The 144179-nt window shown below is 43.5% G+C and overlaps 2 protein-coding genes across 3 annotated transcripts; both read left to right on the top strand.

Annotated features, from left to right (window-relative positions):
• The first annotated feature begins 8287 nt into the window (after positions 1–8287).
• Positions 8288–73172, top strand: LOC147456710 (nucleolar essential protein-like protein). 2 transcript variants are annotated; one of them, XR_015188472.1, is made up of 8 exons: positions 8288–8541; positions 8648–8740; positions 8981–9125; positions 46136–46246; positions 46622–46704; positions 46776–46833; positions 46944–47094; positions 72939–73172. XR_015188472.1 is itself a non-coding variant. In XM_086515153.1 (7 exons), the coding sequence occupies exons 1-7, from the start codon at positions 8440–8442 to the stop codon at positions 47021–47023; spliced, it is 672 nt and encodes a 223-aa protein (XP_086371279.1). In that variant the 5' UTR covers positions 8288–8439; the 3' UTR covers positions 47024–47330. The 2 variants fall into 2 exon arrangements, 1 of the variants encoding a protein (XP_086371279.1); XM_086515153.1 differs by lacking the exon at positions 72939–73172 and having other exon boundaries at positions 46944–47330.
• A 15723-nt stretch (positions 73173–88895) lies between these two features.
• On the top strand, positions 88896–89999 carry LOC147456711 (uncharacterized). The gene is made up of 2 exons (XM_086513880.1): positions 88896–89298; positions 89383–89999. Exons 1-2 carry the CDS (start codon positions 88896–88898, stop codon positions 89997–89999), a joined length of 1020 nt encoding a protein of 339 aa, XP_086370006.1.
• Positions 90000–144179: the final 54180 nt, after the last annotated feature.

Genomic DNA, 144179 nt, shown 5'->3' on the forward strand with positions numbered 1-144179 from the left:
GAAGAGGAAGAGAGAGAGAGAGAGAGAGAGAGAGAGAGAGAGAGAGAGAGAGAGAGAGGAGGTCCTTGGCTACTCCACTAGAGAGAGGGGCGGCAATGGGCGATGGTGGTAGGAGTAGGGGCAGCACATGGTGGTAGTAAGTTAGCACCACTAACCACCAATGGTGAGCTAGGGTGGTGGGTGGTGATCGTTGCTAAGGGGCGGCAATGGGAGGTAGTGGTGGTGGGATGAAAAAAAAAAGCTCGCTCCAAAGCTCGCTTCGCTGAGCTCACTCCTTAACCGTCCCCTGAGGATGAGGGTCGCTAGTGCTAGCGCCTCATCGGCATTGCCTTCAAAAGTTTGGTTCAAGAGGCCACGCCGTGTGAACCCACCATGTTGGGCCCTTTTGCCACGTTAGAATCTTGTGTGAGCCACCCATCAGATGCCCATCTCCATCGACCCCCGTCATCGTATTAAAATCGATTGTCTCCGCCCAGGGCCGTCCATGCACAACCGCATGCAGTGCCCGCGTATGCAGCCATAGCCACGAGCTTCAAGCTCCAAAGGGCCACACCCTTTTGTAAAGGGCCATGAGCTTCAAGATCCAAAGGGCCACACCCTTTTGTAATGCCTATCAAGTGGTAGTACTCCATTATATATACACTAAAATTTTGGCCCGTCCCACGACATATGGCAGCACATGCGCACCACGTGGCAGCACAAGGTGAGCCCCCCCTTATAACCTCCAAAAACCTCCTCCAAAGTCACCACAAAAGCATTAAAAGGTTCTTTTTTTGGCCTACCTTCCTAACCTTGCTATTTATTGCTCAGTGATCAAGTTGCCAAGCATCACTGGTAGACCCATTCCCCGGCTACAATCCACACAAACCCCAACACAATTTGATCTCCCTAGGCCTACCATCGGAGGCCGTAAAATCGAGCAAAAACCAACTTAGATCACTCTGCCGATAAGTGCCATCAAACTTCCAACTGGCATAACTTGATCATTGGGACTTCGACTCTCAAGATGTTAGCTCTTGCTATCTTCACACAATGCATACTCCCCTTTGGAACCTAGTCAAACCCAAAAAAAAGTGCCAGATGGCACAATTTTCAATGCGACCAAGTGGGCACAGACATGATCCCACGATGAATCTTCATCTGACCATAACTTGCCCTATAGAGCTCCGATTGAAGATGGGCATGCTACACAACTGAAGCTCTTTGACCCAATCCACTCGCACTAGCTCTGACCACGTGTCCATACATGCCCTCTCTGTCGAGGATCTACAAGACCTTCCAAATTTGGAGAGCTCTATCTTTCACATCGTGGCTCGTTTGACGAGCCGTTTGGACAGGCTTCTAGAGCATCTTGAGGACTACATTTTTGGGCACTACCTTTGCACTTTGGAGACTTTCACTTGGCATCCTAATTAACCCTTTTTGGAGCCTTATTGGCCAAAAAAATCGCATATACCATATATTTCCGTTGGCCTTTGCCTGCCCAGGTCCTCCATACCTACTTAACTTGCTTCTTAGCTTCTTCTTGTAGTGAATTTATGACACTTTCATAGCTTTGTATGGGGTTATTTTTTAAAGTACATGCACAACTTGGGTGTACTCTTCAAGAAGAGCTTTAAGGAGAAACTCTATTTTGTCTTCTTCGTCAATTGGTGTTTCTATGTAAACAAGTGATACTCTTTAGGCTATTGATGAGGCTAGAGAGGTCTTCTCCCTCATTCATCATCAAACCATGATTGCATTTTTAGTGAGATTTTAGAGTCTTTTGCTTTAGCATCAACATACGTTCCAGTGTTTGCGAAGCATTGAGTGCAGTGGTGGCTTCATCCAAGTAGTGCACAAAGTTATCATCAACTGCAGTGAGAATTACCCCAAATGCCTATTCATCCTTGCTTTGGAATTGTGTTGTGGATGATGTCATTTGTATGGTCTCTCCCTCCTTAGAGGGTTTGCCACTCCCCAAAGTCCCTTCCTCATTAAATAACCTTTTAGCTTAACTTGCAAGGTATGGAATCACGTGCCGATAAGTGAGGATTATACATACACCGATATTGCATTTGTGCACTATGTGAATAAAACAGGGAGATATGAAAAGAAATACTTCACAAAAGGATGCAGTAAGAGTAATGAGTTTTGACCCTTTATGACTTAAAAGCTAGTGGGAAATGGCCCTTAAAACATGCTTGAATAGTTGGCTATCGGGCAGTCTGGGAATAGCCCCCTAAATTGCGGATCAAGGGCTTTGAATCTCTTGGTGGGGAGGTCTTGTGGGAAACTTTCCTTGGAGGTCAGCTAGTCAGAGACGAACTAATTGGTGATAAAAAATGCAAGGAGTAGAACCTCTAGCATGTTTGCAGAGACCGAACATCGGTAAAAATGAAGGTTTGCAGTTGGTGTCGACAATCTACTGATCCACCCACCTTTATAAAATGGGGTTGACCACTTGGTTGAAGTCTAACCATGAGCCCCTTTCTAAAAATAGGCAGCGGGTTTTGAAACCCTCACCTTACACGAGCGCCATGACTTTAAAGTCACTTACGTTGACAAAGTGGCACATGAGCTTTCAACATGGGGATAGCTAAACATAGGCCATATAAGTTGGCTTTGGCAAGCTTTCACACACTAAGCACACCTAATTTTAGGGATAGGATTAAAATGGCTTAAGCAATCTCAAAATCAGAGATTAATAGCTCATTATAGAGTTGGAGTAGAGGGTTATGAGCGTAAGAATTTCTGCATTCAAGGTGGGCTCTTGGACAAAGATAAAAAACATACACATAACGGGTAAGGAAAAGACCTAATGAATGAAAAACCACTAATTGCTCTTGATTGGCACTCGACTCCCTTAATGTGAGTAGTGGCCCATGGACGAGCTCACAATTAAGAGGCGGGAGCTAATGAGAGCTTATTTTGAGAGAGAGAGAGAGAGAGAGAGAGAGAGAGAGAGAGAGAGAGAGAGAGAGAGAGAGAGAATCTAGTGTGTAGTGATCATACACACAAGATCTAGCATATGTGGGGATAGATTAGGATTAAGGGGGTGATTAGGAGGAGCTAACCACACTAATAGCTATGATACCAAATGTTGAGTTATGGTGAGAGTTCAAATGAACCATTCATGGGAAGAAAATGATATAGTAGAGCTTGATTATTGAAGTTGAAATTGAATACAAGAGTGCCTGTTGTATAGGCATAGGCTATAGCTTATTGCTTATATCATGGATGAGGTGTGAGAGAGCTCAAGAATCAACCCAAATGGAGAGAATTAAGTGGAGAACTCGTACACCACCCTTTCATGGGCTATTTTGACCTATCTCTTGGTTTCATATGCAAGTGGAACATGTGTAGAAACACCCATGGGCTATGTGCCTATGTATGGACATCAATTGGGATGGCTTAACATGCATAAGTGGCTAGGGGTGGAAGAAGGCAATCCATCACTCAAATTCACACATGGTCCTTAGTCCATCCTATCAAAACACCAGGTAGTGAGACAACACTCCACAAGCCCTCCTTCTTACTCAAAGCTTCTTGAAAGTAAGGCCTTCGTGGATGTGAGGCTAGATGATAAATTTCAAAACAGGTGATAAAATCACAAGGCCTACAAGGTAAAGAAGTAATGCTTAGTGCTATCAAATTTGTAAGATTGTATTGAAAATTAAATTGAAATTGAAATCCATGTCATCACCACATCTAGCCACTAACGTAAAAAGGGTTGGGAAACAAGGTGAAAATTCACTATGGCCTACATAAGGCTATTCATAAGAATTTCATAATAAGAGGCTTCTTTATTAGAGAGAACAAGGTAAAGATTTAAGGCGGCCTATGGAAGAGAGAGAGAGAGAGAGCGCTACCTCGACTCCAACGAAGTGAGAGAGTGGGGGTGCACTTACAAAAAATCTTCGCTTTTCTTTATCCCCTTATGTATGAGTGTTATATTAATTGACCTCATGAAAACATAAAGTATATCAAATATTAGTGAGAGTTTAGGAATTGATCTTATTCTTGTATATATATATCAATAAAATAAATTACAAAATAAATGATGCATGCTATTAACTAAAAGAAATCCATAATATCTTTAGGAAGAATATTGAAAATGTCTAAACCTAATCCGTAATAATAATACATGCACTAAAGTAACAAGGGTTTACATATCAAAACAAAAAGTTGAAAAAAAAGTCTTGGTTGTGAAAAAATTCTAAAGCTAATCCCTAATAATCATACATGCATTGAAGTAATAAGGTGACATTTGCATATCAAAACCAAAAGTTGAAAAAAAAATCTTAGTGATGAAAGAATTCTTTAATTTAAGGACTATTATAATTTTTTAGTTAGAAATTGTCTACAAATGAGAAAATTTACAAGGAAAAAAGTATGTTTTAAATCAAGAAGTTGACAAGAAAGTCATAAAATCCTTAAATGAAGAGACCCATTTATAAACTAAACAAAGATTTAAAAAATTTCAAGTGAGCATTAAATAAAGGGACCAAATTACAATGATCAAAAGAGAGACTTACATTTTAAAAGTAAAATATAACATTTATAAAACTTATAAACTAAACAAAGATTTAAAAATAAATAAATCAAGTGAGCATTAAATAAAGGGACCAAATCACAATGATGGAAAGACCCATTCACATTATAAAAATAAAATATAACCTTTATAAAACAAAGAAGTCAATTGAGCATTAAGAGAAGGAACCAAGTTACAATGATGTAAATACCCATATACATTATAAACAAGTTCACTTAACATGTCGCCAATCCGTGATTCTTAATCAATGGTCCAGAAAGTGCACCAATTCTCCACCCACTCTCCTATGGTCTTCTGAAGGCCAAAAATACAAAGTAACACTAATATTTTAAAATATGTGGTATCAGAATAAAATATTATGTTTTTTTTAAAAGTATAACAATGAACTATTTAAAATACAATATATTCCAAAAGCATAAAAAATAATGATTGAAAAACACTTGAAAGCATTGACATTTTTTGGAAAAAAACGAGGTAAAGTTTTTACGGTGGCCTCAAGAAGGCAATATTTTTAGTTGTAATAAATTGTGTGTGTGTGTGTGTGTGAAATCAAAGTTCGAAAAAAATCATTTTGAGAAACATACAAAATTTCCTTTGGGTAGATTCAAAGAAGAAATTTTACAAAATAATCGGTATTTTTTGTAATTTTACTCTATTTTTATTAAAAAAATTCGAACATTAGTGTGTGCATGTGTGTGTGTGAGAGTGAGTGTGTGTGTGTGTGTGAGAGAGAGAGAGAGAGAGGGGGGGGGGGGGGGGGGGGGGGGAGGTAGTATTTGAAAAAAATCGAGGTCTAATGTATTTTAATCGGCTAAAATTGTAAAATTTCAGTTATATTTTGAGCTTGCTTTTAAAAAAAGTGAAAGAATCACGGTGGTTTTCTAAAACAATTAACGTGATAAAATCATTAGGTTGAGTTTAAGTAGAATAAGTGTTCGAGAAAGGATTGCTCAGCTTAGCCTTGAGACGGTTGAAAATCGAGACTAGCTGTTTGCAAACCATGGTAAAGGGAAGAAAACCTGGTGAACTATGTGAGAAAATAGTTCAAAAATCCTACAAATTCGGTTCGCTTCTTTGTGTGGAGGAAACTCAGCCAACGGTCGCTTAATAAAAGAGATTTTCATTAATATTGACTTGAATTAAGTTATAGAATGTAAGAAAAGTCAAGCCATGTGAGGTTGTGAAATGAATTATTAAATTAAAAAAACTCAGTAAATATATATATATATATATATATATATATATATATATATGTGTGTGTGTGTGTGTGTGTGTGTATCCATAGGATTTGCTAGAATTATGCAAGTGAAGTTTCACTTTAACATTCTAAAACAATAGAATGCAAGAAAAGTAAAGACATGTCACATATGAAATGAAAGTGAAATAAAAAGATCCACTTACTATTTTAAAATTGAAATACATTTAAGGTAAGTCTCAATCATCGTTGAAAGTATGCCTAACCCAACTCAACTCTAAGGCTTCTTTTAGAAAGCCAAAATCGAGAAATTTACACAAGTTTTAGTGTTATTACCGGCAAAAGCTTCAAATTTTTACCTAAAAATCAAAAGAATTTCAAGTTTACCCTTATTTTCATCAGATAGAGAGAGGGAGAGAATCTTCTTAATACATTTTTAATGCCTCACATCAACACCACTATAGAGACACCTTTTAAAAAACACTAAAATGAAGAAAAAATCATATTGTATGTAATCAAATGGTGATGAAAAGACTAAAGTGCAAACAAAGGGTACATTACATTTAATGTGATAGTGAAACTTTTGATGGTGAGAGATTTGCACGTTTTCTCTACCATATCCTCTATATGGCCTTCTTAAGCCAAAAAAGTGAAAGAGGATGAAAAAGATTGTGTTTGACACAATACTCAATGTCCCTCTTTAAAGAGAGAGGTACACTAATGTCAACATACTCACACAAAGGCCTAAAAGAAGTAATAAAAATTAAATTTATTATCATTAGCTTGCTATGTGGCACTAATCTCCAAGCTTTATCCAATGGTCGAGAGATGCACCCAAAATCCAACCCTTTACTAAGGACTACTTGTGTATTCCAAGAAGCCTAGTATATTTAAGCCTTATGAGCATAAAGAAAATATTTTAAGAACCTTAGAAAAGAGCCATTGTCTTCTCCATCATTGCCATCTTTAATGACCACTCGCTTTTAACCAATGTAAATTTTTCTCGTCTTGGGAAGAAATACTGTCCTTTTAGCCAAAGCCAACAAGTGTCACCCTTAGGAAGAAGTATGCCAATTGCATATTCAAGGCTGCAGATAAAGAAAGATGAGAAATCTTTTGAGGACTATAAAAAGGAGTGCACCTCTCCTTCACAATAACTTCATCTTAAATGACCACTTGTTTTGTCTCCAATAAAAAATTTTCTCCTCCTGAAAATACCCCAAACTCTTTTTATCCAACTCAAATGAATGAGGCAATACTAAGGCTCTGCAATACTTGCACATAGAGGATACATAAAATAGGATGAAGAGACATTACCAAAATACTAGTGTAATTTGTGAAAACTCTTAAAACTCCATTCAAATTTAAGAAATTTTCAATGTACCCCTCATATTTGCCCAAAAATTATCAAAATGCCCTTCAATTTTGCCAAAAATTCCAAAATACCCCTAATTAACCTCGCGAACATCTCTAAAAACAATTTTTTTATGCAACTCTTCATAGGAAGATTGGTTTCCTCAATAGAAGATGATGAAACTAGGATTTTAGATGGTATTGAGGTCTCTTCAGATGAAAACATTCATCAGTTTTGAACACATATGCCTCTATTTGTGAGCTCATTGGTGAATAATTTGTCCAAGACGCTAAAAAATAGATCTCCATTGTCATAAACATCAAACTATGCAAAAATTGGGGAAAAACCAAAATCATGCAAAGGTATATTGGAATTTTTTGAAATTTGGGGGGTATTTTGAGAATTTCCACAATTTGTAGGGATATCTATGCTATTATAAAAGGGGGAGAGATCCCTCCCCGACCCCCCCCCCCCTACACGTGGCGTAAGCTCTGCATTTCTAGTAGTGTTATCGAAGCCCCGCGGTCGCGCAGCAAGACAAAGGGAGAAAGAGAGTCTGTCAGAGAGAGAGAGAGAGAGAGAGAGAGAGAGAGAGAGAGAGAGAGAGAGAGAGAGAGAGAGAGAGAGAGAGATGATGATGAAATGAAATGAAATGATATATTAACGTCTTCAAAAGGCCAAAGTGACCTATGAGACAAAAGAGTTTACAAATGGTGAATCTGATACAATGTCTGTGTAAAAGACTAAAAAAATTGAAAATTGAAAAACTGAAACCGACTTAGCTAAAGTGAAATGGAACGAATTGAAATGGGATAAAATGAATTCAAATGAAAGACATAGATGCTAGAATCAAGACCCTATCCTATGGTATCCAACATCGGTCTTTGGCGAAGTTCATCAATGTCATCCTCAGTGAGTACTATGATTGGGCGTCTCCTATGTCTAGCCTAAACAATCCGGACCCTCTGATGCAGCTTCCATCGATGTCTCGATGACCCTTGCAGTCGTGGGCATCTGGATCTCCCAAGCTCAGTGGCCCTGTTAGTAAGTGTACCTATGGTACAGGTGGACTTTGAAGTCTGTTGTGATGACTGCTCATCTGAATGCCGCATACGTAGTCCGAAGAAATCAGTGATCTCCCTTTGTGAGTGTCTCCTATTGTCTAGTCTGCTCAAGAGGCTCTCTCTATGTCTCTTCAGCTCCAATAAGGATGGTAGCTCATAACTTTGGCCTGTGGTCCAAAACCCTCTGTGAATAGGCAATGGAACCAAGGGGTTTGAGGGCGCCGTTTTACTTGTTTTGGTAATTTTCGCATACCTCACTTAGTGGCGACACTCCACTACACCACTACGTAGTATGGAGAACGAGGACGCTGGAGCAGTCGCCGAGCCAGATGGGGAAGGGGGCGTCTGGTTCGTGCTGGAGAAGGCTTCTCTTGAAGTTGCCAAAGTTGGCAAGGTGGGGGAGAGAGAGAGAGAGAGAGAGAGAGAGAGACTCGCAGATGTTTACTTGTGAGAGAGTCCCGTCTCTGACTTTTCTCTGTGTATTTTTGGTTCTCCGGCAGAACTACCAGTTGCTGAATTGTGATGACCATGCCAACTTCTTGAGGAAGCATAAACGTGACCCCGCTCTTCTCAGGCCTGACATAGTTCACCAGGTTTTTCTAACAAAATTTACATGCGCTATGCGTTGGTGGTGCACTCTTGGCCTGAATGTACACATCGCTCATGTTTCTGTATTTCTCTGTTCTGCGCTTGATGATTGCAAGTTTTTAAGAAAATCTTTTTTTTTTTGTGTTTAAATGGTTGTGTTCATGTTGCACATTATCTGCAAGTGCGTGATGGTTTTATGCAATCAGCTTTGCTTCAAATTGATGTATACCTTTTGCTTATCGCAGGCACTTCTTGCTATCCTTGATAGTCCTCTTAACAAAGCTGGAAAGCTGAAAGGGCTTTATGTCATGACGGACTCAAAGGTTCTCATACAAGTCAACCCTCATATTCGCATACCACGGACGTTCAAGCGCTTCTGTGGTCTTATGGGTAACTTCTCTCGTGAGATGTGTGTGTGAGAGATCTTTGGCAGAGTTACTGCCCTCATCTCTTGAACCCATCCGGGTTCCAAGGGATTCTTCTATGCCATCTTCTTCAGTAGAGATCCCACTTACATCTCCCGAGCCCATTAGGGTTCCTGGGGATCCTATTGTTTCTTCATGGATGATGTTCCTCTAGTTGTGCGTATGGCATAGTTTTAGATGGATTTGCCCCCTCTTGATTATAGAAGAATATATATGTGAGGAGATCTGAGAGAATATTTCTAAAAACCAAGAAATAATCTTGGTCATTTGTTATACTTTTGGAATTTATGATCATCTTGGTCATTCGTTGTACTTTTGGAATTTATGGGATCACTCCTCTGTGGTGAGTGACTTTTTGCACCTTTTATCTTGAGGTTGTGTCCCCTTGAGATGTTCATTTTATTAGAAGACTTCTATTGGAGAAGAGAGAGAGAGAGAGAGAGAGAGAGAGAGAGAGAGAGAGAGAGAGAGAGAGAGAGAGAGGTGGCACTAGGGCTACCCACATGATAGATTTGCTATGTGTGCACCGCTCTTGCTCGCTCTCGTGGTTCCCTTCCACGCCAATCCATCGACGGCTGTGGCTCTTCTTGCGGGGGTCAACAGCCTTATTTCACCTTTGCTTTTGCCATGCTGTTCGGATCCCCCCCCCCCAATGTTGGTGACACTTGTGTATGTATGGTTCTTCGTTTTTCTCTGTCTTCTTTTTTTTGGCTACACAGGTTTTCTTGTGGTTTCTTGGTTCCCACTCGCCTTGGTATTTGAATTTTGTTTGCCTATGTTTTTTGTTTTATCTGTGCTATGTGTTAAATTTTATGCATCTTAAGTGTGATCCTCTTTATTTATTTTGTCATTTTAGGTATTTTCACTTTTTTAACATGAGGCTGGGTCAGTGTCACGTGCGCATTGTACTTGAGCCACGTGGACAAGCTACTGTTCCAGGTCAGCATCGGTCTTAGTTAGTATAGCTTAGGATCTAGCTTGGCACTTTGTGAGCCTCTATGCTTGGTATGGTACCGTCATTTAAGCACATAGATATATGAATAGTTACTAAACCATTCTAATAAGTGATTTTAATTTTACAAGTCCTTGGGACTCGTTTAGCCTATACGTCCTCTTTTTCCCTATATAAGTAAGCCTTGGGTTCTCCCTTAGACCATCAGAAGATCAGTTCCTAGGGTCTTGACAAAGTGCCATAATCCACCTTTTGCGGGGCATAGAGGCATTGAGAGCACCTTAAAAGGTGTGGAAATGTAATTTTATTTGCCAAGGCTCAAGAAGGATGTGGGTGAGTTTGTTTGTAGTTGCTTAGTGTGTCAAAAGGTCAAGTTTGATAGACACAAGACACCTAGTCTACTACAACCTTTACCCATTCTGAACTGACCTTGGGGAGAGTTTAGCAATGGACTTTATTTTTGAGCTTCCAAAGGCTGATACCCATTCTGAACTGACTTTTGGAGAGTTTAGCAATGGACTTTATTTTTGATCTTCTAGAGACTGAGAGTGGGCATGATGGCATCTGGACAGTCATCGACAGGTTTAGAATGTCACCAGAAGGTGTATTTTTTTTGTTGCCTTCTCTAATTATATATTACATATTTTTATTTATATTATGTTTGCTTGTTTTCCCCCTTAACTCTTGAAAAGGTGCAAGTGGACAGTGCATGGCTAATGTGAAACGGTTGAAGGCAAATGGGTTTCTCTCATTGGAGATCTAGGTTGGTCAATCGGTGACTGGTCCGGCTAGTTAGCACTCAATTCCGATGAGTATGGAAGCATGTGTGCACCTAAATAGAATTTGAGCCACTCGGTATATAACCGGCCTGTTAACTTCAAAAAGGGCGGTAGACTTTACTTCAAACCTTGATTTAGCTTTCACCCATTATTAGTCGTCTATTCAGCATCTGTATGCGAGTCAGACACCAGATTGGCCCCTAAATTAGGCGCCCCTTTCAGTATTTCTTTATTCTTTAACAGAGGGAATAAAAGCTGTGGTTCCCTACAAGCTGCCCCGCACAATCTTGGCTGAATTTCAACTATTCTGGCCTGATTTCGGCAACATAACTGTACTAGGACCCTTCACAATCAATATTCCCACGCATTGGATGACTTTCCCGACGCATACGGACACTTTGCAAAACCTGGCGAGAATCTGCAGCACGCTGAATTCTCTGTTTTCTGCCTCGAAAATGCGCCAGATCATCTGTACAGCGGTCCCCTTGCGTCCCCAAACCTCCTGGGGGTATTAGGGTCCGTTTAGGGCCAAAATCCTAAACCTGCAAAAATACACAGCAGGCTGTAATTCGTTGTTTCGGGCTCCGTTTTGTGTGCCGGTCGCATCCGCAACAAGTCCTCGAGCTCCCGCACGTGTAGGGCTACTTGCCCTTTGAATCGGATGAGATTTTGCACGTGAAACCTCTCCGAATCACCTGTACTTGCGGGGGATTAGCCGCTAGCTAATCCAATACCTGTGCAAGAGGCTCTTGCCTCGGCAATCGCGCATGAACCCACACAACTGTACATTGGTCAATTGAAAAGCCCACTAGAGGGGCATAACCATAAAGAATAAGGGAGAGAGAGAGCAGTGAGAGGTGTGCAGGTCATGACATCTTGCACTTCACTGTACATAGAGGGTAAGCCAACACTCCATTGAAGCTCTCCCACCTGTGACAACACTCAAAAACGAGCTCCCAGCTGAAAATCACGTTTTTGCCTTCTCTTTAAGTAGTAAACTGGCCTCAGAGTGCCAAGTGTCACTCATTTGTGCATTTTCCCGCTTTAGACCCTCGGGTCTAAAAATATCTCACCTGCAGCCTCTGTTGACTTGGCCATAGAGTAACAAAATGATCCCGGCCATAGAGTAACAAAATGATCCCCATGTCAAACTGCATGTAATGACGCGAAGACATTTTGCCGTCCAAAAATAGCAATCTCTAAAATTTAGGAGTTTCTGCCATTACATTCTTCTAGGTCATCTGACCCTCTTTGTACACTGCAGCCACACCCAGAACTGAAATGTAGCCTATGTAGCAAAGGATTCCGCTTTGGCTGGCCAATGATCCCACTTTGGCTAACTGTAGTCCTTGTCCAACCTTAGTGCTCTTTAGCCCTCAGGCCTGGACTCTCTCTGAACAATTCCACACTGGCTATGCAATGCAGGGCAGTTAGATTTCCAGAGGGGTGTTTCCAAAAGGTAAAGCGAACGAAATTCCCCAAAGAAAGAGAAAATAAACAAAAATGGAATTGCCATTGGCTGGTGACATACCCCCCTCTTGAAATCTCAAACGTCCTCGTTTGCACGTATGTCGTACATCCTTACAGTCAGCACTCGGGTGTCCGGACACCGTGTCGACACATGTAGGACACATACATGCTCACAGTCAACACCTCGTTGACACATGTATTGCTTGCGTGTGAACCCTGTCCCAATGACATAGTGGAAGCGTCACACTCTGCCATTGCTTTGAGTCCATAACTTTCCAATGACAAAATGGAAGCGTCACATTTTGCCACTGGCTTTTAGTACACATTGGATCCAGTAACCTTTCGAGCATACCCAAACCGACAGTTTAAGAATGCAGTTACACATGTACTCTTCAATAGAAATAATTACTGTACCCTTGACAAACTGACAAGAAATACTCACTTCTATAGCACTAAACAAACTTTTGGACATTCCATAAGAGCAATTGCCAAACTGACAATCTGTGCAGCTCTAACATTCATGTAACATGCACTTCATTTGAGCTCATTGTAAGTAACATGTACATCATTTCTTTCAGAAGCCATTGTCACACTGACAATCCATGTAGCTCTGAATCTCAAGGGGTCAAGGTAGGTTGCAAACCAAGGTTTTAAGTTCCCATACTTTTAGTGACTCTGCAAGTTCACTTTTTTCCATCCACTTGACATCCAGAGGTGAATAGCTTTTGAACTTTACCAAATAGCACCTTGCAACCTTGCCTTTTCTTTTCTTTCTTTATGTGCCAAAATCTGTTCCGGGACCAAGATCTCGTCAAGTTCCTCGACTTCCGGCTAATCTTCAGCTGGCATATCTTCTGGCACATCACCCACATAGGGTCTGAGAAGACTCACGTGAAACGCATTGTGAATCTTCCAACTCTCAGGCAATTTCAGCCTTTATGCAATATCACTGATTTGCATACTGAGCATCGAAAACGATCTTTCTCTGCTCTTCATCTTGATCTTTGGAGATTAACCTATGATCTACCCTTATGGTGTCACTTTTATTGGGCTGAGAATTCTCTTTTTGACCCAATTTTGGCAGCATAACTGTAGTAGAAACCTTCACAACCAAAAATCCACATATCCAAGTGATTATCCACGCACAATAGAGCACTTTTGCAAACCTGTCCTGGAAATTCAGCACGCTGAATTCTCTGTTTTTAGCTCCTAAAATGCTCCAGATCACTTGTATTACTGTCCTCTAGCTTCCCGGAAGCTCTTGGGACAAAAAGGCATCAAATAGGGTCAAAACCCTAAGTCTGCAGAAAAATACAGCAAGCTGTATTTTCTTCTTTCGAGCTCTGTTTTGCGTGCCAATCGCACCAATTCGTAGCTTTTGATCTTCTGCATCAGTAGGACTACTTGCCCTTTGATTTACATGAGATTTCTCGCAAGAAATCTTGTTAAATCATCCTGTACCTGTTTTGAATTAGCCTTTAGCTAATTCGGTACCTGTATGAAATCATTCCAAGTGGAAGGAGTCTGACCTTGTAACAACAGTATTCCACCACTGACTTGCATTTTTTTTTTTATAGAAAAGTGGCAGCTTTCCTGACTTTAAATGCTCCTTCCAACAAATGCTTTGTCAAACTGTTCGAGGAAAGAGAAAACCTTTGTCCTCTCATCAAAGCCATTGAATGTGTCAATGGACTCACTGATCATCTTCTTTGTATGGCTTTAGCTTATCCATTGACTCCAAATTGTTAAAAGAGACAGTTTGCATAATGGGTACACCTGTGGGAGCCATCTGTACTCCCTGGCCAGTAACATGTTGATGTCCAGGTGTCATATTCATTGATGGGATTGAAAAACCAGCCATACCCAAGTTGCCTTGTGACACCCCAAACTGACCTTGTGTGTCCTGAAATCCTGGGTGCAAACCAATGTTTGCATACATGGGGTTGGGCACCATGCCTTGCATACCCCTAAACATTGTTCCTGGCATGCCAAAACTGCCTTGAACTTGATGTGCTATTGATGAAGATCGTATGAACTCCATAAATCTTGGATTCTCCATCAATTGCTTGAACATGGCCACAACAATAACAACTTGCAAAGCTTTCCTTGCTTGGCCCGAACTCTCGCCAATTTCATGTGCAGTTGGAATAGACTGTCTATTTTCTGAAGAGGAACCCTCTTCCTTGTTGCCATCCATCCTGTATCCAAAGAAAGACTCGTAGCCTTTCTCACCTGTATCCAAAGAAAGACTCTCGTAGCCTTTCTCACCTATAAATCCAAAGAAAGACTCGTAGCCTTTCTCACCTGTATCCAAAGAAAGACTCTTGTAGCCTTTCTCACCTGTAAATCCACTCGATCTACTTTCAAATTCTCTGTGTTTTCAAGGTCATCCCAAACTTTCTATGTGTCTCTAACCCAAATTGACCAAGGCTCACTTTTTGAGGAAAAAGTGATTTAATCCCGTCGATGGAACCATGTAACCGGCCTGTTAACTTCAAAAAGGGCGGTAAACTTTACTTCAAACCTTGATTTAGCTTTCACCCATTATTAGTCGTCTATTCTACCTATGCTATAATGACACAAGAGAGAGGAATAGGATACAGATGCTGGAATGCATCTGTATGCAAGTCAGACACCAGATTGGCCCCTAAATTAGGCGCCCCTTTCGGTATTTCTTTATTCTTTAACAGAGGGAATAAAAGTTGTGGTTCCCTACAAGCTGCCCCGCACAATCTTGGCTGAATTTCAACTGTTCTGGCCTGATTTCGGCAACATAACTGTACTAGGACCCTTCACAGTCAATATTCCCACGCATTGGATGACTTCCCGAACGCATACTGACACTTTGCAAAACCTGGCGAGAATCTGCAGCACGCTGAATTCTCTGTTTTCTGCCCCGAAAATGCGCCAGATCACCTGTACAGCGGTCCCCTTGCGTCCCCGAACCTCCTGGGGGTATTAGGGTCCGTTTAGGGCCAAAACCCTAAACCTGCAAAAATACACAGCAGGCTGTAATTCACTGTTTCGGGCTCCGTTTTGCGTGCCGATCGCATCCGTAGCAAGTCCTCGAGCTCTCACACGTGTAGGGCTACTTGCCCTTTGAATCGGACGAGATTTCGCACGTGAAACCTCTCCGAATCACCTGTACTTGCGGGGGATTAGCCGCTAGCTAATCCAATACTTGTGCAAGAGGCTCTTGCCTCGGCAATCGCGCATGAACCCACACAACTGTACATTGGTCAATTGAAAAGCCCACTAGAGGGGCATAACCATAGAGAATAGGGGAGAGAGAGAGCAGTGAGAGGTGTGCATGTCATGACATCCTGCACCTCACTGTACATAGAGGGTAAGCCAACAGTGAACACTCCATTGAAGCTCTCCCACCTGTGACAGCACTCAAAAACGAGCTCCCAGCTGAAAATCACGTTTTTGCCTTCTCTTTAAGTAGTAAACTAGCCTCAGAGTGCCAAGTGTCACTCATTTGTGCATTTTCCCGCTTTAGACCCTCGGGTCTAAAAATATCTCACCTGCAGCCTCTGTTGACTTGGCCATAGAGTAACAAAATGATCCCCATGTCAAACTGCACGTAATGACGTGAAGACATTTTGCCGTCCAAAAATAGCAGTCCCTAAAATTTAGGAGTTTCTACCATTACATTCGTCTAGGTCATCTGAACCTCTTTGTACACTGCAGCCACACCCAGAACTGAAATGTAGCCTATGTAGCAAAGGATTCTACTTTGGCTGGCCAATGACCCCACTTTGGCTAACCATAGTCCTCGTCCAACCTTAGTGCTCTTTAGCCCTCAGGCCTGGACTCTCTGAACAATTCCACACTGGCTATGCAATGTAGGGCAGATAGATTTCCAGAGGGGTGTTTCCAAAAGGTAAAACAAACGAAATTTCCGAAAGAAAGAGAAAATAAACAAAAATGGAATTGCCACTGGCTGGTGACACGGCAAGTCACTCACAACTTTATAAGTTGGAAGGGGTTAGGAAACTGAACCATAAGAGGCATAGTGGAGACATGTTAGTAGGAGATCCATGAACATACCCATTCCATGTAGAGTGAGTGGAAAAATACTATGCTTCCTAAATGACTGTGCATGTAAGTGAGATGAAGCAAGTGACGGAGTGCCAAGCCGGTCACCAAACACACACAAAAAATGGGGTCGAAACTTGACTTTTTTATCTAAATTTATCAACTGTGGCAAATCACAATGGAAATGCCGATGCTTGATGGACCATCTTTCTTGTACTCTTCCTAAGACTGTGTCATGCCAAGGAAGAAACATAGAATGTGAATTCCTTGAATGCAAACTTTTTTTCTTTTCAAGAGTGATCCGCATACATCTGTGCTCACTGCTCATTCATGAGTGAATTATGTGCAGCGTACAATATGGCATGCCTATGGAAAGGGAGCACATAAAGACGGTGACGAAAATACAAGAAACCTTCACGAATGAAACACTCGAACAATGCGCGCTGACTAATCATTTGTACACACAATACTTCCTGAGTGGGTTCTTTGGACCGTGACTTGAGAGCCAAGATCGGTTCTGCGTGATTGATCGTATCTGCAATGAGGTTAGCTTCACTAGAAAAAGCAGCATCTAAACCATCATCCTTGTGAACAATCACATCGCTATCATGAAAAACATGTGTGTCGTGCTTTGGAAAAGGAATGACTGAGAGAGTCTCCTTTTCTTGTTCTTTTTCGAGTTCCGTTTCATGTGTATTTTCTTGTTCTCTTGCGGGTTCCGTTTCATGTATCTTTTCTTGTTCTTTGTCATGCAACAAATCATGCTTCTCTAAAATGAGACTACGTGTTTTATCCTTGTCCAGAACATGAGAGTGAGAGATTAGTGACATAGATGGAATCTTAGTGTCACATTGAAGAACCACGAGAGGTGCTTCTTCAATTGTGAGACTGAGAGTGTTTTTCTTTCCAACAAACTTGTGGATTATGACCTTTAAACCACTTAATGCCAAAAATCACATCGTATCCTGAAAGAGGAGAAATAAAAAACTTTCGACGAAAACGGACATTTTGAATCAACATAGTCACATCAGGACATTCATACGTAAACGAAGAGTGCATGCCAGTAGCAAACCCAGAGGCCGCAATGGAATCAATGGGTCGAGCTTCTAGACGTGCGCTCTTCACGAGAGAGTCGCTAATCACATCATACATACTACCAGAATCAAAGAAGACCACAATGGGTTGACCATTCACATAACCATAACAATGCATGAGAGATGCATCGGCATGATCGTGAGAAACTTGGGACACATAAGTGTGCTCTCTGATTGCGTTAATAGAAGATGTGAGTTCTATGGGTTCTTTAGGTTCGTTCTTAAGACAATCTCGTCTTATGTGACTCTTAGTGTGACATTGATAACATCTACCTTTCTTAGAATAAATGACTTGTTCTTCTGCCGTTATGTATCCAACTATAATTCCTTGTGCTGCATTTTCACTTGGGGTGAGCTTAGGTTTAGCAAGTGTGTTAGCTTTACCCTTAGATTCATTTTGAGAGTTCTTTTCCGAAGGATTAGAGGAAGATTGGCTAGAAGAGTTACCGTTCTTACTATTCTTACCGTTTTGTGGGTTTTGAGGAGTCTGAGAGGTATTGTGAGAAGTCTTGTTCTTCCTTTGTTGTGCTTCATCTCCTGTGCGAGAGCAACCGCTACCGCCTTGTTGAGATCTATTGGATCGAGTACTTCGACATCATACTTGATATACTCGTCCAATCCATAAAGGAATGCCTCTTTGCGCTCATCATCCAATTTGCGTAATTGGGTGCCGAGCTGCAAAACACGATTAGAGAAAGACATAACTCGCATACCATTTTGCTTGAGACCGTGCCAACCGTCTTTCAATCGTGCTAGGTATTGAGGTGGCATAAACTGCGCCTTGAGCTTGTCTTGGAAGTCGGCCCAATTGAAGGAAAGGGGCACGTTGGTGCAACCAAAGTTGGTCTGCGCTGGGAAGTGTGCTAGGCAGTGCAAAGGGTGCTAGTAGGCGCATGGCAAAGGGCTAAAGCAGGAATGAAGGCCTTGGGCAGGCAAGTGGGGACAGGTGGCCTGAGATGATATGAATGGATAGACGTGAAGTGCTCGAGCTGGGCAAGCATATCGATCTTTTCGGATTGCCATTCGGAGGTCAGACGGGCAAGTTATGGCTTGTGGAATATTTGCCGGGGGTCAAGTATTTGCTCACTGGGCCGCGTTGATAGGCACGCTGACAGATTTTCTTGAGCTTGCCAAGGTTTTGAAAAATGGCATGCGATGTGGGGAGTCAGTCAAAATCTGTGGCTCGCTGATGGGAGTCATGGGCATCGAGATGGGCCCAGTTCAAGTTGGCAAGCGGCTACGATGAGAAGGGATCGGATGGTTTTTGATGGGCCCAGTTCAAGTTGGCAAGCGATTACGACGAGAAGGGATCGGATGTTTTTTCCGTTTTGTGAATGGGTTGTCCGAGGCCATGGTGCCCAAACTGTGGAGAAGTGTGAAGCCGTCGGAGCTGGCAAGTGGAGCTTCCATGCGGCGTGGTCGAAAAGTTCATATGGCAAGCCTTATGTGTGTTGTAAGTACCAAGTGCATAGGAAACAAGTGCTAAGAGCCCCTTGGTCATAATTCAAAAAGGAAAAGGGTGGGCTGGAGTTTTTTTCATAAGTCAAATGAAGGCTTCAAAAGCAAAAGGGAACAAAAAAAAAAAGGCTTGGAGTGAGGAGGCATTGGTGCCGAGCGCTGTGGCTTGAAATAGAAATCTTTTTTTCCTTGTTGAGATGAGGAGGTGAAGTGGAAAAAAAAGAGGGCAATGGGTTTTCGAAAGCGAGCAGAAGAGCTTTTCCTTAAAGAAAATGGGGAAGGGAAAGAAGAGAAGGGTTTTTTCCTTTTGGCTTGGGAGGAGGAAGGAAATATTCGTGCGCTCGGCGATCGAAGCCGGCACGTAGGGTGTTGTCCGTGAAGCAGCTCGAAAGGGCGAGCCTCGAGGGCCTGACAGAGGAAGCAGCCAGCGAGGGCTGCTAAGAGGAAAAGTTGCCACGAAAGCTAAGCCAATGGTGGATTTTTTATCGAGCTGTGCCGACGTAGTCGAGTTTGGAGGGAGGTGTGTGCCCCTCTTTGTGGAACAGTGATGGCCATGGTGCGGCCTAGAGCAGACTGTACGGATCTTGTACATGGTTTTTTTGTTTGGAGGAGAAGCTGTCATTGTCGATTTTGGTGTCGTCTTTCCCCCCTTGCCCCCTTTCTTCTTTGCTCGTCTCCAAGGTGTGTGGTGCCGGTGTGTGAGCGTGTGCGTCCCTCGGGTCCCCTGTGTTTGAGAGAGAAAGAGAGAGGGGTTGAGTTGTGGAAGAGCTGGAAGCGGGCAAGATCGTTGTGATCACTGTCTAGCAACTGTGCAGGTCGTGTGTGTGTTGGGCGAAGTGCAGGCGAGGCCCTGTAACAGACTTGGACACTCCAAGTCAAGAATCAATCACCACAGCACCAAATAACCACTTCAAAACAATTCACAGATCACAATAGATTTGCACTGGCCCGACGGAGTTCCGTGCCTAGAGATATTGGCCCCAAAGATTGGCGCCCCTTTCGGTATTTCTTTATGTATTTATCAATCATCAAAGTACAAGAGAGCGGTTAGGGTTTCACTCTCAGACTCTGCGTCCAGATGCCCTGAGAAGTGAGGCCCTCACCGCGTATAAAAAGATTACAAGGGATGCCCAAAAGCAGAGCCCCAAAAAGCTTCCAGTTCAAAAGCAATCTCTCTCTCTCTCAAGAGAGAGCCAAAAAAATAAAGCAAATCAAATTTCTCTCTCCAATTCATCCAACAGAGTACTGTCAGCTCTCAGTATCCTTGAAGCTCAAAGAGACATCAGTGACTTTAGTATCAAAATCAAGGCATCTGTTGACAAAGAAGCGGAGTAACTCCCCTCTTGTGCATCCCACTGCACCAGATCTCCGACCAAGCTGAATTTTTGGGTTCCGTTTGGAATAGACTATGCTAAACCAAAGCATCGAGGTAAAGTTTGACAATCCGAGGAGTATCTGCTAGGTCCTCCTCCTCCATCCACTTCGCATCAAATGCAGGATAGTTCTTGAACTTAACCAAGAACCGCCTTCGGACTTTACCTTTAGTCTTCGTATCCTTAAGTGCCGAATCTGTTTAGGAACAAGGATCTCCTCGTTTTCTTCCAGTTCGGGTTGCTCATCAGGCTCCCCATCATCAGGCACATCTCCCTTTAAAGGTTTCAAGAGACTCACATGCAATGCATCGTGAATCCTCCAAGTATCTAGCAGTTTCGATCGGAAGGAGACATCATTCATCTTTTCAGTGATATGGAAAGGTCCGTAGTATCGCATACTAAGCTTTGGAAAAAGCCTCTCCTTTCCCTTTTTCTTTCTTAGGCGTGCCTTCTCAAAACGTAAGAGCACCCAATCATCCTCCTTCAATTTCAAGTCACGACGATGGCGATCCGCTGCCTTTTTCTGTCATTCTTGAGACTCTTGCAAAGTCTCACGAACCTTGGCAAAAGCCGTACGAACCTTGGCAAAAGCCGTATTCAAGTCTCGCGTATATTCATCCGCTTCAAAAATCTAATCTTTCGTGCTCAAGAAGGATGGAACCTTCGCAGCACTCTCAACAATCTCAAATGGCATCTTCCCCGTCGAAGAGTGTATCGTGTTATTGTAGGCAAATTCCATCAATGGTAAGTTCTTTTCCCATTGAGTCTTCTAATCCGAGATACAAGACTTCAATAAATCTAAAACCACTGAATTGGCAATCTCAAATTGCTCGTCAGACTGCAAGTAGAACTATGACGAGAACTACAACTGCGTGCCAATGTTCTCCCAAATTGCCTTCCAAAACAAACTCATAAATCTTGGGTCTCTGTCTGAGACAATCGTCTCAGACATGCCATGTAATCGGAAAATCATCGTGATTATTTTGTGTTCTCGGGAGATCAAAAATGAAATTCATTGCAATACTTTCCCAGGGGTGGGTGGGTATGGGTAAAGGCTGTAACAATCCCTATGCCTTATGCCTGTCAAACTTGACCTTCTGGCATACTGCGCCACAAACTCTTCCTCATCCTTTTTGAGTCTCGGCCAAAAGAAGTATCTCTCTACCCCTTTCATGGTGGTAGCAATGCCGCGGTGACCCGTAAAAGGTGGACAGTGACATTCAATCATAACCTTTTCCCTCAACGGCTGTATAACGCACAACATGGTTTTTCTCATCAAGTAGCCTTCCCGAAGGGAGTATCCTGCTACTGTCTCCCCATCCCGTATCCGTGTGAAAATTGCAAAATCTGTATCTGTGGCATGCTGGTCGACCATATCCTCGAAGCTCCTATGATGTATCGCGGAAATAGCCAGAACCAACGGCTTCCGAGACAAAGCATCTGCCACCACATTCTTCTGTCCCTGCACATGGACAATCTGGAAGTGAAACTGTGACAAGATGTTCGCTCACCGTATCTGTTTTTCTGAAAGCTGCTTCTGTGACAAGAAGTAGTGCAAACTTTGATGGTCTGTAAAGACTGTAAAATCCGCTTTGAGTAGGTAATGCCGCCACTGAGTAAGAGCATGGATAATCGCCAAAAGCTCTTTCTCATAAATCTGTGCTGTCATCTCCGGCCTAGAGAACAATCGGTTTTCGTAAGCAATGACATGGCCTTCTTGCATCAAGACCGCACCCAAACTACGACCACAAGCATCACAATATACTTCAAATGACTTCTGCAAATCCAGCAAAGTCAAAACTGGTCCCGTAGTCGATTTCTCTTTCAATGTCTGAAAGGCAGTCACCTTTGTGGATCCCCACGAGAAAAGGGACTCCTTTCTGTATCAAGATATGCAAAGGGGAAGCAACCTCTGCAAACTTTCGAATGAACCGTCTGTAGTACGAACACAGTCCCAAGAAGCTTTCAACTTCATGGACATTCTTCAAATCACGCCAATCACGGATAGCGTCTATCTTGGCCAGATCCATTTGCACTCCTGCTGCTGAGACACAGTGTCCCAAAAAGTTTATCTCTGAAGCAGATGATCTCTGTGTTCTGCCTCATTCTTGGAGATAACTATGATATCATCAAAGAAAGTGCCACCAAATAGCCTGTACTCTCGAAAAATCCTGTCCATCCTCTGGTTAAATGTCGCAGGAGCATTGGTTAAGCCAAAAGGCATCACCAAAAACTCAAATAATCCAAAAAAAGTAGTCCAAAAGGTTGCCTTGTAGACGTCTCCCGACGCGATTCGGATCTGATGATATCCACTCTTCATATCAATCCTGCTAAAGCACGAGGATCCGTGTAACCTGTCGAGTATATCATAGATCCTAGGAATCGGAAATCTGTTCTTGATGGTGATTTTGTTGAGAGCTCTATAATTGATGCACATTCTCCAAGATCTATCTTTCTTCAAATCGAACAACAGTGGAGAGCAATACGATGAAGTACTATGCTGGACAAGACCCTTTTCCAAGAGGTCTTTCATTGGGTTCATAATCTTTTCATTCTGTACTCGGCTCACACGGTAAGGTTGCCGGTTCGGTGGCGTGCTTCCAGGTATCAGGTCAATGGTCTGATCTTCAGGCCCTCTAAAAAGCAATCGGCATGAGTGTGGAGAAAAATCTTGGCGTTCTTTTGTTCAGGTCAAAACATATTCAACCTTTATCCATCGTTCAGTTCTCTCCCAAAAGAATGAGTAAAGAAATTGAAATTCATCAAGTACAATCTCTGATCTCTTCATTTGTCAAAGTCGCTTTCTCGGCCCGATAGTCAACCACGGCGTAGTTCTGGTGGTACCAAGGGATTCTGAGTAGAACGTCACTCGCGTTTCCTGAACACCCCTGTCATTGCAAACAAAGTTTGCCAATGCTCGTGGTAATGGCAACATCTCGTCCGGGTGCCAATCGAACTATCTCCGCCTGTGGCGTCAGTCTGTCGGGCGTAATTCCAAATCGAGCCGTCAATTCCAAGTGAAAAGAAGTTGGCCTTGGCTCCTTCAAAAGAGCTTCCTGATCCTTCACTTTGCCCCAAAAAAAAACGGCAAAGTTTGTACTTTCATTCATTTGATTCGGTGCAAGTCCCACGCCATGTGGTACCAGTTCTGCTTTTCTATCTGTCTTTTTTGCCACGTTCCTCAACTGCTCTCGAACTCTCAGGCCTGTCGTCCTTATCATTCTGTCCTTTCGGGTGCCTTTTTAGGGCACTTTGCGGAGATATGTCCATGTTCCCCGCATCCAAAGCACTTCCCCTCTCTGATGAAGTGAGCTCTCTCCTCAGGAGTAAGCTTGGGTCGTGCATCCTTTTCTTCTGGGTTGCTCTTTTTCTTTCTACTTTCATTCCCAGAAGTTTGTTCTGCTCGTTGTGTCATGGCCTCATCTGTGGGGTAGGTCAGACTGCCAGAGTGAATGGCAAAGCCCCGCTTTGCATGACTCATCAACTCCTGAATAGAAGCTGACTTCTGCTCCAAGCAGTGATCTCGGACCTCTGTAGGTAGACCCAAGGTAAACCGCTCAATCTGTTCTTTGAACGAGATCTTCTTGAATGAAGAGGCGGGTAGAAAAGAGCTCCAGAATCTTTCACAGTAAGCATTGATTGTATCTTTCTTGGTCATCCGAAGATGGTTCCAAGCAGCTCGTATATCTCGTTCATATTCTTGCATCAACCAAGAAGAAATAAAAAGCTTCTTAAATTTCAGCCATTTAACTGGCGCAGTCTTGTTTAAAAGAAGCATGGACCACCAAGTACGAGCATTCCCCTTAAAGTAAGAGGCAGCTCTCCGAATCTTGGAGTGCTCTGAGTAGCGTCCTCCCGTGAAAGCGATGTCAAACTGTTGTATAAAAGACAAAGCCTTCGAAGCATTTGAGTATCCTGAAAAAGTATCAAATTTGATCGAGTGGCCACCTTCCTTAAACTCTCGAACTTTCTTGCTTTTATCTTCGAGAAAGTCATACTGGTTGGCTTTGTAAAAATTCTTCTTGTTCGCATAAAAGTTTCCGTCATCCGAATCTGAGCTGTCTGTAGACGAGTCCTCAGTACAACAGTCAGTCTCTGGGCGAGATTTAGCCTTCTTTGCCTTTTTCTTGCCCTTTCCGAAGCTTTGTTTCTTGCTTCGCTTTTTACCTTTTCTGTCTTCTTCGCTCGAATCTGAAGAGCTAGAAGAACTGTCAGAAGAAGAAGAAGAAGAAGAAGAAGAAGAAGAAGAACTGGGTACTCCTTCAAATCGAACACGCTTCTTCTGTTTCTTTGCCTTGTCAAATGTCGACTGACGACCCAAATATCCCGGGAAGTCAGTGCTTTTCTTTTGCTTTTTGCCGTGCTTTTTGGCTTTCTTTTGCGCGTCAAAAAGCTGAGCAATCCGTGCATCAACCACCTCTTGTAATTCCTTCTCTGAATACTGTTTGTGATGAGAAGGTTTCTTGAGAGTGGGTTTCAGGGGTGGTGTAGTGGTTTTTTTCCACTGCGCATGCACTTCCTGAAAAGAAGTCTCGCTCGTACATTTTGCCAATTTCGGATCCTTCGCAAAACTGAGCATCATCTTTGTTGCATCGCCGATCAATTGATTTGACGCTTCATCTCTCTTTGCTTTGCCTGAGTAGACCGAGGCGGCCCATATTCTCTGCCGGAATCTTCGTTGTGATCCCTGCCCGCATCTCTAGATGCAGGGGGAGTCGACATATCCTTGCGTGCAGCCATAGGTGCTGCGGAAAAAAAATTGGGCGTCGGATTTCCCGTAGAAGAGAAATTGGCCGTGCTCTGATACCACTGTAACAGACTTGGACACTCCAAGTCAAGAATCAATCACCACAGCACCAAATAACCACTTCAAAACAATTCACAGATCACAATAGATTTGCACTGGCCCGACGGAGTTCCGTGCCTAGAGATATTGGCCCCAAAGATTGGCACCCCTTTCGGTATTTCTTTATGTATTTATCAATCATCAAAGTACAAGAGAGCGGTTAGGGTTTCACTCTCAGACTCTGCGTCCAGATGCCCTGAGAAGTGAGGCCCTCACCGCGTATAAAAAGATTACAAGGGATGCCCAAAAGCAGAGCCCCAAAAAGCTTCCAGTTCAAAAGCAATCTCTCTCTCTCTCAAGAGAGAGCCAAAAAAATAAAGCAAATCAAATTTCTCTCTCCAATTCCCTTGCGTAGCCAAAAAGCTGCCAAATAACATCGCTAGTTGCTTTTTTTCAGCCTCCGCAAATTCCGGGACCTCCGTACATTGCTGCCATGTGGCACTGGCGCCAGCTTTTAGGGTTTCCAGCCACTTAGGGTTTCAGCCAGCAGTTAAGGTTAGGGTTTCTAGAAATTAGGGTTTTTGCAAAATTGGGGTTTTTGGCAAAAATTAGGGTTTCCAAGATTTTTAGGGTTTTTGGCAGAAATTAGGGTTTCTGTTGTTGGTAGCCACGTCATCACTTTGTGACAGGCCCTGCTAGTGTGAGTTGTGTTTTGTGAAGGTGTTTTCGAGAGGACAGGGGTGCTGTGAATACCTTGAGCTATATAGGGGCAGTTGTTTGTGTGTCGGGGTGTTCCCCATTCCCCCTCTCCATCTTCTGGTGCCCCCACGGAGGAGCACGTTGATTGCTCCCTGGTGATACGTTTGTAAGCAAAAATGTGGCAGAGTGTTGGCCCAATTTTCAATGGTGATGAAGATGCGGATGAATGGCTAGCAGATTTTGAGTTATTTATGCTCTCATTGCAAATGTGGAGTGATGAAGAAAAGCCGGAGACAATGTCGTTGGTGTTGCGAGGTAAAGCAAAGGCATAGTTCAACGGTCTAGGAGCTGCAAATAAGCAGGATTGGGTTGGTTTCCGAGAGCAGTTTCTCTGCAAGTTTCGCAAGGTGGTGTCGGCTACTGAAGCAGATACGAAGATTAAGAGCCTACGACAGGATGTAGGTGATGATTTTGATGCTTTTGTCAATAAGTTTGAAGCTTGTTGGAGTGATCTGGTTGTTGCCACCCAAGTGGTCAATGCGGATGGTTTCAAGTTGGAGAAATTCCTAGCTTGACTTTGTTGTCGAGTTCGAGATAAAGTGGATGATGAAGAGCCAAAGACTTATGCCGAGGCAGTCAGAGTTACTCGGGTTAAGAGTAGGAAAATGAAAAGAAAGCTGGAGTTAGGCTTGCTAAAGCTTGCAGATTGTGTGCATGTTGAAGTAGCAGTTTGTTCTTTGGGCCGGTCGAGGATGGTGCCAGTGATGCGAGGTGTGGAGCCTGCTAGGGTAAGGCCTATGATTGACTATGTTCCTTGGGAATTACGTGTTGGTGAAGTGTCTATTCCATTTGTGGAGGAGCTTGTCAGCGAAGATGACCCTTTTGTTAAAGAGAGCTTGTGTGTAGAGGAGTTAGCAGATGCCAAGTGTCCAGTGCAACTTGAAGAGGTGGAGCCTGTTCTCGTGGAGTGCTTGTATGAAAGGGTAACATATCGTGGCCAAGTGGTAGGTGCCAAAAGCTTGGGGTTGGATGACGAAAGTGGGCACGACGATGGTCCGGCTTTTGTGGAGCAGCTAGAGGATAATGATACTGATGTCAAATTGGCCTATGGTGAAGATGATGAGGCTACAAGCTCAAGCTTCTGGCAAACGAATGATGAGGATAGAGATACGAGCCGGAGACAGAATCCGAAGAGCCGGTGCTAGTGAAGGTAAAGTTACCTTGTTATATGCATGAAGATGTGGTGGTTGCCACTATGAATGAAGAGCACGGAAGAGTGTCGGAGCTTGAGAATGACGACATGCAAGTGAGGTGCTATGCGGCACCATGCTAATGACGATGCTCATCAAGGTAGCTATGGAAGGTGCTTTGATTGTACAACAGATACAAGGGTTTCCCAAGAAGGAGAGAGTTGTTGTGGCTAAGGAAGAAGAGCAGGTTGAAGAACATGGCAAGCGAGAGGTGTCGATTTTCATCAAAGAGAAGAGCAACTGCACTTACCTACGGATTGCACGGGTAGCGCCTTGGATATAGGTTCTTTTGGCCAGGAATGCATTGACGATGAAGATGATTGGGGGTTTGATGACCCGATGGGTGAAATGGATGAAGAGACACAAGTGCTTGCTAGGAAAGCTTTGACCAGAATGCAGGTGATACGGGGGTCTGTCCCTCTATAATTGGCGGTTTCTTTGGGAGGAGAGCAAAAGTCTTCTGCTATGGTGGTGCCGATAGAGGTAGGTAGGGAGGTGAGTATAGAAGTGATGGGGACCGGGGTGCCTATGTTGAAAGAGTTGCCCGATAAGCTGAGTGGTTCTTTTGAGCATGAAGAAGAGTCCAAGGGTGTGGACTTGTTCGAGCTGTCAAAGGAAGTTTGCCTATGGTGGTTGAAATGGATTCTGATAAAAGCAGCTGTGCAGTGGGTTGTCGAGCAGGTAAATGATTTGCTTGAGGAGGATCTCACTTTATATGGCTGGGAGGGAGGGCATGGTATGTTCAATGTGAATGTTGATGTGCACTCAGAGAGTGGTGATGCTTTTGGTGGTGTTTTTTTGGAAGTGGACAGTATGCCAATGAATGTTGGGAGCAGTGGAAGTATACCAAGGGCATGTATGTGGATGGTTGGCTAGATGCACGAGTATGGCTCTATGGTAAGGTGCTATAAGTGGATGGGAGTGATCAGAGTTAGGTGTTCGACCCAGGTGGGTGATAGCAGGTAATGCAGGGGGTTAGGCAACCCGCTTGAGTAGGTGTGGTGGGTGACAGGAGATAGATTTTGTACATATGGTTATGTTTTTGGGGTGCTTTCAGTTGCCAGTTTGGTGTTGCAGTTTTTTTAGGTGCGATAAACATGTGTGTGGTTGAACATGAATGTTCAACTAGGGGGTGGGCAATGATGGTGCAACCAAAGTTGGTCCGCGTTGGGAAGTGTGCTAGGCAGTGCAAAGGGTGCTAGCAGGCGCATGGCAAAGGGCTAAAGCAGGTATGAAGGCCCGGCAGGCAAGTGGGGATAGGTGGCCTGAGATGATATGAGTGGATAGGCTTGAAGTGCTCGAGCTGGGCAAGCATATCGATCTTTTCGGATTGCCTTCGGAGCTCAGACGGGCAAGTTATGGCCTGTGGAATATTTGCCAGGGGTCAAGTATGTTCTCACCGGGCCGTGTTGATAGGCACGCTGACAGGGATTTTCTTGAGCTTGCCAAGGTTTTGAAAAATGGCATGCGATGTGGGGAGTCGGTCAAAATTTGCGGCTCGCTGATAGGAGTCATGGGCATTGAGATGGGCCCAGTTCAAGTTGGCAAGCGGTTATGACGAGAAGGGATCGGATGTTTTTTTCCGTTTCGTGAATGGGTTTTCTGAGGCTATGGTGCCAAATTGTGGAGAAGTGCGAAGATGTCGGAGCTGGCAAGTGGAGCTTCCATGCGACGTGGTCGAAAAGTTCATATGGCAAGCCTTGTGTGTGTTGTAAGCACCGAGTGCATAGGAAACGGGTGCTAAGAGCTCCTTGGTTATAATTCAAAAAGGAAAAGGGTGGGCTCGAGTTTTTTTCATAAGTCAAATGAAGGCTTCAAAAACAAAAGGGAACAAAAAAAAAAAGGCTTGGAGTGAGGAGGCAGTGGCGCCGGGCGCTGTGGCTTGAAATAGAAATCTTTTTTTCCTTGTTGAGGTGAAGAGGTGAAGTGGAAAAAAAAGAGGGCAACAGGTTTTCAAAAGTGAGCAAGAGAGCTATTTCTTAAAGAAAATTGGGATTGATAGAAGAGTTTTTTCCTTTTGGCTTGGGAGGAGGAAGGAAATATTTGTGCGCTCGGCGATCGAAGCCGGCACGTAGGGTGTTGTCCGTGAAGCAGCTCGAAAGGGCGAGGGCCTGGCAGAGGAAGCAGCGAGCGTGAGCTGCCAAGATAAAAAGTTGCTGCAGAAGCTAAGCCAATGGTGGATTTTCCATCGAGCTGTGTGCCGACGTAGTTGAGTTTGGAGGGAGGTGTGTGCCCCTCTGTGTGGAACAGTGATGGCCAAGGTGCGGCCTAGAGCAGACTCTACGGATCTTGTGCATGGTTTTTGTAACATTTAATGGCCTAGTAACTTGTGTGTAACGGAAAATAGCATGAACATAGTGAGAATTTCATTAGAATAGATTCCTAATGAGATTAACAAGAGTGCTTGGGTGGAGAGAGCAACAAAAAGCATAACACCTAGTTAGATAGCATGAACAATACTTCAAAAGAGAGAGAAATTAAGCAATTGACAACAATTGAGGACCGGATTTGCATGGAGCCGGTCCCCCCTCCAAAAGGCTTTGTATTATGGTTTCTCCCATCAAGAGAGACATTTTACAATACAATTCTTTGTGTTCCTTCAATACTAGCTAGTGCAATGAAGATGGAAACTTCATGCACTAAGCAAAACACTTATCAAACACAACATCAATTCCCTCACGGTCTTAGACCCAAGACCTCACACACCTTCAAAGATGGTGAGAGCTAGCGAGGTATGAGAGTAGATTGAGAGGAAGAAGGGAGTATTCTTACGAGAAAGATGTACATCTCCTCACATAATCACTCATATTAGCATAGCTTAGCTTAGTAATTAGCATGGTAGAGGAGATCAGCATGCATTGAAGTTTGGCTCTTGGTTGGATTTGCATCACAAAGCCAAGAGTTGTTGGTGTAGGCCTTCCTTCTCACAAGCTTGGAGTAGGTGATAAGCTTTTCATTAAAGCTTGACAAGGAGAGAGAGTCTTCTTTACTTCACACATGAGATTGTGTGTGTGTGTGTGTGTGTGTGATAATGCCTTGCAAAAATCAGCCCCCTCTCTCTCTTGGTCGACCTCTCTTGCTATTTGCTCTTACTAGCATCCTATTGGACCTCCCCAGGCTTAGCCAATGGTAATTAAGCAGCATAAGTGATAGCCTTCTGACATGTGTCCCCCTTTCCCCTTTTGTGAGAGCTTTAGGTAATTAATAAATGCAACTAAACTTTCATTGGAACCCTTTGCCTTCTGGCCAATAGGAATCAGGCAAGCCATTGGGCTGCTGAATGCTCGTTGGACCCCTTGGGAGACTGTCCAATAGTCTTTTAGAGAGCTTAATTCCCATTGTTTCTTTTATTAAGTGTTTTTAAAATTAATTAAACCAGATTTACTCTAGCCTAATTCTCATTGGTCCACCTCCAAGGCCATCCAATAGGATTTGAATACACCTTGTGGGCATCTGGGCTAGGGAGCTGACATGTGTCCCTCATTCCCTTTGTGTAAAGGGAGCTTGTGTGTGTGTGTGAGAGAGAGTCTCTCTCTCATCCCCTAGTTGCAAGGCTCGTCCCCTCCTATGTAGGGATTGACGAAGACTTTTTGTGACACACACTAAGCATCCAATTTCCCTAGTGTTTGGCCTTTGGACACAACCTTCGAATTTTGGAACCTTAGCATTTTGGAAGTCTTAATGGGCTGAACCTTAGGGTCTTTTAAGCCCATTGTTGCACATTGCTCTTTTGCAGATGCCCCCCCCTTTGGATCCCTATTTTCCCTCCTTTAGATTCCTACTGTGGCCCGGTTTGCTAGCTTAACCAATATTCTAGCTTTTTCTCCCCTGGCACTTCCCCATGTTAAATGATCAGTTTAACATGAGAAAATCATTTAGGAGAATTAGATATTGAGTATTATGACAGTTTTTTTTGTTTGGAGGAGAAGCTGTCATTGTCGATTTTGGCGTCATCTTTCCCCGCTTCCCCCCTTTCTTCTTTGCTCGTCTCCAAGGTGCGAGGTGCCGGTGTGAGCGTGTGCGTCCCCCGGGCCCCCTGTGTGTGTGTGAGAGAGAGAGAGAGAGAGAGAGAGAGAGAGAGAGAGAGAGAGAGAGAGAGAGAGAGAGAGAGAGAGAGAGGTGTTGAGTTGTGGAAGAGCTGGAAGCGGGCAAGATCGTTGTGGTCGCTGTCTAGCAATTGTGCAGGTCGTATGTTCAGATTTCATAAGCTACTACCCGTCCATCTTGCATTAGCACTGCTCCGATGCTACTGCCACACGTGTCACACTGGACCACAAATGACTTCTTGAGATCTGGCAAAACAATTACTGGATCCGAAGTCAACTTTTCCTTTAAGAGACTAAAAGCTGAAATCTCTTTTTGGGTCCATCTGAAAGTGACCTCTTTCTTTTGCTAAGCGTGAAGAGGTGATACTATCTCTGCAAAATTTCTGATAAACCTGTGTAGCAGGAACACAATCCCAAGAAGCTTTTGACATTGTGCACAGTCTTCAAGTCTGGCCATGTCTTAATAGCTTCGACCTTTGCGGGATCCATTTTGACACCATCCTTTGAGATTATGTGGTGATAAACCTGTGTAGCAGGAACACAATCCCAAGAAGCTTTTGACATTGTGCACAGTCTTCAAGTCTGGCCATGTCTTAATAGCTTCGACCTTTGCGGGATCCATTTTGACACCATCCTTTGAGATTATGTGGCCAAAAAGTGGATCTCTTCTAGGAAGAATGCACTTTTCTTAGGATTGACAAGTAGTCTGTGACTGCGCAGCTCTTCGAACACAATGGTCAAGTGACGCCTATGCTTCTCTTCATTCTTCGAATAGACTATCATGTGAAGTTTTCGTCCGAGTTACGACCAGTTGATATTGTGCTAATTCTTTCTATCTTTTGTGGTGCGTATGCCCTATCAACTACCTTTTCTTTTGTGCTAATTTTTCCAATTTAACGCTTCTCTTAGTGCTAGGCTTCATTATGGCTGAGTCTGCCCTTGATCTCCGGAGTCATGATAGAAACTTAGCACGCTGAACTTTGTGTTGATGTATGCTCATGTGTGTGTGCGGGTGGTGTGTGTTGTGTTTGGGAGCATATGTTTGTACCTAGTTCTACACCCACTATTGGGCACTGACGACGTAAGTGGGGATGTCGTGGTATTTAGTCAATACTATGCATGATGGAGCTGATGGTTATATTGTCTCGTGGGTGACTACCATGAGTCTATACCTTGCACTTTCCTTCAAGGGTGAATCTGGGTATATCCTGGATTCATCTAGGTATATTTTTTAGTCGTATAGCGGACATGCAGACCTCACATTGTGAAGTTTTCGTTCGAGTTACGACCAGTTGATATTGTGCTAATTCTTTCTATCTTTTGTGGTGCGTATGCCCTATCAACTACCTTTTCTTTTGTGCTAATTTTTCCAATTTAACGCTTCTCTTAGTGCTAGGCTTCATTATGGCTGAGTCTGCCCTTGATCTCTGGAGTCATGACAGAAACTCAGCACGCTGAACTTTGTGTTGATGTATGCTCATGTGTGTGTGCGGGTGGTGTGTGTTGTGTTTGGGAGCATATGTTTGTACCTAGTTCTACACCCACTATTGGGCACTGACGACGTTAGTGGGAATGTCGTGGTATTTAGTCAATACTATGCATGATGGAGCTGATGGTTATATTCTCTCGTGGGTGACTACCATGAGTCTATACCTTGCACTTTCCTTCAAGGGTGAATCTGGGTATATTCTGGATTCATCTAGGTATATTTTTTAGTCGTATAGCGACATGCAGACCTCACATTGTGAAGTTTTCGTCCTAGTTACGACCAGTTGATATTGTGCTAATTCTTTCTATCTTTTGTGGTGCGTATGCCCTATCAACTACCTTTTCTTTTGTGCTAATTTTTCCAATTTAACGCTTCTCTTAGTGCTAGGCTTCATTATGGCTGAGTCTGCCCTTGATCTCCGGAGTCATGATAGAAACTTAGCACGCTGAACTTTGTGTTGATGTATGCTCATGTGTGTGTGCGGGTGGTGTGTGTTGTGTTTGGGAGCATATGTTTGTACCTAGTTCTACACGCACTATTGGGCACTGACGACGTAAGTGGGGATGTCGTGGTATTTAGTCAATACTATGCATGATGGAGCTGATGGTTATATTGTCTCGTGGGTGACTACCATGAGTCTATACCTTGCACTTTCCTTCAAGGGTGAATCTGGGTATATCCTGGATTCATCTAGGTATACTTTGTAGTCGTATAGCGGACATGTAGATCTCACATTGTGAAGTTTTCGTCCGAGTTACGACCAGTTGATATTGTGCTAATTCTTTCTATCTTTTGTGGTGCGTATGCCCTATCAACTACCTTTTCTTTTGTGCTAATTTTTCCAATTTAACGCTTCTCTTAGTGCTAGGCTTCATTATGGTTGAGTCTGCCCTTGATCTCCGGAGTCATGATAGAAACTCAGCACGCTGAACTTTGTGTTGATGTATGCTCATGTGTGTGTGCGGGTGGTGTGTGTTGTGTTTGGGAGCATATGTTTGTACCTAGTTCTACACCCACTATTGGGCACTGACGACGTTAGTGGGGATGTCGTGGTATTTAGTCAATACTATGCATGATGGAGCTGATGGTTATATTGTCTCGTGGGTGACTACCATGAGTCTATACCTTGCACTTTCCTTCAAGGGTGAATCTGGGTATATCCTGGATTCATCTAGGTATATTTTTTAGTCGTATAGCGGACATGTAGACCTCACATTGTGAAGTTTTCGTCCGAGTTACGACCAGTTGATATTGTGCTAATTCTTTCTATCTTTTGTGGTGCGTATGCCCTATCAACTACCTTTTCTTTTGTGCTAATTTTTCCAATTTAACGCTTCTCTTAGTGCTAGGCTTCATTATGGTTGAGTCTGCCCTTGATCTCCGGAGTCATGACAGAAACTCAACACGCTGAACTTTGTGTTGATGTATGCTCATGTGTGTGTGCGGGTGGTGTGTGTTGTGTTTGGGAGCATATGTTTGTACCTAGTTCTACACCCACTATTGGGCACTGACGACGTTAGTGGGGATGTCGTGGTATTTAGTCAATACTATGCATGATAGAGCTGATGGTTATATTGTCTCGTGGGTGACTACCATGAGTCTATACCTTGCACTTTCCTTCAAGGTTGAATTTGGGTATATCCTGGATTCATCTAGGTATATCATGTCATCGAAGAACGTCTCAACAAACTGTTGATGCGAGCTGAAAATCCGGTCCATCATTCTGTTGAACGTGGCAGGAGCATTTGTTAGCCCAAATGGCATCACTCTAAACGCAATCTTGTGCACATCCTATACGAATCTGATGGTACCCACTCTTAAGGTTTATCCTGCTGAAAATTGCAGCATCCTCTAAACGATCGAGAATATCATCAATTCTAGGAATAGGAAACCTATTCTTGATGGTATTCTTATTCAACGCACGATTATCAATACACATGCGCCATGAGCCATCCTTCTTCTGCACTAGGAGCACTGGGGAGCAAAAGGGTGAAGAACTAGGCTGAATCAACCCCTTCTCTAATAACTCCTCAACCTGGCCCATAATCTCTTTCTGCTGCGCCGCACTAACCTTGTAGGGAGGTCTATTTGGTGGGCTACACCCTGGCACCAAATCTATCCGATGGTCCTCAGGTCTCTCTGGCGACAATTGCGACGGTAATGAATAAGAAAAACAGTCACTAAACTTTTGCAAAAATGCTGACCTTTCTTTATCTAACATAGATAAATTTGATTGATCATTATCTGAGACATCACGAGCAAAATTCAAGTACACAGAAAGATGATTCTTTAATACAAAATTGATAGCAGAAGCAGATACAATAGGGACAGACTCCCCTCTGAGCTTTACATCCAAAACATGAGTTTGGCCCCTATGTTGAAGGGTGATCGTCTTGTCGAAGACATCCAGCACGCCATGTACTCTGAACATCCAAGAAATCCCAAGTAGCGCATCGCACCCTTCCAATGGCATGATATAGAACTCTTCTGTGTCCACATATGACTGAATATGCAGACACAACTTTCCAATAATGGGAGTAACACACTTTGAGTAGCCAGGACATGCCAACCTTGCCCGTGCTGTGTACCCCATCTCTTCAGCTCTGATGCCCAACTTCATAGCTAACACTGGTGAGATAAAGTTGGCTTTGGCACCTGGATCAAAGAAGATGAGTGCCGTTTGATCCCTAACTTTACCCCATGCCCTGCATAACTCACTGGCATCTGTACTGGGCTTGTCACCCACCATGTCTGGCACCAAACCTGCCATGGGTTTAGGCTTCTTACCTTTCTGGTCCTCTTTATCATCTGAGTCAGCTGGTCTTTTCCTTTGTGGACAATTGGTAGCAAAGTGACCAAGCTGCTCGCATATAAAGCATTTATTTTCAACCATTAGGACCTTCTTTTCCTCGAGCGACTTGCACACAAAAATGCTTCATTATCTGTTTCTTTGCTTGCGCTCCAGAAGTCCCGGCTGAATCCTTGTCTTTGGTGGCCCTTTCTGACCCCTGTGACGCTTCAGGAGCCGTTTTTACAAAGGGCTTCTTCGCTGAATTTTTCTTTTGCTGCCCTCCTTTCTCGTTGCTCGGAAACCCACTGTCCTCGCCTTTCAACAAGGCAAGACCAATGTTAGCAACTTCCATAAGCTGAGTAAGGGTAACCACTCTGTTCTTGGTACAATAGTCGTGAAGCCCTGTAGGGCCTAGGCAGCCCACAACAATACTTCTCTATCTGCTCTATCAATGGCACAAATCTGTAGGAGGTCATTCAGAGTAACGCTTTACAAAACCTCCGATTGTACTCCAGCAAGCTCTTGCATGCAGCCGAAGTAAGCTGGTGCCAATTTGTCATGACGTCGGCTTCAAATTCATTTGACAGCCAAGCAGATGCAAAAATTTGCTTGAAGTAGACCCATGTGGCGGGTGCCTGTTCTTGCATTAACAATGTCGTCCACCATGTAAGCGATTGTCCTTTAAGAAAGTGGCAGCTTTCTTGACCTTAGAAGCCTCTGTAAAATTCCCTCCTGCATAAGCTGTATCAAACTGCTGGAGGAAAGCAAAAGCCTTTGCTTTATCCTCGAAGCCACTGAAAGTGCTGAACTTTATAGCTGCACCACCTTCTTTGTAAGCTTTCGGCTTTTCCAGTGCCCCCAAATTGTCATAGGGAATAGTGTGCAACATGGGCACTGTAGTAGGCATGATTGACACATCTTGGCCATTAACATTTTGCATCAGAGGTGCGATATTTAGCTGCTGTCCAGGAAAACCAGCCATGCCAAAATGACCCTGTGGCACCCCAAACTGGCCCTGGTTGCACTGAAAACGTTGCTGCATGCCGATGCTACCATACATGGGGTTTGGCATCATGCCTTGCATACCCCCAAACACTGTTCTTGGCACGTACAGCTGACTTCTAGGCGCATAACCAGCCATACTTTGGAACACAGATCGACCCCCGAAATACCCAAGATGTACCGTGGGAGGTGGAAAAACCGGGTGCATAGCCTGGTATCCAGTTTCCTGTCCATTCAAGACAGGATGCGGGCTCTGAAAGGTGGCGTGTTGAACTGGCATAACCTGTGGAATAGGCATTCTAGCCACCTGTTCAAGCACGGGAGGAACCCCTGACTCCGCAACATGCGAGTGTTCCCTTTCCTGCTGAGTCGCATGAAGTACTTGGGCTTGAGCCTCAACAAGCTCTGTACGCGGTGTAGGTTGCATATTTTGCTGTTGCACTGGTGGCGCTTGCAGGAACTCCATAAACCTTGGGTTCTGTACTAGTTGCGAAAAGAATTCATCGCGGCAAGTAACTGAGTTCTGAATGCATCATCCTCAAGTTGCCCAGACATAAAGCCTTGTACTACTGAAGGGACATTCACATCAACAGGAGGTACAGACTGACGCGATCAGCTCTCGCCAATCTCGAAGACCATAGGAGTTTATGCCTGTCCTTCGAAGAGGAACCCTCTTCCATAATGGCCTTCCCTTTGTCGGCCATAGTATAATCCCGCGTTCCTGTACTCTGTGCCTTTACCCAAAACAACCGAGGCTCACTTCTTGAGGAAAAAGTGATTGATGTCCTGGCAACGGAACCTTGAAACCGGCCTGTATGGCGGTAGGCGTTAGCTTTCACCCGAAATTCTTTACTTTAGACACACACACAGAGCACTTTGTAAAGGGAACCTGCGACAGGAATTAACACTTAAGCACACACACGGCTCGGAAGCTAGAGTGCTCCGAGCATACGCCGACAACTTGTAGGCCCCAAAATTGGCGCCCCTTTCGGTATTTCTTTATATTTGAGAGGGTAAATTACAATGCAGAGTCTTGGGAATCTTTTATCTCTATCCAGCTAGATACCACCTGTTTCGGCCAAATTTCGGCAGCATAAAAGCCCCAAAACTTGCGTGAAACCAATTCCCCTGCTGGAACTCACTTCCACTAGCTTAAACCTTAAGATTCCTGCCCAAAAACAGTAAATTCAGCACGCTGTATTTACTGGTTTTTGCCCTGTTTTCAGCCCCTAACAGTCCCCTAATTGTCCTCTGCCAGTGGGGCACTATTCCCAACGGTTCTGGAGTCCGTATGGCTGAAAAACAGTCAATTTACAGCACATACACAGCGCTGAAAACACACTTGTACAGTGAGGTTATGGCCCTCACCGGTGCTTGCTTTGGAGTAGCAGTTAGCTACCCCTGTTCCTGCTCAAGGAGGCTCTTGCCTCAGCACAAAAGCATGAAACCACACAGCTGTACATCAGTCAAATGAAGAGCCCTCTTGTGGGGCATCACATAACTGCACGTAGGGGGGAGAGAGAGCAGTGTGTAGTGTGCAGGGCATCACTCCTAGCACCACACTGTACATGAGAGGGGAAGAAGGCACTCCATAGCTCTTAACCTGTGACAAAAGCAAAATGAGGCCTCCCTCCGCTAGAAATTCAGCGCCAAAGTTTCTGTAAGAGGCAAGTGTGCCACTTGGCGCGATTACAAGCTTTTGCCCGTTTCGGGGTTTCCGCCTAAAAATCTCCGGACTGGTTGCCCAGTTCACTTCGTGTCAGAGTTGTAAAGTGTTCCCCTGGTCATACCGAAGGTAATGACGCGAACACATTTCACATAACAAAATAGCAATTCCCTAATGTTCAGGAGATGCTTCCGTTGGGCTTCCACTGGTCATCTGACCATCTATCCTCAATGGGACCGCATCCAAAAGTGCAATGTGGCCCAACTATCGGATACTTTCTGTTGGTGATCCCACCTTGACTTTATGCCTTTATTGAGTTCACTTCCTAGTATCCACCAACTTGCTAAGTGCGACGAGGGGACCTACATGACCTTGCACTGAGCCTAGACATCCTCTTACTATACGAATTCCAGTGTCGACCAACTTCCCATCTGCGGGTGAAACTACCATTCACATTGGCCATACAATGTCCGACCATTTGCAACTTCAAAAAGAGGGTCTTAAAAATAAAACAAAAATCTCTGGAAAGAAACCAGCAACTAAGATTAGCAGTTGCCACGTCCTTGTGACATAGTTAACAACTGCCACATCCTCGTGACCTGTCGTCAAAGAAAGTGCCAACAAATAGTCTGTACTCTCGAAAAATCTTGTCCATCATCCGGTCAAATGTAGCTGGAGCATTGGTTTGGCCAAAAGGCATCAGCAAAAACTCAAATAACCCAGTCGTCGGAAAAGCTGTCTTGTAGACATCTCCCTACGTGATTCGGATACGATGATATCCGCTCTTCAAATCGATCTTGCTAAAGCACGAGAATCGCTGTAGTCGGTCAAGTATATCATTGATCCTAGGAATCGGAAATCTGTTCTTGGTGGTGAGTTTGTTGAGAGCTCTATAATTGATGCACATTCTCCAAGATTCGTCTTTTCCATAAAACCAACAACATTGGAGAGCAGTACGGTGAAGTACTAGGCTGGACAAGACCCTTTTCCAAGAGGTCTTTCACTTGGTTCATAATCTCTTCATTTTGGGCTCTGCTCACACGGTAAGGTGGCCGGTTCGGTGGTGAGCTTCCAGGTATCAGATCAATGGTATGATCCTCAGGTCGAGCGGGTGGTAACTTGCCTGGCAGGCTCTTTGAAAAGCAATCGGCCTGAGTGTGGAGGAAATCTTGGCGTTCTTTATCAAGTTCAGACATATTTGTCCTATTCTCATCATTCAACTCTTTCAAAAAGATCGAGTAAACAAACAGACTAGATTTCATTAATTTTGAAATGGCCGAAGCCGATACAATAGGGATAGACTTTAAGTTTCACATCAAGTACAATAGTTCGGCCCTTCTCTGTAGTCAAAGTCGCTTTTCTCGACCATGGCGTTGTTCTTATGGTACCAGGGAATTCCCAGGAGGACATCACAACCTTCCAAGGGCATTATGTAGAAGTCCTCGTGCCCCAAATACCCCTGACAATGCAACCGAAGTTTGCCAATGACAGGTGTAATGGATACGTCCCTGCCGGTTGCCGCTAGAACTGCCTCTGCTAGTGGTCCCATCCAATCGGGTGTGATCTCGAGCCACGCCGCCAATTGAGGTGAAATGAAGTTGACCTTGGCTCCTCCATCAAAGAAAATGAGGGCTTCTTGGTCTTTCACTTTGCCCCAAGCTCGGCAAAGTTTTGTACTCTCGTCAATCGTGCTTGGGTCAATACCCATGCAATCTGGAACCAATCCTGCTTTCATCTTGCCTTTTTGTCCACGTTCCTCAGCTGCTTTTGAACCCTTAGGCCTTTCTTCATCTTTATTGTTCTGTTCTTTCGGTGTCTTGTTAGGGCACTTCGCGGAGATATGCCTAGTTGCCCCGCATCCAAAGCACTTCCCTTCTTTAATGTAGTTAGCCCTCTCTCTCGAAGAGTGAGCTTGGGTTGTGCATCCTTTTCTTTCTTTTTTGGGTTACTCTTCTTCTTTCTCCTTCATTATTAGAAGTCTGCTCGGTTCTCTACGTCATGATCTCATCTGTGGGGTAACTCAAATTGCCTGAATGAATGGCAAAACCCTGTTTCGCATGACTCATTAGTTCCTGGATGGAATCTGACTTTTGCTGTAAGCAGTAATCTCGGATCTTTGTAGGAAGTCCCAAGGTAAACCGCTCAATCTGTTCTTTGAATGAGATCTTCTTAAATGAAGAAGTTGGTAGAAAAGAGCTCCAGAATCTCTCGCAATATGCATCCAATGTATCTTTCTTGGTCATTCGAAGATGGTTCCAAGCAGTTCGTTTGTTGCGTTTGTACTCCCGAGTCAACCAAGAAGAAATAAAAAGCCTTTTAAATTTCAGCCATTTAACTGGCGCTTTCTTGTTCAATAGAAGCGTGGACCACCAAGTTCGAGCATTTCCCTTGAAGTAAGAGGTAGCCCTTTAAATCTTGGAGTGCTCTAAGTAATGTCCTCCAGAGAAAGCTATGTCAAACTGCTGTATGAAGGCCAAAGCCTTCGAAGCATCTCGAAATCCAGAAAACGTGTCAAATTTAATTGATTGTCCACCTTTTTTAAACTCTCGAACTTTCTTGCTTTTATCTTCCAGAAAGTCATACTGGTTGGCTTTATAGAAATTCTTCTTCCTTGCATAAATTTTGCTCTCATCGGAGTCCGAACTATTTGAGGATGAGTCCTCTATAAAACTGTTTGAAACTGGGCGAGATTTAGACTTCTTTGCCTTTTTCTTGCCCTTTCCAAAGCGTTGCTTTTTGCTTCGCTTTTTCCCTTTTCTGTCTTCTTCGCTTGAGTCAGAGGAGCTAGAAGAATTGTCAGAAGAAGAAGAAGAAGAAGAAGAAGACGAAGAAGAAGAAGAAGAAGAAGAAGAAGAAGAAGAACTGGATACTCCTTCAATTTTGCACATGCTTCTTTTGCTTTCTTGCCAAGACATATGTAGACGGATGACCCAAATAACCCGAGAAGTCAGTGCCTTTCTTTTGCTTTTTGTCGTGCTTTTTGGCTTTGTTCTGCGCATCAAAAAGCTGGCTAATCCGTGCATCAACCACCTCTTCTAATTCTTGCTCTGTAAACATCCTTGGAGTAGGAGGTTTCTTGGGTGCCGGTTTGAGGGGTGGTTCTCTGGTTTGCCGCCACTGTGAGTGCACCTCGTCGAAGGAGGTATGGGTGATAAATTTTGCAAGTTTAGGCTCCTTCGCAAAATTCATCATCAGCTTTGTCGCATCATCGACCAATATTTGATGTTCCATCTCTTCAAGCTCCGTCTGAGTAGGCCGAGGCGGGCCGTACTCCTCGTGTGAATCTTCTTCGTGATCTCTTCCTGCATCTCCGGATGCAGAGGAAGTCGAATGTCCTTTGCTTGAATCCATAAGTGCCGCGTAAAAAGGATCGGATTTCCCGGTAGAAGAGAAATCAACCGTGCTCTGATACCACTGTAACAGACTTGGACACTCCAAGTCAAGAATCTACCGCGACACGACAGGAATTCACTTCAAAACGGTTCACAATTTGATTCGACACCGGCCCGGCGGAGTTCTGTGCCAAGAGGTATTGGCCCCAAAGATTGGCTCCCCTTTCGGTATTTCTTTTTGTATTAAAATCGTGCTCAAAGTACAAGGGAGTGGGAGGGTCTCACTCTCTGACTCTGCGTCCAGATGCTCTGAGAAGTGAGAGCCCAAGCCACACTTATAAAGGTTTACAAGGGATGCCAAAAGCAGAGCCCCAAAAGCTGCCCCAAAAGCTTTCAAAAATAAAGCAATTTCCTCTCACATGGCTTGTTGAATAAAATAAAGCAAAACTAAAGCTCTCTCTCTCTCTCTCTCTCTCTCTCTCTCTCTCTCTCTCTCTCTCTCTAAATTGCGTAGAATAAAAACAGCCGCAAAAGCTGTCGTCTGTACGCTGCTGCCATGTCATCATTCCGTACAGGCTCCGCGTTTTGCGCCGCAATCTGCGGAGGTGTCCGTACGCTACCTGCCTAGTTAGCAATTCAGAATTCCGGGACTGCCTGCTTTCTTGTGGGTGTGTGTGTGTGTGTGTGTACAAGGCAGCCACGTCACTAGTTTGTGACATGCTTTGTAGCACCACTCTTAAAGTACCACACATGTGAATTTGCACCAACTGACATACATGCATGGACAGAAGCATCATAAGTACACTTTGCACAAAATGCCCAATTTGCATTTACATCAGCATCACAATCTCTTTCCCCATAAGATTTTACAATAGCTTCACTTGTAGTGGAACTAGCCTCTTTCTTCTTGGCCTCTTTTGCCTTCAATTTAGGACAGTGCTTTATCAAGTGATCACTAGCCTTGCAATAATGGCAACGCATCTTCTTTTTGCCCTTTTTACCAGAATTCGTAGAGGAGGTGCTGTCAACAGAAGCATTAGAAATAGGTGATTTGCTACTCACTGACGAAGCATGAGAAGTGGCTGTATCACTATTACCACCTTTTCTTTGAGGAGCAACAAAAGCTTGTTCAACTGCACGTTGTTTAGCCCTGTTCTTTCTTGAAGTGACTCTTGCAACAACAATTTGCATAATGCATCAAATTTGACAGCGTGAGGGTTTCCTTGGGTCATAAGTCTCCAAGTACTAGCAAAGTCTGGTAAGAATCTGACAATACATCAAGAACAGTCTGTACAAATGAATTGTTAGAAATGACTTCGTGTGCAAAAATGAGTTGCTCATAAATATCCTTGATGCTCGCAAGAAAAGTTTCCATGCATCTTCCTCTCGCATAATCTTCGATTCCAGCTCTTTACGCAACAATGCAATTTTACCCTCATTGCGACTTGCATAGTCTTCGATTCCAGCTCTTTACGCAACAATGCAATTTTAGCCTCATTGCGACTTGCATAAAGACCAGCCAGAATATCCCAAGCGTGTTTTGCTGATTTTGATGAGAGCGAATGTGAGGAGTAATAGTGGGCTTCATAGATAATGCAATCAATGCATGAGCCTGCAGATCTCTAACATCCCAACGAGCCTGCTCAACCGTAGGCAAAACAACTCTAGTAGCAGCAGACTTGCGAGGACCTGCACCATCTTCAACAGAGCTTGTATCCACAGAAGACAGATATACATCAATGCCGTGCACAATATTTTAAACGCCCTTTGACACAAGAACATGTGTCATCATGTAAGCCCACATGGATAGTTGTCCCCATCTAGTTTATCCTCAGCAGTGAACATCTTGAAAACATCTGTGTTGGTGTGAGCCATGACGAGTGATTGCACCTGATGTAAAGACTGCGCGGAAAGAGAAAAATGAAGCAGGACTAACACGTGCTATATACACAACCCAAAGAGAACTCTAATGGACGTGTTTTATAGAAAATTGCATTGACAGAAATTCTGCACGAAAGGACGAAATTGCTTGCGCAATACTGTCTGTATTGGAAACGGAGGCCAAAATGAGCCCAAATCAAAAATTTGAGCACACAAAGCTCTTACAGCTCTCCCGAAGTATTTGTCGATCTCTTGATGCTTATCAAAACTCACCCAAATTGGAGAAAGTGAGCAGGTGCAGGCAACACTGGCGACTATTCTCGAGAGCACGCAACCTGCTCTGATACCAATTGTTGGGATTAGGTTTGTAGGGAAACACACACAGATGGGAGAAGATGAAGAAGCTGAAGGCACACGAGAGACTATATTACTTTGTGCACAATTGAAAGATAAGCTAGCTCTAGAATGATGGGCGTATATACAATGCACGGGGGAAAAAACCTCCTAGTGAGGGAAAAAAGGCCTCGGAACTCCTAAGTGTGTTCACTCACATCACTACCACATATATGGTAATAGGCCAAGTGGACAAGAGGGATTGAACCTTGAAGATGGGTCAAGGAGCCTAAGGAAGGTTAGGGATTAAAAATCCTAACCCCTAAGAACTTAAAGAACTTTTGAGCATTGGACGAGGGGCCTGTCACAAGACGGGCATCACATGCCAATAGAAAAGAACAGACTGAACATACTTTTAGCACTTCAATAACAACTCAACTGAAATAGAGAGACGACACGCGACACGGAGTGGCGGAATTCCACCCCAGAGATTATTGGCCCCAAACCTTGGCGCCCCTTTCGGTATTTCTTTATATTGCATCAACACAGTACAAGCCGGTACTCTAGACTCTGCACCTTCTCCAAGAAGCATGCCAGAGAATGAGCCCTAACGTCATATTTAAAGGCCCTTGGCCTAAAAAGCAGTTTACAGTAAAAAGCCTTCAAAACTCAAAAGCTCCTGGTCCAAAAAGCAATGCCAAAAGCTGCCAGCGCAATTTACTAAAATCCATACAGCCTTCCACGTCATCAGTCAGCGCAAAACGCGGAAATCCGTATAGCCTGCCACGTCATCATGTCAGCGCAATTTTTGAAAATCTGCCACGTCATTAGTTTTTTTTTTTGTGTGTGCGGGTCCTGCTTTATTTTAATATTTTATGTCACTTGGGGCCCCATCGGACGGGGTCTCCATAAGCTGGTAGGACTTCTTCTTCTGTTACTTGTTCTTCTGAGGGTTTAGGCCCCTCGGCCGACATCTGTAAGTTGGCTCCATTCTTTAGGCTTTGACACGTCAGCAGTTTGTTACAGGGCCTAACCCAAAAATATCAAAAGCTTGGCATCTGGAACGGATTTCGGTAAAATGCGTTGACATGTTGACGTAATGCTAATGTGGCAAGCCGTACAGATTTTCGTAAACCGTGCTGGCAGTTTTTACGTAGTGCTTTTGGAGCAGATGCTTTTCGGATTTGATGCTTTTAGAACTGAAGCTTTGTGGGGATCTGCTTTTGAGCTACCTTTGTAAGTTTACAAGTGCTACTCTTCCGAAGAGCACCTGGACGCAGAGTCTCGGAGAGTTTTGGACCCTCGGCAATTGTACTTTGTTAAGAGCAATAATAAAGAAACACCGAAAGGGGCGTCTGTCTTTGGGGCCAGTGCGCCTTGGATCGAAACTCCGCCGTGTCGTGTCGACACTCCTCTCTGTCTCTCTCACACTTCAAGTTCAGTGATTTTGCAGTTTTTGTTTGTGTGTTGCTATTGAATTCTCGTTTGGAGTGTCTAAGCCTGTAACATCTTGTGGTTTATTTTGGGATTTTCCCCCATGATCTCCTTGTATACCTTATAGGGGTTCTTGTATATGGCCCTTTGGTCGATTTTATGTAGTGCAAAGGGACAAAGCCCCACTTTTATTACCTATCAGAGCCGTTAAGTGTGTGCGCCTACGTGCTGATGTAATCCCTTCGGGCTTGTAATTTTGATTACGTAATACAAAAGGGTACGAAGCCTCACTTTTTTGTCGAGGTCGAGGTATATATATATATATTCATGTACATATACACACACACACACACACACACACACATATATATATATATATATATATATATATATATATATATATATATATATATATATATGTATGTATGTATGTATGTATGTATGTATGTATGTATATATATATATATATATATATATATAGAGAGAGAGAGAGAGAGAGAGAGAGAGAGAGAGAGAGAGAACGCACACTATAAAGATTGCAAGCGGAAGGAGTATATTAAGTGGAATTGGACATACAAAGTATGGACAAGGTGTGCAGGGGATCGTTATAGAAATTGCAAAGGGGGAAGTTACAACATAAGGCTATGCCTTGCTTACTAAAGCTTCACACAAGATAGTCAAAGCTCATACCAAGATATCCTTTACAATGAAGGGGAGTCTCCCTTTTATAGGAGAGTGGGTGGCTTCCTTTACAAGCTTCATGTAATGCGCATTCTACAAAGTGGACATGTGGTCTTCCACTAAAGAAAAAGTGAACATGTGTCTTCCACTAAGGTGAACATGTGTTATTCCACTAAAGTAGAATCTCCTAATGTGTTCCATTATGCATATGCTTTTTTCCAGTCACTATATGCTAGCACAGCCGTAGCATCGTGTGTGTGTGTGTGTGTGTGTGTGTGTATACATATATATATATATATATATATATATATATATATATATATATATATATATATATATATATATATATATATATATATATAGAGAGAGAGAGAGAGAGAGAGAGAGAGAGAGAGGCCTAAAGAATGGTTGACAACAGTGCAACTGCTGCAAAAGCTAAGTATTCGTGCAACAAATGGACCAGAGAAGCTGTTGAGAGTTGTCAAACAACCAGTCACCAAGCATTTGCCAGTTGGAGCACGTCGAATTGGTATGCTGTGATAAATAAAGTCGATAATTTGATTCTCAATGGAATTTGAGACTTCTAGTTGCAAGTTGAATATATTTTAAGCATCAGTTTTGATGAGGCATGTTTATCAATCGAGCATTTGTAATGCATGTTACAGGAGATCTGATTTACTTGTTACTGGAATGCATGTGGAGTTTATGTGTAGAATGGCTGCCTTTGAAGTCTGGTGCATTGTTTATATGATTGGGCTGGTTTTTGTCACCTCCTACACTCTAAGTCGTTAATTATGTAACAATACAACTTCTTTTTCAATGAATTTCAGAGTCAGGGTCTCTACAAGACATTATAGGACTTTTGAATACACTACAACTCACTGTGAAATTTGGTTTTTGACAGGGCTGTCATATAGTGCTCCTAAAGTGATTAAGCTGCATGATTATGTTGCAGCAATCGGGTTGAAAAGCAAGATGGTGTTTGTGGTAAGCCAATGATAGCAATGATTTGACTTGTCCCTGGCTTCTTGTTTGTTAGATCTAACAATTGCAAGCAGGTGGGGGCCATGGCTCATGGAAAGATAGAAGCAGATTATATTGAGGATTTGATAGCTGGTAAGTATCTTATGCCCATTAGGGGCAAGTGATTTGCACAGTTATCTATTCTTTGCTCTTGTATTTTCTGTTACCCATTTTGTCAATGAAATATGGTTTTCCTTTGCCAGTGTCGGAATATCCTCTAAGTGCTGCTTGCTGCATTGGTCGCATCTGCAACGCTATTGAACAACAATTCAAGATACTGTAGCAGGAGCTTTTATGAGGTTACTTCTGCTCAGAGGAAAGATCATAGTGGTTCTTATTCTTTGCTTTTCTCTGGTGAGAATGCTCGTTGTTTCTTCGCACGTTCCAGTTTTTCCCTTGTAAAGTTAAAGCTGATCCTTTTTGTATGAGCAAGCAAAATAGAAAGTTCTTTGACCTATTAAGTGCTAGTGGACATTAGACATATTTTTAGCTTCCAAATCCACCAGAAGGAGAAATCAGTTTCTGCTAATGTCCTAGTAGAACTGGTCTATCCCCCAGTATTTACAAATGCACTAATAGATTCTTGGATATGGTGGATCGTCATAACATGCATTAGGTATATCAGAAGGTTCTAGTTAAGTGAAAAGATAGAGATGGAGATGCTTCTTCTTGGTAACTGTTTGGTTACTCCGGCTTGTTTGGCCTGTGTGAAGTCTTTCCAGGCCAAAGAGAGACATAATGCATGTTGTAAGTGGAATTTATGAGCTGGAAAGGTCCTGTAAGTCCACCAAAATCATATTCTAAAAGGTACTCGTGTAAAGTAAGTGGAATTTATGAGCTGGTAAGGTCCTCTACGTCCACTAAAATCATATTCTAAAAGGCACTCTTGTAAAGCCTACACAAGGCCACTTTGTTCAACAGAAGTGTGAGCCTGTATTCCCCTTTCCATTTACTTTTTGTACATCTTATCTAGATCAACCTTCTCTCTCTCTCTCTCTCTCTCTCTCTCTCCCCTTCTTTTATCTTCAGCTATGGAGCTTGACTTTTATGTCTTCCAACCTCCATAGCTATCAGTCCCTCAACTGGTATCAGAGCCATGACTCATTATCTTTCATTAATGTTCATTATCAATACAGATAACTACATTGAAAACTGCTCTGGTCTAGACAGCAAGAGCTACTTTTGGAATTGTGCACTTCTAGGTAGAATTCTTGAGTTGTGAATTCAGACTCTCAGCCACAACCGCCCTAGCCTAATGCTCACCACAAATTCCCAAGGAAGGGGGCACCTACCAGCTCACGGACGTTAGTTGTCTCGGGCATTTGCTTCACAACACTGCTGTGTGCAAGAAGCAGCCAAGAGGACCCAAGGATTGCACTACCAGTGAGAAAGTTCTTTCAAGCAAAGAAATCTGAGCAAAGCTTAGTAAAGCTGGAGCCTGGAAGTACTCTCGGTCAAAAGAAATCTGTAGAAAACCATGTTTGAAATTTATAGACGATGCTAGTACAGATGCAAGTATGTGTAATATAAATATGACTGGTCGTTTGTTATGAGGAAGTGTTGAGTGCAATAATGTGACTAATGATTAACATGGGATCGGTGCAACTCTTAGGCATCATGCATGCTTTGCTGACAAGATCCCAAGTGAGGTGGCGAACCACACTTTGTGTAATAGTATTGTCACCTCAAAGGGCGCTATCTTGGACTTCTCTCTTATCCTCCTTGAACAGCATTGCTGCTCGTCAAACATGGCCATTACCTCTTGCTCAAATTCAACACCATAGCCAATCTCTCTTATCCTCCTTGAATAGCATTGTTGCTTGTCAAACATGGCCATTACCTCTTGCTCAAATTCAACAGCATAGCCAATCTCTCTCTCTCTCTCTCTCTCTCTCTCTCTCTTAGGAGAGGCTTGGCGTCTAGTCCATGAGCAGTCTCCCCCATCAGTGATTACTTCTACGGAGATATGGGGGCAGTATGCAGCATCATTAGACACTGTACCTGGACAGCCACCACTTCCAGGTCCACCACAGCCATGTCCGGCTACGAGCACCTTCTTTACCACCGAGACGGTAAAGGAGGCCATTGACAGGATGAGGACCAGACAGGCACAGGATCATGAGGGTTTGATAGCAGAGCACATTATACATGTTGGGAACTTGTTGGCAGAGATGCTTGCACGGTTGTTCAACCGTGTCATGTGCGAGGGCTTTCCTGAGTCTTGGAGATTGTCTACTATTGTACCTATCTTCAAGATAAGAGACCCCACAGTGCAGGGGAATTACTGTACTATCATGGTAGGAGTCAAGACACACATTGGCACGGTTGTATGCATCCATCCTTGAGCATAGGCTGAGCAGTTGGGCAGAGATTATGGGCATACGGGCACTTGGACAGACTGGTTTCAAGAGGGGTTTCTCCACACTGGATCATGTCTTTACACTCACAGCTATCATTGAGGAGGGTCGAGCACATGGTAGACGGATATATCGCAGCTTTGTGGACTTCCGCAAAGCTTTTTGACACAGTACTGAGGGCCAGATTGATGCGCCGACTTATGTAATTGGGGGTATCCACAAAACTGATATGGGGGATTATGGCATTGTATAGTTCAGTGAAGGTCATGTACGCACACCAGAGGGGATATCTGACATAGTTCACTCCACTATCAGAGTGAAACAGGGATGCCCATTGTCCTCTACTTTATTTGGTATGTATGTTGATGAGGTCTCTGATTATATTGATAGAGGAGGAGATAGAGGTGCTTAACTTGCGGGGACATGGATCCCTCTTTTATTGTATGCTGACGATATGGTGTTGATATCATACTCACCAGAGGGTATGCAGAGACATTTGGACTCATTGCATAGTTTTGCAAGGGATAGTGGATTGTCTGTCAACCTTGGTAAAACGAAGGTCATGATATTTAATACCACGCCACAGTGGGTCAGGAGATCAGCACCTACATTTACATATGGTCAGGACAATATGGAGTACATTGATGCATACACATACCTTGGGGTGGTCTTTAGTGGACCGAGGTTCGCACTGAAAGTGACAACATACACTAGATTGACTCGTGCCTATGCAGCCCTAGGCGGTTTAGAGAGGATTTGTTCGCATGTTCAGTTTCAGGAACCTCGAACAAAGCTCTGGCTCTTCAACACTTTGATCGCTTTAGTTATGCACTACAGGGTTCAGGTTTGGGGACCATCTGTTGACAATGCTAAATGGGGTAATATGGAGAGGCCCTTGGTATCTATGATTTCTAATCAGCACCTCAGTTCCACATGACATCATATGAGCAGAGCTGGTTGCCCCACCTATGGAGATTGAGGCACTTACCAGATCAGTATCATTTGTACACAGCTTATGGGACACCACCAGGGACAGATATGCTAGGCTTGCTCTTGAGTCATCCAGACAGCTGGCATTACAAGGAGATACATCATGTTGGTATGCACAGATGAGTTCATGGTGTCAGAGGCATGGTTTCAGCATGGACAGGCTGCCCCCTTTCCAATATTCTCTTGATGCACCATCTTTGGCTCTTACACGGATGGAGATCACTAGACTCATTCGGTAGGATCTTATCCAGCTTGATACCAGGAGGACATGGATAGAGCCATCACGGGAGTTGGCTACGAAGAGGGATTTCTATAGAGAGCATCTTCTCCAACTCACGACAGACGGATTTGTCACACGGCCCAGCTAATAGACACACATCTATCTCATGCGTTACGATGTGCCATAGGCCAGATACACACATCTTCACACCAGCTTGGGATTGAGACAGGTAGACTCAGAGGCATACCAGCAGACAGGAGGATATGTCAGTTATGCCCTGCAGAGCGAGAGAGAGTTTTATTTCATATGTCACTTCACAGTCTACTATGAGATTCGGGGACGCTTTGAGTGTTTATGCAGAGGTGGTTTTGACTCGTTAGATAAAGTCATGAGATATCAGGATCAGAGATGTCTTAGATTATTTCTACTTGAGATACAGAGACATAGAGACTCTCTATTGAGAGGGCATAGACAGTGAGTCTCAGAGACGCATCTTAGATTTCTTCAGTCCGAGTACCACAGAGGCAGAGGGGCCACCACCACCACAGAGTTCGGTTCCCACCCATACACTCACCAGTGGTACTCTCATTGATCGAGCTATAGAGTTGGGGAGATCGAGACGACCACGAATGAGGAGGGGAGCCACGTAGCACCGACAGAGATTGCGGCAAAGGATCCATTCTAGCACGACACCCAGAGTGTCGATCATGATAGGCTTCATGCTACTGCTATATTGTATCATGGTGACACTTATCCTCACTTTGTAACTTTGTTGCATTATATCATTGCTCAGCTAACTAGCCACCCATAGGAGTCGGTAGCACTCCTATCTCAGTTTTTAGTTTGTAGTTTTCTTTGTTTGTACCCAGACTTGGTACTAGACTCACCATTGTAATTAGTTTGGTCTCAAAGGTGATTTTGGCCTTTTGTAGACATTAAAATTTCATTTCATTTCATTTCATCTCTCTCTCTCTCTCTCTCTCTCTCTCTCTCTCTCTCTCTCTCTCTCTCTCTCTCTCTCTCTCTCTCTCTCTCTCTCTCTCTCTCTGTGCCTAAAATCTAGTCTGAGGGGTTGTTTTGGATTGTTCAAGCATGATCAAGAGCTTGAAAACTCGGAAAGCGTCTCATGGAGGGGTGTTCTCTCTTGATGCTAGACCAAGATTGTTTTGAAAGGATGCTGGATGAAGACTGTTTGCTTGCATGATGAACGATATCATAATTATCAACGACATAGCTCTAGACATTGTCATGCATTTTTTGGATGTAAAGCCAGTAAATCATGCCAAAAAGATTGCTAACACATCAACACAACGTAAATATATCATAGGTCCAGAAATTGATTCAACGAATCCTGGAGGCTCGCTGCTGCTACTGCTCCCCCCCTCGCACTTGCACCCCCTAGCGCTACCCCCCTGTCGCCTGCCCCCCCCTCTTGCGCCCACCCTCAGCCCCCTCTCTCGCTGCCCATTGCGCTGCCCTGCCCCTCCCCCTCCCCCTGCTCGCCCGTCCTCAGCCCTCGCTGCCCGCTGCCCGCTGCTCTGCCCCTGCCCGCCAGCCACCTGCCCTCACTGCTCACTGCCCGCTGCCCCCCCTTTTTTTCGCTGCCCTCACCCTCACCTCGCTACGTCGCCTGTCCCGCCCCCCCCCCCCCCCCCCACCCCTCTTCACTCACGGAACCCCTCCCCCCCCCCCCCCTCGGCCCGTGGCTCTTTTTGTACTGTTTTTTCCTCTCGCGCCGTGGTTCTTCTGTCGATTGGCTTTGGCAGTGTTGGTTCTTTGACAGTGCTTGCTGGGGCCCCTTTGCAGAAAAACTGCTTTACCCTCTCTTTCTCCGCCACAGCAATAGACACAGATGGAGGCTCCAGCTTCGCCACAGAGGGACTCGCCCGAAGCCCCCTCGCCCGACCTCGCTGAGCCCACCATTCGACTTGCTCTCTCGCCGACAGAGCAAGCGAGCCTTGCCGCAGAGGTAGAGCGATTGCAAGCGACTTCGGTCATCTGCAAGATTCTCGGCACCCGACCTAGCAGAGGAGAGCTGCGAGACCTTCTCCAGGCCCGCCTTCTCGCAGAGGTGGGCAAGATCTTCGATGTCCAGATTCTCGGACGGGGTTACTATCAGATCGAGTTCGAGACCTCTGAGATGGCGTCCAAGGTCATAGCTATGAGTCCACTGGCCATTCGAGCATCACGCGCCCACTTTCGACAGTGGCGACATGGTTTTGACCCGGCCTCGGATGTTCTAGTAGAGGAGGCAGACATCCCCATCTCAGTCTGCTTTCCGAGTTTAGGGAGGGAGTACTTACCACTTCTTTCTAGGATCGGCTCCACCATTGGGACTGTCGTGGAGACACCTCGTACGGCAGCATCAGTAGCTGCCAAGGCGGCAGGCATCCCCTCAGTTCAAGTTTTGGTCAGAGATACCCACACGCTCCCGAAGGTTATCCTTCTGCCTCGGGTGAGTGGGGGTTGGTTTAGACAGAGCGTGGAGTACTTGGGCCTCCCGAACCAGTGCTTCATTTGCCGATAGATGGGGCATCTCGCGAAGGCCTGTCCACGGAGGAGGTCGAGACCTGCACCATAGCCTCAGCCCCAGCCTGCCAGGGCTGGCCCGCAGCCACAACCAGAGGCACAATGCACTCATGTGTTGGGTGTCAAGCCCAAATGGGAACATACTCTTAAAGCATGCAAAGGCTACTGGACATTGCATGTATAAAGGATGGTCGAAATCAATCTAGACTCCTATATATGTAAGGCTTCACAAAAGAGAATATAGTGTATTTTTCTTGTCTCAGCGTGTCGACTCTCTCTCTCTCTCTCTCCTTTTCTCTCTCTCTCTTCTTCTGCTCATCATCTTTGCACGCTCCTAGCCATGGTGATTCTCAGGCGGCATCCCCCATAGCCTCCAACCCCAACAACTGGTATCAGAGCCCTTGAGGCTTGTGAGACACGGCACGGGATCGGTCGCTTATGCAGAGAGAAGGGAGAAGAACGACCTGCACGATTTCGCCCACAATCAGCATCACTAGAATCGCCTTGCCCTGTGGAGCAATTTTCGTCACATTAGCCTCTGCAAATTCGGCATACACGGCCTACTGCGAGCCATATTATCTACTCGCTCTACGTTTTTGCGCCAATCTTTGCACAGAGAGCTCGTTTTTTGTGTGTTTTTTTTTTAATTTCACCCTTGTTTACAGTGGCCTCCCATTCAAGCATGGGTTCCCACCCTCGGGTAACCTCGGCTGCAGCATGGTTGCGTGCAGAAATCTATTGTGCTCGAGGATATGCTCGTGCTCAGGTGGTGTCATGAGTTTGAATGCGTCTCGAGAATCTGTCAGGGCAAAACTTGTAGCTTATCAAATAGATCTTCTACTCGCGGCACGGGAAATCTATTTTTGATAGTAAACTTATTTAGTGCTCTATAGTCGATACACATGTGATATGTGTCGTCTTTCTTTTGCAGTAAAAGCAATGGTGAACAAAATGGAGAGGATTTAGACCTCATTATCCCTTTTTCCACCAATTCATGCACTTGCCTCATGAGCTCCTCTTGTTGAGCTTGTGAAACTCGATAAGGAGGCTTGTTAGGCAGTGAGCTTTCTGATAGGAGATCAATTGCATGGTCATCATCCCTCATTTTACAAGTAGCTCACTAGGGATGCCATCGATGAAAACATCTTGGGATCCATTTAGGAATTAGACAACTTTAATTGGCGTGTGATGTGGAGATGAAGAAAGGTGACATGATGATGGTGCCCAAGAATTATTCTGTCGTGATGCAAGCAGGAGATGAGGGATTTGATGTTGCTCTTGTCATGAATAGTCACATGCCAAATCAATGCACCTAATAGGGAAGGATTTGGTGTTCAATATGATAAAGCCAGAGGTGAGAATGGGAGAATGGCCCTCAAGTGCCTACTCAGCAGCAGTGGGTTCCCACGGGGAATCGCTTTGGTCCTCTTGAGCAGGAGGAGATCCTTACGCCAGCCCCCACCTCCGCTTCACCCTCGACAACCGCTCCCCCCCCAAAGTTCTCCCCTTCTCCCTCATCCCCCCCCCCCCCCGCCTTCTGCTCCCGTCGCCTCTCCACCTCGCCCTTCTACCTCTGTCGCCCCATCGAGCCCCTCTTCTCCTCCGCTCCCCCCTTCTCCTTCTCTTTCCCCGCCTGCTCCAGTTTCACAGTCGACTCAAGAGACTGGTCCCTCTCTGGCGGCTAGGAGATCTCTTGGCAGCGCCTTTGCCACGAGTCGCCTAGCGCGAGAGGGTCAGCCCTTCTTGCGGCCCCCTTTGCAGATTCAGACATCTTTCCTTGCAGCCATCCCTCGTGGTCTGACGAGTATTGACATCCGACGCCGCTGTGACTTCTTTGACTACGGGTTCACTCGTTTTCTCGACGATTCCGCAGCGGACCATGAGGCAGCTTGCTTCAGGGTCCATGTTTTGTTCCTCGTTGCTAGGGGGACAGAGGCCTTGGACTCGGCAGTTGGTTTCTCCTTCCCCCTCTATGGTAGGGCCGAGACAGAGTGGTCCCTCGACTCAATGGTGGGATGGTTGCATACACAGGTTCTAGAGTTCTCTCACCACATGGGAGAACTTGGAGTTACAGATTTGCTGCAGACGTTGTGGCCATTGGCCAAGTTTGCGGTGACACCCCCAGACTCAGCAGGATGTAGACACATTGTGGTGTACTTCTTTGCTGATACGCAGTGTTTGCCTTGCTATGTATACATTCATGAGGACTCCTGGACAGAGGAGGTTGCTTTACGCTCGGCTCGCTCGGCTTGGTCTTGGGCTAGGCACTCATTGCAGTCATGTCTATCTAGAGGACGCTCGGATGCGGATTACTCCCTATCCAAGCCAGCCTCGAAGATAGCCCGTCTTGCTGCTGCGGCAGCATCTGTTCTCTCTCGCTCCCCATGAGGATCGTCTCATGGAACGTGCAGGGACTAGGTGGGCCCTAGTTTCAGCGATAGCGGGGCCGATTGCGTCAGGAGCTTCAGCGTTGCCTTGTGGGAGGAGAGATTGATCTCCTTATGCTTCAGGAGCACCATCTGTGTGAGAGCCGCATTCGGCGATGTGGTCAGATTTTGCGTGGACGATATGATACCTTTTGGTCAGTTGCTTTTGGACCTGGAGGCATCCAGAATGGGGTATGTATGACTATTGCGGACTCATTGCAGCAAGCCATTGTGGGCAGAGGGATTATTGTGCTAGGCAGGGCTCAGTGGATTACTATGCAGGTGCAAGGTGGCCTTGTGGGCTTCCTGAACATGTATGCGCCCAATGTGGCGAGTGCTCGTGCAGAGTTTTTGTCACAGATTGTTGAGTCTTTGCTGCAGGCCTATCATTGGTGTATAGGAGGGGACTTCAACATGTTGGAGGACCCTTCTGACAGGATTGGTGGCAGCCATGCTACTGTGCATGGAGTCGAGTTGGCAACTTGGGAGAGGCTGTGTATGACTTTGAGGGTCTCGGATACATGGTAGCACTCTGGTTTTGTGAGGCCCCCAGACAGTCTTGCCTTCTCTAGATCGGACCGCAGAGTGGGAGGAGTGAATCTATCGCGGATAGATCGCTTCTACACTAGTGACCACTTCAGTGACTTGGGGGGATCAGTGGGCATCCTGGCAGGGACATCCTTCTCGGACCATGCACCAGTGATCCTCACAGTGGCAGACAGGCAGAGGAGTGGGAGCACGATGCTTCGCATCCTAGAGAGGGTCTTGCTGGACTCAGCACTCAGAGAGAGGGTAGAGGCTCTCTGGACAGAGGGCATGGACAACCAGTTTTCACCTGTAGACAGAGTGGCCTCGGGCCTAGCTCAACTTAGCCACTTTTTTCTTCAAGAGTCTCTGGCTCGCCGTGCTGTAGCGAGAGAGGAGGAGCAGCGTCTCAGACGAGGCATTGCTTCACTATAGAGGATGTAGGAGCAACATCTAGACAATCCATGGGTGGAGGAGCAGTTACAGCAGGCTCGACAGGAGCTTGCTAGCGCAGAGGAGAGGCGTCATGAGTTTGCCTTTCACCGACAGGCATCTCAGTGGACTCAGGTGGGTGACAGAGTGACTGGTGCTTTTTTTGAGACAGTGGGACCTCGACACTCGCATGCCAAGGTCATTCAGTTGAGGAGGCCCGATGGGTCAGTTGCTTGTGAGCCCGAGGATATGCGTGTAGTTGCTACTGACTTTTACCGTGAGTTACTGTTGGCTGAGCCTCAGTCAGAGCGGCAGGATTCATGCAGGGAGCTGGTTTGGGCACAGATGCCATGTCTTGTGACAGAGGAGATGCGCCAGAGGCTAGAGATGCCACTTCAGCTTGAGGAGCTGCACACGGCTTAGGGCCCTCCCTCGTGGTAGCTGTCCAGGTGAGGATGGGTTGACTCCCAGCTTTTTCTTGGAGTACTGGGACCTGCTTGGCCCAGATCTTTGTAGTGCTTTTCAGTACATTTTGCACAGAGGAGTGATGCTTGACAGCATTAGTGAGGGCCTGATCTATCTCATTCCCAAGGAGGGTGGCTCCTTGGATGAGATTCGACAGTGGCGCCCCATCACCATCCTCAACTCAACCTACAAAATTATTGCCAAGGCTCTGAGTTTGAGGATTCAACCACTTTTAGAGAGCCTTATACATGGGACTCAGATAGGTTTTGTCAAGGAACGTAGTATCCTTGACAACATCTTTACTTTTTGGGAGGCTTCTGCCCTGGCACGGCTCCGTGGTGAGGACCTTGTGATTCTTCTTCTCGATTTAGAGAAGGCATACGACAGAGTTGACTGGGACTTTCTAGAGGACACTCTATGTAGGATGGGCTTCTCAGATGCTTGAATCAAAGGGGTGTCAACTTTGTATAGACATGCTCACAGTCAGGTGATTTTGGCAGGAGGGAGAGGTGAGCGCTTCATGCTCACATGCTCGGTCAGACAGGGTTGTCCTCTTGCCCCCTTTCTCTTTCTGTTCTATGCAGAGGCGATGAGCAGATTTTTGGTGTCACAGCAGGTTGGTCTTCGGGGCTTAGCACTCCCTATTCGGGGAGATGAGCTACTGGACGCTGAGTTTGCCGATGACTCAGTCTTTGTACTTAGATGGCCAGGAGGCCAATCTTCACAGATGTGAGCAGGCTTTGGAGACCTTCTGTTGTGCATGGGACGCACTGATCAACTGGAGAAAGACAGTGGCTTTCGCGGTTGGTAGTGCTCCTTTGCCAGATTGGATGCCAGGAGAGGGCTTCAGGTGGATCCCCCCAGGGACTGCAGTTTGATACTTGGGTTGTCAGGTTGGTTTGGACTTGTCTCCTGAGCAGCAGATTGCTCTTCTTCTCCTGTCCATCAGGAGAAAGCTGTTACATTGGAGCTCAACACGACTTTCGCTAATTGGTAGAGTAGTAGTTGCCAACCAGGTGCTGTTGGCGATGATGTGATACATCACTTCCTGCTGGATCTTGTCGAGTTCTTGTATCAGCCAGGTAGAGAGGCTGATCAGGAACTTTCTTTGGTCAGGACGTGACACTCAGATAGCCCGAGCCAAGGTGGGTTGGTCGGTCATCACGCTTCCTTGTTCTCAGGGAGGGCTTGGGGTCATTGATCCAGCACAGTAGAGGAGAGCCCTTCTTGGGAAGTTCATAGTCAGAGGCCTTCTTCCAGGTGAGGAGCCCTGGAAGGAGTTCTTGCTACAGAGGCTGCGAGCCAGGGTGCCTCAGTCAGGAGGCCCTTGGCAACCTTCGACCAGATGGATCTTTACAGAGATGCGCCGAGTTGGTTTGAGCAGGAGACTGGAGGACTTCTTCGCTGTGAGTGAGTTTGCTTCGATCTTGGGAGCTCTTACGGCGTGGCTTGGAGCAGAGACAACCGACGTGCACGGAGGAGCGCCTACGACAGCCCCTCGTCTGGAACCCCATGGTTAGCACTCACCGAGGCCACTTGGTTGGTAGCCGGCCTCATGTTTCCTGGGGTCCCATGGCAGCAGGTCGAGCGCGCTCTCTAGGTGATTGGCTAGAGTTCACAGGTTTGTCAGAGGAGGTGCAGGGTTTCCTGCTACAGGGCATGAGAGGGGTACAGAGCATGTGTCAAGACATCTCAGAGTCAGTTCCAACTGAGTGGCTCACGCCTCTCGAGCCAGTAGCACCCCGGTGGATTGGAGCCTTCACACGACTGGAGGTTCTCATTTCAGTCAGGGCCTGCTCAGAGACTGTCCCAGCCCTGTTCTTAGAGCTTCAGGGTGGGGGACGATTACAGTGAGTTGCAGTAGAGGCCCTGCAGGTAGCAGAGTGTTGTTTCCAGCGGATCCGAGTTGTGGGCATCTATGGGAGGACTTGCGTCATAGACCTTGACCCAGCATCTCTTGAGACTGGACACTGGAGGCTTTGGGCTTGGGAGTGTTGTCCACTGACACGAGTACAGTGGGATCCTGGTGAGTGGCTATGGAGGGACCCCTTCTCTTCTGCAGACCACCCAGGAGTCCCCTTCTTTCAGTACACTGTTCGGCTTGGACGTCATATACTTGCAGCACAGAGAGAGGCCCGCCCCGCTGCAGCACGTCATTGGCAGGAGGAGGGCGTCATAGTCGAGTTCTTGGCAGCCTTTTGGCAGAGGCTGTGGGACTCCAGACAGTCGAGGCGCGTCACTTTGTTTCAGTGGCTGGTTGCACACAGAGCTACAGCAGTAGGGAGCTGGCTTGTGCATAGTGGTCTCTCGGTCGCATGTGCAGCCTGCGACCAGTTGGTGGAGAGTCAGTGCCATTGTCTTTGGGACTGTCCCTCGGCCGAGCAGGTGTGGCTACGAGTTCTTCGGCTGATGCCTACTCTCTCCACGGCTAGATAGTACACTTGGGGGGCAGCGGCTTGGTCCACTCTCACGGGCCCGACACTTCAGTTTGAGCTATCTTCCACCAGCAGGATGATAGTGATTCAGGGGGGGCGACCTACACTCCAGCCTGCTACAAAGCATACTCCACAGGAGTGGTGCAGTGAGAGAGAAGAGTGTTGGGAGCTCATCAGTGGCATGACACTTTGGTTCATCTGGCGGGCCCGCTGTTTCCGCATTTTTGAGGCTCGCTCTGTGCCACCGGCAGAGACTGTTCGTGACTTTTGGCTAGAGCTGATCCATACTCTCAGAGGACAGCTTGAGGGACTACAGGGCAGCTCTGACCGCATGCGGGAGCGCCGCGAGTCTTTCCTTCGACTCTGGCGCCCTGGGCCTTTCTACACCATTGTCCAGGGGGTGCTCAGATGGCACTACCGACCACCTGTGTGGCTCTTCCCTCCTCCCATCTCTTGATTTAGCCTCATTGTATATATATTGTTCTTTCATTGGGAGAGTCTCCCCACCATGTTTGTTGTAGCCCTCTCTTGCAGAGGTGGTTGTAGCCCTACGGGCAATTTTCATTAACTAATAGAATGATCTTTTTCTCGGAAAAAAAAAGAAGATTGCTAACTAGCCTCGTTTGTATATGTATACACAATGCTTTGAGTCTTGGGAGTGGCCATGTAAAAATTCATGTACAAAGGTTTGGTTTTGCCGGGCCTGTTTACTGGAGTTTTCGGTTGTTTGAGTCCGCAAAAGATGGTTTTCAATAAGTATTTTCTGCCGTGCTTTATAGCTTGTAAATTGGACTTGTACGTCATGAGTTGTGTGCGTCCGAAGTGGGTGGTCTCGACTTAGAAAGTGGTTGCAGATGCATGTGACAAAGGCAACTGGGCCAACTTGATGATTTAAATTAGAAATGTTGAGATTTTAAATTTCTGGAAGTAGCCGAAGTAATGGGCTTCTAGTCGTGCTTTACAACATCGCATTTGGTGGCTGGAGTGATGCACCATGCTCTTGAGAAGTTGGTCCTGGGAAAAGGTTGGGGGCTGGTGTGGGATGTGAAGGAAATGGGAAGGAGGAGGAGGAAGTTGCCATGTGGCACTGGGAATTATCCCACATGGGAAGGGGTGAGGAGAAAATGGGGGGTATATAGGGCAAGTTGGGAGCTCATTTGATTTGTATCATTTGAGAGGAGCTTGGCTCGTCGGGCTCGTGGACTCTTGGGAGATGGGGGCGCATTTTCTGAGTTCACATGAGGCTGCCCAAGCGCCTCCCCTCAATTTTGGTCCCCTGGACACAAGCCCCACCCCTTCCCTTGGGCCAAAAGGCACCGACTCCTCACCTCATACTAAAGTAGAGCTCAAAAATGGACCAATTAAATGGAGTCTTCAAAGAGAGCCGTGTCAGTTGAGGAGAGAGAAAGGATTTCTTGGATTAAAAAATAGAAATAGACCCCATTTTATAGCTGCAATTCTCTGCAACCCCTGAAAACTTTCCAAAGAGCTCATTTTTGAGCATAAGAGAGTACACCCTCAACTTCGAATGGACATATACTCTCATCTTTTATCTGTTTTTAGCATATGGATGCTCTACAGACAGCTACTCGAGATGAGCTTCGTCTCTATGTCCTTAGTTTCTCCTAATTCCAAGTGTGCTTCATGCTAGAAGGGTTCTTCATAAATTTTTACAGGTGCTTATTGCAGGTGGTTTCGGAGGTGCAATAGTTCTTCTTTCCGACGATGTGACTTGTGCAAGGCTATAGAGGCACTCATTTTCCTTGTCGTTTGCACACTAACATCATTTTGGTGTCCCCATTGAGGACACACGCTCGATTCTTGTGAAAAATGTATATTTTGTAGGTAGAGAATGTAAGAGGGATGTGGGTCCTTATAGATAACCGCCTATGTTTGTGCAAATTGTGGACAACACTTGAGGCGGTCATGTAATTGGATTGTAGCCTTTGGAGGGTCCCGAGGTTTTGTGAAGCCAAGCATCGGGGGTTGGGTTACCCAGTGTGAGGTGGATTAGGTAGTGGAGTGATCCATCGAGGTCCCTTGAACGTATGACGTCACATGTAAGTGTTTTTGTAACAATCGAACATGGCGGACGAGTTTCCTCAGTTTCATGGATTGCCTAATGAGAATGCATGGTCGTTTATTGAGAAATTGGAAGTTAATTGCTTGTTGCAGAATATACTAGATCAAGCTATATTATTGCGGTTGCTGCAGTACAATTTACAAGATGAAGCAAAAGTTTGGCTACAAAATTATGAAGAGGTGGTACATGCACAAACTCCAGGGGTGGTTTTGGACTACAATCGTGTGAAGCAGGCTTTTTTGGCACAATACAGAAACCTGATGAAGTTTGGCATGAGATTTTGGGGTACACTCAAAAGGCTAATCAAAGCGTTGACGATTTTGTCATTCAGTTTATTCTTTCATGGGATAAATGGGCCCGTGCTTTAGCAAATGAAATCCCTCCAACCATGTTAAAGGAGGACCGTTTTGTAGCAAACTTAAAAGAAAGTTTGAAGTTCAAAGTTGAGTTGAAAAGGCCCGCTACTTTCGAGGAAGCAATCACCATCGCTAAGGAGAAAGAATGGAAAGCTCAAAGACTTAATGAGTATGGGAGAGCGGTCCATGTGCAAGGTAATGGTGGCCAAAATGAGAGAAATGAAGCAGAGGTTGAAGCCCAACCTGCTCAAAGGGTTGCGAACAATGAACAGTTGCAACGAAATATGCAAGACATGATGACCATGATGCAAGAATTACGGCTCAATGTTCTTGGAGGTGGTCGTGGTAGAGGAATGGCTCAGCCATATGAAGCTCAACCTAATGCTAATGTGGGTTGTGGACAAGGTGTCTTTGAGCCACAAAGGAGGTTCACCCCCACCTGTTATAATTGTCGTGAACTTGGTCATATGAGAACTTAGTTTCCAAGGCCATTAAGGATGGGAGGTGATATGTTTCCACTTCTTCAGCAGATTCCTAATAGGGTTAATGATTATGCATTGGATATATGGGGACACGATTGTGACTATGTTAACAGTCTCAATTTGATCTTAAGTATGAAGTTTAAGTCTTAATTATAGGATTAGCACCACTAATCCTCACAATAGTATCAGAGCAATTATTTTCTCGAGACTTGAAGGTTGTGAGCCTCTTACCCTCGCCGCTACACTCTATCCCTTTCTCGGAGTTGTATGGAAGCAAAAGAAAGATGGAATTCAACTTCTTCGTTGATGGTATGAGGTAACTCATTTAATTCTATGCATATAAAAGCAACATAAATAGAGCAAGACTGCCATGAGTGTGTGCAATGTACACGGAAAAATTATGCACCCTTTCGCTTCTCCGTGCTCACATCCTTTCTAACGAAAGGTCATTGCAATCGGCTACTTCTCTTGCGAATGGTCGCACCTTTTCCCAAGGCGATGTGCCCCTTCGTGGCACCCTTCCCCACACAACCCAAAGGGCTGAATTCTGGAAACACTAGGCTGATTGTTGAATTTAGCGCTGGTTGATTTGCTGGGCTGAATTGCACCTCTACACTCGCACCCCTTCACGCGAAAGGGCACAAGATGACAGACTTCCACCACTTTCCCAAGTGCTCGCATCCCTTCTCCTGTGCTCGCACTCCTTCCCCAATTGTTGGGCTCAGAAGATGAAGCGTTGGGCTGAAATGTTGGCTGAAATTTTGCGCTGGAAAATTTGTACGCTTTCTTGGTTTCAGTGCTGGATAAATTCTCACGCTGGCTGAAAATTTAGCCTTAGAAACCTACTTTTAAGTTTTGTCTGTTGGATCTAATTAGGTGCACGGTCAAAGTGGGCTGGCCTACCCCAAAATTTATCCAATTTTTGAAAAAACCCATGTGAACTCACTCACTTGACAAATTAAAACCCAAATTAAAACCCCCAAATAAACTAACTCTCAAAAAACCCACCCGATCAAAATGAACTCCAGCATTCGTTTATAGCCGACGTCACCCTCTCTTCCACTCTCCCGCGCTAGCCTTGTGTGCACTTTACGCGCGAGAGCCTTTTTGCCATCATAGCCGGCGATGAATTCGGAACACTGTTCTCTTGTCCAAAAAAAAAAAAAAACACTTTGCACCCAAAGTGGTAGTTCATTCGAGATTATTACTCGATCCCAGAGTCGAAACCCGTTTGGAATAGAGTTTTCACTCGGAGCACCCGTCCGAGAACTTGTTCCTGAACCAGAACCTGCATCTGTTCAAGAGTTTCTTTTGAGGCGTAACCATGCCGAATTCTCAGGAGGGAGGTGGTCAATCTGACGATGCCCTTACTCTTATCAAAGAGCAAATGGTCACATTTTCCACAAGTTTCGTATCACTACACACTCACTTGGATGAGATGCACACGCAAAATAGTTCTCGGAGTCATCCTACGACTTCTCGGACAACGAATGCTGCTTCTCCACCACTTCTTCCGAAGCTTCAGTGGATGAACCAAACGAACCAGATCCAACTAGGAGGTAGACAATCGCGAAGTTCAATTACTTCATAAAATTTTTAATGCTGCACAGAAGAAGAAGCTTGATTTTAAAGTGCCAGAATCATACATCGGTCGCCGCGACAAGCGCGTGCTGGGCCAATGGCTATTTAAAATGGAGTTCTACTTATCAAACAGACTTAGTCGAGAGTAAAAAAGTTGCACTTGCTAGTTCTCTGCTCAAGGACACATCATTTCTTTGGTGGCAACGACGGGTTGATGATGGTAAGCACACACGAATAAATTCCGGCGTGCTATTCACAAGGCGTTCGAACCTTCCAATGTGGATTTTCATGCCTAGTCCTCTCTTCACCGCCTGAGCCAAACAGGTTCCTTGGCTGCGTACATCACAGAGTTTTAAAGGCTAACTTTGGAGATAGAGACCCTTAGTCCCTCTGATAAAGTTCACAGTTTTATCGACGGGCTCGAACCCAACCTGAAGGACGATGTGCACAAATACAACCCTACCACTTTGGATGCTACAATTGCCTATGTGGAGCGCCTTGGTAATAATCGGCGCCCTACACATAATTTTCTCCTTGGTGACGGATCTTCAAATAGCGCTCGCTTTTCATAGCGCGATCGCAAAGATAACTATAGTCAAAGTTAGCAGCATCAGTCTCAGTTCAGACAACAAGCCACAACACCTTATTCAACTTCAAGGTTCTATTCTCAAAGCAGATCCTCTTCATCCTCTTCAAATGTTCCTCTACTTGATCGTGGTAAATGACGTGATTTTTCTCAAGACTGGCATTCCAATACTCAGCAAGGTTCTTCGTCAAATGCTTCTTCGACTTCAAAGAAGGAAGGATTATGTACAATTTGCGGTGGTGACCATAGATGGTATCAGGAAACATCATCGAATGTTGAACAACCAGCTTCTGCTAAGGATAAAGGAAAATCTGTGGCCAATACAATTCGTGTCTCAGAGGATACGACTATTCTTATGAAGCATGCTCAGTGCAATTCTTCAGCTTTGGAGCCTCTTTCAAAGCAAGTTTTGAGTCTTCTTGGAACTCTCAATGGTTGCTCCATCAACATTTTGGTGGGCAACGAATGCTCTAATAACTTCGTCTGCACTCAGATAGTTCGACAACTTGGCTTGCCAACTCAGAAGAGATCTCACTGATATGATGTGGAATTAGCAGATGGATCAATTTTAACTTGTGATGAGACAGCTCGTTGGTTGCAGTTCGGTATTCAAGATTATGCAGATCAATTGGATTTTGAGGTCATGCCTTTATCTTACTACGACATGGTTCTTGGTTGGCATTGGTTATTTCTGCAACAGGCTTGACACTCCAAGTCGAGAATCTACCGCGACACCACAAAAGATCACTTCAAAATAGTTCACAGTTCACAATTGATTCCACACTGGCCCGGCGGAGTTCCGTGCCTAGAGATATTGGCCCCAAAGACTGGCGCCCCTTTCGGTATTTCTTTTTGTATCAATCTATGTTCAAAGTACAAGAGTGCAAGCAGGTGCTCACACTCAGAGACTCTGCGTCCAGATGCTCCGATTTGTGAGGCCTTGCCCACATTTTTAAATGTTTACTAGGGATGCTAAAAGCAAAGCCCCAAAAGATGGTAAAATCAAAAGCTTTCAAAAATAAAGCAAAAGGAGTTTCTTTCTCTCAAGCTCTCTTGAGCCCCAAAATAAAGCAAAAACAAGAGCTTCTCTCTCTCTCTCTCTCTCTCTCTCTCTCTCTCTCTCTAACTCTCAATTGTGTAGCCAAAAAGCAATGCCCAAAGCTGCCACTGATCTGCTCGCAAAAAGCGTCGCCAAACGCGGATGTCCGTACAGCCTGCCACGTGGCACATCCTTTGCAATTTCCGAGCAGCCTCGCCACGTCAGCATTTTTGTCGGGCAGCCAACATAGAGTGTATGTGTGTGTTGTGGCACGCCACATCACCAGTTTGTGACAATTTCAGTATGATCCTGCAATTAGCTTTGGATATATTATCAATTTGTTCAAAGATGGACGTGAACTGATTTTACATGGGCTTTATCATGCGGAACGAGTGATTCAAGCCTCACATGTACAAGTCAAATAGCATGATACAGTGGATTATGAAACGAATATTATCTCCGATGCAGATGCATAAATTATTAGTGATGAAGGAATTTTTCCAAGTGATACTTCGTTACCAGACAAAGATAAGGACAGAGTTGCAGATTCCGAGTGTGAAGACGACTATGCTTTTTTTGATTCTTTGCTGGATGATGATATGCCGATTGCAAATCATGAAGTGATAGATTTTGAAGACGATTCTGAAGAATTTTGGGATTCGTTATTGGAAGATGATTACAGTCTCAATCCAAAATCCTCTCTAGTGATTACTAAAGTTGAAGTTACCCAATATGGAAAGTGCTTTGAGAAGATTTCCTCTTCATCAAATATTTATTGGAAGATTTTGAACCAGAAATCTTACATCGCATGAAGAATTTTGAAGATCAACCTCTTGTTGTAGTCAACCTGATTATGCGAGATTCCTCTAAACAGTCTTTGAATAATGCAATGTCATGGGATTTAGCAGTCAAATGCAAAAAGGTTTCGCAAGAAGCAAAGGTTCAAGACAAAGGTTTCCCATGACTCAAAGATTGAAGATTTTTGAAGATTCAATGCCTTTCCAGAGTTCTATCAATCTTTGATACGGGCTCTCATTTTAAATGGAAGGGAATGTCACGATTGTGGCTATGTTAACAATATTACATCTACTCCTAGTTGCAGATACGCGAAGTGCCATGCCTAAGAGGACCCCTACGCTTGGATGGTCACACCCCTTCGCCCAAAAGACGTGTTTCTTCGCCAAAAGCCACACTCCTTCGACGACTGTTCACACCTCTTCGCTCTACGGTTGCGACTCTTCGTCCAATGGTTGCAGCTATATGCCAAAAGGATTTGTCTTTACGTCTAAAGTCGTGTCTCTTCACCATAAGACGTGTCTTTTCATCTGTGTCTCTTCGTCTCCTATATAAGGAGGCTATTGTACTCACTTTTCAAGCATTCGTTCAATCAATCAAACACACATTTAGTCTATTGAGTCTCAGTTTGATCTTAGGTATGCAGTTAAAGTCTTAATTATAGGATTAGCACCACTAATCCTCACAGGGGAGATCAGGGTATTCATCAGGAAAATTAGGCTTCAACCTTTGGTAGTCATGTGGGTATTGTGTGGGTTGAAAGGAAAGAAGCAGATATGATGCCCTTAGGCAAAAGAGAGAGGGAATGCTATGTTGCTCCAGGTCGCAGTAAGAAGAAAGCAAAAGAGAAAAAGGGTGAAGATGCGAAAGTTAAGAGAAAGTGAAGACCTCGTAGACGGTTCGAAGTAGCAGATTTACCTTTGGGAGAAGGTCAAACAACTTGCAGTTTAAAGGAAGACTTGATTGGGAGGAAAGTTGATTGTACTTTTGGTTAGTTGATGAATATGGTGCCCAAAGTCAAGTGGCAGTGGATTTCATTAGTGAATCCACAGAAAGAGCCGAAGCATGGGCAAGTCAGAGTGTTGGTTGTCGGAGAGTTATCTGACATTTGTCATGTGGTGAACGCTTAGCACAAAGGTGTGGGAATGAGAGAGGCCTACATTGATGGAGGTGCTCAAGTGTGTGTGATTACCCATTCATGTGTCGAGAGATTGGGTTTAGTTACATGCGGAAGCTTTGGGTTCAAGATTCGACTAGCAAACCATGGTAAAGTGAAGTGTTTGGGGCTGATTAAGAATTTCGAAGTTGAGGTCTTTAACGTGAAGGTTATGGTAAACTTTCATGTTATGCCAACAGGGTTGGGAGCTTTTCCTCTCATTTTGGGCCGACCTTGGTTGAGAGCTATTGGTGATGTGCAAGGTTGGAGCAAGGGCACAATTTGTGTGTATGGCAAGAAGGGTGAAAAGAGGGTGTTTGATATGACTACCAAGCAACCTTTGGCACTAGTAAAAATAATGAATCCGAAGTTACCAGTGAAGACAGTTCTGAAGATTGAGAAAGTAGCACTACTTCTAGTTCCAGTGATGAGAGTGAAGTGTCATTCTTGCTGTTGGACGAGGAGAAGAAAGAAACTGATGAAGTATTGCAAGTGTTAGGGGATATAAATGCTTCAAGACGTTTAGAACAACTTGAGGAGTTGATGCAAATTTGGCATATATGAATACCAAGTACTCCCTTTTGGGCTTACTAATGTGTGAATCACCTGTAATGGAATGATGGAGAGGATCTTTAGACCTCATAATAGCTTCACAAGAGTATTCTTTGACAACATTATCATCTACTCCAAGTCTATTGAGCAACATAAGCAACATCTTTAGGTAAGATTTCAAGTTTTGAGAGATAATAAGCTTGATGTTAATCAAAACAAGAGTGAACTTTTCTTAAAAGAGTTTAAATATCTAGGACATATTATCTCCCAAGAACAAGTCCAGACGGACCCTAAAATGTTGCAGGTAATACAAGGATGTCATATACCAACGAATCTACGTGAATGAAGAAGATTTATAGGAATATGTGCATACTATAGAAGCTTCATCGAAAAATTCTCACTAATGAATCTTATGCTCCCCCTTACGCATGACATGGGATTCAAGTTACTTTTAAGGAAGTAGAAATTTACTTTTGTTGGCCTACAATGAAGTTGAACATGCAAGACTACATTGCCAAATGCATTATATGTCAAAAGACAAAGTAGGACAGAGGGAAGCAGACTCGATTGCTTCAACCATTACGCATGCCTAATTCCCATGGGAGAGTATATCCATGGATTCCTTGTTTACATTACCAGGGTCTACTTATGAGAATACAAGAATATGCGCAATACTAGACCGGTTTAGTAAACAAACTCATTTCATACCGGTCAAAAAGTGTATTAAAACCCACCATATATGGCAACTCTCTTCATATCATAGATCTCTAAGTATCACGACTTACCAACATCCATAGTATGTGAGAATCGATAGAGATCCAAGAATGACCATCAATTTTTAGAAATGTCTCTTTGAGAATATGTATACTAAGTTAAATTTCTCCTTGGCCTATCAGCTACAAATGGATAGCCAAAGTGAAATAGAAAACTGAACTCTTATTGATTTACTCAAAGCCTATGTCACAGAATTATATCAAAGAGATCATTGGGAAAAGTATTTATCCTTAGTGTAGTATGGGTACAATAATATTCTCCGTACTTCTATGGGAAAGGAACTCTACAAATATATTGAAGGGAGACCAAAACCCCCATTGATAGTCAAGACACTTGGGAAGTTCTTTGATGCTGATGAGTATAGTAGAGACCTTAATATAAAAGGTTTGACTCCATTAAGATGCCAAATAAAGAGGCCAACCTAGAGCCCATTCTATTTCTAATGAAGAAATCATACCCTTTAAAATGAAGTTACATTCATATATACTTATGTATTGTCTACTCCCAAACAACGCAAGGATCAAGGTCTCGTGACATCATCCATCTATGAAAAGCACTAAGATTATTGTGTTCATCATAACCGTCAGTTAGCACTGTTGGTAGAGCTATTTTCATTGAGTAGTATTGCGCACTATTTCAGTATCCCCATCTTGGCTAGTGCCTACTATATGTACTTTCACGTTGATATGAGGAGGTTAGTTTGTTTTGTATGGATTGTAACCACTTCCAATGTCTGGCAAAAGGCAGCCACAATCTTTGTTCAAGGAGGATTATCGTATATATCAAACACATAAGCAAAAAAGTACCTTGGGGCCACTCATTTTCCTCTAAATGACATCCTTGAGGGGGTACCTTGGAAACCATCCCCATGGACACAAGTATTTTACCTTTAACCCATTTCCACTACGAGAGAACGAAAGCCCTCAAATCCATCTAGGTAGTCTAGGAAGTTGACCTGGACTAGAGTCTACTTGCTAATTTAGAACGGGCTAAATTAGGATGGACATTGATAAAACTAAACTTATCCTTGGGCTTTGGAGCTTCACCTCTTATGCAAAACCTTAGCACACTCCTTTGGATTTTTTATGAAGCTGGTCCCAAAACTTGCTAAATTTAGACTGACATTGGTAAGATTTAATTTTACCCTAAGGCTTTCCAATCTGAATGCTTAGACTCTAATGAGTAAATTTGACTATTTAAAATTTACATAGTCAATTTCTATTTTTTGACTCCTATAATTGCTCTAATTAACCTCCCTTGTCTTCTACCTTTGATCAAGGTTGCTTGAGATAGACTTATGTTTTCTTGATCTATAAAATTAATTAAATTCAGCAATTTATCTCTCTTTTATAGACTTCTTTCTTTGGTCCCAAGCCTTTGAGCGAGTTGAGTCAATAAGCAATTTAATCAACTTCACTTGTTCTCTTTTATTTTCCCCATACTTAAGTGGCAAAAATTAGGAAAATCATTTTAGAAGGTTAGAGATTACTTTTCATGACATTACATCTCTCTTGAAATCATAGTCGTCCTTGACTATGGAGTAGGGAAAATAAAGTCGTAGCTAGTTTGGATAGAGGATTCCTTTATACCCATCACCATCCTTCCTTAGTGCTTGGAAGACTTAGCTGTCACAAGCATGCCTTTACTTAGCCCTTACATCTTTTAGAAGTCCATTTGATGCCTAAGAGACTTAGCTGCTGCCAGCATGTGATGTATTTAGCTCCGCTGATCGTTTTCCATAGTGGATTGGCAAACTCTATTGGGTTCTTAAGAGAAATGTGTTCTCGACAAGAAAGATTAATCGTATACATACAGCTTTAAAAAGCTTATGAACATTAAAAAGAAACCATAGAGTCAAGAAAGGGTAGAATGGTGCCCCCATCAACTCGAGTGCTTTTGGAGGGTCTTTCCAAATCCCTTTCTTGTTCTCCACATGCTCCAAAGGAATGTGCCACAAGCAAGGAATTGTGACTTTGCACTTAGCACAACAGCACCATAGCTTATCCTTGAACGTCGCTCGCGCTTTGGAGGGCCACATCCATCCAAATCATCCTGTACACAAGCGAAAGAGAGCTACATTAGTCAATTTATACTTGTACACAAGCGAAAGAGAGCTATATTAATTCAATGTTTAAAATAAAGTATAAATTGACTAAAAAGTGAACAGTAAATAGGTTTGAATAAAGCTACATTGTGAACAATGTGAAAGAAAAGACTAAACTATTCATTTAATAATAACAAATAAGTTTGAAAAATAAAATAAGTATAAGAAAATAAAAAGGCTAAAAATAGTTATAGGAAGTGTCACATTGAATGGTAGTTAGCTCTAGAAGCTTTGATTCTTTTTTGGCCATTTCAAAAATTTTGGGCAAGGTAATAGGTGCAGTAATAGCCACGACAACACACATAGTAACAAGCGTGATAAAATTTGGTTGACTTAAAAGAGAAAAAAAGCAGGCTATATTGCATTTTCGAAGCATAAATTGCGCTTCTTCTCTTGTCATCGCACGTGTAGCCATATTTTCTCCTTCTCTCTCTCAAAATAGGTAGATAGATAGAGATTAGGTAGAAAATAGGTAGATAGATAGTGAGAGATTAGGTGAATAGATAGTGAGAGTTAGATGGAGGATGTAAAGAGAGAAGATAGAGATTAGGAGCAAAGAGATTTGGGAGGGAGTGTAGAGAGATTAAATAGAGACATAAGGCTGTATAGACTAGGTAGAGATTAGGTGGAGAGAGAGAGAGAGAGAGAGAGAGAGAGAGAGAGAGAGAGAGAGAGAGAGAGAGAGAGAGATTAGGTGTAGATTAGGTATAGATAGATAGAGGGAGAGTAGATATATAGAGAGAGAGGTAGATAGAGTGAGTGTAAAGAGGGGTTAGATATTAGTATAGAAATAGGTCGATAGAGAGGGTAGAGATCAAGTTAGAGAGTTTCAAGAGAGAGGGTAGAGATTAGGTGTAGAGAGGGCAAACAAAATAAGAGAGAAGGAGAGAAAAAATAATAACATGTAGAGAGGATATATGTAGAGGGAGAGGGAAGATTATAACATGTGGAAAAGGATAGATCTAGAGAGGGTAAAGGGAAGATTATAACATGTAGAGAGGATAGTTGTAGAGGGAGAAGAGTTTAGGCCAGATACAAATAATAGAGAGATGTAGAGGTAGAGATAGATAGGGTAGAGATTCTGTTAGATAGATATAGAGGGTAGAGTTTAGGGCATATAGATAGGGTAGAGATTAGGTATAAGGAGATTAGAGAGAGATCTTGAAGGGGCGGGGTCACTTTGTAATTATGTGGCTATCACGTGAGCGCAAGAGAAGGGGTTATTAAATTTCATTTTTTCTCACATTTTCACATATAGAAAGGTACCATAAAATGGAATTGAAAAAAACGTTTACAAGGTGAATAGTAAAGGGTGTATTTTATTTGTAAAAAAAGTTTAGATAAACAATTTTAAAAATAGTCCTTGTATGCACATGATGTACACAATTTATAGTGACCCCCCGAGAGAGATCAAGTCAATAATCACAAAATGATCTCATGTAGATGTTGGCAGACAAGGGATCACCTATTGCGGAGTAGCCCACATCCTCTTCCTTTGGTTAGATCGTATTGGGCTCTTGAGGCAGTAAGTGAACGTAATAAATTTAGGTTTAAATGAAGTTAGTTAAAGTCAAGCTTGAGTGTAGCTGTCTTTTTGTTGTTTGCAAGTGTGGCCCTCTTACAGTTATGGTGGAGTTGCTCTATCTACGCAGACTCCTCAACCAATCATGCACTCGGAGCTACAACAAGCAGTGTCTTTCCAAGAGGAGTATCTATGTGTGACGTAGGGTTTATTTGACCACTACACTCCACAATAGCTAGCAGCTTATGGTGTTTCATAGTAGACAACACCATAGGGGAGTTAGAAAGGGATTCAATATGTCTAGTGTGTTGGACCAATAGCACCCTTGTCTATTGTGCCTTCTTATCTACCCACCCTCCTTCCATCGTAGGGACCCACTCCATTGCATTCTACTCTTGCTTCGCCCGAGCCTCATCAATAGTCCATGAGGGGGTTGACAAAAATTTACCAACAGTGATGGATGGAGCGATGAGTGCTCTTGTTGGGATGCCTATTTTGGTAGTGGCGGGGGAGCTGGGTCAGGAGTGTGCTTCTCCATTTGCAAAGGATGTGGTCTATGATGCTCCTATGCCAAATACACAAATGCATAGCATTTGGGCACCACTTGCGGATTCTTATATACTCGCCCACCTATAAGAATTGTTTTGTTAATTTCAAAGAGCAATATCTCGATTATGATCATGAGCAATTTGACTCTACAATTGGATATCTATAAATGGTAAGTATGGTAATAAATGTTGTACTAACCATTTTGAGTTATTGATTCATTTAATTTGGTTTTGGTTGTAGTAAAGTGAAAGCGATCACACTTATGTACCTTTGGACGAGGAAGAGGATGACATAGATTGATACTTTTTTTTATAGTCCTCTTCTACAAGCGCAGTGGCGCAATGGTTCTTTTGTGCTTCAAATTATGGACTTTAGGTGTGATATGTAATTTAGAGTATGTTGTTAATTTCAAAGTTTATAACTATGTTGTTTTGCTCTAAATTTTACACAATGCAACTAATATTTGATATGTTTTATGCGGGTCAAAACTAAAGATGCTTATATAGGCCATCCAAGTTGGGTAGCACAAAGGAGTATCTTTATTGTTGAGCACCCGTATCGCGGTAACATGCACCGATATAAACACGGTAATGAGCACGATAACAAGCGTGGATATATATCCACACCTATTACTCGACATCTTGCCATTGGACCACTATTGCTGCTTGTTCCTCTATTATTGTCGTGCATGCAATATTTTCTTTTTCTAGTTTTCTTTTTTGATCCATAGCAATGTACTCATTTTTGGTCTTCTCTTATAGTGTAGATAATGGAAAAGTTGATGCCATTTTTTAAGGAACTGGTGTAGGATTATAGCCATGATATTTGCATCCATTCCCAAAGAACAATCCTAGAGGGAGAATCATTAGGATTGTATGCATTGACGACATGAGGATCAAACCAAAGCCCTTTAACATCAACGTGAAAACTTTCAATTCATTGAGGTATCTAGAGTGGCACTTTCACTATCAACATCATTCATGTTAACTTACAAGTTAAGAGCATGTGGGTTAGTAGGCTAGGTTTCAAAGTATCGGCAAAGCACATTATCAATGGTGGCTAAGGTTTCTTGAGATATCAAAAGAATTTGGGGAATTATAGCTTGATATTCTAGGCCTCTCTTTGAAGGTTCTTTTGGATAACTCAAATCCATTAGCCTTGATGTGATTTCACCTTTATCATAGTTTCTTGGATTTCTAGAGGATGAAGATTGATTCTTTGCATGGGCATGTATTCAGGGGAAAGCATGTATTGATGGCACCACTATTCCACTTTTAGAGGCTACTTTGGAAGGAAAAATGTGATATTTAAAAAGAAAAGGGTATTTTTAAAAGGTTAATGGTCCACTAGTTTGAACAAAACATTGTAGACCACTTATTGTAGGGAGCGTTGGTGTGGTCTCCTATCAGGTCGTGTGTTTGCATTCTCACATAGAACTTCCCATGGTGGTGCACTTGATTTCTTCCTCACGAGGAGCTCTACTAGACTTGAAGGGTAAACCGTAATCTCTAATCGAGTTGCATTCCCACTCTACTCAAGCTGCTCTATAAGCATTAGCCCTTCTCCTCATTCTTTCTACATGCTACACGAGGAAGTCACATGCCCGCGGTTTACCAAGCCATAGGACCTTGAAAAACACAATGCCAAAACTTGCGCTTGAAGATTGAACCCATCCACCTAATGATCTAGCAAAGAAAAGCAAACCCCTACCCTTGCTTTCAGCCTTGAGCATTCTGCATCCAGCTCAAAGGTGTCAACAAATTTGTAAGAAGGTATGCATGTATCTAGTTTAGATTGTGTTTTCCATTGTTACAAGGGATGCAAATTTGAGATTTCAACAAGTTGTGTTTTATGATGCTTGCACCATTTGAGTATCCATGCCTATCCACTTTCTGCTACTCGATCAAGGAGCTACAGGAGGATTACGGCCTTGGCTTGGAGGGGATGTTGCCTAAAGGGCTCACATACAAAGATATCCCCGATGAGGAGTTGTTGAGTGTCTTCAAGTGCTTGCAAAAGAAAAACACAAAGCTATTTCTACACCATGTGGGGGATGAGTGTGTCGATGAGTGCAGCCTTTTATACCAGAAGGTATATCAAGCCACTCCATCCAATGGTGAGTTGCTATCAAAATTTTCACGCGGATTCGTGTATGAGAGGTGTCAAGCAGCATCAAGTGATCTGACGAAACATCAGACACAACGAGATTCTTCTTTAAATGTAGGCCATCCTTCCTCTATGTGCTTCCATGCAATAGAATCAATAGGCACCCACATTACCTCATCTATAGATCTAGTGTTTTGATGCGATGTCATCAAAATTGCTATAGATCACCTGAGCATACTCTTTACCCTTGGAATGATTTGAGAGTGTCATAGAATCTTTGCAGGGGCAAATTTTCCTTGTGTGTCCTCGTTATACCTATTTGATCCGCATTTGGAACATTGTTCCAAATACTGGTACTCATTTCAAAAGAGCTCAGAATCATTAGGATATGCATGTATTTTATTATAATCCATACCCAAGCTTGTAATCAGTTGTTTGGCAGCATAGGGGGCATGCCATTGCCTTCTAGCAAAATTTGATCATTGAGCAATTTGTCAAAACCATTTAAATAATTTAAACAAGAACTTTGGTTTTTCACGTAAATTAGTATGACATATTTATATTTACTTGAAAAGCTCTATAACACTCGTGTCAGACCATCCATAAATAGATTATAGGTTAAGCATTGACAAAGCTATAGGAAGAACAAATGTTTTGGCACCACTATAAAGTGGCATCCGGACAAGCCTTCTCATCATCTCTCTCTCATTTTCGTTATTGTCAAGCAGTCATTGTGGATGAGCTGATTGAGGTTGAGAGGCAGTGTTGCCGTGATTGTTGGCACTTTATCCACCTTGGCTTTCAATGTTGGGGTCTATGTCGAAGAATACATCCAACACCTGATCTATCTCAACGTCTTGAAAAGTAGCATCGATGGTTGATGGGGTAGACTCCATTGATAGTGTTTCATTTGAAGTTTTCCTCCTCTGTTGAGTCTGTGTTGAGATTGGAGCGATATCGATATCCAAGATTTTACCTATCTCTTTTGACGATGAGATGGATAAGATCTTGTAGCTGTTATATTGGAAAAAGGCTGTTGTTGCGTATATGCTAATCATAGATCTTTTGTTTTCAAAAGATTTGATCCTTACACAACATACAAGGGCATGCCATCCTATCGTCCATAATTAATCTAAAGATTACAAAACAAAGTGATAAGTAATAGTGAGTGCACACCGCTTGACTGTTATTGGAGCGTATAACATGAGATAATAGAAGCATTTGAACAAACGACTAACTAGCCGTCGTAAGTGGACCATCAACCAACAAAAAACATCTTCACATGGTTAACCATAATGGCCAAACCAAAAGCCGCTAGCCCTTATTGGCCGAACCATGAGCATCTTCACATGTCTTACATTAATTGGTCAATCTATTTGCAGCTGGCCCTAATCGGCCAAATAAATAGTGTCTTTGTAAGACCAGCCATAATTTGCCAAATCAAGAGCGGATAACAATGTAGCTTAACTACCTCACATTCTCTAGCCATAGATGATCCCTGCACACCTCATTCGAGAGATGCACATAGATCAGGACCATTGGGTAATACCTCTGTCTTTATTGGTCAATGCCTATATTCATGGGTGCGACATAAGTACACACCCATGTCTACATGACAATGCATGTAGATCGAGGGCAAACTCTTATTGATCTACAAAATTCTTATTGATCAAACTACGCCTCTAACCCTTAACTAAAACAGCTTAAGCGGATTAAAACGGTTAAATGCTATCCTAACCCAATTTGGAGCCACCAAACCTAAGTGGCTTTACACAACCTACCCTAACTATCCAAACATGGCCATCTATTAGCGATCAAACGCAAAGCCACTAACCCTAAGCGACTAGCCCTAAACGGATTGAAATGGTTGAACGTTGCCCTAATCCAATTTGGAGTAACCTAGCCTAAGCAGCTTTACAAAGCCTACCTTAACACCCTAACCATGTCCATCTATTAGCGGCCAAATCTTCACATGTCTTACATTAATTGGTCAATCTATTTGCAGCTGGCCCTAATCGGCCAAATAAATAGTGTCTTTGTAAGACCAGCCATAATTTGCCAAATCAAGAGCGGATAACAATGTAGCTTAACTACCTCACATTCTCTAGCCATAGATGATCCCTGCACACCTCATTCGAGAGATGCACATAGATCAGGACCATTGGGTAATACCTCTGTCTTTATTGGTCAATGCCTATATTCATGGGTGCGACATAAGTACACACCCATGTCTACATGACAATGCATGTAGATCGAGGGCAAACTCTTATTGATCTACAAAATTCTTATTGATCAAACTACGCCTCTAACCCTTAACTAAAACAGCTTAAGCGGATTAAAACGGTTAAATGCTATCCTAACCCAATTTGGAGCCACCAAACCTAAGTGGCTTTACACAACCTACCCTAACTATCCAAACATGGCCATCTATTAGCGATCAAACGCAAAGCCACTAACCCTAAGCGACTAGCCCTAAACGGATTGAAATGGTTGAACGTTGCCCTAATCCAATTTGGAGTAACCTAGCCTAAGCAGCTTTACAAAGCCTACCTTAACACCCTAACCATGTCCATCTATTAGCGGCCAAATCCTAAGCTGCTAACCCTAAGTAGCTAGCCCTAAACGGATTGAAATGGCTAAACGTTGCCCTAATCCAATTTGGAGTAAGGTAGCCTAAGTAGCTTTACAAAGCCTACCTTAACACCCTAACCACGTCCATTTATTAGCCGCCAAATCCTAAGCTGCTAACCCTAAGCAGCTAGCCCTAAGTGAATTGAAATGGCCTAACCTAAGCGACTATCCTTGAGCAAAATGAAATGGCATAAACCTAAGTGACTAGCCCTAAACAAACTAAAATGGCCTAAGCTAAGTTGCTAACCCTTAACGGATTGAAATGGCTAAATGTTGTTCTGATTTAATTTGGAGTGGCCTAACCTAAGCGGCTATACATAGCCTACCATGACACCCTAAACACGACGATCTATTAGTGGCCAAACCCTAAGACATTGACCTAAGCGGCAAGCCCTAATCGACTAACCCTAAGAAGACTGAAATAGCCCAAGCGCTTACCCTAAGCGTATTACTGAAATAGCTAAACTAATGTGGATTTAGAGCGGCCACACCAAAAGTTGTTAATTGACCCTAAGCGGCTATCCCTAAGCAACCCGAAACAATCAAATTACAAAGAACGTTAACTAACACCTAATTAAGCGACTAGCCCTAATTACATAGCTAGCCCTAAGAAAACTAAAATAGCCCAATCGCTTATCTTAAGCAGCGTACCTAAGCGGATTACTTAAACGGATAAAATAATGCGACACTAAGCCCATTTAGAGCAGCCAAATCCTATGCAGCTAACGTATTCTAAGCGGCCTGAAAGACTTGTCAAATTGCAAAGAACTAGAACCTAAGCGATCAACTAGCCCTAAGAGGCTAACCCTAAGCGCTATGAACTAAGCGGCCCAGCTAACCCTAAGCAGACTGAAATAGTCCAACCGCCTTGCAAAGCCAACTATGAGCCGTTGACATAACAACGCGCTTTACTTTAAGCGATAAATTAACCTAACACGATAATTTATCGCTTTACTTTAAGCGATAAATTAACTCAACACTATAACTTAAACCTAAACCTAACTCGCTAATCCTAATAATTTACCGTAGACGTATTAAGACGACCAAACGTATGAAAATAATCAAATGTAATTAAAACCTAACACTAAAACCTAGTTAAAACATTCTGATTAATATAACACTAACATTTGCAACACCTACAACTTGTCACAATGTAATTAAAGGTACAACATAATATATCAATTTTTAAATAAAATTACACAAATAATTAAATTAAATTTAATTTTTATAAAATTGAAATAAAAAACCATTGATAAATTGATCTAAATCAAAATAACTTTTTTTCTCTATTACCATTTTTTTGTTTTTTTGTGAATGATAATATTTAATAAGATTTTCTAAATAACAATTTTTATATTATTATTTTTATATGAAAATCTGTGTGCATAGTGTGTTTAAGTATGTTCAAATTTATGTGCATTTTTAGTTATTTGCGTGTTTAATTATTTGGATGTGTGTATGTATGCAAGAGAAGAAAATGATAAATCACTCACATGCGGCCACAAAAAACTTCAAAGAATGCCCTAAAAGTTGCAAAAGAACACACACACACACACACACAAAAAGAAAGAAATCTAACATAAATCTTGAAAAGAATCTTATTGGGTGTAAGCATGTTAACTTGTCACTGAAAATGTTCTCCGGGACAATGCTAGGTATTAGTGCTTGTTAGCATATGTTGAAAAGTCAAGACAATGTCCATCTTCAAATTAAAATGTCCATAAACAATTATCATTCATTCAAATGAGGCCTCTTTTTCGATTATTAGAGTCGTGGGCTTGTGGACTCGCTCAAATTCTTCTCTCTCTCTCTCTCTCTCTCTCTCTCTCTCTCAGGCATTCTGAACTAGGACTGCGCTGTCCAAGTCGAGCTCTCTCTCTCTCTCTCTCTCTCTCTCTCTCTCAGGCATTCTGAACTAGGACTGCGCTGTCCAAGTCGAGCTCTCTCTCTCTCTCTCTCTCTCTCTCTCTCTCTCTCTCTAGTTGGCCTTGACTTACCCTCCTATCTGTTTTTTACCTTCTCCTCCCATCTCCATAGTGCTATAGAGAACCAGACAACAATATTCCTCTAGCTCCAATGTTGGATATGCAAAGAACGTGTTCAATGTTGGTCAGTAAATTGCCAGTGTTAACTTATGATGCATGCATATATGACGTTTAAGTGATTTCAAGTAATTAATGATTTATGTTTGTTTGCAGTACTCGAGAGAAACTTGTAGAAGGTAGCCATTACAAGTGATGAATCACAATTTCCAAGATCTAGCTCTTTCTGTGATCAAGAAATAAGAGAGAGAAAGAAAGAGGAAACAAAGGGAGCAAAAACAGATGCACGGTGAGCGAGGACATCATGCCCTCAATGATGAGGAGAAAAAGAAAATCTCCTCCGAGATTGTGGTAGCTTTCAAGAGGAGGACTAAAGGTTTTGAGACAGAAGTAAAACGAGAAATCTGGAATCTAGTTACTGAACATCCTGTTGTTCACGCAATTTAGGAACATTCCTCAATGGAGAGGCTGCTGTGGAGAGCTCAATTGTCTCCAATCTTCGCAACACATTGGCTACTTTCAAGCAGCCAGGTTCTAACGAGGAGTTGTTTTTGAGGAATGCAGCGTTGTAGATGATGTTGAATTCAAAGGATAACGTGCTTATTGCAAAAATCTCAAGGGTCCTCAAAGTTGATCGTCGCTCCTTGCACAAAACGAAATCACGGATGAAGCCAGTTATCAATGGTGGATTGTTTTCATTGGCATGTCACAAGCACACCGTCATAGCCCTACCACGAACAAAAGCAAGGAATTGGTGCACACATTTTGGAGAGAGGAGACACGCGTATCCCCCAACAAGAAGGATGTTTGTCGAAAGAGAATGGGGAGGAAAAGCTACATAACACACCCTGTGCACCTCTTGGATGAGTCTCAGGTGATCAAGCCAATTGATATGTCATTTAACTTTGGTATTCTACACATTGCATCTCTAGTGCATAATAACTTCTATCGTTTGATAAGTATCATATTATTCTATAGTCTAATAATCGTATCCACATTGTGCATGCTGGTCAATATACTAAGCGAGCAGGTCAGCACACAATCTATGCTAGTTAGTACATACGTAGTATGCTTGTTAACATGTTGTGTATGATATAAATTTACCATGTCAAGGATGTCACTTAGCATACTCACCATGCTAATTAACATACCTAGTTAGCACACATGCTATTTAGTTTAACCGCATATAATAGTTGCCACTGATTATGCTAGTTAGCATACCTAGTATGCTAGTTGCCACTGACTATGCTAGTTAGCGTTCGAGATTCTCCGCATGCTGCACTACAACATCCATCCCTTCATTCATGCCATCCTACTCATCCAACTCCTGAACAGAGGGCTTGTCTTGTTCAATCTTTTCTTTGCCATTTTTCTTGTCACGCACGTGGCCCACATCATCAAAAAGCTTTGACAGACCTTCAAAAAAGGTACCTTCTATTAAAACCTCTGAGATCACCCAAAATGCTAAAAACTGTTTAAATGGCAAGAAAAACAAATTATTTCAAAGAAGATAAGACCTTTATATGCTAACTAGCCTAGAGAGTATGCTACTGAGAATTATTAGCAATGAATATGCTTGACCCTAGTAAACATACTAGTGATTGTCAGTACTGTGTATGGTAGGTATTTATACAGTGAATGCAATCCCAAAACCAGTATGTTAGTTAGCATACCGATTTTTCTAGTTAGCATATTAAGTATGCTAATTAGCATATATGGAATCCTCGTAAATATTCCAAGTGTGCTAGCTAAAATACTCAATATGATATTTAACATACCTAATATGCTAGTTAGCATACCCGATATGCTAGTTAGCATACATAATATACCTGCAAGCATGCTAAGTTGGCATACCAAATATGTTAGAAAGTATGAAAAGTATGCTAGCTATCATACCCAGTATGCTATGTAGAATACTACTACTACTATGCTGTGAATGTTAATTATAATTCCATGTATGCTAATTAGTACACCCAGTATGCTAATTAGCATACCCTGTATAACTACAGGCATGCTTAGTTGGCAAAAAAAATATGCTGAATAGTATGTTCAATATGCTAACTAGCATATCCAGAATGCTATGTAGCATACTACTATTGTGCTCAGTATGTTAGTTAGCATACCCAATAAGCTAGTTAGCAGACCCAATATGCTTTATATGTTAGGTAGCATATCCAGTATGCTAGTTTGCATGCTAGTTGGTATACCCAGTATGCTTGTTAGCATGCTCGATATCCCTCTAAGCATGTTTAGTTGGCACACCAAATATGCTAGTTATGTTAATTATGCTAAATAGCATACCCTGTATTCTATGTAGCATACTACTACTATGCTCATAATGTTTATTATAATTCCATATATGCTAGTTAGCATTCCCAGTATGTTAGTTAGCATGCTAGTTAGCATATCTAGTATGCTAGTTAGCATGCCCTGTATACCTCCAAGCATGCTTAGTTGGCACACCAAATATGGTAGTTGGTATGTTCAATATGCTAACTAGCATACCTTGTATGCTATGTAGCATACTTCTACTATTCTCAGGATGCTAATTATAATTCCATGTATGCTAGTTAGCATACCCAACATGCTAGTTAGCATTACCAGCATGTTAGTTAGCATACCAAGTACGCTAGTTAGCATATCAAATATGTTAGTTAGCATATCTTGTATGCTAGTTGGCATACCCAATATGTTAGTTAGCATACCCAGTATTCTTGTTGGCATGCTAGTAAACATATCAAGTATGCTAGTTAGCATACCTTGCATACGTGCACGTATGCTTAGTTGATACACCAAATATGCTAGTTAGTATGTTCAATATGCTAACTAGCATACCCAGTATGCTCTGTAGCATATTAATTCTATGCTCAAAATGCGAATTATAATTCCATGTATGCTAGTTAGCATGCTTAGTTGGGACACCAAATATGCTAGTTAGTATGTTCAATATGCTAACTAGCATATCTAGTATGCTATTTAGCATACTACTACTATGCTTTGGATGCTAATGATAATTCAATGTATGCTAGTTAGCATACCCAATATGTTAGTTAGCGTACCCAATATGTTAGTTAGCATCCCCACTATGCTAGTTAGCATACCTGTATACCTCCAAGCATGCTTAGTTGTCACACCAAATATGCTAGTTGGTATGTTCAAAATGCTAACTAGCATACCCAGTATGCTATGTAGCATACTACTACTATGCTCAAAATGCTTCTTGTAATTCTATAATTGATATCTAGCATACCCAATATGCTAGTTAGCATACCATATGTGCTAGTTAACCAAATCACTATGCTGGTTAGCATTTTGAGAATGCTGATTAGCATACATGGAATTTATGATTATCTTACCAGTGTCTGATGGGATTGGATGATATTCCCATATAGTCTTGCACAACTACTCTACTGGCATCCTCTACTGATAGGTGGACGCCCTACATTCAATCCGAAGGGAGCAAGCAACTGCAAAGCAGAGTAGGTGGTAGCTATGTTCACAGGGCAGCTTGACCATTGTAAGTATTTCCTATTCTTCAAGTGGCATACCACAGCCGGTACACTAATCCTTCCCAGGATCATCATGCACCCCTCTATCCGTCGTAAAGCTGGCAATAGCTAAATTACATAGTGTAGTGGGGAAAAAGAGCCTTGTAGCCTGGATTGCATATGCACCAGCAAGTGCAGTAGACTTTCAATAGCATGCACTGTGGATTCCTTGACCTCTACCTCAGTCTACAAAAAAAGACAAAAAGAGCATGGTAAGTCACAGGTTAGCTGTGCACATGTACCAAACATAAGGTGCTAGTTTGAAAGTCACCAATACTTACTAGGTGAGAGGTTATGTCAATGTAAACTATCAACTTTAGTGCCCTCACAGTGAGGACACCTCAAATCATTGAGTGTCTCTTTCATTGTGTCAATTTTCACCTCGAGCTCCATTTTTCTCTTTGCATTTAGATCACACCTCTGTGATAAAGTTTGCAGTTCATTGATAGCATCATGCAGCTTCTATCGTATCGCCACAACAATTGGGTTGACCTTCACATTGCTTGCTTGCAATACCGTTGAGGCTTCTAGCTCCTGTTGTGAATTTTTGAGATCCTTTTAAGCATCATGCAATTGTGTTCTCAGATGAAGGAAAATTTTTGTGATGCGTTGTCTTGCAGCTCCGCTGCCATGATGAGAAAAAGAGCAGAGAAATGCAAGCTAAGCTTCTTTGAAGCCTACACATTTACTGAGCAGTGATCAGGGCTTGATAACAGGCCAAGTTTAATGATTAATGTATGCTAGATGCGGCTTAAAAGAGCCAAAAGATGCCTTAATGATGCCAAAAATGATTCTTCTTGAAGTGAACACAGATAGGAGATTATGATCTAGAACTGCAGTGCTTGATGTGCTCTACCGGTCTGTCTTTACGGCTCGTTGATTGGAGCTACAAGGAGGAAGTTATGGCAGTTTGAAGTTCAAGTCGGTTGCAGATCCGTACCGGATTGGGCAACTGCAACTGATGTGACATAATTGAAATGAATGCACAGGCATGAAGTGCTCATTTTCTGGAGCTCGTCGGTCTTTTCAGATCAGTGTTCGGAGTCTCGGTCGCCAAGATATTGGCCGTTTAATATTCACCGGGGGCCGGTTCCATACCGGTCTGGTCGGCTTGGTTGGTGTCTCACCTGGGAGTTTTTGTCTTACGTCCAGGTTTTAGAATGCCATTATTACTGCACATATGCAACATGGGGATGATAGAGATGCCATACAGCTTTATGAGATTATGCATAATGAAGGGTTTATACCAAACAAAGTTACTTTTACAAGCGTTCTTTCAGCTTGCGCAAATGTCGGAGCGGTAACAAAAGGTGCTCAGTTGCATGCTCAATTCATAGGTACAGGTTGAAAGCTAAATGTGATTATGGTCACCTTGCTCGTGAATATGTACAGTAAGTGTGGTCGAGTATTAGCTGCAAGGCTTTTGTTTGATAGCATTGTTAAAGAGGATGCTATCATTTGGAATGGTATCTGGATACTCTCAGAATGGAAATGGTAATGAGGCCCCTGACATTTTTGAGCAAATGGGAAGAGAGAATGTGAGGCCGCCCAATGCCACAACCTTGGCCGTCCAAAAGAAGAATTAAGGGCTTAGTGTGTGGATGGGGAAAGAAAAACAAAGAAGAAGCCTTCATGGCGGGCAGATGACGGGGGGCAGAGCGCAGGGGGAGAGGGAAACTCGCGCCAGCAACAGCGAGCATCGGGCGATGTCGAGCAAGAAGGGAGAAAGGCATAACTCGGTAGCGCGCACACATTCGGTCCAAGATGCAGCGAAATCCGCGCTGGTCCGGATTTGACCTGCCACGTCATGGAGACGGTTCCGATGCCACGTTGATAGCCGGCTTTTGGAAAATCAAAGAAAAAAAAAAAAGAAAAACTCATTTCACCCCCCCCCCCCCCCCCCCCCCCCCCCCCCCCCCCCCCCCCCCCCTCTCAGTACCCCCCCACCGTAACTCATCTTTCCCTTCCCGCCCCACGGGCATCAGATAAAACTCTTGCACTCTCTCCCCCCCATTTTCTTTACATACCATCCTCCCCCTCCTCCCCCCCCCCCCCCCCCCCCGATTTACCCTCCCCGGCAAGGCAGAAATTAAGAAGAAACCCCCCCAACCCCTCTCTCGTGCTCCCTCGGTGTGAGCCGCGTGAGACCACCCCCCCCCCCCCCCCCCCCCCCCCCCCCCCCTCACTCTTACACTCACCCCTCTCCCATTACCCTTTACCCTCTACCCTATCCTACCCCTCCCCCCCCCCCCCCCCCCCCCCCTCTTCGGCCCGCCAATATTCCCTCCACCGACCCCCCCCCCCCCCCCCTCTTCCCCACCCTCCTTCGGCCTCATTCCCTCCCCCCCCCCGGCCCGCGGATATATTCCCCCCCCACTGACTTAGTTGTCCTTCGTCCTTAAGCCCATGCAAGACAGACCACCCTCCCCCTCTCCCTCTTACCCATACAAACCCATGCCCCGCCATACCCCCTCTCTCCCTCACTCTCCCTCACACTCTCTCTCTATCCCTTATCCCCTCACCCCTCACCCTCCCTCTCTCCCTCTCACGCCTTGCGGCAGCACGCCAACTCTCTCTCTTTCTCATCCGGATGCCGCCATCACAAATCTCTCTCTCTCTCGCCTTGCGGCAGCAGCCACACACACACACACACACTCACGCACACACACACCCCCACCACACCTTCCCCCCACCTCTCCTCTCTCTCCCATGCGCAGTCCGCAGCATACCACTCACTCACACACACTCTCTCGTGCGCAGTCCGCAGCATACCACACACCCACACACACTCGCCTTGCGGCAGCAGTTGAAACACACACACACACACCCCACCACACTCCTACCCCCTCTCCTTCTGCCATGCGCAAAGAGTCCGCCATCCGCCACAGGAAAAAAAGAGAGAAAAAATATATAAATTATACATATATATATATATATACATTATATAACCCCCCCCCCCCCCCCCCTTTCCCGTGTTCCCACGCACGCATGCGCACATACATATACATATACGCACTCACCTACGAAAAAAAGATATACACACACACATGCTCCCACACATACATACATACACACATGCATAAACGTCTATGACATCGACAAACGGAAGAAGAAGGATCCAAAGCACGCGCCGCCAACGACAAAAATAGAAAATGCGCCGAAGGCATGCCCCGGCCGACTCCGAAAAGAAGTACGCTTGACACCAACGCATCGGCAGCTCGCCATTCGCCGGCTACACGCAACCTCGATGCCATCTCAGTAATTTTAGGTTATTTTACCATTATCTTCAGTTTTCACCCAAGCCATTGTAAATTTCCCTTTTGTAAATATCCTCTCTCTAAGTGACGATAACAAAGGCCCACCTAGAGATTCCCATCTTTTAATAACCATCCCCAAAACAAAGCAAGGGTCAACCACTCCGGGCCCACCACTTGCTTTGTCTCCCCGATTAAGATTACCCTAAGCACATTGGGATTACCATAATCCAAGCAGCCAACACCTATAAATTGGCACTGAGAGGTCACTATCGGGGGCGGGGGGGGGGCAACTTATGTGGAACCAAGCATTGGGTAGAGTGTAGTAGGAGGGATTGACACCATCACCATCACGGGGAGAGGGTTTAGGGTCTTGTGTGTTGGGTTTGCCTTGGAAATTGCACCATGGGAAGGGACTCACACCCATCTCTCGACTCCAATGGTCGATGCACACACGTATGCACGCTCTTGGCAATGAACATTTGCAGTCATTGAGTCGCCCTAGAGAACGCACCAAGTAGGTTTCACCATCTCTTCCCCCTACCTCTCTACCACCATGGCATGCCACCTTGTAAATATTGCAGAAATAATTCACCCTCACACCCCCGAGGTTGTTTTCATCAATTGCGAGTGTTCTCTCTGTGTGTGTGTGTGTGTGTGTGTGTGTGTGTGTATGTAGGCTTGCGGTGTTCATATCATCGTGGGCTTTGCGTCCTAGCCGCTCAAAGCTAGGTGGTGCCCCTTGTTCGCTTTACCGTGGCAGGCTCAAGGCGAGCCATTCGGTCCCCGACGTTTTAGAGGCCGTCGGGGTTCGGGGTCTGCTTTGCGTCCGTCAACGTCAATGACGCCGGCGCCATTGCAAAAAGAGGGCACACACTATTAATAGCGGGATGTCTTGGCATGAGGGTATTGCAAGCCAACGAGTGAAGGGTGTATTGCAGGTTAACGAGGGCTATCAAAGAGAGGGGAAGGCTCTCGACCTCAAAGGGGGGGCTTGCCATCCCTCTCGTTCTCTCTCTCATATTGAAGGGCGAAGACCTCGAGGGCACAAAGCCAAGGAGGAGGTAAGCTCGAGCTTGGCGAGGACCGAAGCAAGGCTCAAAGAAAGACTCGAAGGAAGGCTCTCGAAGTAGAGCTCTGATGACCGAGCAAGGCTATCTCTCTCTCTCTCTCTGTCTCTCTCTCTCTCTCGATCTCCAATCCAACCAAAACAAGGCGTGCTCTCTCCGAGCAAGGAAAGCAAAGGAAAGGAAGGGGCAAACTCCTTCTATAGGAAATCTCTCTCGCTAGTTCTCGAAGCCAATGGGAAGCAATAGAGCTTGATCAAGCCAAGGAAAAAGGGCATTTCGAGCAAAGTCGATAAAACAAGAAACCAAGATCGGAGCAAGCCAAGGCAAGAAAGACAGAACGAGGGGCAAAGCAAAAATGAAGTCTCTCTCTCATCGAGCATAAGATGAGCGGCCATGATCAAGAAGGCAAGGAGAAAATGAGGTTAAGTGAGGAAAAGGAGCACTGCAGAAAGCTCTTGACTGCTATCTAAGCAGGGAAAGACCAACATAGAAAGATAAAGTTTACAGAACCTAAGGTCAGTTGAGGCAGATTAAGCGACAGGAGAAAATTTCCATCAATGTCATCAACAAATGTTTGATTAGTCATTTTGTTAAGTCCGGTGTCGTTAACGGCCCGATTAATTCTGTAAAACGGGAGCTTAAACTCCTAGTTAGCAGATGATCCAAGTGACGGTGCTGTTATTAGCCCGCCTTGGCTAAAGATTAAGTTGTACTCAAACATATTAATCAATTAATTGATGATTACGGCGATTACCAGAGTTAGTTGCATCAATTGTTCTTGTTCTTTCTCTTTCTCACCTCCCACAGCCAGAGGCCCAGCGCCTGCCCGGCTCACGTAGCGAACACATATCCCCCGACATCTTTGGTGAACGCGACGCGAAACGAGCCGGGGTGGGAGATGTAGATGGAGATTCCAGCGGAGATGAAGAAATTATTTGAAGAATTTATCACACATGTTTCTAATGGAAAATCAGGAGTTCCAGATTTTTCCAAGATGATGCAAGTGATGCAAGGATCATTGCATGAAGTAGAATCCGTGAAGAAAAAGAAGCAGATAAGAAGCTTTAAATGCAGCATTGGATGCAGTTGCGATGAAAGATGAATGTTTGATGGTGAATATGATCCAAACGGCTACCTAGAGTATTACGAGCAAGAAATGAAGCATGAAAGAGTGCCAGAAGTTCAAATGATTGCAGAGTTTGACCAGCTTGTGTGTGACGATATTAAGGAGCAAGTTCAAGTTATTGCAAGAACATATGCAGATAATTGGGATGCTTTTGCAGAAGCAATTTTACAGGGGATCTCAGTGAATAAAGACCTGGAGCTTCAAAAAATTCAAAGCAGACAAGATGAGGATCCATTTTTCTTAATGCAAAAAGCATATCATACAGGTGATCAATATTCTATCCGAGCTAAGTTAGAATCTGTTAATGATGCATGTCTTCTGGAAGACAAGACATTATTGCATGCAGATGATGATTTCATCGTAGATACTGTTTATGCTTGATTGGGATTGTCTTCTTTATTCCAAAGCAGATATGACTCTATGGATGCTAAGCATGCAGTCATATCCTCTCAAAGTGACATAAATGAGAAAGCAGGTTTCTCAGAGCCAGAACATGGTTTGCATACAAGCATAGTTGCTAGCAGTGATCAAGAAACATGTTTGTCAGAGTCAATATGTGATGTGGATGCCCATTTGGAGTGCTCTTTGGGTATAGAACATGAAGAGAATGCTTATGCAACATTACATGCAAAAGAAATTGTTTTGGATGATGCTATACAAGAGGGTTTCATGTCTATGGCTGCATTGCAGGACACTGGTGATGATGTAGATGTATTTGATGCTCAACCATATGTATTTGATGTGAACCAAGACAAAGATTATGATTATGGAGATGCATATTCAGAGGGGGTGATGGATGATAATCAGTTTATGACTTCTACGGGTTACAGGGTTTGCTATGATGATGCTATGGAAAAAGAAATTGATGCTATCTTTGTAATGCATGCTGAGACTTGTGCTATTGAAGTGGAAAGATATTTGAATGGGAGTGTGAAGCTGCCAGAACAATTCGTACCTATGTATGCAACAAGCCATGAGGTTTCTTGTGATAATACTCACAAACTAGGTGGTTCTTCCAAGGAGGAAGATATGGAGCTTATGGATCTGCTTGATGATGTGTTAGAGGAATTTCGAGCTCCTTGTGACAAAAGTAGTGAAGAACATCCTGCAACATATGATGAAGAGCTTATGTTTCTTTTGGATGAGGCTCTAGAGGAGTTTGTGCCTACTAGAGAAGGCAGCCATGCAGCATTTGTGGTATCAAATGAACTGATGGCATTCAATGACTCACAAATGCACACTGATATTTTGGAAACCATAGTGACTGAATTGACTTTGCCTCTGGGTTCTGCTATGATGGAAATTTGGGACTTTTTGTTCCTATGCTATGAGAAAGTTTGTGGAGATGCAATATACTTGAAATATGATCATCCTCTACCTTATGACCCAGGAGGTTATCATGCTAGCTATGATTGCTGTCAGTTACTTTATATTCCATATGATCCTGGAGGATGGTACAAAATTTTTAAAGGAATGCTCACAATTGGGCAAATGATTAGTTTCCCGTTTGATCCCGGGGGCTAATAAAGTGTAAAGTTCCAGATTTGAAGAGTACCAGCTATCTGTTGCAGCAGATTGCATGGTACAAGGTTTTGTTTTCTAGATTATGCTAAGTCAGAATAGTTTTGGTTATGCATTCAATAAGATTACATGGCTGGCTTCCAGTTGACTTCTTTGGATAATTGATGAAGTATCTTCACATCTATTGAGTTGGTTCTGCTAACAAAACTTGAAGTAAACTACTTGACGGCCATTCCATGTGCAGACAAAGTAAGGCATACTTGAGCTTGACAGGGTTCCTTAAAGAGAGCTTAATGGTCAAGCCGTGTGAATCATTAACTGGAGCACTTGAGTCTGGCAGGGTTCACTAAACAGATTATCCATAATTGAATGCTTTGAAGATACGGCAGATATAGTTCATAGATTTTTGATGGGCAGCTACCTAATGGTTAAGCTAGAACATTGATGATAGGGTATAAGTCTTATTTCATTTTTCATATAGTTATGTGAGTCTGATGATGGGTAAGGAGTTTCAAGTACCTAAAGCAGATGCAGATTGAAGTGCTGTTGGCACAGACCGGAGGTTGTGTAGGTTCAGAGGGGGTGAATGTCGTGCAGCTCCGCTGCCATGATGAGAAAAAGAGCAGAGAAATGCAAGCTAAGCTTCTTTGAAGCCTACACATTTACTGAGCAGTGATCAGGGCTTGATAACAGGCCAAGTTTAATGATTAATGTATGCTAGATGTGACTTAAAAGAGCCAAAATATGCCTTAATGATGCCAAAAATGATTATGCTTGCAGTGAACACAGATGAGAGATTATGATCTAGAACTGCAGTGCTAGAAGTCCTCTACCGGCCTGTCTTTACAGCTCGTCGATTGGAGCTACGGTGAAGAAGTTATGGCAGTTTAAAGTTTGAGTCGATTGCAGATCCGTACCGGATTGGGCAACTGCAGCTAAGGTGACAGAGATGAAATGAATGCATGGGCCTGAAGTGCTCTACTTCTGGAGCACGTCGGTCTTTTCAGATTGGTGATTGGAGTTCCGGTCGCCAAGATATTGGCCGATAAAGATTCACTGGGGGTCGGTTCCGTACCACTCTGGTCGGCTCGTACGGAGTGCCATCTGGGAGATTTTGGCTCTCGCTAGGGATTTGGAGTGCAGCAAAGTAAGTGACTCGAGGAGAATCTTGTCCAAAATCATTAGGAAAAGTTTGGACTAAAAAATGGGCATTGTAAGAATCGTTGATGTGGCATAGCTTTCAAAAAGTGGGGATCGGTAAATTTTTTGCAAATAAGATCCAAACTTGTCGGAGGTTGGATATTTAGAATCTACTCTTCAAATGCTATCTATTGATATATAGCATGCATGTATCGGACATTGCCTTCATGTAGATCTAGAAAAAGGTGATTTTAGATTACCGTAACAATAACAAAACCTGGCTAATTGAAAAAAAATGGCATAACTTTCATAGAAGTCATCCAAACTTTTCGGACCTTGGCTCTTTAGAATCCATTTTTCAAGAACTTTCCAATGATAGGTCATATCATGGGGTTCTAAGCAATATTTAGAGGGGTCTATCGGGTTGCTTTCTTTTGTACAACTTTGATGATGTGGCACTCTTAAAAGGCCCAAAAATGAGTTCAAAATTTTCCTAATGATTATCTCCTGCATTGCATTGATAGCAGCTACATGTATGTCAAATGTGGTGTACGTCTCATTAAGTATAAAAAGTGCTTGAAGAGCTTCATGTTCGAATGTGACCTCTCGGAATGCATTGATTGCGGGATATAACCAACAAGGCAGTGCCGATATGCATGACAAATGTGGTGCCCTACAAGGGCCTAAAGCCGCCCGCTAAAAGCTGAGGCCGCCCATGGGATGCCGCCCACAAGGGCTTAAAGTTAATTTAGTGTGGAAATAAAAAGAAAAAGGGAATAAAGAAAAGCGTGAGCAGGCAGCGATGACGGGCAGCGCAGGGGAAGAGGAAGAGCTTGCGCCCGCCTATGGGTTGCTCTGACGAGCGCGAGGATGAAGCAAAAACTGTCCAGCATGGCAAGGTTACCTCTTTCGGCGTCAGTCCCGGCGATTTTCACGCTAGTCGAACCCTGGCCCTGCCACGTCATTGGGCCGACTCCCGCGCCACGTCAATGACGCCGGGAGCCACTACTAGAGGGGGGGGGGGGGGGGGGGGGGGGGGGGGGGCATGCTAATAATAGGGGGATGCCTTTTGCATGGGCGGTTATAGCAAGAAAAAACGAGGAAAGGAGGAGTTAACGAGGGCTATCACAGAGAGGGGAAGGCTCTCGACCTCAAGGGGGGGCTTGCCATCCCTCTCGTTCTCTCTCTCGTATTGAAGGGCGAAGAAAAGGAGGCGAATACCTCGAGGGCACAAAGCCAAGGAGGAGGTGAGCTCGAGCTTGGCGAGGACCGAAGCAAGGCTCAAAGAAAGACTCGAAGGAAGGCTCTCGAAGTAGAGCTCTGATGACCGAGCAAGGCTATCTCTCTCTCTCTCTCTCTCTCTCTCTCTCTCTCTCTCTCAATCTCCAATCCAACCAAAACAAGGAGTGCTCTCTTCGAGCAAGGAAAGCAAAGGAAAGGAAGGGGCAAACTCCTTCTATAGGAAATCTCTCTCGCTAGTTCTCGAAGCCAGTGGGAAGAAATAGAGCTTGAGCAAGCCAAGGAAAAAGGGCATTCCAAGCAAAGTCGATAAAATAAGCAACCAAGATCGGAGCAAGCCAAGGCAAGAAAGACAGAACGAGGGGCAAAGCAAAAATGAAGTCTCTCTCTCTCATCGAGCATAAGATGAGTGGCCATGATCAAGAAGGCAAGGAGAAAATGAGGTTAAGTGAGGAAAAGGAGCTCGCAGAAAGCTCTTGAGTGCTATCTAAGCAGGGAAAGACCAACATAGAAAGATAAAGTTTACAGACCCTAAGGTCAGTTGAGGCAGACTAAGCGACAGGAGAAAATTTCCATCATTGTCATCAACAAATGTTTGATTAATCATTTTGTTAAGTCCGGTGTCATTAACGGCCCGGTTAATTCTGTAAAACGGGAGCTTAAACTCCTAGTTAGCAGATGATCCAAGTGACGGTGCTGTTAACATCCCGCCTTGGCTAAAGATTAAGTTGTACTCAAACATATTAATCAATTAATTGATGATTACGGCGATTACCAGAGTCAATTGCATCAATTGTTCTTGTTCTTTCTCTTTCTCACATCCCACAGCCAGAGGCCGAGCGCCTGCCCGGCTCACGTAGCGAACACATATCCCCCGACAGCGTTGCAAATCCTCCAAGTCAAAAATGAAAGGCTTTTTGCCTTCTGCTGATTGCTACGACGAGACAATGGTGCGCCCTTGGAAGCTGACCTATTGCTCATACCTACTCGGCCCGATTTGTCCTCCCACATTTCAACTAACTCATCCTCATGTTTTGGAACTTGATGCTGAGAATTATGAATCCTCCACTTGTTGACATGGCCCTCAAAGTAGCCCTTCTCACGAAGATCCTGCAAATACTGCCTCAATGAACTTAGCCCAATTGAACTTCATGGTTGTACCACTTGCAATCAACACAAGACTGAATTCTTTGACAAATCCCTTTGTAAAAGTAGAGCTGATCTCCATGTTTGTTGGACCCTTCTGGTAGACCTCATGGTGTAACTGCATCACTTGCTCATATATGTTGCTGTTGCGGATGCAATTGCATTTAATGCAGTACTGGCTGGGATCCTTCCTCTATTTGAACACAGTGAACCATTCCACATCAGTGAGCTACTCCCACCTCACCAATTTGGAATCCTAACCACTCATGGAGAGGCCATAAGCAGCATGAAATCTTCCATAGTTACACATAATTTCTATTGCAATGGGATCTCCACTTTTGAGGCTCTCCATCGGCAGATTGCACACATGCAATATGAACCTTAGCAAAAACCAAAAGGTTACATGATCAAGAGAGTATAATCTGACAAAATACATTCCATCTACATATGTAATGCCCCTCTCTCTCTCTCTCTCTCTCTCTCTCTCTCTCTCTCTCTCTCTCTGGTTGTGAATGCCAAATCCACTACTCATTGGGGAGCCGATCCAAGACTTCATGCAGGGGACACTGAACAAAGGAACACACACACACTCATAGGGGAGGGAGGGAGGGGGGGGAGGGGGGGAAGAGAGAGAGAGAGAGAGAGAGAGAGAGAGAGAGAGAGAGAGAGAGAGAGAGAGAGAGAGAGAGATCTTGACCCGTTCCTTCCTTTGCCTGCATGCGTGAATTGTGACATTGGGGATCCTTGGGAATCAGGCAGCTTAACTCTTTTGCAAGGTGGAGGAGAAGTAGTTGTAGACTTGGCCCTACTGTGTTTCTTGGTTGGTGGATAGTCGAACGAGTCCTCGGAGGTCTCTCATTGGTAGTCCAAGCTCTCTCTCTCTCTCTCTCTCTCTCTCTCTCTCTCTCTCTCTCCCCCCCCTCCCGCCCCCCGCAGCGTGTGAAGAAACAACTAAAGGCTACTTGGCAAAACCCCACGTCTCTTGCCTATGGCCCCCATGCCTCGCTTCTTTGCATGCATTAGGAAACTTTTGAACTCATTTTTGGGCCTTTTAAGAGTGCCACATCATCAAAGTTGTACAAAAGAAAGCAACCTGGTAGACCCCTCTAAATATTGCTTAGAACCCCATGAAATGACCTATCATTGGAAAGTTCTTGAAAAATGGATTCTAAAGAGCCAAGGTCCGAAAAGTTTGGATGACTTCTATGAAAGTTATGCCATTTTTTTTCAATCAGCCAGGTTTTGTTACCGTTACGGTAATCTAAAATCACCTTTTCTAGATCTACATGAAGGCAATGTCCGATACATGCATGCTGTATATCAACAGATAGCATTTGAAGAGTAGATTCTAAATATCCAACCTCCGACAAGTTTGGATCTTATTTGCAAAAAAAAAAAAACCGATCCCCACTTTTTGAAAGCTATGCCACATCAACAATTCTTACAAGGCGCATTTTTGAGTCCAAACTTTTCCTAATGCTTCATCAATACACTTCACTGAGTAAAGTCCCCGCCAAAACTAACTGCTGAGAATGGAAAAAGGGAGCCTTGGCTCACCAAGTTAAAATTTGAGTTCAAAAAATGTCCTATCACTCAACCTTCCATGATTGCATCCCAATCATTTTAAATACACAATTCCATATAGTCATCCTAAATATTGTCCTTATGCTAACGATGTGTGCTTGTTGGCACATACTAACTAACACAAAAAGAGTGACATGTTAACATGCTTACACCCTAGTACCTTGTTGATGCAGGAGAGTATGTGAGTGGACATCCCACGCCTGAAAAGCCCCACAACAGTAGATCTAAAGCAAGAGAGGAGGAGGAGAGCAAGAGAGATTTTGAAAAATGGGATGAAAAACGTAGAAGAGAAGCCACGGGTTTTGTTTTTGCAGGTGACGTCGGTATAACCATCAGTATCTACATCAGTATGCAAATCAGTAAGAGCGTCGGTACCGCCATCTGTATCACCGTCGGAATTAAAAAATTAATTTTTTTAAAAACTTGAGTCTCCTTCTAGATTTAACCTCGCATATATCGACGCCCACCATCAATGTCAGTAATTTGGCGTTGATATTGAGTTGATCTCTTGTAGTGTTATAGTGGCTTCTACAATAAATTGGAGCAACTAAATAAGGAGTTGGAGATGCTCAAGAACTCACCAATTTTGATCTACAAGAGGTTGATTGCAAGGAGACATAGGTCAAAGCAATCACCAAAATTATATCTAGAGCAGGTGCCAACACTCATTCGGACCGGCTTAAAGAAGAATTGGACTCCTTTGCAGGTGCTTGATTCTCAAAGTGCAAGAAAATTTCTCTTACTTTTTTGGAATTTATGAGATTCTACTTGAGCTATGCATATAATTTCTATCACACCAGCAACATTTCAACTACAGATTCAAAATAAAAGAAGCCTCCCCCCCCCCCCCCCCCCCCCCCCCCTTTTTTAATCCTTCTAAGCACAAAATTTATCTTAAACTAGTATGGGACAAGAGTAATAAAAATAAGGTAAAACCAAGTTAAGCTTTATCATAGTAACCACCGTAAACACAAACACACAGAGCATCAATAGCTCAGAGAGAGAGAGAGAGTGAAGTCTCAATCTTGTAAAGTGAGTGGAACCTCCCTATAAAGGGTATTTTTGTATTATTTTAATGGCATTTGTCTAGGGCCTTTGAGCCTTTTGTGTCTACAGAGAGGGGATTTTGGATAGATGTGTGTGCATGCCAAGATCATGTAGAGTGAATTTGAGAGGGCTTTTTGCCAATGCTTTTACCCGTCGTTTGCATGGAGCCAAAAGTATGTTTCTTGTGGGGCTTCTTTGTGCAGGGATGTGTGCCTACAAAGTCCAAGAATAGTGATTTTGAGTGTGTTTCCCGGAAACCAAGTGGATGTTGGAGGTCATAGCATAGCTCACAACCCACCAAAATAATGTCAATCCGGTGGATCGGAACCCTGCTAGTGCATGAAGGCGTGGATGCACCAAATGTGACAGATTGAGGACTCTAATGAGAGAGTAGGAGTTAGTGATTAGAGAAGAGGGAATGCAAGAAGAGATGGAAGCTCTTCGAACACACACCTCGATCCATCACTCAAGTCTCACAAGCTTAAGGAAATGATGCTAATCTCTCACCAATGACGAACATTCACACACAAAATCATGCACACGCAAGAATATGGAAGCCAAGATTAGAGAAATGCAATGCCATTGCCTCAAAACACACACTCTAATAAAGCACACACATGAAGAAAGTGCACAACACATGAGAAAATTAGTAAGAGGAGAGAATGATTAGATAAAATTAGAGACTAATAGTCACAAATCTAAGCATCACAACACATAGAGACATGTGAGAGAAGCATAGAGAGACAAGTAGCTTTGCATTATCAACCCAATGCTAGCTACAATGTGAGAGGGGAACTCCATCTCCATAGCTACCTCTCTCCTCTACTCTCCACCCTAGCTCTCAAAAGAATGAGGTTCACATTGTAGCATTTGACGTTTATACCTAGAGTTTTTTAAGAAGTGGATGGCCACCCAAATGTGCATAAAAGGCCTAGGCTCACAAATACAAGCTGGAACTTTCATAAAGCCCGTAGATACAAGAAAAGTATGTATACACATGTGTGTATACATCAATGGAAGCGCAATGCATGTTGTTGATGCTCACCCATCAACACTCCTCCTTTACAAAGGTGTGTCATCATAGAAATGATAGTTTTATTATGTATATGAAAATAAAAGAAATTCTAAACTAAGGTCTCATACTTGGATGCTTAGAGGGAAAAAACCCAAAGGGAAATAAGTGCCTCTAGTATGTGCACATGTATCTATTGCACCATAATCAATCTACACAAATCAAGGGTCTAGTGCAACCAGGAGGGATAAGAGAACTCTCTCTAAACAATAAAATCTACGGTCTCCTAGCTCTCTATCTAATGGTCATCGGTTGGCTAGCACCTCGCTCCATGTCAATGGTAAACTCCATAGCACAAGTAATGGGTCTAGGGATGTGTTAGCGGGTCGCCGCGAGGATGTCTGCAGCATAGCTCTTTTGCACTAACATAATGTCAATATGCAAGGAAGCAACTCGAGGTGGGGCACGAAGACTTAATGAGAGTGTCAATCTCACCAAAGTGAACTCAAGGGCTACTCGTTCTACGACAAAATCAAATCAACCACTCCCTAGTCAGACAATCAGTATGCGTCCAATCTCAATACTCAATGTCATCACACCTTTTCGGTATCCAAACGAATTCGGAATGTCATGAAACTTAAGGAGAGGTATCACAACACTTATGGACTCAATCCTACCAAGTTTTGTCACCATCTGGGAAGGTACATAAATCATGATCCATCACAAAAAATGTGCAAAAAACTGAAACGAAAGTACTTGGAAAGATCTACCTTAAGCATAGAAACACTTATCCATGGTCAAAACATCAAAAAACAATCATTTTAACTCCCAAATCAATGCATCTAGCTCACAAACGGTACATCGTGAACCACAACAGAATTGTAAATGATTACACTTAGATTGTAGAGCAAGAGACAAGGAATGCAATGTGCTATTTGGAATAGAATTCTGATTACCCGTTCAGGAGAAAAGAGGATTACAAGTTGTAGTCACAAGAAGCCTCCACAGTGCACGTTTTCTTTCTTCAGCTAATGATAATTTTTCTTCAAATCTAAGGGTTTTGACTTTAAAAGTTAGGGGTCTTTCCCATGGCCATCCGGCCTCTTACAAGGGGTAGACTCAGAGAAATAAAAAAGGGTATGGTCTAATCTCATCATGATTATAACTCATCTTAGGCTAAATAACACAGTTTTTTTCCAAAAAAATAGAGTGTCCACCGCCGCAGCGGACCTCTGCAGCATAGCTCTTTTGCACTAACGTAATGTCAATATGCAAGGAAGCGACTTGGGGTGGGGCACGGAGACTTATGAGAGTGTCAATCTCACCAAAGTGAACTCAAGGGCTACTCGCTCTACGACAAAAGCAAATCAACCACTTCCTAGTCAGACAATTAGTATACCTCCAATCTCAACACTCAACGTCATCACGCCTTTTCGGTATCCAAACACATCCGGAATGTCAGGAAAGTTAAGGAGAGGTATCACAACACTTATGGACTCAATCCTACCAAGTTCTGTCACCATCTGGGAAGGTACATTAATCACGATCCATCACAAAAAATGTGAAGAAAACTGAAATAGAAGTACTTGGAAAGATCTACCTTAAGCATAGAAACACTTATCCATGATCAAAACATTAAAAAAAAAACATTTTAATTGCCAAATCAATGCATTTAGCTCACAAACGGTACGTCGCGAGCCACAACAAAATTGGAAATGATTACACTTAGATTGTAGAGCAAGAGACAAGGAACGCAATGTGCTATTCAGAATAGAATTCTGATTACCCGTTCAGGAGAAAAGAGGATTACAAGTTGTAGTCACAAGAAGCGTCCACAGTGCACGTTTTCTTTCTTCAGCTAATGATAATTTTTCTTCAAAACTAAGGGTCTTGACTCTAAAAGTTAGGGGGATTTCCCATGGCCATCCGGCCTCTTACAAGGGGTTGACTCAGAGAAATAAAAAAGGGTATGGTCTAATCTCATCATGATTATAACTCATCTTAGGATGAATTACAGGGTTTTTTCTGAAAAAATAGAGTGTCCACCTCAAGGAAGTAGAGCTTGTAGTCATAGTTGAAGAGGAGGGTGTCTCTTGTATGGCCAGGAGCTGAGTGAGAGACCTGCTAACCACTGCATATGAGCCTTGTAGCTTCTCATTTTGTTCCTTTTCTCTGGTTAGCTCCTCCTCGAGGCGTTGCTGTTCGATCTGTAATGCGGAGTTCGTCTCGTTGAATTGTTGCACTTCTTTGTAATAGTATGTTTCATTTTCTCGTTCTCTCTGCAACTCCGATTGCGCCTTGACTTGTGCGTTCTTTAGTGCTTCAATTTGTTGCTTTAACTGCCAGGATTTTGCTGCTGCTCTAGATGCCTCCTTTTTGTTATCTTCTAACTCCAGCTCCTTGAGGTTGTAAAGAGCTCTTTGACATTGGAATTGCAGTTTGATATGCTCTAAGTGACCGTCAATGTCAAATGAGCTAACTATCTCCGCTCCTTCTTTTATGGCCGCTTGTGTGCGTGGCGTTCTTGGCCCATGCTAGTCCTTTTGGCTCTAATCCGATTGCTCAGCCATCTCATCTTGCTTTTCCTTTTGTTTCAAACCCTCTAATGCATCAGAGGTTGTGGGAGGCTTTGTCTGTGATTCTGTTTGTTGATTCATTTGTTGTTCCGTCTGCTTTTCATCGACCCTTTGCTCCGACTTTCTTGCACTTTCTCCTTTCTCTTGTTTTGACCTCTCTGAAAGTGTCTCAGCATCCTTGGGAGAACCGAGGTCTTGATCTTGTTGGTCCTGTGTTGTGTTGTCCCTCTCCTTGCGAGTGACTTTTCTCCTTTTTATTCTTTCCAGATCCGTCAGATGATTCTAGATCATCGACGCGTTGCTTCTTTGATTCTTCTTGCTGGCTCTGCTCCATCTTTCGCTTGAGCTCATTGTGAATTCGTTGCTGCATGGTGCTGGCAATTTCCCATTTCTCTTCAGCTTCCTTCCTCTTTTGTTGCTTGATCCTTTCCAAGGCCTCTGTTTGCCTATGTATCAGCGGAGCATTCTCGACTTCATCGTCTTCTTTCTCGTCATCCACCTCTGTTTCTTGGGTTTGATGCTGATCTTTCTTTTGTTGGTGGAGCTTTTCCCTCAATGCCTGAGCCTCCTCCATTGTCCTCCTGGCATGAGTGATGGGGATATCTTTTGCCAAATGTGCAACCTTTTTCTTTAACCGAGTATATCCCAGGGTGTATGGGCTATCCTTCTCTTCCTCCGAAGACTGGTACTCAGAAGGAGTATCTCTTGGGTGGGATCCCTCTTTGTGCTACTAGCCGACCTCTAGGAACCCAAACCTATCTATGTCCCTCATAAAATCCTTGTGCCTCTAGTGGCCGTCTAGAAGGTAGTCATCCTTCTGGTGCGCCCTCATGTGCTCTATGGTTGCTATTCACACAAGTGTGTCATCACTAGACAAACGACAAACATCTATCATGAAGCTCTCTACAGGTAACATAAACCTGTCTAGTCCTATGGTAGGCTCTATTAGTTGAGCTACAGCTAGAATCGCTCATGTGACCTGCTAAAATAGCACTACACTAGGGTGTAGGGGCCAAACTAGGCTCTAATGGATCTGGTATCTGTGGTGTGGTCTCTATGGTGTTCTTGTCAATGTGGTCTATAGGTAATTTATGTAACAATGTCTCAAGTTGTATGTGTTTTCTCCATGATTGGGGAATGTGGTCATGTCTTTGCAAGAAAAAATGGCTCTATGGTAACATCTGTATGATGTGGCTGCTCTATAGGTGAATCACTCGATGATATGTCACTTTGCTGTGTAGCAATGTGATGAGCAACATCTCTCAACGCTATGGGTTCAGTCTCATAATGATGAGGCTCACTTTGTGGTACGCTAGGCTCTAGATTTACATCTGGTGGCATAGTCCTAGGAATTGCTCTCAAAGGAACACAATCACTCATTGGTCTAGGAGGTGATATGTGACCTCACTAGGTGGCAGTTGTCGTAGGTAGTCTAGCTCTATAGCATGCTGAATCTAGCAGTGGTCACAGCGTATATTGCAATCCTACGGACAACACATAGATGGCATGATCAGTGCCTCTATATACTCGCTCTCAAGGATCTCGATCGAACAAAAGCATGGCGCTCACACTCGAAGGTGACTTGCAAGGTGTGCTAGACTCTTGTATATACCTGCGTCCACATACGTTGGTGCAGCCAAAGTGTGTCGAATCTAGAAGATGGCATGTGAAGATGTATGCAGGCAAGAAAAGGCATGGCAAAAGACTGGAGCAGCTAGGAGGATCATGGGATGGCAGGTAGCAGCGGAAGTGTATGCATGATGCGGCTTATAGGCTAGGGAAGGGTCCATAAGGGGCTAATTTGGATAGCAAGTGAAGGAGATGCAAAGTGCAGCCTTTGGGTCCAGGAATGAAGAGTTTGAAATGCTGAAGGAGCAGGTTCAGACGGCTCATCAAACCGAGCTACGGAGCCCAAGTTATTGAAGGTTGAAGCTTTAATGGTTTGCAGATTCTTGCCGGACAGGGCAGCTGAGAACAGGTGATCCAAGTGGAACTTGAGGTATAGATGTGTAGAGCTCAATTCATGGAGCCTACCCGTCTTTTCGAAATGCGGATCGGAGCCCTCGTTTGCAAGATATGGTCCAATCATTTGCCCCAATCTCTTCTGTTGCTTCTCCCCACTCCCCTCCTTTTCTCTCGCTCTTCGTGTATTGGCCATTGCTTGTAGAGGGTTTGCCTGCAGCTCAAAAGGTGCTACCAAGAGGGAAAATTAGGAGTGTTTTGCGAGTCAGAAAGGGTGAGTTGAGCAGTGTGGGTGCATTTTTGATGTGGAGTGTTTTTTGCAAGGTGTGAGATAGTTGTTTTGTATGCTGAAGTGGAGTGATTAGTGCAAATTAGCCAATTTGAAGGTGTTATTTGAGAGGTTAGGGGTGCGGTGGAATCCCTGGGCTATAGAGAGGCAAGTATTTTGTGTGTTGGGTGTGTTCCCTATTCCCCCTCTCCATCTTCTGGTGCCCCCACTGAGGAGCAGCTGATTTCTCGTCGGTGTTGATCAGAGACGGTTATTTCCATCAAGGAGAGATGGCAACACATAATTATGGGCCAGTTTTTGCCGGAGAAGGAGATCCGGAAGAGTGGATTGCCGATTTTGAGTTGTATATGCTGTCATTGCATATGCCGGATGAAGCTAGCAACATGCAAACAATCCCGTTCTTGATGCGGGGAAAAGCAAAGACAGGTTCTATGCTTTTGGAGGAATAGCCAAGAAATTATGTGGCCGGCGTTGCGGGCCCGTTTTCTGCAAGACTTTCGAAAAGAGGTGTTTCCTGTCGACTTGGATGCAAGGTTGAAGAATTTGAAGCAGGACGTGAATGAGGAATTTAGCATCTTCCTCGCCCGCTCGAAGAGTGTTGGAGGGACTTTGCGGTGGCCATGCAGGTGGTCAATGGTTGTGAGTACTTTAAATTGGAACATTTTATGTCTTGTTTACATCCCAAAGTTCGTGAAAAGGTGGATTTCGAGGGCCCGGAGAATTACAACGGGGAAGTTGCTATTGCGCGGTCTAAAAGCCGTAAATAAAGAAGAATATTGAGCAAGGTGCATTGGGATATGAGATAATGATTCCCAATCCGGCTTCGAGTCCGAGAGAAGAAGTTGAAACCAAAATCAGGTCAATCAAGGGGCAGCAACCGTTCCACAACAATGGGTACATATAGTTCAAGATTTGTCTGAGCAAATGCAAGAGTTGCACTTAAGTGTTATGGACAGAGGTCAAGCAAGGACAGGAAGAGGCAGAGCTAGGCAATTGCCTCGCAGGTGCTACAATTGTGTAGAGGAGGGCCACTATGCTCCAGATTTCCCTCATCCACCCAGGGAAAGGGGCGGCATGTATCCTCTATTTGGTCGAGGTCGTGGTCAAGCACAATTTAATGGCCAAAGAGGGCAACAAGAGGTTGAAAATAAAGCACAGGCGGCTCCATCAGGTAATGATGAAATACGAAGGGTTAACATTATTGGTGTTGACAGACAGGAGGTTGACATCATGGCAAACAAAAGAGCACGAGGTGAAAGAGAGACGGAGATGGAGTGTGAAACTAGAGCAAAGAAGGGGAAAGAGAAGGTAAATGAAGGTAGAGAGCAGCCAGAGCCAAGCAGAAGAAGGCGAAGACGGAGAATTACCCAAAAGGATTTTCAGTTGGGATGCGGTAATCTGGAGTATGATTTGGTAAGAGATGTTCAAAATCAAAAGGCTAACATCACTTTTGGGCAGCTGCTTGCATTAAACCCTAAGTTAAGAAGGCAATGGTCAACGAGTGTTAGCACGAGGCTTCCTTGAGTGGGAGGAGAGGTGCATACAATGCAGAATCTAGCCTTAAAAGTGGAGAGCCCGACCGATGTGCTTCCGGTGGTGGATGTTTTGATCGAGAAGAAGAAACAGGTTCAAGCCTACATCGATGGTGGTGCCCAGGTCTGTGTTATTATGGAGTCGGATATGAGGGATATTGGCATCAAAGCTGTTGTCAGATCTAATGTGTGAATGAGGATGGCTAATCATGCCAAAGCTCGTTGTTTAGGAGTGGCACATGATGTGAAGGTAAAGGTTATGGGAATGAAATGCTTAATCGATTTTTTTGTCATTAAAGTAGGAGAGAATGCTTATCCAATTATATTGGGGAGGCCATGGCTGTTGGCAATTGGAGCCAAGCAAGATTGGGGGACCAGGGTGTTTACCCTGCCAGATCAGGAAAATGGCAGACAGATTGTGTTGGATCTAAAGACCAGGGAAAGTCATTTTCATCCCTCAACAGGTGGAGATAATCGAGATTTCAGTACCAGCTATGAGTACGAGACAGAGTCTACTTATGATGAAGGATTGACCAGTGTCAAAGAGGAAGAGAGTGATGAGGATTTATTGAAGCTGGATACAGATTTTTTCGGAGTCACGGTAGACTCTACCACTGCAAGGAAAGGTATGCAAGTTCCTGTTTGTAGTTTCCAAGCTAAAGAGGTGGAAGATATGCTAGGTTCCGATTTAACAAAGCAGGAGAAAGAAGGCTATATGAACCTATGTGCGTCCTAACCTGACTTATTTGCAATGGAGTATAAGGATCTGAGGGGAGCTAAAGGAGTGGAGCATCAGATTCTACTTAAAGAAGGATACATGTCAAAAGCACAGAAGCTCATGAGGTTGGGAGATATTCAGAAGGAAGCTCTATGGCAGGAGATCAACAAGTTGCTCGAGGCAGGTATTATATATCCAGTAAAGGAGTCTGAGTGGGTTTCTCCTGTTGTCATTACCCCGAAGAAGAATGGAAAATGGCGGGTATGTGTAGATTATAAGCCTTTGAATGCTCCAACCAAGCGGAATCATTACCCTTTGCCTTTTCAAGATGAGATTTTACACCAAGTTGCCGGACATGAGCGCTATTTCGTTATGGATGGGTTTTCAAGGTATTTTCAGATCGGTATTGCTTTGGAGGACCAGTTGAAGACTACCTTCATTTCTCCATGGGGTTGCTTTGCCTACCGCAGGATGCCTTTTGGACTGGTGAATGCGTATGCGACTTTTCAAGATTGGATGAACAAGGTGTTTGGGCCTTACTTGGTTAAGTTCATCAGAGTGTTTATGGATGATATTGGTTGCTATAGTTCCAGGGCAGAGCATTTGTCCAAGTTGAGGCTGTGTTTTCAAAGGCTAGATGAGGAAGGACGTCAATTGAATCCAAAGAAGTGCAAGCTAGCCCAACCAAGGGTTCAGTTGCTAGGTCATAAGGTATCACAGAACGGGATTGAAGTAGACCCATAGAAGGTGAAAGCATTAGTTCTTATGGAGCCTCCAACCAGTGCAACGAAATTGGCTTCGTTCGTGCATAAGTTAAAGTATTTATCGTGTTTTTTTTGGATGTTATCTCAATATGTCTACCCTCTTCAGAAAAGGGCTCAACACGTGCATGGATTTCAGTGGGATGGGGAAGCTCAAGAGGCCTTTGACAAAGTGAAAGGTATTCTATGTCAGTTATGTACACTGTGTCCTCCTAATCATGAGGATGCTTTTTATATTGCTATGATGGTGGGAACGGTGGCTATTGGAGCAGTATTGCTACAATAGGTAGGCAGGAGTTATAAACCTATTTATTTTGAAAGCAGGGTCATTAGTCCAGGTGAAGCTACTTACACAGAGGCAGAACAGTGGGTTATGGCTTTGGTCTTTGCTTGCACAAAGTTCAAAGTATATTTGGTCGTTCAAAAGTTTTATGTATTGACTGCTAACATTCTTTTGCCTGAAGTGGTACTACATTTGAAGCCAGGGAAGCGGATCATGAAGTGGGTAATCGAGCTTCAAGAGTTTGAATTTGAGTTCAAAGTGGATCACACTCGGCGGATATCCTAGTCAACAAAGACGTTGAGTTGCCAATTTATCCAAGGGTGGCACAAGAGGAGGATAAGGAGGAACCTGATTTGGAAGGGGCTTTCACGATGTGGTTTGATGGCGCTTACAGACGAGTAACACAAAAAGCAGGTGGAGGTGTAGTCATTCAAGATCCGCACGGCACAGTCATTTTTTCCAAAGCTTACGACTTGGAGGAGGTGCATACCAACAATGAAGCAGAATATCTTACTTTACACCTGGGGCTCAAGCAATGCATTGACTTTGGCATATCAAGGTTGGTTGTAAAAGGTGATGCTCTACTGGTTATCAAACAACTTTTGGGCCAATGGCAGGTAAAGAGGGATTCTCTCAAGAATTGGTTTTTTTCCATAAAGAAGCTGTTGAAGTTTTTTGAAGCAGTGCAATTCAAACATGTGATGAGAGAACAAAACCAGGAAGCAGATCGTTTGGCTAGCAGTCGTGTTCAGACTCAAGTGTCGAGTTTGTATGTGGGGCTGGCCACTTATACAGGTAGAGAAACTTTGAAGGATATTGATGATTTCTTGAGCACAGGTCAATGTTCCGATGGGCTTTCCAAGCTACAAAAGAGGAGAGTTGTTCAAAAGGCTAAAAGGTTCACTCTTGTTGGTGAAGATCTTATGGTGCACAATTGAGATGGGGTGCTACATCGTGTTCTTTACAAAGAAGAGATTGGCATGGTATTGGAGCAATGCCATGAGGAAAGCGGTCATCAGGGTAAGAGTCAAGTTTTGTTTCGTATCTTAAGAAGTGGGTTCTGGTGGCCTTCTGTTGTGCGAGATGTGCATTATTGGTGCAAGACGTGCCATCAGTGCCAAGTGATGGGTGAAAGACGATTGGTAGCCGAGCAACAAGGGGCTATCATTGCACATGATGCCTTTGAAAAGTGGGGTTTGGATGCAATTGGTCCATTACCCAAGTCAGCGAGTGGGAAGAAATATGTGGTAGTGGCCATAGACTACCTTACACAGTGGGTCGAGGCTAAAGCATTCAAAGAGGTAAATGCACATATTGTTGCTCAGTTTGTATTTGATTGCATATGTTGTCATTTTGGAGTGCCTTGGGTGCTTATATTAGATTGAGGACAGGGATTCAGAAGTAAGTTGGTGCGTGCTCTGGTGGACAAATTGGGGATCCAACACCGATTTTCATCTCCATACCACCCGCAATGCAATGGTTTGGTGGAGAGTGCAAATGGGCAGATAGTCAAGATGCTTACGAAGTATATATACCAGTAGGTTTAAGAGTGGGAATCTAACCTTGATAAATGTTTGTGGGCTTACAGGACTTCATATAAGGTGGCAACCAACTTCACTCCATACGAGTTGGTATATGGCAAGGAAGCGGTCCTGCCTGTGCATGTGCAACTAGGGGTTCTCAAAGGTCTATGGTGAATTGATAAAACTCATCAAGATATTTTGCAGGATAGGATTACAAGTCTCGAAACTTTGAAGATGGATCATGAGGCAGCGGCGAATTTTTATGTGAAGCAACGAGAAAGACGGGTAGCAAAGTTCAACCAACATTTGCCAGCCAAGCAAATTGAGAAGGGCGATCTAGTGATGAAGTACGAGAGTTATCTTGACTTCACCTTTTAGAAGAAGTTCAAGAAAAAGTGGACGGGACCTTACAAGGTTCATCAAGTTTTTCCCAATGGTACTTATGCACTAGTCAAGTTGGATGGTCGGTTTCTTAAACAAAGGATAAATGGTTTACGTCTCAAGCTCTACTTTGAAAGGGAGTTAGTGCTAGTGGTGCATCAGATTCTTATGCAGGGGATGGGGCAACCCACTTGAAGGTTGGCAAGAGGGTGCAATAAAAAAGTGTACATATGGTTTTTAGTTTTCTCATAGTGTGTGCCAAGTTTTACAGTTAGAAAGAGAATAAGGCTTTTATGTGGTTGAGCATAAATGCTCAATAGGGGGGTGGGCAATGATGGTGCAACCAAAGTGTGTCAACTCTAGAAGATGGCATGTGCAGATGTATGCAGGCAAGCAGAGGCATGGCAAAAGACTGCAGCAGCTAGGAGGATCATGGGATGGCAGGTAGCAGCGGAAGTGTATGCATGATGCGGCTTATAGGCCAGGGAAGGCTCCATAAGGGGCTAATTTGGGTAGCAAGTGAAGGAGATGCAAAGTGCAGTCTTTGGGTCCAGGAATGAAGAGTTTGAAATGCTGAAGGAGCAGGTCCAGACGGCTCATCAAACCGAGCTACGGAGCCCAAGTTATTGAAGGTTGAAGCTTTAATGGTTTGTAGATTCTTGCCGGACAGGGCAGCTAAGGACAGGTGATCCAAGTGGAACTTGAGGTATAGATGTGTAGAGTTCAATTCATGGAGCCTACCTGTCTTTTCGGAATGCGGATCGGAGCCCTCGTTTGCAAGATATGGTCAGTTGAAGTTTTTTCGGGGGCCGGATCTGAGCCCACTTGGTCGCATTGGAGAATGTGCCATCTAGCATCTTTTGAGCCTCAACGAAGTTATAGAGCAAAGTGTGAATCATACGGAGCTAGCAGAAAGTGACTGCATGCCAAACGGAGTCCGGAGCAAGAAGTATGGAAGTCGGAATATTGGGTGTCTTTGTCCGAAGTTGATTGCAGATGGTTTGATCGTGTTTTGGCAGCCTCAGATGGTAGCCTTGGAGATCTTGAAATGGGACAAGAGAAATATGACTTAGTGATGAAAACGGTGGACTTCAGGTTAGGCTTCAAAGCCAGGGCATAGGCCTACTGGCCAGGATTACACAGGGTATCCAACTCAAGGGAAAAAAAGGAGTTTTAATGTGGAATTTTTGGGAAGGTTTTGGAGCCCCAAGGGCTATTGCCTCACGGGCCGCCACGTGGCCAAGCATATAACCCACATGCACAGTGTAAGAGCCGGAGGCCACGGTATATCTTCCAGGCCATGAGGCCATTTGGTATCACAAGAGGAGAGAGAGAGGGGATGTCTCCCTCCCATGGCGATGGCGTGCGTGGGTTGGCGCTGCGCGCAGCAGTGCAGTGGCCGTTGGCGACGGTTTTGGCATGAGTCGGCGGTGCAGGGAGGTGGCACACCTGCGGGAGGCTGCGTGGTGTGGAGTTTGGTGATGATGTGTTAGCCGGTAAGGGATGGTGCCCACGGATGCAAAGGGCTAAAATTTTTGAGGAGAAGGGGTGTACCCCAGCCCCCCACCCTCCATTAGCGACATCGCTATTGCTTCGACAGGGGAGGGGTCTCGCTGCTAAGAGGTGCCGACAAGGACATTTGAAGAGCAAGCAAGCCAAGACAAGAGAGGCCCAAGGGGAGATCCAGCCGGCCAAAATGGAAGGACAAAAACCCAATGTGCACACCATGTAAATCTTTGCAAAAGTGAACTATGCCAAGTGTTGGCAATGCAATCAAAATTCTAAAAGAAGCTCTAAGTGAAGGCCACGGGAGGAGAAACTCATCTTCTTTTCTTTTTTTGGGCCTCCTAGAGGCACCCCTATAAAAGGTTGGAAATGTGAAAATTTGAGGGCTTTTTTGCCTGTGTGTGAGTGGAAGCTTGAAGCGTGTGTGTTGCTAAGCTTGCCATTGAAGCTGCATATATTGATTGTACTACTCCCTATGCAATAATACCACTCATTTGCCCCAACCTCTTGTGTTGCTTCTCCCCACTCCCCTCCTTTTCTCTCGCTCTTCGTGTATTGGCCATTGCTTGCAGAGGGTTTGCCTACAGCTCGAAAGGTGCTACCAAGAGGGCAGATTAGGAGTGTTTTGTGAGTCGGAAAGGGTGAGTTGAGCAGTGTGGGTGCATTTGTGCTGTGGAGTGTTTTTTGCAAGGTGTGAGATATTTGTTTTGTATGCTAAAGTGGAGTGATTAGTGCAAATTAGCCAATTTGAAGGTGTTATTTGAGAGGTTAGGGGTGCGGTGGAATCCCTGGGCTATAGAGAGGCAAGTATTTTTTGTGATGGGTGTGTTCCCTTTTCCCCCTCTCCAACGTCAACATATGTCTGTGTATGCTCAAGTCTATGCAACTCTATCAATGTAGGATGAGTATGTGTATCTAGGGACTCATCATCGGATAGAGGCTCTATTTTCCATCGGATAGAGGCTCTATCTCAAGCATCGGCAAGAACATCGCATCATACTCATCTCTAAAGGATCTTGGTAGTCCTAGCCTAGGTGTAACTCACACTGGCTAATGTGTGGGAGTATCCTGAACTAAGCCCTTCAGTTTGTGAAAGAAAATCATCTGGCTATAATCATGAAATATGCATAATCCTCTTTGCTCATCACACAAGACTAGCATGGGTCTATCAACGGCTAACAAGATAGCTAGTTTTTGGAGCTCATCGCTCATTGTAGGACTCATGTTCCTCATCGAAGTCAAAATCTCGTGTGACAGAACTCTGTCATGGTCATGTGATCGTGGAATGTCTCTAAAATTTTGTGTGGTCGCAATAGCCGTTGTAAAAAATGTGTGGTAGGCACTATCACCAAGGGCCGTGGATGCTCTCTCATGGATACACAATGTGGTGGCATCGTCCATGGTGGCTCAATGGGTCGTGCATCAAGTGCTCTCATCTCAGTAGCTCGTGGTAGCTTTGCTCTTGGTATAATCAGCTGTGCGGCACTCATCGTGTCAAGGGTGACTCTAAATGGTGTTTGTGAGGATCGTGGTCTTGGCTCATCTCAATCTCCGTCCATAGATCTCGCGATGATAACTGCCCAAGAGACACATCAATCTCGTGTCTCAACCCAGATCTGGAATCGTCTATGGTGTCATGTGGCACAATGGGTCTAGGTGGGAATCCTGAAGGTGCTCTACCAGGTGATCTCACTGTGTGAGTAGACATTGGCTCTAGCTTTGCTATGGCACTAAGAATAGGTAATCTAGGGCTAGGGGTAAGTCTTTATGGAAGGCCAAAAAATCATTGTGTATGTGCTCCAACCATCAAGACCACATATGTCCTACTACCCATGGATGTACCAAAATCTATGTGAGGCTCTAGGACAGGCATTCGTGAGTCTCTGAATACATGCGATCATCCTCATCAGCATATAACATATCATCATGCATCCGTCGTAGCCGCAGTTTCTTTACTATGAAGCAATACAAAGGACTTCTAAGTAGCTGCTTCATCTGTCAACACTTTTGAGTTGTGTCTAAGCACTTCTAAGCCCTTTCTAAGCTCCATTGAGCACTATGAAGCACTTCTCAATACTTTCAAAGCACCTCATAAAGCACTATGAAGGTGTCCGAAAGCTATTTCTTAGCACCTCATAAGCATTATGAAGCTATATCCAAGCACTTTCTAAGAACCTTTGAGCACATTGGAGATGGGGAATGGGGGAACACACCCAACACACAACACAAGGCCTCTCTATAGCTCAGGGTATTCACAACACCCCTCAACTTCACACTTCCACTAACAGACGACCATCAACACACACACCAATGCATATCACCACTTAGTCACACACCATCGACACCACACACTCACATTTGTTGAGACCAGCTACCCACACACATTTCATACCTCATTCCAGACCACACACCACCTCTCTCTCACTCTCATTTCACACACAAAATGGCCCGGGGGGAACACTTCCTCACACAAGCCAATGCCACAACACAAAAGCAGAAGAAGTAGAGAAGGGGAGCAGGGGTAAATGGCGCTTAAGAAACGGTCATGGAAGCTTGATCACACTCAAAAGCCACCATACAAAAGCTCGTCTACAAAAAGGCACACCCATTGTTGATGGGCGAGCATCAACGACATGCATTGTGCTTCCATTGATGTATACATACATGTGTATACGTACTTTTCTTATATCTACTGGCTCTATGAAAGTAGGCCTTTTATGCACATTTGGGCGGCCGGCCACTTCTTTAAAAACCCTAGGTATAAATGTCAAATGCTACAATGTGAAGCTCATTCTTTTGAGAGCTAGGGTGGAGAGTAGAGAAGAGAGGTGTCTATGGAGATGGAGCTCCCCTCTCACATTGTAGCTAGCATTGGGTTGATAATGCAAAGCTATTTGTCTCTCTATGCTTCTCTCACATGTCTCTATGTGTTGTGATTATTAGTCTCTAATTTTATCTAATCATTATCTCCTCTTGCTAATTTCCTCATGTGTTGTGCACTTTCTACATGTGTTTGCTTGATTAGAGAGTGTGTGTGTTGAGACAATGACATTGCATTTCTCTAATCTTGGCTTCCATGTGCTTGTGTGTGCATGATTTTGTGTGTGAATGTTAGTTATTAGTGATGGATCGAGGTGTGTGTGCGTAGAGCTTCCCATCTCTTCTTGCATTCCCTCTTCTCTAGTCACTAACTCCTAATCTCTCATTAGAGTCCTCAATCTGTCACATTTGGTGCATCCACGCCTTCATGCACTAGCCAGGTTCCGATCCATTGGATTGACATTATGTCGGTGGGTTGTGAGCTATGCTACGATCGCCAACATTGGTGCCATTGCCGGGGATCGAGCGCCTAAGGTAGAGGATCACCCGTGTGATGGTTTGAATTTAATTTTCATTAAGATTTGGTGTTGGTTGAAGGATCATATGGCAATACGGTATGTTTTGTGTAGCTTGTAGACTAATTTTGTGTTTTTTTCCTCTTTGTATACACTAATTACACACTAATTTCACAGTAATCTACTAACCACTGAGTGCATACATGTGTTTATGAGCCTAATTAGAGGCAAGAAAATCACTCTTTTGCAAGAAATTTGTAAAAATTTCATGCAAAATTGTGCAATTTTTAGTGTGTAATTAGGGGATTTTATTGCTAATCATCTCCTCTAATTACTCATTAATTAGATGGGATTTTTGTGCTACACATTGCTAAATCACTGATTGGATGCATGCCCATTATTCTTATGTGTTTAATTTTTAATAAAATTGATGCTACACATGAGAGTTTGTGTTGGTTGCATGTAGGTGAAGGTGCGGTGAAGCGGATGAGAGTACACACACACACACACACACACACACACACACACACACACACACACACACACACGTGTGTGTGTAGGCATCATTTGGAGTTTGAATCGATGCAGTGCTTTAGTGCAATGTGAGTGCATTAATTTTGATTCCAATTGCTGATTTTTGCAGGAATTCGAGTTGTTTAAGCGCACTTGATGTGCTAAAATTAGGAGCGGTTTTGTGTTTGCCTATGTATAGGCAAAAGTGTGCACCTTTTAGGTGCAACTTGTGGTAGATTTTATGCCGATTGAATGAATAGAAAGCACTTGTGGTGATTACGGATCAATTTTTTGAGTCACAATGCCGTCGAAATTGCTGCCAAATTATGTGTGTGCAAGCTTGTGAGTGTGTTAATTGTGCAGAGTTACACACTTTTGAATTGATTTGAGTGAGTGAATTAAATGAAATTGTTGAATTGATTGAAAGGATGATTTGATGGTGTAATTAATTAATGTGCAAAATTTTATCTAATTAGGCATTTAATTAGACTAATTTTGGATCAAATTGGGTCAAAATTGATTCGATTTTGAGTAGTAATTTGACGAATGATTGATTGAAGGGTGCAACAACATTGCTAAGTGTTGCATTTTGAGCTAAATTGGGTTGCATAATTCTCAAAAATTTGTTGGTGATTTTTTGGCTAAGTTTTGCAAATTTTCAGCATTTTTTTGCTAATTTATTTTCCTAGAATTGCTAATTTTTTTCCAAAAAAAGATGGAGATAAAAAACCTGAAGTGAACTGTCAATCTGGAGCGTGTTTTGCTACTCGCTAAATTTCCCTTGATTTTTTTGACTAATTTTAATATTTTTTGGACATTTTTTGAGTAATTTTCCAATCTTGGACATAATTTTTTACTTTTTTGTATTTTTTCAATTTTATAAAAAATAAAAGAAATGCACACACACTCCCACACACACATACTCACATTCACACCCCACACACATTGTTTGCACACACATACACAGTCACAGTCACATTCACACTCCACACATCGTTTACACACACACACACGAGACACACATGCGTGAACGCACCCCTACACACACAAACTCAGTAAGCTAAAAAAAAAAAAGAGGAGAAACTCTCTCATTCCCTTGTCTTCTTTCTCTCTTTCCTCAATGGCTGTTGTATCCTTTTTGTATTTTTCCATTTTTTGTGTCATTGACTTTTTTATTGTATTCATTTTATTTTGTTTCTTTTCAATATCATTTTAATTCCATTTCATTTTGTTTTCATTCCCTTTAGATTTCATTTCATTTCGTTTCAATTTCAATTTCATTTTTTTTCACTTTCATTTCATTTATTTGTATATTAGCCCAAAAAAAACAAAGAAAAAGAAAAAAGGCTACAACAGCCATTGAGGAAAGAGAGAAAGAAGACAAGGGAAAGAGAGAGTTGCTCCTTCTTTTTTTTTTTAAAATCCTGATGAGTTTGTGTGTGTAGGGGTGCGTTCACGCATGTGTGTCTCGTGTGTGTGTGTGTGTGTGTGTGTGTGTGTGTGTGTGTGTGTGTGTGTAAACGGTGTGTGGAGTGTGAATGTGAGTGTGTATGTGTGTACGAATAGTGTGTGTGGGGTGTGAATGTGAGTGTGTGTGTGTGTGTGCAAGTATGTGTGCATTTCTTTTATTTTTTATAAAATTGAAAAAAGACAAAAAGTAAAAAATTTTCCCAAGATTGGAAAATTACTCAATGTCCAAAAAATATTAAAATTAGTCAAAAAATCAAGGGAAATTTATGGAGTAGCAAAACACGCTACGGATTCACTTCAGGTTTTTTCATCTTCATCTTTAAATTTCATCTCATATGGATACATCAAGTCTCTGGCAAAACTCTCTAACATATCTTTTGGGAAGGAGCTTTGCAGCATCATGATATGTATGCTTGCTTTGATGATGAGATGGTAGGCTATGGACAAGGACTTTCTACACCGAGTGAAGATGATGCAAGAGAGGATGATGCTATGATGGTTGATGTGACCTTGGGTCCATGTGATTTACCAAAGCTGGGGGTTAGGCAACCCTCTAGTGGTCGTGATGCAAAAGTATTGGGTCATCAAGGTTATAGGGATGAGTTCTATGTGTGCAAGGATTTGATACTAGTGCCATCTCCAAGGGATGTTTGTGATGATACGTACCCTATGGTTGCTCAATATAAACTTCTTGAGGATGGGACAGACAAGGATGTTAAAGTGATCTTTTGCTTGCAGGATGATTTGATGGATGCATTTCACATGCTTCAATGTATGTTTGAGCCCTACCCTCTTATACGTGAAGATCCTGATTGGCAGTTAGTAAATCTTGGGTCTAGTTGGCATGATGAAGACTTGGTTATGATGTTTTGTGTGGCTTTGTATGCATGTTTCTAGCTTTTCAAGTGGGAGATGCCTTCTATGGAAGAAGAAGGTGCTGGTGATAGTGTTTTTGAAGTGCGTTTTCAATTTTGGAGTGGAGTTGTTAATGCTTGGAGTGATGATCTCTTGGGTGTGGGGTATGAAGAGCAGTCAATGCATCATGAAGATAATGTGAGACTTATGGTTGTCAATCAAATGGGCTCTAGTTATGAGATGCATTTTGAGGTATTTGTGGGTTTGCCTGAATGGAACAAAGTATGGTACGACATGGCATGTGCCAACATTGGAGAAGATTCATGTCGAGCTTGGGATCCATGTGGGGGGTGGTGGCATGTTGGCAGGAAAAAAGATGCTTTTACCTTTGATAGGGGTGAATTGCTTGAGCATCTAGTTGGTTCTATGCAGATGTGTAAGTTTCCCTATGATCCTGGAGGAAGTTTGCGATTACTTTTATAGGTTTTTGTCACAGTTTCATGCAACTGTTGAGCATAAATACTCAACTAGGGGTTGGGCAATGATGATAAACCACTTTTGGTCTGTAGAAACTAGTGCGTATATACATGGTCATATGTACAAAAGGATGTAAATACATGCATTTGGGATCTCTAAAAAGTGGTTTCAAGTTTTAAAAATGATGCAGCGTGTACACATTGTGAATAGTCAAGCTCGCGTGCCAGCAGTCGAACACATGTACATGCCTGGATAGGGTATTGAGGCCTTGGATATAGTTCCAAGTGGCCTTTTTTGGTTCTAGGGAATGTGTTTTGAACTTTCTAGAATGTAAATAGTGAAAGTGGGAGGTATGGGCACCCTTGACCTGCCCGAGAACTTTGGAACATGCAGTAATTGTCTATTTACGGTGCCTGATTTGTGGTGATACGTGCACCGCTTAGAAGTGGTCAAAAATAGAATGTGTGGATGTGGAAAAGTGCTTTGGGTATTGAGGATCGAACGTACAAAATTTGGTGAATTTTGGAGTCCGTTTGGGGTTTTTCCCACGAAAAATGTCCCTCTGGGGCAAAATTGGCCAAAACTGGGGCTAAAAAAAGTCAAAAACTGACCAAAATGGTGTGAAAAGGCATCAAATTGACACATCACTCAAGATGGCATGAGTGTCCAGGTTGAGGGAGAACTTTTGGAGTACAATAGGATCACTTTCACCTCTTTGTGTGTGGAAGGAAGGAGGGTTTCTACAGGTGGTCTAGTGCAGTCCCCTTGCGTTCGCGTCCTGTTTTCGAGTGTGTGGAGGAGTGAATGAGAGCTTTCTCTCTTCAATTCTGCACTTGGGAGAGTCTATGGGATTTCTGAGGTTTTCATGGATGTGCGTGTGTGAGGAATTGAGGGAAGAAGGTGCGGCTTTCTGCAAGACTATGTGACCCTGTATCGGTGCCATTAGGGTTGGCGCTACTCCAAAGAGTCCAACAGAGTGGAGTTTGGTGAAGGCTTTGCAATGGTTTGAGAGAGGCCTTTTGTGGCTGGATTTTTTGACTTTTTGATGGTTTTTCTTGTATATTTTGGTCACCATCAATTGTGATTTCAAGTATTGATTGACTCGACTCACCTTGTAGTGTCTGCGGGCAGGCAAGGGCTTGTAGGTCGAAGCGTTGGAGTTTGAATCAAGCTTGTGGGTAGATTGAGTGGTGGTGGGTGTGGGTTGGAATTCAAGTAAATTTCTTGTGTGGTGTTGAGTTGTCTGGGTGTGTGAGTGTGCGCACGGCGTATTTTGCTCCATCAACGATATCAAAAGAGAGAGAGGCTTTAGCTTCCCTTCACTGGCTTCAAGCCTTGAGCTTAATCTCCACAGTCGAGAGAAAGAGCGCCTTTAGCTTCCTTGCTTACTCCTTGCTCCCCTCTTCTCTTTATTATGCATGAGAGAAAGTGTGAGGTCCCCACCCCGCCGTATCAACCAGCGGATTTGATGGTGAACCTGGTGGCCGCTAGATCTATTGCGGAAGCAAACAAAATGGTTCAGGGTTCGACTAGCGGACGATCTCTCATCACAAGGTGAGTCGAGTTCGAGCCTACTAGCAAGGAGATCTAGCTCCACCTCGCAGGGAAAGCATACTTAAACTATCTAGCGATCCTAAGACCCACCTTCCAAGAGGAGAGAAACCCTGAGTGCCTTTTTCCCCATGTTTCAGAGGCATGTACTCTCGCGATTTCACCGCTCTAGGGGCAATGAGTATTACTAATATCGAAGTAAGCACTATGGGGACAGAGAGTTTCTGACCAATCGGGACCACCCATCTCGTAAGCATTGGCAACCTGAGCCAAGCCCCCACTTTCCACCCCCACACTCACACTTCCTTGTGTGACCTAATTACTACCACAAAGGTTGTTCAATATAAACATTCCTTGTTTAATTCCGAATCACATTGTTCGTTAAGACAGCCCTTCAACCAGTATTGCAAACATCACCAAGACAGTATTCTAGTAAAAATTTTACTCAAACTTATTCATTAAAATTCCAATGTTCTGCAGGTACAACATCCCCCCTCCAGCGAGAGTTCACTCCTCCCGTTGTCGCCTAGCTGCCAATACAACTAGGTATGTCCACCGCATAGGAAGCACGTCATGGATACTCCCACCGCATAGAAAGCAAGACGTGGGTTCCCACCGCATAGAAAGCAAGTCGTGGGTATCCACCGCATAGAAAGCAAGACGTGGATTCAAGAGCCCTTAACGAGGAACTCTGCCCCCTGTGATCAATAGGGGGGTCAGGACTGATTCAACATTGGAAATAAAATGAACATGCCAAGCTAAATTTTCCCTAGCAGACATTCTTTCCTCTTTCAAACAGCATACCCATCAAGCATTACCTTCCTACTTTAGAACTTAATGTACAATGAATTCAATGCCGAGGTTTCCGTCGGATTTCTCCAACATGTTTGGGGATATGTGTATTCCTAACTAACGTATGCAATGTTAATTTAAACAACTTGAACGAAAATATGTCCTACCTCTTCCATTTCTTCATCGATGGCCCGTGAGATGGCCGGTATTTGTTCCTCCATGGGAGCTTTCCCCTTCCCGTTGACATTGCTGGTTCCCGCCTCGTGGTCATGGGCACCACCGAAGCGAGTTCTCTTAACCGGATCCATTTGTCTCACTACTTTAATTAATTAACTTGGAGAAAGAGCTAAGGTTCGCAGGCGTCATAACAATCCAATAGATAGATTAGCGACATTAATTAATCCCTCCTATATAAGCGGTCTAGATTTTCGTATAGCAATCATTAAGGATGACACATAATCCTATGGGAACCGGCTCTAAATGATAATTACTCGGCTTACATGATTAAGGATAATAGGATTTCACTAATGGAATTACCAGAGAGATGAATTAAGTATGATTAATCTCTTTCCTAGCAACTAGATGATGCAGATTTACCTTATGCATATGTGTGAGGAAAGTCAACTCATAGAGACTTAATGACAGATTAATTTATCCTTAATTACATCTTAATGTATAAAGGAAATGAAATTAATTTAGTTACAGTATTAGTGAGTGATAGAAAGAATGATTCTCTTCAATCTACACAATTACTAGCTTACCGATTAATTACTATGTTACCTAGAGAGAGAAATTGCAATAATTATGCACTAATCATTAATCAAAAGTGATGAATGGCTGATAATTCAGCCATGGAATGATGATTACATAATAGAATATGGTTAAAGAGAATTTAGAGAGTAATTATTGAGAATTACGACTAGGAATAAGCATAACGAGAAATTTAGATGGTAATGAAAAGAATTTACAGAAGGCATTAATTAAATCATGGTTACTGTGATTAAGGGCTGATAATCTTCTCAATTCTCTGATCTAATCGAGCTTCTTGAGGCGAGAATTCGGCAGCACCTCCCTCCTTGCTTCTCCTTCAACAGGTGTGTGTACCGGCAGCACCTTCCCAGTGTGTGTAGGTGTGTGTGTGAGCGCATGTGTGTGCGTGTGTGTGTGCGTGCGTGTGTGTGTGTGTGTGTGTGTGTGTGTGTGCAGGTCTTTAAATAGGCTCCTACAAGCTGAAAATCGATTTGTGCTGCTATAAGCATCTGAGTGAGCACTCAGTCTCTGCATTGGCAAGTTCAGTTCCCCTACCCACCAAGTGTCAGGTTGGCTTGGCTAACTGACTCTGAGACTTAGTTACTGGCTTGACAGCTTTCCCAGGACTCCCACAAAGCAAGAGGGCGCCTCCTAGCTGATAAAGCTGATCTGGAGTGGGCTGGAACCTGTTCCCACACAGTCCTCCGCGCCTCCGATCCACCCGGGCAATTTTGAGAATGGTTCTAGGCTAGGCCGAATCATAAAACGAGTCATACGAGTCGGATTTTGATGCCGTAAATTGCTATACGGAGCTCTAACTAAGACGTACTGGCCCGAGTACTTGCCATATTTAGCAGCCCCCGGGGTTCAAAAATGCATTTTTTTCAAATTTGGGGTACGGGTGCAGTTTTTCGAGACGATCAAAACTGGACGGGTCGGGTGACCAAAAACTTGCTATTTTTGGATTTTTTTAACAAAAATTATTTTAATTCACACTTCGAAGCTTTAAAACATTCTAAACATCATGGCATTGATAGAATTCGAAAAACTGCTAAAAATAGTAACTTATTTCATTATATTCATTACATGGTACAAGGGTGCTCTTTTTGATCGGGGTCAGAGACCTTACAACCTCTCCAACGTGAAAAATTTGAGATGTCCTCATCTCAGAATTGTGTTTGGGTAATCTTTTATGAGCGTCGGTTCGTCCTCCCAAGTTGCATCTTTTTCAGGGTAATCCTTCCACTTCACCAGATGCTCCGTGATAGTTCTGTTACGTAATTTCCTTTCCCTTGTTTCAAGTACATAGTCAGGTTGGAGATCGAGAACTCCTTGTGCTAGCATGACTATCTGATCTGAATCCAAAAATTGATCAGGATTAGGAATATAGGGTTTGAATAAGCTGACGTGGAACACATCATGAACCTTTAAGTTTGCAGGTAACTTTAGCTTGTAGGCTTGGTCACTCACAACCTTAACGATCTTGAATGGTCCACAGTACCTTGGGCTGAGCTTCTTATATCTGCTTAGTGATAAGTTGCTTTTCTTTGGTCGGACTCGCAGAAAAACTTTATCCCCTTCCTTGAAAGTTCTTTCTGAACGGTTCTTATCTGCATAGTGCTTTTGTCTATCCTGAGCGGCCTGAATATCTTGGCGAATAGCTCTAGTCTGTGCTTCCATATCTTCTAACATCTTTCTAGAGGCTTCTACCCTGATGGTTGGATTGGAGAAGTTCAGTGGTGCTAAGCAGTCCTGTCCATAAAGAGCTTTGAAAGGTGACATTCCAATGCTTCTGTGTTCGGAAGAATTATAAGCATACTCCACCAAAGGTAGATATTGTAACCACTTCTTTGGCTCTTGTGAACAATAGGCTCTGAGAATGTCCTCGATGACTTGATTAACTCTTTCAGTTTGCCCATCTGTCTGTGGATGATACGCTGTACTGAAGGCTAATTGTGACCCAATAGATTGGAAAAGAGAAGTCCAAAATTTTGATGTAAACTTAGCATCTCTATCACTGACGATACGCTTGGGCAGACCATGTAACCTAAAAATCTCCTTGATGAATACTCGACTAACATTTGAAGCAGTAAAGGTTGTCTTTACGGGTATTAGATGAGCCACTTTTGTGAGCATATCAACAACCACAAAAACAGAATCATAACCTCCTGTAGAAGGTAACCCTGTAACAAAATCCATACTGATGCATTCCCATTTCATCTGGGGTATGTCGAGAGGTTGAAGTTGCCCTGGTAACTTGATTCTTTCGGCCTTTATCCGCTGACAAGAAAGACATTGCCTCACATAGCGAAGTATGTCCCCTTTCATTCCAGACCAAAAATAACTCCTCCTGACAGCATGAAGAGTCTTAGCATAGCCTGGATGTCCGGATGTAGGGCTATCATGTGCTTCATATAGAATGGCCTTCTTTAGAGCTGGGTCTCTGGGTACACAGAGTCTATGTCTGTAGTAAAGACATCCTCCCATAAGAGAGTAATATTTAGCCTTAGGAATCTTATTCTGCTGGACTAATGATACTATACGCTGGTACTCTGGATCTACTAAAGATGCTTTTTTGATTCTATCGCAGATAGGGTTATTTGGAATAGAGATAGCTTCGAGAAAGGATTTTCGGCTAAGACCATCTGCAACTGCATTTTCCTTTCCTGGTCTATACTTTATGTCAAGGTCATATTCTTGTAATAGCTCTATCCATCGTCGTTGTCGCATATTGAGAATAGGTTGAGTAAAAATCCATTTTAAGCTCTTGTGGTCTGTAACCAGCTTAAACTTGCGCCTAAGAAGATAATGTCTCCATAACTTCAGCGCGTGAATAACTGCTAAAAGTTCCAAATCATGAGTAGGATAATTCTTCTCATGATCCCTCAGCTTTCGCGAAGTATACGCCACTGGTCTTCCTTCTTGAGTAAGAACTCCGCCTAGAGCAAATTTGCTAGCATCGGTCGCTACTTCAAATTCCTTACTGAAGTCTGGAAGCTTTAAAATAGGAGCTGAGACCAAGAATTCTTTTAGCTTAGCAAACCTAGACTCGTGCTAGGTCTTCCATTCGATCCTCATTCCTTTCTTCAGGAGTTCCGTCAGAGGTGCAGCAATACGTGCATAATCCTTGACAAAAATCCTGTACCATCCCGTTATTCCAAGAAATCCTCTTACTTCGCTGACAGTGGATGGTTGAGGCCAATCAACGATATCCTTGACTTTGTCTGGGTCCACTGAAATCCCTTCGGCCGATATGACAAATCCAAGATAGTTGACCTTTGGTGAGCAAAAAGTGCACTTGCTCTCCTTAGTGTAAAGTTGGTGTTCCCGAAGAAGATCAAGTACTTTGCGAACATGTTCTTCGTGATCTGCCTTGTTCTTAGAATAGATCAGAATGTCATCAAAGAAAACCAAGAAAAAATCATCCAGGTAAGGTCTGAAAATATCCTGCATAAGTCGATTGAAGCTTGCAGGAGCGTTTGTTAGACCAAAAGACATTACTGTGAACTCGTAGTGTCCATACCTAGTATTAAAAGCTGTCTTTGGAATATCTGATTCCTTGATCCTGATTTGGTAATATCCTGACCTTAGATCTATCTTTGTAAATATTTTGTCACCGTGGAGTCTGTCCAAGAGTTCGTCAATCCTTGGAATTGGATACTTGTTTTTGACAGTTACCTGGGTCAGTCCCCGGTAGTCTATGCATAGTCTTAAGGTTCCATCTTTCTTCTTCTGAAAAAGAACAGGTGCACCCCAAGGAGAAGTACTGGGTCGAATGAATCCTTGCTCAATGAGTTGCCTAAGTTGTTCCTTGAGTTCGATGGCCTCTGGAAGTGACATCTTATAAGGTCTTATTGAGATAGGTTCACATCCAGAGATAGTCTCAATCTCATGATCTACCTCTCTGTGTGGTGGAAGATTCGTAAGGTCTTCAGGGAATACATCATCATACTCCCTCAACCAGTTTGGTCGAAGCGAGGTATCTGATTGGTCCACCTTGTTGAGTTTAACCGCATAAATTTTCTGACCCTTCCTTAGTCCCTTCAAAAGTATGTTGGCCTTAACTAGAGTAGCCTTAGGTCTCCCATTTTCCCCCTGGATTAAGGCTTCATTACCCAAGTTATCTGTAAAGGTAAAATTCCCTTGTGCACAATGTATGTGGGCTGTATTTTGCTTTAGCCAGTCCATCCCTAGTATCCCATCAAAGAATCCTAAGGGTAAGGTTCGAAATTGGGCAGAAGTTGGGTGTCCCCCTAAATCAAAGTCGATTTTTCCTGCAGAATGTTGAGATACTACCTCCTTGCCGTTTGCTAACTCAACAACTAGCTTGCTTGTTGGATACTTATCGAGCTTTAGCTTCCTCATGCATCTGGGTGAAAGAAATGAAAGAGTACTACCACAATCTATAAGGAAGTTAACTTGTTCACCTCTGAGAGATCCTGGCGTATGAATGACTGCGTATTTCTCGTAACCATTGGGATTGTCAATTGCAGCATGTAGGGTTGCTCTCTCCACTACTTTGTCTCCCACAGTTGGTTGTACCACTGCGGCATTCACTCTGGCGGTAGCTCCACGCCCTCGCCCTCTGTTCATCCTTCCTAGTCCTCCTCTTCCATTAGCTTGGCCACGCCCACGGTTATTCAAGGGTATGGCATTGGCATTGGTTGCCTGAATGTTCCTGGGGCAATTGGATCTGTAATGTCCATGCTCGCCGTAGCCATAGCATCGGACATCAGGGAACTCCATGGTTGTGGTGGTAGCCACAATAGGGCGCTAGCTATACGCTTGGTTTGCTGGTCTGTTATCCCAAGCAGTCGTCCTTGCCCTCTTTGTCCAATGATTCCTCCTGTTCTGATTAGCCTTTTGTACTTCGAGAGCTAGAGGTTTGGCCCTCAACAAGGCATCCTGCAACGTCGTCGGCCTGAGAGCTTCCAACCGAGTATTCAGGGGATCGATTAGTCCTTGGCAGAACCTTGCCACCTGTTGTTCCAAGGTCATCTTAGGAGCATATCTCCGAAGAGTGACAAAATTTGCATAGTATTCTTTGACAGATGAATTTAGTTGCCGAAGTGAAAAGAATTCATTCATCCTCAAGGTTCTATAGGCAGGCGGTAAATATCGCCCCATTATTGCAGCTTTGATGTCTTCCCAGGACTGGGAAGATCCCTTAATATCCATGTCCCTGCAATGTTGCTTCCACCATATCTTGGCATCGCCAGTCAAGCGGAACATCGCAAGCATGGTCTGATTTACGGGTTGGGTCCCTGCAGCTTCAAAGTAATCGTCCATGGCTTCCATCCACACTTCCGCACCTCTCTCCACATTTGCCCCCTCGCCCTTAAATATCGGAGGTTGGGCTTGCTTAAGGAGGAGCTTCTTCTCTTGCGTTGCCGAGTTTAGAGCAACAGGCGGTACCTACATGGGTTATACGAGATTCTTGATACCATTACTTGGATTTCAAAATAGGCACGAGACTTTAATAAAATTCAAAATTCTACTTTATCAAGAGACAGAGATTCAGAGACAAAAAGCACTTTATTGATGAAAATTTGTTACAATCGAAACCCCTCAAGGTTTAGGATAACTGATGATCAGCTTATTACATGGCTTTATGGATTTGCCTATAACATACGCCTAGGAGAGGGTATTGACATGATGCACTACTTCATTCGTGCAATAGTTCCTATACTCATTCTTGAGTGGATAATAAACTAAGATATCGAGCTGGAGTTCCTCTTTCGGTAATCCAAAGGTTTTGACTCGGTTTGCTGGGATCACATTGGTGACCTTCTCCAAGAGCCAGTCGTTGATGGTTTGATTGGAGTTGTCTGAAACAGTCTGGTCCAATCGTGTAGGCACCAAGTAGAATATCTCTATTACTCTCAACTCTTCTCCCCAACGTATCTTCTTCAAGTCGGTAGCCAGGCATCCTAGCTTCCGAGCGTTGATGTAGTAAACCCCTCCTGGAAATGTCCAATCAAGTTCCCATCCTCTATCAATGCGAGTGGAGTGTGGCGTATAAGCCTTCAACAGTATCTCCATGACATCTCGCCTGAACTGGTAAACTGGGGATCTTCGAGCTTGCTCATAAATAAGCTCAAACACTTGGAACTTCTGGTATTCGAGCTACAAATAGAGGTAGTACAGTTCCTATCTCTACACATACGGCTGTAGGTCCGACATTTGCAGCCATCCCATCACATTTGCCTCCTAGTAGTAGATTTGGGGCGGGTGAGCCAACGAGAGCAACCTACGACCTCCCTGATGTACGAGAACGATTAAGTCGAGATATGGGAGCAATGAGATTGACAGCAGACCATAGACGGATCATACCATCCCAAGTAGCGAAGTGCATGCCGAAGAAGTAAAGCGGCTCGAGGGATCCATATGCCCATGTATCGCTCTTCAAGCAAGTCTTAAGAGCGGAACAGATCACTGATTTCCATACTCAATACGAGGGATTCAGGCTGACCTTGGAAGGGACGGCCTTAACATGGTTTCAACCTTTAAACCCTGAAACTTGTCCAAATATTGAACATGTATTGCGCGTGTTCGCAGAAGAATTCTCAAAACGGGATATAAAGCATAATACTGTATCGCAGATATACGCTTTTAAACAAAGGGAGAATGAAAAAATGAAGGAAGCAACCTTGAGATTCAAGCAATACATTGAGAGATGCCCTAGAAGAGAATTACCGTAGGGCGAGAGATTGTCTGTGCTCTTCGTGGAAGGACTTAGGAATGAAACCTTGAAAAAGGACCTTCACTTGAAGACCTGTAGCACATTTCAGCAGGTTACAAGGGAAGCATTATATCTTGTCGACAACTGCAAAGCATATGGGGAAGTGTCCGAGGATACTGATTCAATAGCCATTGGCTCTTCATCGATTAAGAGCGAGCCCTCTACCAAGAAAGATGCTCAGGCGTCCTTGATGCCGACAGCTGATCAATTGATAGAGGAGGTAACAAAGAGAATGCAACAACATGTGAGATCAAAATACCGGTGGGTTGTGCCAACACGACTGATGAGCTAAATCAATGACGATGACGCCAATTCTAGAAGTTGAAGAACAATGGCCAAACACTTATGGGAAACCATTAGAACACAAAAAGAATGGAAGCGCGACGTTACAATCTGCTCCAACTCCGGAAATTAACATGGATAACGGATTTTATCCAGCCGATATACAAGTTGTATGGTATGGGGACGGGAACGGAAATTTCGGTGGGAAAGCAAAGCCCAATCCTTGAAAACCCTACCTTCATTTATAGGTGAACATGAGGCACAATCGGAGATAAGGTTAGTTCCATCCCAAATGAGAACTATCCCACATATGGTTAACTCAAAGAGTCTTCAAGAGATGTTGTCGACACTTATAACATGCACAATCACGCTGTCCGAACTCTTGAGAATATACCACACTTGTGGGAAGACATGGGAAAACATTTGGAGCACAAGGGAGTAAAGATTCCTCTCCGACAAACCCTCCGACAAGAAGAAAACAAACGGGTAGGTCAACCCAAAGCCCGACCAGTGCCCATAAACAAGGTCGAAGATTACTGCGAAGGAGAGGAGGGTAACACAACATTACCTGTTGAATATCAAGATATAAAAACAATAGCTATCCTAGACAGTGGAGCGGGAGTGGCGATTGCTACAAAGAAAATTTGGGAGAAGTGGGGCCATCCAGCTCAGGAAAACTAGAATGAAACTGCAACTCGCAGATGGGTATGTAGAGAGACCATTGGGGATCCTGGACCAAATAGTTGTAACTTCGTGTGGAATTAACTATGAGCACACCTTTGCCGTGGTGGATTTTGGAAAAACGAACAACTTTGACATTATTTTGGACAACCATTCATGCGTCAACTCAAAATGATACAAGATTGGGGTTACGATCAAATCTACCTAAGACATGAAGAGCTAATAACAAAAATCAACATGAAGGATCACAGCTATAGAGACGTTGCAAAAAACATGTGCAAGAATTTAATTCGACCACTGTAAATCAAAAAGAAATACCAGCATGGATGCAAACAAAAGTGCATGTCTGGATGTGTGGAGTATCTGATTGTGGTGAGATAATCAGAGAGGAATGCGTTCTAGAAAGATCCGTCGAAGACGAGGCATATTTTCCAGAACTTTTCCGGAACATTTATTTGAGCCATTCGGGTGGACTCAAATATTGTCAACTTTAGACGTGTGTGTTAACGAATGCACACCTACGAAATTTTTTGACGAAGAAGGATACGACCTAATAACGTTGCAAATGGCTAGCGTTATCCTTGAGTCGGGATCGGATAGCGAGGAGCAGGAAGAACCTCCACGTGAGACTGAGTGTAAAAGAATAATTGATGAGGTATCTGTAGTGAACAATAGGATTCAAACAGAGGAGGAAATTCACGGATTCACTATGATGTGACCTTCCATCATTGGACGATGAAATCCAAATGATAGAGGCTAATGATGAAAGATCAAGCGCATCAAAGACGAACAGGACATACAGGATGAGACAGGACAGGTTTTACGAGTTTCATAACCAAAAACCTAGTCCGACAGGAGCGGTATAAATCCAAGAGAACGAGAAAATCAAGGGCGGAATAAGCATAATCGATGCTCTTGTCAATGACAGAACTGAATATCTAAAGCTTGTCAAAGCTGAGGATTGTGTCAAAGACAAGGTCACTGAACGGTTTACCAAAACTAAACCAAGGAAAAACAACAAGAAGAACAGACACGAAAATCGGATGACTAAGTCGCAAAAAGAGAGAGAAAAATTGGGTCTGGAATGACCAAAACAGAGAGGAAAACAGAGTACAATAAGCTCAAGCGAACCCTCAGAGACATATGGACGACCGACTTTGAAACAAATGAGGACACGAGTTCTCACAAGATAGATGCACCGTCCCATTATAAGAAGTATACCATACAAGATAGGAAAATCATAGTGCAACAACCTATGAGAGAATTGAAGGAACCGTGTACATCGTACGATGGTCTTGAAAAAGCCAAACGAATAGATCTAGCGGAGCCAGGAGAAGATCCAAACCTGCATATATTGCCACGGATCTTACTGAAGAAGAGGAAAAGCTTTTGGTAGATACTCTTAAACAGTATAGAGATGTGTTTACGTGGTCGTACAAAGATCTTAAGGGGGTGGATCCTAGTATCTGTCAACACACGATACCCCTTAAGAATGACGCCAAACCTAGCAGACAACGTCCCTATACTTACAATGAAACATTTGCCAAAAAGATCAAGGAGGAGATAGATAAACTTAAGGAGGCAGAGTTTATTTACAAAATTGAGCACACCGATTGGGTTTCACCAATTGTGGTGGTCCCGAAGAAAAACAGAAAGTTGAGAGTGTGCGTCAATCTCAAGAAAGTAAACGCTGCTACAATTCGAGACAACTATCCCCTACCCATTACTGATCTGTAATAGAAAGGGTAGCAGGCAAAGAGGCTTATAGCTTCTTAGATGGCTTTTCGGGTTACAGCCAACTCGCAATAAAGCCAGAGGATCAGCACAAAACAGATTTCGCAACTGAATGGGGTATTTTTGCATTCCGAGTAATGGCTTTTGGCCTAACAAATGCACCAGCCACATTTCAGAGGCTAATGGGTCATGCTTTTAAAGAATATCTAAGATAATTCTTAGAAATTTACATGGATGACTTGTGCGTTCACTCCCTTGTAAGACTGGAGTACATAGAGCACTTGACCAAGGTGTTCGAAAAATGCAGGTTGTATCGGATTTTCCTGAATCCAGAAAAATGCGTCTTCATGGTAAGACAGGGCAAAATATTGGGACATATAGTGTCCAAAAACGGGATTTCGACAGACATGGAGAAGATCAGCGTCATTGTTGATCTACCACGACCAGTAAAGGTGAAAGAGATACAGGCATTTATGGGTCATTGTGGATATTATCGTAGATTTATCTACTCGTACGCTATAATTGCAAAACCACTTTACGCGCTCATAACTAAATTTGAGTGGACAGAAGAGTGCGAGGAAGCTTTTCAAACGTTGAAGCAAAGATTAATTTCCGCTCCAATTTTGAAGCCTCCAGATGGGAAAATATCTTTCACATCCACGTGGATGCATCAGCGTATGCAATAGGATGCATACTTGCACAACCTGGAGAGAACAACATGGATTTTCCAATAAGTTACTCCAGTAGACAATTGAACAATGCAGAGAAGAATTACACGACAACTGAGAGGAGGGATTGGGTATGGTCTATGCGGTAAAAAAGTTTAGACACTACTTACTTTCCAATAAATTTGTATTCTTCGTTGATCACCAAGCACTGCTGTACTTAGTAAACAAACTTGCAGTACGGGGAGGATTGTTCGATGGTTCATCATACTGCTTGAGTTTGACTTCACGGTAGTGGTTAAGAAAGGAACTACACACCAAAGAGCGGATCATTTATCTAGAATGATGCATGGAGAAAAACCTTGTAGGAGTTGATGATGTTTGCCATATGCATATCTTTTCAACATAGAAATGGTTCCAAGATGGAGCGAGGATGTAATTCCTTTGCTGACTATCGGGTCTTTGAATATGACAAGACAACCATCTACCATTGCAGCATCCAGATCATTGGTAATGTTGGCAGGTAGGCTATACAAACAGGGATCGGATCAAATCCTTAGGCTTTGTGTTGAATCTAGTGAACGGGAATTGTACCTAAACCAAGCTCATGTACAAACAACGGGAATTCACAATGGGCATGCACAGATGTACCAGAGATTGATGAGAATGGGTATATATTGACGAAATGAGACATAGTGTTCATATGCATGTCAAATCTTGTGTTAAATACACACTTCAAAAATCAATAGAGCACGCGACTCTATTCAGATTGTTTGTAGCACCCCGATGGAGTAGCTACATTGTTGAATACCTCACCACCAAGATACTGCCTGGGGATGAGTAGATCACGAAATCAAAACGATCATGAAAGAGGCAGAAAAACTATGTACTAATTGAGGACGCTCTTTACAAGAGGGGAAAAAGACAATCAATTGAGAATGTGCGCGATGAAGAAGAATACATTCCTACTTAGAGCAAGCACACAGCGGACAAGCTCGTGGACATTTCTCAGCTGACAAAAGGCCAAAGAAATTCTTATTGCAGGCATATGGTGGCCTAACTATTCATGGACGTGAAGAGTTTGTGAAACGATGTGATGAGTGCCAGAAAACAAAAATTTCTGAGAGCGCGAGACGATATGCCTTGAACGCCAATGATGGGGCAAGAGCGTTTGCGAAATGGGGAATAGATTTTGTAAGACCGATAGCGCATCCGGGGTATAAAACGCACGCTCAATACATTATTGTAGCGACATATTATCTAACAAAATGGGTGGAAGCTAAAGCAACAGCCAGAAATGATGCAAAAACGACAACACTGTTTTTGTACGAGAACATTTTCACCAGATATGCTTACCAATTCAGCTGGTGAGCAATAGAGGCACTCACTTCAAAATGAGTGATCGAATTCCTATTGGACGAATTCATGGTAATTCACAGGAAGTCCGCCCCCTATACCCACAAGCGAACGGCCAAGCAGAAAGTACGAATAAAATTTTGGTGACAATTCTCACCAAAATTGTCGGCGAATCGAGAGATGAGTGGGATCAAAAGCTGCATTCAGCTTTATGGGCATATCGAGTAGCTTACAAGACATCCATCGGGACGACTCCATTCAACATGGTATATGGAATTCAAGCAATTTTGCCACTTGAATTCCTTATTCCCACGCTTCGGGTCGCTAAACAATTAGAATGGACGGGTCATGAATTATCCAATCTGATAGATGTCCTAGAAAAACTGGATGAAACTAGATTGAGAGCCGTTGTATCAATCTACGCGTAAAAACGAAACATGAAATCATTCTTTGATCAACATGTTATCAGCAAGGAATTTGCTAATGGGGATTACGTCTTAATGTATACCCTTAAACAACATTCCCGGAAACTCAAAAAGCGAAGAAATGGACCCTATGTGATTCATGGCATATCATCTAGCGGTGCCATCAAACTTGCGACATTAGAGGGAGAGGAAATGCCTAACTGGATTAGTGGTTGCAGACTAAAGAAATATAACTTACCACTAACCACAGAGATACTTGCCAAAATACACACTGCGAAGGAACGCAAGAACAAAGCAAAAGAAACAAAAGCTCAAGCGCAGGAGGAGGCCAAAGTCAAGATTTTAAAAAGAAAACAAACCTTACAACAACAAATACTTCCTCCACTGGCGGACACGGCTCAAATTCCTTTATCTATGATTCAAACTGATGAGAAATGGGAAATAGGAATCGATGTTCGCATCAATGTCAGACTCCCGCATGGCAGGTATCAGCGAGCATTAATTGACACAGGAGCAAGAGTTAATGCGGTCAACTTCTCCACTTACAGGATGCTTATAGATGAACCCCTTGTGCAATCCACACGTGATCTACAAGCGGCAAACGGTGCAACAATGCCAACAATGGGGATAGTAAACTTACCAATCAATCTTGATGGAAATAGTTGCCCTCATCAATTTTTCGTAATGAAAGACGGAGAAATCAGAGAATCAATAGGCTTGGGAGTTCCATGGATAAGAACGTACAATGCAGTCACTGAATGGTCAGAACATGCGTTAAGGTACACACACGACTCTAACGTGTACATGACTCCATTCGCCAAAACAGATCACTCGTGGCCAAGTATCCCCATCGACAATAAGCAACCGGCTATTCAGCCAAAAACACCCCCAAAGGTTATTCAGAAGGTCTGGATAAAGAAATCATTGCTGACCAACAAACCAAGCAAGATATGGCTACCTAAGGACAAACTCCAGACGGAAGCAGCATCATCTCTAAAACCTTCAGAAGTTACTTCAAAGTGGAAATGGCAACCAAAAAAGAATAACACTAAAGTTTCAATCCTAGAGCTCGAAAGGAAAACCAAAACTCAAAACAAGAAGCCTGAATCTTCCAAATGGCACTGGAAACCGGTGAAAATTAAAGCAAAATCGGTAAAGATGCAACAAACCACATATAAATGGGTTCCAAAAATAGTTTCTAGCACAACACCCACAATCAAGGAAAGAGCAATTCAACTGCAAGCTCTCATGTTTCATAAACAGCTACCCTCGCCATCAAAAGCCACTGAAAACTACGTTCAGTTCCCACATCGTACATAGCATATTGTTACCCAACGCATTGTCTCAAACATCAGATTAGGGCCACATTACACGGCCATGCATAGACACAGAGTTCAAAACCCATGCACATGCACCACCCTTCGTCTGGGACGACTCAGACAAGGAAGGGGGGAGTAATTGATGAATCTGATGAATCTAGCAATAGTCAGGGCCATTAAGGGGTCCATTGTGTATATATGTACATATGTGTGTGTTTTTTCATTATTTAGAGTTCAGTTTTGAACAAATTCGATAAAAAATTGGCATTTTTAGCGGTTTTTTGTGTATCATCCGACTAGCATAATAATGAGCTGTAATGACAAGTCCGGAGCATTGGGATGCTTCTAGAGAAAATATATGCTTAGGGGTGAGTATAATAATTTTGGCTAATTTTTTGCCAGTTAATAAGTATTTTCATTTTATTGTGTTTGATTTTCGTTAATAAAACATCAAAAAAAAATTAAAAAAATCTCGCTCACAAGTGTCGGAATCAAGTTCTGGAAGCAAATGCCGAAGTATCATAATAAGGTTATCAAGCATGGAAGATATGAAGCTAATCTGAAGATGTCAAATTTCGGCCTCAATGATCATGACTACATTTCGCCAAAATCGCATCAAACGGTCATACGACATCGGAATGATAAACGGTTCGACCCACAAGTGGTATGCAGATTAAATCAGGATCAATGGTGAGAAAAATCAACCCTTTGTTATGAAAATCTCGGGAAGATATAGCTCAGGTAGGCCAAATTCTAGCTCATTGTTCATTTTCACCTTTGAGAGAGAAGGAGAGGGCTTTTTTGACCTAGAGCGAGTTGCCATGTTTTTACCCCGTACGGACGGTCGGAGCCAGCATTTCACACCAGATTTCACAAGTATGTTCCCTATCAAGTAAAGATTAAGTCTATTATGCATGCAAGCGCGAATCATTGCACAAACGGGCGAAGGGGTCGAATCAAAGTCGGATCGGGTCAAAGAGGTCGAGGGCCCTTAGAGGCATCCATACAAAACTTTTTTCAGCCACAGAACACATCAATGTGCTCCCCAAATGGTCAGGAACAAAGCCATGTGGTCAAAACCAAATTTGGTGGTGGTACACCGATCGCGATCGGTGTACCTCCCTGACAAAAACTGGGACAGATCTTGCAAAACACCTCCCCTCAGCCTCGCCTACAACCTGCTGGTGTCAAAACCAAGTTTGGCCTCCATGGTACGATCGCGATCGGTGCCCCCAGATAGAGGTTTTGCAACTTTTGAGTTGGCCCATGCTTGGAACTCAGTTAAAAGTACACTCTCTTGAATTTTCAAGGAAAATGCACAAATTTTGCTCATGGAATGGGTCCAATTTGTCAAACACAACCAAAAAGGGAAAATTTGACCTACAACTACCAACATCTGGTTAAAAATGATGATGGATGGTTTGGAAGGAACACTTGTCCCGACTAAGAGTTAGGACAGTTGCAGAAAACCTCGGATGGATCTCAGAATCTCCTACAAGTACAGATATGGTAATTTCAGTCTCGAATGATCACACAAAGCTAGAATCGGAGCCGAGCCAATGCCAAAACCAAAAGGTCATTTAAGGATGCTCAAACATCACATGGATATCCAAGAAATGCCTGAAAAATGCATAAATTTGGAAAACCTCCTAAGACAGGGTATAAAGTGCCTGATAAGATCAAAATTAGACAATGGAGTAGGTTGATGGTAGCAGAACATCATGGGAGCAGTGGGAGCTCTAAAACTAACTTCAACTAACTCCAGGATTCAACCAAAATTCATCAGGAAAACCAAATATGGTTAGACTTAGTAAAATATGGTCAAATAGTGAAAAATTGCTCTAAATTGTTCATTTTAAGTCCAAACTTGAAAATAAATCATCAGTGGGCTAGGCAAGCATAGGAGTTCATTACCATCTAGTTTTCACCAAAAACAGGCCCAGAAGACCGATCGCGATCGGTGTACCTCAGCTTCAGAATTTGACCAAAACCTATCAGATCCCTTGTACACATCTTGTTGAAGTCACCATCCAAGTTTCAAGCCAATTGGACATCAAAAACTCATAAAAAATCAAAGTCTAGTTCAAAACTCCCTTGTAACCTAGAAATGGGACCTTTAAACTCAAAAGTGGTTCAAAAGACACACAGAGTGGACCAAAATGATCCTCCAACTATCAGCAACCCACTCATATGATCAAATCTATATTTGGCCTCTGTACTACGATCATGATCGGTGTACCTCAGACCCAGAACTGGCACAGATTTTTATCAGTCATAGCTCTAGTCTTCCTAGTCCCACTAGTGAAATATGGACAAGAATGGATGAAATTTGTTCAAGTTATGATCAGTTTTAACTTTTGAACTGTTTTTTACTAAAAGTCTAAATGCGATTGATTGCGAAGGGAAAATCCTGACAGCTTGTGATTCTCTTGACACAGAATGCCTCGCCCAAAGAAAGACAGGCAGTGGACAGCAGCACCATATGAAGTGGAGGAGCTCACCACAAATGAAAAGGCTCACATCTCGGATGAGATACTGGCTCAAATCCCTGCCCACATCTTCATCTCAAAGTTTAAGGATGCGGATGGTGACTTGGTAAAGACAACTATCATGCCACGGGAGATATGGAATCTCCACCAAAGGCCAAAGTAATAGAGGTTGTGCGAGCAGTACACTTGGAACAATTTTTCAGATTACAGCCATGGGGAACAGATTACATGAGGGCCCACGAGCTCATGAGCTCGATACAATATGATGGGCAGGCAATGCTCACAGACAAAGATGGGTCAAAGGTTAAAGTAAAGATCACGAAGGAAATCATCAACACAGCCTTGCATTTCCTCCCAGGGCAACATGATTTGTTAGCAAAGACAAAGTCACTAGACAATGAGAAGGCATTCGTCAAAGCGAAGGGGAAAAAATACAAATACACTGACATGATCTACGGAGAGCTGGAATTGCCGATGAGATTGATATCTCAGCATTTCAGAGTTCAAAAACTCCTCGCTATCGCTACATAGAGCCAATCCTGCACATTGCCGTAGTCATGGCTCTAGCGACAACAAAAAATAGATCCATTCGCTGCGACTACGGTTCTTATATTCTGGATAATCTAATTGAAGCAAATTTGAAAAGCTCGGAAAAAAACAAAACCTACATGAGTGCAGGGCCGATGCTAACCAGAATAGCATACCAGGCTTTGGGAATGATCGAAGATTTGCCAGTTGCCAGCTCACAAACGGCCTTGATCCAGAAAGCTAAGCTGGTTGCACACTCTGTAAGGACGACCCCTGGCGCGACATCATCGCGCTCAGAAAAGGCCACCAATAAAAGTTCGAGTGATGAAGAGAAAACGGAGACAGATGATGAAGGGAAGTCTCAAGAGTCTAAAGACAAAGTGCCTTCAGAGTTTGAGGAAAGTGAGGAGGAAGATTCAACAAAGCCGCTCGAGAGAAAAAGAGGAGAGAGAAGTGCAATACCGCAGTCGGACATGCAAAAAGCATATGCGGAAGCCCAAAAAAGAGTCGAAGAAAGACGAACCAAATTGCGGGCTGGCAGACAGGCTCGAGCGGTTGAAACGCAACAGGCACAAAAAAGAAGACTCGAAAGGGAAAGGCAAGAAAGGATAGAAAATGCAACTCGCCTACGGGCTGAGAAGCAAAGGTTGGAAGTAGAACAAAAGGCTGCGGAAGTGGACATATCTTCGCAGTCCACTGAACAAACGAAGGAAAAAGACGCGGCTGATGAGCAAAATCAGACGGAACAGCTTAAGAAGATCCAGAGAGATAGGAATCTGGAAGCGCGACGCGCGGCAGATCTCACCCGCCAAAGAATAATCAGGATTTTAAAGAAAAGAAAAGCGGAAGCATCTGCTTTGCAACAAGGTGAAGGGAATTCCAAGAGGAGACATGTGCGAGAAGAATCGAGTGCGCCTCCTCCCTCGCCTAGAAAATCACCTCCGCCCTCACCAAAATCTCAACCTCCTCCCCCTTCTCCATCGAACAAAAAGCAGCCAACCCCTCCCCCTTCAACCTCGCAAAAGGAAGTTTTACCACCTACAGAATCCATCGGATACCAAGAAGCATGCCAAGCAGTGGCTGGATTTGATTACAAGCAAACTCTGCGGGATTTAGAACGGCAATTCTAGTGTCAGCATGTGGTGCTGAGTGAGAAAGAAAGGCAGGTACAGGAAGCCCGACAAAAGCAAGAATCAGGGCAAGAAGAGTTAGATAGCCTAAGAACGCAACTAGAACGCACAATGGAGGAAAGAGACCTTGAGCGGCAGTAGGCTCAGTCTCTGATCAAAGATTTGGTAGACTTCAGGACAGACCTAACTGCCAAAGAGAAGGAGTGCCAAGAGCTGATGGCAAGAGTCCAGAAAGCGACAGAGTAGCTTGCCTACGAGAGTGCAAGATTCCAAAGGCTTAGCAGCTCCTACAGCACTGTCAAGGGCACTCTGACGACTTTGATGGCTAATCAGGAACCTGCGGGGGCATTGGTATCCACATCTGACAATGCCACAGCATTAAACACTATAGCAGTGCTAAAAGAAGAGCTAGAGCAAGAAAGGCTTCAAAGACAGCTACCCGGTTCAGGGATGATGGCCAAGACATCGGCAAACGAGCTAAATTTAAAAGAAGTGGAGCAGCAACTAGTTCAAGCAAACGCTGAACTACAGATTCAGAGACAGATCGGTGATACGTTGCTACAGGAAAAATAAGATCTGCTTTTCCAACCGCAAATCAAAGTAGAAAAAGTCCACACTCAACCACAATTGCTGCCTGGACAACAAGCGCCAGATTTGCCTGGATCATCACACCAAGGGCAACAGGAATAGGAATTTGAAGGGCCCGATCTGGACATAAGAGATGAACTCAGTGAAAGCATTCAGGACATGCCAGAGGGGCCAGCCAAGGAGTATATGCTCTATGAAAAGAAGATACTGGAGTCAGAAGCCCTGGCATACTTACAACCAGAAGAGCAGGTGAAAGGATTTGGCCACGAATACCTCCCGTTTCCTTTGCTATGCATGAAGCAAATTTGTGGAAAGAAAAGATGCGGCCTGCCTTGCCACGGAACAAAGAAGGGCGTTACGAGGGCATTGCACTCACAGTGGAAGAAGCTCAGGTGTTGTCAATGACCACCCCAAGTGGAGGCAGAAGTGGTTGGACAAAAGGCCACAGGATCTAACAAATTACCACAACGCTCCTCAATATATACAAAAAGATCCTACATTCTGCCCTGTCCCTCGAAGACGCACTTGGAAAGATTTCATCACATGGAAGGGGTCAAGGCAGCACAAGCTAAATTACCCAGTTCTGACAGCGCAACAACCCCTTACGGTGGCTTACATGGTCAGCACACTGAACTCAACAGCTACTTTGCTGCGGGATGTCCCCGATTTGGCCTGCCAGATGTTAGAAAAGATAGCCCGGATGATCGTCACCTGCATCCAGGTGTTTAAAGACACTGAAGGCGACGATCATCCGTGGAATCTGTTCTTGGAAGGACACAGAGGCATCTACTAGAATCTACAGGATTCACCACCACGGCACATCTTGATGGCCATGTACTCCAGGCTAATGTACCTACCATCACACTACCTACAAACATTTGAAGAGGCCTTTGTCACAGGATTCTTCGAAATGGATTCAAGAATTTTCCATCCCATGGCAAAGAACCTCAAGGAAAGGTACGTGGCATACCAACACACATTATCTGAAAATCCATTCAAACAACACCAAGAAGCCCTCGAAGCCGTCCTGCGAACAAGAAGCTTTTCAGCGACACTCGCTTCATTAGAGCCACATCAACGGCCAAAACATTGAACATGCACGAGGGAGTGCAAGGATAATGAAGGGGGGAGTGTTTGGCGGACGAAGCAACAGGCGGCCGTGGCCAGAAGGACCATATTTTTCTGAGAAACCATTGTAAAATTCTTTTGTAAAGAAGCATCTCTAAGCCGGGAAATTGTCAAAAATGTATGATTATTCTTATGGGAGCAATTGTATATTAGAGAGCCACTTTTAAGATTAGGGACTTATGGCCGGACAAGCCATTTTGCAAAGACCTAATCTATAAAGGTCATTTTTTGTAAGTTTGGGATAATCTTTTTGAATGGGGAACTGAGAAGACAGCGTACGTTTGAGAGCTCCTTCTTGTTCAAACTTGTAATCTTCACCATTGGGGCTACGGTAATCCAAATTCAGTTTTGATTCTTGCATTGTGTTCCTCTCCTCTTGCTCTTTCATTCAAGTATAATCATTCAAGATTCGGTGTAGGTTTTCGACTACGTGTTTGAGGCTTTAAATCGCTGTTTTGAGTGTTTATATACGTGTTTTATGTTTTTCGACTCTAGGAGGTGCTTTAGGGACCCTAAAACGACCCATTAGGATCAACTGTTCGCTATTTTTGTTGACTTTGGGACGAACGATCGCGATCGTTGTACCTCTCCAGAATGCTGTGATGGTGATAGGATATGATCCTAATAGTCCCCTGAAGCTTCCCTTCAAGTTTCGTGCGATTCCGAATAGATTTGCATGGTAAACGGGCATGATGACTGTAGAGCTAGGTAGAAGGACATAGTCAGATTACTTGGCGGTGATGCGTTTGATTTACTTGTAGAGTTAGTAGTTGCATCTCTTCGAGTTCACTTCATTAGGAGTGACAACCTAGTGAGTTTCCATGCCTCATCCGAATCACTTCCCCTGTATTGATAAATATGTTGATGCTTGAGAGCTATGCTATGGACGTCCGTCGTGGCGACCCGCAAACACCTTCTCCCCTCGATCTCACGGCTCTCCCTTGCTCCTCTCCACCTCCCTTCGTAATGAAGGAGTACGAGCGGAAGTGTGACGCGAGAGAGAGTGCGAGAAGAAGAGCACGACGATATGGTGAACTCACTCTACTGTAATGTGTAGAGCATAGTGAGTTCTTATTAGGTTTTTACAAAAGAATATGTGTACATACCTGGCGGCCCGCCCACTTACCTGGGCGACCACATTGGGCTTTATACCCCAACAACCTCCCACTTAAAGTCCAATGTGGTACTTTAAGTGTGAGAGAAGCTACTATACAAGCTAATATACAAGAGATGTAGAGAAGTGATGTACTACCCTACACCTAACTGCTTGCGAAAATGCGCAAATCTCTCTGAGGGAAGTCTTTTTGTAAGTAGATCAGTAGGATTTTCTGTGGTGTGAACTTTGACAAGCTGAAGTTGCTTATCCTCGAGCATTTCCCTGATGAAATGATACTTCACATCCACATGCTTTGTCTTTGAGTGATAAACTGGATTGCGAGCCAAGTGTATAGCACTTTGACTATCACAATATAACACATGCATCTCTTCTTTGATTCCCAAATTTGTTACTAGTCGATTAAGCCAAATTGATTCTTTGCATGCCTTTGATGCTGCAACATATTCAGCCTCTGTAGTAGACTGGGTAACACAATCTTGTAATCTAGAACGCCATGATACTACTCCCCCAGCCAATGTAAAGACATATCCTGACGTAGACCTTCGGTTGTTTAAGTCACCGACATAATCTGAGTCTGTAAAACCCTTTACACTTAGCTCCTGACTCCCATAGCATATACGCATACTCTTTGTAGCTTTCAGGTATCTCAATATTCCTTTCACTGCCTCCCAATGTTTCTTGCCTCGGTTTGACATGTGTCGACTTACTACTCCCACTTCAAATGCAATGTCTGGGCGAGTAGCATTCATTGCATACATTAAACTACCCACTACAGACGCATATGGAATCTTATCCATTTCAGCCTGTTCTTCGTCAGACACAGGACAATCTTGTTTGCTAAGTTTCACATATGGTGGCAATGGAACACTCAATGCCTTTCCCTTCTCCATATTGAAACGTTGCAAAACCTTTTCAATATACTCTGTTTGAGATAACCAAATCAACTTCTTTGATCTATCTCTCTCAATGCGCATACCAAGTATATGACTTGCCTCACCCATGTCTTTCATGTCAAACGATTTTGCCATCTTTGACTTCAAAGATGAAATTTATTCCAAGTGCTTGCCAGCAATCAACATGTCATCCACATACAAAATAAGGATCAACCAACTGCCATCCTTAGCCTTCTTTGTATATAGACAATGATCGAACTCACTACGTTTGTAGCCTTGAGAAAGCATAAACTTGTGGAACTTATGGTACCATGCCCTCGGTGATTGTTTTAAGCCATAAAGACTCTTTAACAGCTGGCATACCAAATCTTCCTTGCCTTTCTCAACAAACCCTTATGGCTGCTGCATGTAAATTCCACATCTAAATCACCATGCAAGAACGCTGTCTTGACATCCATTTGGTGCAACACCAAATCTAATATGGCAACCAATGCAAGAAAGCATCTCAATGTAGTCATCTTGACCACCTCAGGCTCAGCCACAACCTGTGGTTCCAATCTATTCTGTCCTTGCTCCTCTTGAGCCCTAACATTTTGTCTTGCACGTGCAGGTCCATCTTCTTGAAGACAACTCTTCTAATCTCCTCAACCCTCTCTGGTTTAGAATGATATTTGGATTCATTAAAGTGAACATCATTGCATTGCTGCGCATAACCTTTTTGGATTCGGGATCCCAAAGTCTGTACCCCATCTCACCAGAATTACAATAGCCTAGAAAGATGCACTTTCTACTCTTTGGCTCAAGTTTGTTCCTAAATTCCTTTGGAACGTGAGTATATGCCTCATAGCCAAAGACTCTGAGATGCTTGTATGAGGGCATTTTGCCTGAACATACCCTCTCTGGCACTGAATCCTTCTGCAAAACCTTGCTAGGAGATCTATTTACAAGATGAACAGCTGTTGATACAGCTTCAGCCCAAAACCCATTTGGCAGCTGTGCATTAGACAACATACTTCTGACCTTCTCTTGTATGGTCCTATTCATCCTCTCAACAACACCATTTTGAGGAGGATTGTAAGGAGCAGTAAGTTCACGTTTTATACCTTTTGACTCACAAAAATCCTGAAAGGCCTTTGAAACATACTCTCCACCATTGTCAGTGCGTAAGCATTTAAGCTTCTTGCCACTCTGATTCTCCACAAGTGTCCACAAACGTTTTGAAAACACTAAACGCTTCATCCTTGTGCTTGAGAAAGTAAACCCATACTTTCCTCGAGTAATCATCTATAAATGTCATAAAGTAAGAAGCTCCCCCTAGAGATAGGTTAGGCATAGGTCCACACAAATCACTATGAACAAGTGCCAACTGTGTATCTCTTCTACTGCTTCTATGCTTATGTGGCTGCTGTGTTTGCTTACCATACAGACAATGTTCACAGAATTCAAAATCATTAAATGAAAATCCAGGCAAATAACCAGAACGAGACAAGATTTCAATTCCCTTCTTGGACATATGTCCTAACCGGCTATGCCACAAAGAAATGTTCGGCTGCTTGGTTACATTGATTACATTTTTAGAGACATTTGATACATAAAGCATGTCAAGTCCTCCAGACTTTACTCCATGTGCTACTTTCATAGAACCCTTGGATATCTTCCACATGTTATGTCCAAAAGTGGTGACGTAGCCAGCATCATCAAGTAAACCTGTGCTGATCAAGCTCTTTGTAATTGCGGGAACATGTCTCACATTCTTCAGCGTGAAAGAAGAGCCATTCTGAAACTTCAATTGAACATCTCCAACACCTAAGATCTCACATGTCTGCCCATTGCCTAGCCGAACATGATCTTTAGTGGTCACATAAGAGGTAAACCACTCCTTGTTTGGAGACACATGAAGTGATGCCCCTGAGTCTATAATCGATTCACTCAGTGCATTTCCATCAGATGTTGTAAGAAGAGCTGAGTCCATTGTATTCTTCAAGAAGTAGATGTCTCCTGACACTAGACTGTCATCCTCTGCAATAGTGTTTGTCACATTTATTTCTTGAATCTTCACTGAGGACTTGTTCTTCTCACCATGGTCTTTAGCTTTCTCTTTGCCTTTTTTTGATTTCCATTCTCTGTAGTCTCTTTTCATGTGACCCTTCTTGCCACAATGGTAGCATTCTATGTCACCCTTGCCTTTAGCACTGCGAGACTTGCTACAAGACCGATTCCTCTTTCCACCTTTGTACTTTTCTTTGGTCCTTCCCCTGACAACTAAGGCTGTTCCTTTGCCTTTGTCCATTGTCTTTCTATTGGTTTCTTCAGTAAGCAGACTTCCTTCTACACCTGCTATGTTCAAACCATCTGCAGGTGCAGAATTACTCAAAGCTGTGCGAAAAGTGTCCCAACTTTCCGGCAATGTGATCAACAGGAACATAGCTCTAACAGGTTCATCAAACTTGACACCTTGAGCTGACAACTGACTGTAGATGGTGTTGAATTCATTCAGATGATTGGACATAGGTGTCCCTTCTTTCATCTTCAAGTCAACAAGCTTCTTAAGCCAGTATACCTGTGAAGCTGCACTCTGCTTCTCATAAAGATCACTCAGCTTTGTCCATGCTTCATAAGCCGACATCTCGTCTGCTACATTGAAGTAAACGCTTTCTGCCAAAGTCAGCATAATGGTAGAAAGTGCCAATTCATCCATTTCGCTCCATTCATCTTCGTCCATATCTTGTGGTTTTATCCCCTTGAGTTATAGGTTTTATCTGCTTCTTTTGTACCAACACGTGCCAAATCTGCTTCTTCCACAATGGGAAATTGGTTCCATCCAGCTTCTTGATATTGTAAAGAGAAGTGTCCTGTGATCCAACCATAGCTACGCTTCACAGTAGTTTACTTTCCTGGGAAAAATTCGGCAGAGTTTCCTCTGTAAACTGACCTCTGAACCAATATCAACCTGTCAAATGAACCAAGAAAGCTTTAGATTCTGCAGAAATTTCGGCAGAGTCTCCTTTGTAAAATGGATCTGGTGTACTCAAAAACTGACCAAAAAACAGCTCAAAAACACTGTCTCTCTGACACTGTAAGCTGCGGATAAACCTGTTCTGCACCTATACTGTCTCTCACTGTCCTGTCACTGTCCTGTAAGCATAGATTGCGACAATGCCTCAATGGCAGTAGAGCAAAGATGCAATCCCAACTGTCTAACTCACAGTCAATACATCCTAGCTGCCTATCTAAGGGTGCTCGAGGGATCGCTCCAAGACCTGTATCACCAAAAGGATCTCAACATTCGAAATCCCCCAGATCAATAAAACCTCACTCGACCCTCAACAAAGGCTGCAGTAAATCTGACAGTACATAGACTTTCCACAAAATCATACATCCACAAATTTCCCACTATATGCTGTAATCGCTGCGGCGGTCGTTTGCTGTGTGACTCACAGCCAGCAAACCCTCAACAGACATACATCATCTCTGACAATACATCCCATGTGGAAGTACCTGCAATGTCAGGATGAAATCTGGAATATCAAACAGCAAACACAAGCTACCTGATGAACTAGTGGATGTCGCCTACAGTCTGTGTGTAGATGCGCTCGTGTCGTATGTGACACGCCTCCAAGAACTGTGAGCCGTCCTTCGATGTGTAGACAGCCACAAATCAGCACTCTGGGAGTTCCGATATCCTCAGCACCTACAGTCGTAGGCCGAAACCACGAGCGGAAGTGTGACACGAGAGAGAGTGCGAGAAGAAGAGCACGACGATATGGTGAACTCGCTCTACTTTAATGTGTAGAGCATAGTGAGTTCTTATTAGGTTTTTACAAAAGAATATGTGTACATACCTAGGGGGCCGCCCACCTACCTGGGCGACCACATTGGGCTTTATACCCCAACACGTAACCCTTTTCCTCTTGCCTTCTTGCCCTCGTCGTTCTCCCCTCTCGTTATGCAACACTTTTCTTTTGATAGCCAAAAAATCTTTTTATGCAACGACGACGCCGTCATTGTGGGAGCGGCGCCGATGACGTGGCAATGTTGAAATTCCAGTTGAGCCAAATGTGACGGGACTTGCACTAAAACCTTTGCCCTTGCCTGCTTGGTGGTTTTTGTCTCTTGGCCGTGCTCAGATGACCCCTTCCCAGCCCTGCACGAGCTCTCGTCTTTCGCTGCCAGAGCCGCCGCTCGTTGTTCACGCCATGCCCTTTCGTTTCTTTTTTAACCTTATAATTCGCCCCTTCACACCTACTTACTTAATTGGTCAGGCTTCTCATTAGTTTTAACTTGGGTGATCTAACCACTTCGTAAGGGCACCACATTTGGTATACAAATCGTATAAGCATTTCCAAGCATGTCCGCTCCGGTTCCCCTCAAGGACACCCCAGTTGGCATACATAAAGGCACCTCATTTGGTACACATGCTGGCCAAACAATGCCAAGCACTTGACAACCTTCCTCCAGTAGCCATTGACTAACAATATCATCGTGAATTTGATGCCCATATCATCTTGCATGGTGCCGCTTTCCTTCAAGATACAAGCTTACATGATTGCATTTAGAGAGTTGTCCCGTCTTTGCATTTGTCCAGCTTCCTGGCCCTGCCTCTTTGGGTTTATCCTGCAATCATTGAATTCCAAGGGACGAAATTCCAAACACGAGACTCCTCA

This window comes from Adiantum capillus-veneris, chromosome 6 (genome assembly GCF_014529385.1).
Source record: "Adiantum capillus-veneris isolate H3 chromosome 6, ASM1452938v2, whole genome shotgun sequence".
NCBI lineage: Eukaryota > Viridiplantae > Streptophyta > Polypodiopsida > Polypodiales > Pteridaceae > Adiantum > Adiantum capillus-veneris.

What these genes read in the sequence shown, in the direction of transcription:
- LOC147456710 (XM_086515153.1), top strand. Translation starts at nt 8,440, where the DNA reads ATGGAGAACGAGGACGCTGGAGCAGTCGCCGAGCCAGATGGGGAAGGG. An exon ending in GCGCTTCTGTGGTCTTATGG is followed by an intron (nt 9,126 to 46,135) that starts GTAACTTCTCTC and finishes GGTTGACAACAG; the next exon opens with TGCAACTGCTGCAAAAGCTA. An exon ending in AAAGCAAGATGGTGTTTGTG is followed by an intron (nt 46,705 to 46,775) that starts GTAAGCCAATGA and finishes AATTGCAAGCAG; the next exon opens with GTGGGGGCCATGGCTCATGG.
- LOC147456711 (XM_086513880.1), top strand. Translation starts at nt 88,896, where the DNA reads ATGGATGCTAAGCATGCAGTCATATCCTCTCAAAGTGACATAAATGAG. An exon ending in TCAGTTTATGACTTCTACGG is followed by an intron (nt 89,299 to 89,382) that starts GTTACAGGGTTT and finishes GTGCTATTGAAG; the next exon opens with TGGAAAGATATTTGAATGGG.